The following is a 144,179-nucleotide window of genomic DNA, read 5'->3' on the forward strand; positions in this document are numbered from 1 at the left end:
TCTCATAAAGAAACCACTTTTTCAGAAAGGTGAATTATTTTGAGTCTGTTTAATTATTTTTTATGTGTTATTTCTGGAAATGTAGCATTACGAAATTTTGTATTGGAAGAAAGTAAGAAAGAGGAAGAGTAAGAGAGAGAGCGAGGAGATAACGAGATTACGAGAGAGAGTGAGATTTTGAGAGAGCGAGATTTTTAGAGAGAGCGAGATTTTGAGAGAGAGCGAGATTTTGAGAGAGTGCGAGATCTTGAGAGAGAGCGAGAGTACACTTCAATTACTTGTACAGCTTAATGACAAATGTTCTCTTGTTTTGTAGGATGACAAAAAAGTGTCTACTTATTCGATTTGGAGGTGATTGGGATGAAAATGAAAGTTCATATATTGGGGGACAGTTGAAAGGAATTGTTGTGCCTCATACATTGAATTATGAAGAACTTAAATCTCGCATTTACAGGGTTACAAAAGTCAGTTCTTCAGAGTTTGAACTTATCCTTAAAGTAAAATATAATCTTGAATTTGAAGTCTCTCCACAATGCATAATTAATGATGATGATGTTCACTTCCTTCTTTTGCGAGAAGAGCTTAGTAGATTTCAGATCACTGTAACGTTGAAGTCTAAACAGGACGAAAGGGTTGGAATAAGGTTTGAAAATGTGAGTTATGATGATACGACTGTGGACAGACAATACGAGGAATCATATCAGCTTCGTCGGGAAGAGGATGATATTCCATTGTCTACTAACACTGTACCATCAACATTTGATTATATGGATTGTGGTCCTTCAGTAGATGTGAATGAGCAACCAGCAGGATTGAATGAAATGGATCGTGATCATGGAGATGTGCATCGTTCTACAAGAGCTTCAGTGGTTCCACCATCTGTGTCTTCAAGTCATAGGACAAAGTTGATTATGCCTGGCACATCTTCATCTGGGATAGAGGACATTGAAGTTGGTCAACTATTTTTTAGCAAAAAGGACTTGAAAATGAGATTATCTATTTTGTCCATCAATAGAAATTTTGAATTTAAGGTCAAGAAATCAACCAAATCTCTGTTCACTGTCAAATGCATTGGAGAGAAATGTAAGTGAACCCTTCATGCAGTCAAAATGGAAGAGTCTGATATATTCAAGATCACAAAGTACTGCAGTTCGCACACATGTTCCATTGAAATTTTGTATCACGACCATAGACAAGCAACTGCTACGGTTGTTGGTCAGCTCATCAAAGATAAGTTCACGGGAATAGGACATATTTATAAACCTTGTCATATCGTTGAGGATATGAGGAGAGATTATGGCGTGAACATAAGTTATGATAAAACGTGGCGTGCAAGGGAAGCTGCGTATGATCTCACTAGAGGTACTCAAGAATACTCATACTCCATACTACATGCTTATGGAGAAGTGCTAAAAATAGAGAATCTGGGTACAGTCTTTGAGATCGAACTTGAAGATGAGGTGTATTTCAAGTATATGTTTATGGCATTAGGGCATTGTATTAGAGGTTTTGCAAGTTATAGGCCTTGTATTATTGTTGATGGGTCGCACTTGAAAGGAAAATACAAAGGCACCATGTTGGTTTCGATTTCTATAGATGGGAACAATCAATTATACCCACTAGCATATGCAATAGTGGATAATGAAATCGATCAATCACGAAAATAGTTTATGTCAAACTTGAAATGCAGTATCAGAGAACCCAATAATCTGGTGTTTGTGTCTAATCGGATGGTATCTATCGGCAATGTTATTCGTGCATTTTTCCCCACAACATTTCATGGATTGTGCACATGGCATATAGAACAGAATCTGGTTACAAACTTTAAGGATAGCACGGTTGTTGGGATATTTAGAGATGCAGCAAGGGCATTTCGCATGACAGAGTTCCAGACAAAATGGGACGAACTCCGTAGTTTTAGAGATGATGCTATCGCGAAATATTTGGAAGACATCAGTCTTCAAAGGTGGGCACGGGTTTACCAAATAGAACGAAGATATGATAACATGACACCCAACAGTGCAGAGTATTTCAATTTCTTAACTAAAGAGTATCGACTAATGCCCATAGTATGCTTGATTGAACATGTTAGAGGAATGCTCTAATCGTGGTTCTACGAACGAAGGAATTACTGGGCATTTCGAACAACATTGCACTCTGACTACTGTGAAACTCGATTGGCAAGTGAAGCCGATAAGGGCAAACGATATCGGGTGGAGCCTATTGATTGTTATCGGGTACACGTGCGAGATAATCGATTGGACGGTATTGTCAATCTTCACACGAAGGAATGCACGTGTAAGGAATTCGACTCACTTGGTATCCCGTGTTCACATGCAATTGTTGCTGCCAAGGAAATAAATATACCCATCCATAGTCTTTGCAGTCGGTTTTATACAGTGGACTCTCTAATGACTGCGTATGCGGAGCCTATAAATTCACTTGGCCACATATCTGAATGAAACAGACCTTCTGGATACGTAGAAAAGATTATCCTTCCTTCGAAGTTTGTGCCACAAGCCGGACGGCAGAGAGTGAGAAGAATACCATTCAGAAGAGAATTTCCCAGACAAATGAAATGTGGTCGTTGTGGGAATTATGGGCATAACCGGCCAAAATTGTACTAAACCGCTTACAACCGTGCGACATGCTGATGATGCCAGAGACCGAGACACAAACACCCCTCATCCAGTTTAGTTATAAATACCATTGATCATTTTTTCATACGTCATACTTGTAACATACTTCATACTTTTTCATACTTCATACTTGTAACACTTCATACTTCATACTTTCATATTGTAAACAAAAAACAACAACAATGTGGAGTATTTATATAATAACAATCTTCATACTCTCTCAATCTTCATACTCTCTCCATCTTCATACTCTCTCAGTCTTCATACGTGTAACAAAAATGGATAACTTCATACTCTCTCAATCTTCATACTTGTAATAGAAAACAATAACTTCATACTCTCTCAAACTTACAATAACTTTATACTTGTAACAAAAATGGATAACTTCATACTCTCTCAATCTTCATACTTGTAATAAAAAAACAATAACTTCATACTCTCTCAATCTCGCTCTATCTCACAATCTCGCTCTCTCTAAACATCTCATTCTCTCCTACAATCTCGCTCTCTCTCAACATCTCGCTCTCTCAATCTCGCTCTCTCAATCTTTGAACTTTAAACCTTGAACCATATAATGTTCTAAGCTCAATTATGCATGTTCTGATAAAATTATGATATTGAACTTTGAACTTTGAACTTACATAAAAAATACATGTTCAATTATACAATGAAAAGAGCAGTAGCTTCATTATACATAAAAAATGCATGTTTTGATAAAATTATGATATTGAACTTTGAACTTTCATAAAAAATATATGTTCAATTATACAATGAATGTTTTTACATACATAAAAAACAAATGAATGTATTTATATACATAAAAAATACAATAAAAAAATACATGTTCTATACATATAAAAAATATGGAGTGTTTGCCTATAGTTGACATGCTAACTACATCCTATATTCACTCATCTTCTCCTGAGTGATTATGGATGGATCAGCACCAGTCACCAGGTGTTCTAATATTTTGATTGCAAAGATGCCACAATCAAACGACCCGTGTTGTATGTCGATGTTCATAGGTCGCGAGATTTTACAACGGGCTGTGGATAGGTCTTACTTTGAACGATCCACGTCACAGTAGTGAAGTAGGGATGGTACTGTGACCGTCAATGGCTCTAGCCAATTCATCAACTTTTTCATTGACGTGTATGACGAAAGTAAATCGAACACGAGCATTAAGGTGACTCTATCAAATAAAATGAGAAGTTAAGTAAAGAAGTAAAGACTAGAAAACTTAACGAAATGAGAAGTTAAGAAACGAAATATCAAAATTTACCGTTACACCAATTGGCAAGATGGTGAACTTATGCATGCACATGTCGGGCCAGGTATAAAATTTATCTTTCATAAGATAAAATAAAGTATTTATGGTCTGCACGAAAAATTAATATGTCAGTAAAAGTACGAGATAGCCAACATATAAAGACGTAAAGACTAGGACACTTACATTACACTCGACCAACGAATTCAGGGTAATCAATTCCTTGAAGAATTGCTTGGCGAGCGGTTTAAAGGAGTTCTCTCGAACCTTATTGTCCGTATTGTCGTCCTAGATCCAGCCCATCATTTCTGTAAGGATATTGTGTAGAACATCGTGTGCTACGTTATATGTGACGATGATCTGGATAGTGACGTAGCTACACCTGGGAGAGGATGTTTAACCACACTTTTCTTCTTTACTTGGGTTGGGGGTGTATATTTATCAACAGGTTTTCTCTTACGACTAATTCTTCGAGATTCTTATATAAACATATAACAAAACGTTACTCATCAAGAAATATAAAATTATAAACAAAGATTACTGATCAATAAATTACTCAGCAGTGGAACTTCTTCTGTGGTCGTAACAATCCTAGAAGTGTCGGCCTCTGGGATGCCAGACATGTCAGCCTCTGTATGTGGCATGGTGAGTAAGGTAGACATGTCGGGCATTGTTTGTAGGACGTCGGCCTGTATAGGTTCGACGTCAATTGGTGATGTCGTGGGGGATGGGGATGGGAGTAGATGAAGTGGTCGTATCGGGATCCCGATATGGGATGGGTGACCTGGTCGTCTTTTCATTCACCGTGGAACCCTTCAATTAGTAAAGTAAAATAATGAGTTCACGAACACGTAAAAACTAAACACATAAAGACATAAAATGATGCAAACCTTGCGCATAGACTACAACAATGACAGGATGGTTGACAATTGCCCTTTCATGCCAGTCATGTTTTCCTCCGTACTGGATACACGACTATCTAAACCCGATATACGACCATCCAATCTCGATAGTGAGCTGTCAATGGTCCGCAGGTACGAATAAATAGACTCGTCGGGATTGGCTCTCTCATTGCGGCGGGCAGCACAATTAGGATACTCCTCATCCACAGGTCGCTCTCTACCGAAGTCCACAAGATAGACATCAAGTTGGTTCAACTCCTCCTCCTCGCGTACGTCCCCCATCATATCATGAAACATATCATCACTAGGTGTGTGTGTCCTTCCTTCCACCCTTCTATATTCAGCATCCTCGTGCTCAGAATGCTCAGGTTCATCCCCTCCCTCCACCCTGACAACTTCATCATTGTCATCTCCACGATGATCATCACCGTCACTTTCACTTTCAAGACTACCCCCATCACTAGTCGACCTATTGCCACTTTCAAAACTATCATCATCTGCACCTAGCTCAAATATAGGTCGTCTGTCCACTGGGTATCCCGAAACTCCCTTTCAGCATCTGACATGACAGTGCCCTCTTTAACCTTTATCTTCATTAACAACCCAGTAAACTGGTTAGTGTCAATTTAACAACCAGATAAACATATTATGCATAGAGTAAACGTACATTATTAGACTCGAATATCCCTCTCTCGAGTACTTTGAAGGACACTGAGTGGGAGCATGACCATTGTAATGTGTGAGGTAAAGCCACCTTGCTTCTTCTCTCTGCAATATTTTCAGCTAGGATCTCGTACGTCCATACCTAAATAAAATTTAAAATATATTAAGAACAATAGTAATGTTAGATCAAACAACACGATTATTATGTTAAGCAAATTTACCTGGAACGCTTGTGGAAATCCACATAAGGAGTACTTCACAACGTAGTTTTTATTTGCTTTGACCCTCGTCTTATATAGACTGCTCTTATCATTCAATGCAGTCTTTAGGGCATCCAATGTCCTCTCCCAAATAATGGTACCCCGATCAAGACTATTGTAGTACTCCAAGTTTTGAACGTCCTTGAAATGTTTGAGGTCGATTGCATTTTTCTGTTTGTTTTTCCCCATCATTGCGACCTCAGTATAATAAACTTGGCTGATCTTCACAGCATCATCATTATTTTCAAACTTCAAGTCCTTATATTTTTCTTCAAGTTGATGGAGGTGTAAAGTGTCCTTCGTCACTCGATTACCAAAATACTTGATAGCAAGTTCATATAAGGACTGTTGGTTCCGATTAACTCGTGTTGGGGATTGCCACAAACCAGTCATCAACAAAAAGTCATCCTTTGAAAAAGTGACAACCTTCCCACAAACAAAGAATGACATTGAGTCTGATCTTATCCTCTTCACTTCTCTAAGCAACATGTGGTGGATAATTGGGCTTTAAACATCATGTCAACATCTACAAATCGCCCAAAAACTGTTCTCTTGAACATGTCCAACTGCGTTGGCGTAAGCTTCTCTTTCACAATCTTGTTTGCATTAGCAATATGGGCCAAGTTGGTTACTTGACCGGAAAATCGATCGGCTTCGGGTATTCTGAAACGTGTAGCCATCTTAAATCACTCCAGCATGAAATAAAAATTCAATCAGTAAACTCCTTCAGAAAAAAAAGGTAAAACAACATTATGTTTAAATCTCGCTGGATTCGCTCTCGCTGGTGCCGCTTTCTTCAGTATCGCTCTCTTCAGTATCACTCTCTCCGGTGTCGCTCTCATTCTCTCTTTTTACTCATCTTCAACCACATAACACACCGAAAACCAGAAAAACAAACAAAAAAACCATAGGTTCACTTATCTCGCTCACATTCGCTCTCTCCGGTGTCACTCTACCGATTTCACTTTCACTTATCTCGTTCACAAACTCTTTCTACTCGTCTTCAACCACAGAACACATCGAAAACCAAAAAAACAAAAAAAAAACCATATCAATGTATTTCTAAATCCATAACGACCCACAAAGCCTCATTACCAATCAATGTAAGACATTTTCAGGCACATATTGAAAGATTTACCGATCATATTCGATTTTTCGGCGGCAGTAGAATTGTTTACAAGCCGAAAATAGTTTTTTAGTTTATGAGCGATACGAAGCCGTTAGCCTTGGAAAATTTGAATGAAGAATAATAGTTTTTAGTTTTGGTGGGTTCTCAGTAAAAAGGTAAGAAGACGAAGAAATAAGGGCAATTTATGTAATTTAGTATGGCGATGATGTCAGCAGAAGGTCAATTGAATTATTTTTTAAAAATGGGTCATTTGACATTTTGGGCCTAATTTTTGGGTCATCCGTACAAATTTCCCAATATACTAAGTCCCCGAGTTTTTTTTTTAAACATATATTTAAAAGGTCATGAAGTATTTTTTTTGTTTCATTTTTATAAAATAATTCTATGACATTTAAAATTTAAAAAATAATTTTGGAGAGAATGTAAATTTTAAGAATTATTGTTCTAATTTAAAATTTCATATAATTATTAGTATAAAGCTTTTTAAGAATTTTTTTTTTTAATTTAGTAACTGAAAATGTACATTTTTAAAATTCAGGAATTAGATGAATTTATTCTTATAAATTTTTTACTAAAAAGGTATACTTTTAAAACTCATGATCAAACACATGTATTGTTCGAAACTTGAGGACTAAAAAGGTAATTTTTTCTTTTTCTAAAAAATAAATCTGGAGAAAAGACAAATATAGGGGAAAGACAATTACACCCTTCACTTTATACGTAATTCCCTTTTTGCCCTTTACTTAATTTTTTTCGACACTTACCAAAATTTTCAATGATCTTTACTGCTACTTCAAACATTTTTCTCTCTCTATTCCATAAATTTTAAATTTTTCTTTAGTTTCTAATTATCCAAACTTCTTCTAGAAAAATAAATCTTCAAAATTGAATCACCAATATTAGAAGAGATGGCCAATTACAAAATAACAAAATTAGGCTTATAAATGGCATTCGAACTTTAACGACGTCTGGAATTTTCTCATTCCAAACCGTCGTTTTGCCATATCTTGATTGATATAATTTTACATTTTTTAGAAAAATAAATAACTTAAAATTTCCTTGCTAAAAGTTAAATAAATAAAAAAATAGCACCATCGTTCATTTGTTCGCAAGATGACAATGAATATGAGTTATCAAGTGTGCATTTTACAAGCGCAAATACATTACTTCAATTATTAACTATTTAAAAACATCTTTTGACTTATAAGAGAAAAAAAAGTTTTATTAGAATTCCCAGTTTTTGCTATTTTCAAATAAAAGAAAACGTACAAATTTATTTACTAATATAACAAAATGTCACTATTTACTAGTGAAAAATCGTGATAGACAATCTATCAGACTCATAAATTATCTATTGCAATCTATCGTCCACTGATAAATATCGTGTATCGCAGTCTATTACTTATACACAATGACATTTTTCTATACTTAAAAATATTTTTAGCAGTTTTAACATTTAAAATAATTATCTTGTTCATTATTAAATACAAAGTTAAATTTATGTATAATAGAAATTTTAATTCTTAACTTTTTCTTGAATTTAAAAAATATTTAATAGACCATTTATAAAAATTTCAAATTTAAAGATGTGTTTGACCTGAATTTAAAAAGTTTAGTTTCAATCGTACATTTGACCTATCGAACACGAAATTAAAAGTTTAAAAAGTTAAATTCGAGTCAATTTGATGATAATTAGTGAATAAGCTAACAATTACAGGTTGATTTAGGAAAATTTCACAAAATGACCCATAATCCAAAAAAATTTCTACCAATGATCTCTTTCTAAAAACTTTTCTACTACTGACTTTTTCCCTATGCGAAATATCAAAATTACCCCTAATTTTTAAAAAGTCTTCAGACCGCCATATTTCTTCTTTCTTCTACGATTTTCTCAGCCCTTCATTCAACGTGCATTCAATACACCACCAACATTCCACCAAAACATTTATTCCCAACTAATATTCTGAAGAGAATGGAACGTCTCTCATTATTCACTTTCTGTCGTCGAACGTCTCTCTCATCTTGTAGCTTTCTCTCAAAGTTTCAGCCCAACATTTTCGGATTCTCTTGTAGCTTTCTCTCGTAGCTTTCTCTCATAGCTTTCATCGTCGGATTCTGTCCACATTTCTTCTTCCTTCAATGGTTTCTCCAACCCTTCATTTAATGTACGATTTCTTCTCTCATATTGCTTTCATAATAAGTATCATTTCGTAAGTTATAAACGACCGTACTCTAGAATGGTCCGATTTTAAGTTTGGAATATGCATTATATATATATATATATATATAATTTTACAATTTTCTAACACTGACAAGCTCTGGATAAGAAGTTTTAGTCAATAACAAATTGCTACGTCAATTTAATTGACGAAATGATAAATTTTTAAACACACACTTTCCGAAAGTTCAATTAATTACATAAGTTGCCTTGCATTGCCTTACATGAATCCAATCTTGTAACATTTTCATTGTTTTTTTTTGTTTTTTTTTTTATTATTATAGTCAAAAGTAAAATTAACCCAAGAATTTTCAAATTCAATAAGTCCAATTTGAAGACAATCTCGAATTGATATAATTCACTACTCAATTTAATTTATATCTCAAAACTAAGATTATCTTGGCCATTTCTTAAACTTAGTACATTGACCTAGTAGTTCAATTTACTTGATTTATTTCACTGTTTGATTTGTTTCATCTAATATAGTTTTACTTTTAATGAATTACTTTGTCAACTTCTTAGTAACGCTGCCCATGACTTTGACCTCCTTCTTAAGAATAAGCTTATGAATTTTCTCTAGGTAAATCTCTAAACACAACCGTTCTTGGAGCCAGCTAATAGAGAAGATCAAAACTTTATGATTCCTTCTTCTACAACATTAAAACCAACTTTGAGATTCACAAAAGCACATGAAGTTTCCACCCCAATGATCATTGAGCTTTCCTACAATAGCAGCTTGAAAGAACCGATGGATGATTGAAAAACACAGATTCTGTTGACTTTTTTACCCTTAATCTCAAATTAATTAATTAATGTTTTGATGATAATAAACCTAATTTTATTTATTAATAATTTTATCATTTTAAATAGTCCATAACATAGAGCTTGGAATAACAATTATGACACTTTTGAATCACCTAAATAAGAGTTCGGATGAAAAAGTTATAGCCAAAAGAAGCGTAACAGAAAACTATCCGAAGTGGTGACGTGGAGGCCAAATCATCATGTTGGACAAATTAGAGAGTGCCACTTGGAGTTATGGGTGAGTGATACATGGAACCTTAAATTTACAATTGGTGGATTCTAGTTTTATTAAATTATCGAAAATTAAAATATATAATAATAATAATAAATACAAAAATTAGATATAAGTCGAGTTTGATCGAGTCACTACAAAAATTTGGTGTACGGGGTGAGGTGGGGACAGGGAAGGCTTCCCCGTCCCCATCCCCGCCCCCCTATTTCATTCTCCGTCCCCGCGAAATTTCCCATGAGGAACGGGACGGGGATTCCCGCTGGGAATTCGTGGGGGTTGGGTTCCCTGCAGGGGAAAATTTCCTCGTTTGTTTTTTTTTTTCAATATATTCATTTTTAGCAATTTTGTTTATTTTCAACCAAATAAAATTATATATATTAAATGAGTTATTTCCAATATATTTTCATTCAAAGAAAATAGTATAAAAAATCATTAAAATAATAATAATATTATATGTGTAAAAATATAATTTAATCCTATAATTTCTAAAAGTTAAAATTTAAATATTGTAATATCATAGTCAAGCTTTTCATTTAAATACTACAACATTTATGGCTTAAGGTAGAAATTCTTAAATTTTAAAACAATTCAGAAATGTATTAAAGTACGAAAATGTTGAAATAAAAATTAGAAAATAACTAACTTTTTATACCATAATTTTATAAAAAGTATATAGGTAAAATAATAATAATTATTAGTATAACTATTATAATACTTATAATAATAATTATTATTATAAACTCATATTCTGTTTAATAATAATAATAATAATAATTATTATTATTATTATTATATAATATATTCATCGAGGCGGGGATGGGGTCGGGGACGGGGACGAGGAATATAATCCTCGTCCTCGTTTCCATTTAGCCAACGGGAAAAAAATTATCCCCACTCCTGTGGCGCGGTGCAAATGAACATCCATAGTCTTCTTCTCTAACTCTTTTCTAATTATTTTTGTAGCAAGTCACACCCTTTAGTCTTAAAATCACGCTTCTGCTTAAATTTGGGTTAGGGTTTACAGGTTTGATCGGGTTGGATTGGGTGTTCCAATCGCGATTGGAAGGTGAAGGGTTCCCAATCGTTATTTAAATGTATTTTATTGTATAGGGCTTAAAATCCCATGTCGTGATATCTTTTTGAATTCAGGTCAGGGCTTTACAGGTTTCATCCGGCTAAGTGGGGTATTTCTATCGTGATCAGAAGGAGTTTCAAGCTTCAACGGTGAACAAATTAAAACATCGGACTGCATTAGTGAATTGGATAAGGGCTTGACTAAATGTGTCGAGCTTTCGTAACTATCCCTATCGCGAGTGACGGTTGGTAGCAACATCCGTTAAAATGTGAAGTTCACTATTGGAAGTGTCATTAGGTTAGGGACAATCCACCGTCAGGCTAGGGATTTCAGCCCGAACTTGAGGTCATCTTCAATACAAAAAAGGACATATGACATCAGTGAATGGTTATAAAACATATTTTTGCGAGGGATGAGTTAAAACTCAAATGCACTATTGAAAAGAGGTCATTCGTACAAAGGTCTATTTTAAAACCAGTCTCAAACATGCCAAAAATTCTTAAAGTTGCATGGTTTATATTTTTTTTATTTATTGCAATTCAGAGTTTGATTGCTACAAAATCTGTGATGATCTTCATTCCACAATACTGAATTCTCAATGGCATACACAATTAATTTATCTACTCGATAATACATTAGAGTTAGGAGATCATCAAAACATGTGCATAGAAATCTCTCTCATACATACAATAACTTATCTCCATTTCACATTGCATGTGTATATTATATTTTCACTTTATTAAATTTTTATTAACAGGTCAACATTTCTATGGTTACGATATCAATACGAGAAGTGTGAATTAGAAGATCATCAAAACACGTGCATAGAAATCTCTCCTATATACAACAATTTATATCCATTTTACATTGCATGTATGTATTATATTTTCATATTATTAAATTTCTATCATCATGTCAACATTTCCATGGTTTCAATATCAATACGAGAGAGGTGAATTTGGAGATCATCAAAATATGTGCATAGAAATTTCTCCTATATACCGTAATGTATATCCATTCCACATGTATGTATTATATTTTCATGTTATTAAATTTCTATCAACATGTTAACATTTTCATGGTTTCGATATCAATACGAGAGAGGTGTGAATTAACATTTTCATTATAATGAAAAAAATCAATGAAAAATGAAAAAATAACCAACAAAATGTCATCAATGTGAATATAATATAAAAAAATAAACAAATAAATTTATTTAGAAGTGTATAATATTTATTTACTAATGCATACCTTTTTTTTTAATTTTTGGGTTTCATAATTTTTTCTCAAACATCCATCAATATTGATATTGATACTTTATTGATATTTCCATCGATATTTTCAATTTTGCATATATGTGCATCTAAGAAGCACAGACACAGGTACAGATACACGATACGGCGATACGTTAATTCTTAAAAAACTAAGATACGGATACATTGAAGATACGTATTATATATATATATATATATAATGTCTAATTAATTGCTATAATATATATTTTAAGTTAGATTATAATAGATTCAAGAAGAGAGTGAAAACTTGAAAAAAAATCCAGTAACGTCGAGTGATTGTTGAGTGACTAGAGTAGACGGTAGGAAAGAAGTAAAAGATGGAGATTGAATAATGAAGTTGAGGATGAAGGAGGTGTGAATCATGATTTAAATAGTGAGAGAGAATGGAAGAATGAAGATTTAATTACGTTTCGGGATTTTTTTTTTAATGTTTTATCATTTTTAATTTATTTTGTTTTGGATTGCTCAATTTAAGTGGACTTTTATGTTTGGAAGTAATTTTAAAATGGTTGAAATCACTTTTGTCATTTTTAAAATCATCGTGAAACATGTTTAATTCTTCAAAACTAATTTTAATGATATGAAAATTGCATTTAAAAGTGTAAAATTGAAAATTAAATTAATTTTGAGTAATTAAAATTGTGTTTTTGAATAATTTTAAAAATAAAAAAAGTGATTTTTGATGATTTTAAAATCACTCCTAACACATGCACTAAAATAAAATGGGTTGTAGGTTGGGCTTTTAAATGGTTGGACTTAAATTTGAAACAAAAAATTGACCAACGTATCCCCTTCACGTATACACGTATTTGCCACGTATCTGGACATTTCCTGTATCTGATACTGATTCTCTGCACAATTAGAAGTATCTGTACTTCCTAAATGTGCATTATAAGAATGTGAGAATATTTGAAGTATCCTCTTAGGCGCCATTTGGTTTAAAATTTTATAGATGTCTGACAATAAACCATGGTGGAGAATAGAATGTTTGCGAATCAAAGATTAACCATATTTAGTTATGTATGGGAATGAGAATAGGATGTCTGAGAATGTGTTATACTTTTTATGCAATTATAAAGTATAAAATTCACCAAAATTATTTTCAATAATGATTTTTTGTTTGTTAATTTATTTTTATTACATTAAGTTATTAAATCAATTTTAAACCATTAAAATTTATTTAAACTTACTCACTCAACCTCAAGTTTAATATTTTTATTATCAATTAAATTTTTTATATTGCACATTTATATTATCAATTTTTTATTAAAAATATTGGTAGTTAATTTAAATATCTATTTTCTTTCTTTTATTTGTAATTTTGTTAATGAAAGAGTTAATTAGCTAATTATTTAATGTCAATTATAAGCTTTATATATATATAAAAGAAGTTGATATAAACTAATTGATTTTAAATCATCAAACACTGTCTCAATTTTTTTTTTAAAAGAATAACTATAATTAGGAAAATTCTTATAAATAAAAAAATTAGAAGTACAAGTGTACACGATTGTTTAATTGAAAAAAATAAGTTAATTAATTATTATATTTTTAGAGACTAGTTATAATTTTAATAAACAATTTATGATGTCAATATATATTACTAATAAAAAGAGATTTAAGCAAATACAATTATGATTATTTGTATTTTTAGAAGATTATGGTTTTTCATATTAATTCATAATAATAGAATAAATTATTATATTAGCATTATTATTAATAAAATTAATTATATATATCAATTATAAATTTAATTTAAACATATTTATAAAAATTTTAAAAAATTAAATAATATCAAGAAAGAAGTAAGAGGAAGAGAAAATCCATTGGAAATGAAGAAAGCCCACCTATTTGGGTGGTTACTCAATTGATGGAAATTTGAAATGTTTTGGAATAAGATATTTCCATTTCCAAGGTGGAAAACTTGTAACAAACATAGTGATAAAATATCAATTTTCATTCCCACCTCTTATTCCCATTAACCAAACGGACCCTAAAGATTTAGAACTTCATGTGCATTTGAGATGTTTAATCACATCAATCTTTAAAACAAAAAAGTTGAATTGGAGAGCAAGTAGTTAAATAATCACTCTCGACGTAAAAATCAAATAGTTAAATTGTCAATCCAGCATAGCATACCAAGTCGATGGTTGGATGCCGCCATACCATGGTTAAACTCAAGAAAAAAGAGACATTGATTGAATTAAATAAAATTTGTCCATCTAAATTTAACCTTTTCTTTAAGGAATGCGTAAGCTTAGCTTTGATTTCATATACCAATGTATGTAAATTAAATGTTGTAAAAGGGGGGAAAAAAGATAAAATAAGTGGTGGTTAATATCTAGAGTTTAATTATTTCGACACAAAGTTAAGAAAGTAGAAGGTTGGATGACATTATCCAATTAGATGCTCAAGTGGGGCAATTCTGAGGAACAAACGTACAATTAAAGGCCTTTACTTTTCCTACTGTTCGTATAAGTAAAACAAAGACCTTGATTCAGTCGGAACTCGGGACTCACATTATTGAAAGGAGCTCACTTTTCTTGTCCCAACAATACAACAATATTTTAGTAGACACCCAACAATATAGATATTTGCAACCTTGATATCTCTCGAAAGAGCTATATTTTCTTGCTTAATTTAAGTTTGTTAATGGATTTTATGTGTTTATTGTCTTGATTTGTAGATATCGAGCAATCAAGAGGTAGAATTAGTCATTTGATGAGAAACTGGTTTAATTTGAAGCAATTTGGAAGTGATTTGAGCATCTGGACTTCAAAGGAGAGGAAATTATCAAAATGCCCCTGTGACAGAGTTGTAACGCTTGCCCAACGCTATAAGGTAGAATGTGTAATTGAAGGAACAACGTTGCAACGTTGCGAATTTTGACAGAAAAGTTAAGGGAATCTCAACATGAGGAGATCCTTGAGTAGAAGTGGATTGTCCAAATTCCATTTCGATTGAAACATAAATTTATAGTAAACGTAGACAGATTATGCAAACTAAGTAAATTACAACATGCTTTTCAAATAAGATACATAGTTCAAGGGAAATCACCTTTGAAGAACACCTCTTCTCATATCTCTCTAATGGTCTCGAACTCCTCGAACAAATAGCAACAAGATCTTGAAGACATTCTTCAATTAAATCACGAACCAAATGGGAAGAGAACACTACCACTCGGATTCATTGGTATGCTCGGGGTGAGAACCCAGGAGTGGTGGGCTCCGTCTATTTTGGTTAAAAGGGTATTTGTAAGTTTGGGGGAGGAAGAAGATCAAAGAAGATGACTATCACATAACAAGCTTCTCGATCATGTAGACTATTGCATAGCCAAGACTTCTTATCACATAGACAAAGAGCCTATCGTATATGCTCTGTTTGTCGTGTAGACTATCGCATAGCCTATACCTTGCGTTTTCGTTGTTATTTTCTTTCTTATCAATCTTAGCAGAAAATGAAAAACTCTTTTTCGTTTTATTCCAATTGCCATAAAATTGCATAACCACCCACTAAGGTAGTTTTTGAGAGGATTATTATTCAAAATAATAAATAATATAAATAAATAACCAACTTATCATATTATATTTATAACTTATAGTTTTAATATTGCATCACATACAATATACAATATAAACTATAGTAATTTTTCTCTATTTTATGGTATTTAATATAAATTATATTTATATTAAATTAACAACTATTTGAATCTCATTCAAATATATATTCCTCCAATTAGTGTATCAAATACATTATATCAATTATATCATATATAATTGAATCAATTTAATTATATCATATATAATTAAATTCCCTCTTATTAATTTGAACAATTCAGATTAACCCAAAAATTGATTATCAACAAAATCATTTTGAGCTACTAAGGTGACCTTATGGATATGTTGCTTGAAGCTCCAATGGTACGTGAATAATTAATTAAACTCTTTAATTACATTATCTACCATTGATAACGTGTAGAAATACAAGTTATTTATGCTGCCTTATCTAGATATTGCGGCTAAAAGAGAAGGAATATGCGTCGATTGTATGAAACTTAGCTCAGAAATACAATAATTATAATTATCGCAATTACACCTACTAACATCATCAAGATGGTAGAAGAGGATATTTCTATTCTGTTTTGCAGGAAACCAAGTCACCGTTTGCGATTAAGGCTCAACGAGAAACTGAATAACGCATCTCCGTCACATTGCGCCCGTCAAACCACAATGAAGAGACGATCAACGCAATGACGGCGCAATGCGACAGTCGATCCCGAGCTGAATTTCAACCGCATACGGTAATAAAAATAACACCGCATGTGAGCAACCGATCGAAAAATGCAGCTGAGCAACATAAACGCGGAGGATTGTGACACGTGTACAACTAACCGTTGTGCAGATTTGACGATCTGATTGCGTAGCAGAAGGAATATTTATTTCTCCATCTTCAAAATTTCCATAACAATAAGTGGGGTCCACAAGGCAAGAGTCAAAGCTTTTCACCTATAAATATCCCTATAGATTTCAGAAAAGATATACTGGATACGGGTATACTTGATACGAAGGCTAATTGATGCTAGATTACTGAGAGAGAGGCTGAGCTGAGTACTGATTGGAAGAAATCCGGGAAGAGAAGAGACAAGGCCGAGAGGTGAGTCTCAGTGCAATTCTGCCAAATCCCCATCGTGAAGCTCTATGCTTAGATCCCTGCTCGGTTGAGTAAGCCTGAGAGAGAAGCTCATCCTTCCGCACGATCCATCCACGCCAGCAAGCAAATCTCCATCCAGATTGGCGCCAAGACGTTGACGCTTATTTGTATTTGTTTCTATCTCTATTCATCAACTGTATTTCATCTTCTTAATCTCTTCATTCACAAATCATGTATCAGATGCTAAATAGTTTTATTGAATGTCTCGATCATTTCTATTTACATTTCTTTGTCTATTTCCGTTCCTCCATAAATCATTTTCTCCATGAAGTTTTCTTAATCCCTTGGTGATTAAGAACCAAGTCGCGGATCATTTGTCGAGATTGGAGAATTGCGAGGTTCAAGGTAAAGAAAAAGACATTGAAGAAAGATTCCCCGATGAGCTGCTGATGTCAGTAAGCATTAATGTTCCCTAGTATGCGGACATCGTGAATTTCATTGTTTGTGGTCAATTACTAGATGACTATACTTACCAGCAGAAGAAGAAGCTAAGATATAATGTCAAATTTTATTTCTGGGACGACCCATTCTTATATCGACTTGGTCCTTATCATATATTACGTCGATGCGTTCCTGAGCACGAAGTCAAGCACATTCTGGAGATGTGTCATGAGTCCCATTACGAAGGACACTTTGGGGGGCAGCAGACTGCCTCAAAGGTTCTATAGTGTGGTTATTTCTAGCCAACACTGTTCAAGGATGCCCAAGCTCACGTTGTGCAATGCGACAGATGTCAGAGAACGGGGAATATGTCAAAAAGAAATGAAATGCCATTGACATCAATCTTAGAAGTGGAATTATTTGATGTTTGGGGAATTGACTTCATGGGCCCATTTCCACCATCAGAAGGTCATCACTATATCCTGGTCGCGGTTGATTATGTATCAAAATGGGTTGAGGCTATTGCATGTACCAAGAATGATGCGGCACAGTAGCGAAGTTTCTTAAGAAGAATATTTTTGCTCGATATGAGTCTCCACGGGCCTTAATCAGCGATGAGGGTTCTCACTTTATCAACCACATAATTACCAACCTGTTGACTAAATTTAACGTTAGCCATCGAGTTGCGACTGCTTATCAGCCGCAGACTAATGGGCAGGTAGAGATTTCTAACCGAGAGATCAAAACTATCTTGAAGAATGTAGTCAATACTTCTAAGAAAGATTGGTCACCCAAGCTTGATGAAGCACTGTGGGCATACAGGACTGCCTATAAAACACCAATTGGCATGTCCCCGTATGCCCTAGTCTTTGGAAAGGCTTGTCATCTGCCGCTCGAGTTGAAACATAAGGCGATGTGGGCATGCAAGAAGCTGAAGTTTGATTTAGTAAGTGCGGGGAAAGTCAGAAAGCTACAATTGAATCAGTTGGTTGAATGGAGAAGGGACGCCTATGAAAATGCCAAGATTCATAAGGAGAAAACCAAGAAATGGCATGATGATCGCATAAATGACCGGACATTCATCGAAGGTCAACAGGTATTACTATTTAACGCTCGTTTGCGATTTTTCCCAGGAAAGTTGAAATCTTGCTGGTCTGGGCCGTTCAAAATCAAGACTATCTTTCCTCACGGCGTAGTGGAACTAATAACTTTAGACGGGAACAACGCGTTTAAAGTCAATGGTCAACGGATTAATTCGTACTACGGAGGCGACTTCGAGCGATGCAAGGACACCATTGACTTGGGCAAGTAGGATTAAACTGCTTGCGGGGGAAGCGATTGCGGTAACTTTGAGAACTTCTTTCAATTAGCATCCCTATCTATGTTTACGTGCTTTCTCTGTAGTTTTCTTTTACTGCTTTCTAAATCTCGTTATTTACTGCTTTTTAGAAGTAGCATTTAATGCTTTATGTAATTCTCTTCAATTTAATTTTTCATATCATGTTTAATTCCTTTAATTTGTATACTTTAGTAGTGCTGTTCTTTAATTTCTGTGAGTGATTGGATGAAACATTAGACACCGCAAAGTCCTTTCGACTTGCGTTTTTGATGATTTAAAAAGAAAAATTAAAAATTGGTATGTAACGTGATGATGGGTGTATTGTGTGTTAACAAGAGACACCTTGCGTCCATTACACCCAAATGCATTGCATTGAATGGTGTGTTGTGCATGTATGTGTTCTTTGCCCATCCTTAGTGAAAAGGCACTATGTTGAGGTAGTGATGCACTGGTAGAAATACCGTGCGCCCAATCCTCCAGAAATGCGTTGAATTAAGGGATGTGTTGTGGGAGTGCATGCGTTATTGCCCGTCCTCAGCAAAAATGTATTTGTGTTATTAGAAGCACGATGTTAATTTTTAGCGTGCACCCATCTGAGTCAAATTCAAAAAGATAACATCTAAATTCTTTGATTCTTTGTACAGGCAATAATTTTTGTATTGCGTTAATTCTTAATTCTTTGTATACTTTGTTAATATTCAATACAATTGAGTAAATATTCACTCATTTTTTCCTGTACCCATTTTCTTTATCATCCTTTGTCAATATTTGTAATATTCTTAATCTTCTACTTTTGCATTCTTCATTGCGCTGCCATGATTTAATATATGTTTATACTTAGAAACATTTCTCATACTTTGTAAATTCTGACTAACACTTAGTTAATTCTTAAGTTTAGCAGTACTTTACCTTTTATCTTTCAAAGTTTTGCTCAAACCTTCTTTTTGAAATTTTCTTCTAAGTGTTTGTCTAGTCTATCTAAACAACACAATGAGGAACTTGCGCATCTTTAAATTTGGGGGTGGGGAAGGTCTGAGCAGATAAGATCAAGAATATGCGATCTTCAAGAAAATGCATTCATATTGAAAAAAAAATAAATTGCCGAACTCCAATGTCAATGCAAGGGAAACCTAAAAAATGTTCCCAACCGGATAAGAGTTTAGTTGTGAAAGGAGCCTGCTCGTAGTTGGATGTTCGTATGACACCCATAGGAGCAAGCCAAAACGAAGGTAGGTTTCTAATAACAACGCAATATAAAAAGAAAAAAATTGCAAAAGAAAATAAATGAATACAAGAGGCAACTCCTCTGAATATCATGAGTTAAAGTTGAAATTGGCACATAACCGTAGTTGGATGTTCGCATGACACCCGTGGGAACAAGCCAAAACGAAGAGTGTAACCATGACCAACAGTCTCTAATAAATGACGCAAGATTTGACCACCGCATATAGATATATCAAATTGTTTTGACAAATAAGAGATAAACATTCTATTTTTAAACTAGAAAAGCATTTTTGAGCAGAAATTTGTTATATAGAAGAATAAAGTAGAGCTTGTTAAGAATTAGCAAGGATAGAAGGAAATTGCGATGTCAAGTAATGTGCGTAAGTGTAACATTCGGAGCAGCCAATCGACGCAAAAATATAGGAGAGGAATTGAGCTTTATTGCCTTAGTAGAAGATATGCTTGAGGACAAACATATATATCTAAATTTGAGGGTGTGATAACTTGTAGAAATACAAGTTATTTATGCTGCCTTATCTAGATATTGCGGCCAAAAGAGAAAGAATAAGCGTCGATTGTATGAAAATTAGCTCAGAAATACAATAATTACAAATTATCGCAATTACACCCACTAACATCATCAAGATGATAGAAGAGGATATTTCTATTCTGTTTTACAGGAAACCAAGTCACTGCTTACGATCAAGGCTCAACAAAAAACTGAATAACGCATCTCCGTCACATTGCGCCCGTCAAACCATAATGAAAAGACGATCAACGCAATGACGACACAATGCGACAGTCGATCCCGAGCTGAATTTCAACCGCATGCAGTAATAAAAACAACACCACATGTGAGCAACCGATCGAAAGATGCAGCTGAGCAACGTAAACGCGGAGGATTGTGACACGTGTACAACTAACCGTTGTGCAGATTTGACGGTCTGATTGCATAACAGAAGGAATATTTATTCCTCCATCTTTGGAATTTCCATAATAATAAGTGAGGTCCACAAGGCAAGAGTCAAAGCTTTTCACCTATAAATACCCCTATAGATTTCAGAGAAGATATACTGGATACGGGTATACTTGATACGAGGGCTAATTGATGCTAGATTACTGAGAGAGAGGCTGAGCTGAGTACTGATCAGAAGAAATCTGGGAAGAGAAGAGACAAGACCGAGAGGTGAGTCTCAGTGCAATTCTGCCAAATCCCCGCCGTGAAGCTTTATGCTTAGATCCCTGCTACCGGTTGAGCAAGCCTGAGAGGGAAGCTCATCCTTCCGCACGATCCATCCACGCCGACAAGCACATCTCCATCTAGATCGGCGCCAAGATGTTGACGTTTATTTGTATTTGTTTCTAACTCTATTCATCAACTGTATTTCATCTTCTTAATCTCTTCATTCACAAATCATGTATCAGATGCTAAATAGTTTTATTGAATGTCTCGATCATTTCCATTTACACTTCTCTGTCTATTTCCGTTCCTCCATAAATCATTTTCTCCATGAAGTTTTCTTAATCCATTGGTGATTAATATGGATTAAACGAGTAACTTAATTTGTGTTAAAGAGATAAATGCGTTTAGCTGAGGCATGCTAGACGATATCTTCACCTGTGAGAGCAGAAGTGAAGATGTCATTCTGATATATCGAGAGAAGGTTAGAAGAATGCGTTGATTAAAGCGAGTAGTACTTCTAGAGATGAAAGAAACCTTGCGTTCATTACGTTCGTCCCTGTTTCACTACAGAAATGTGGGAACGCGACCGATCACCGAGAGGTGTACACCAAGGGAAAAGCGGAACAATACTTATATCTTTATCGCAATTAGGGACTTGCACTATTTATATTAGTTATATTTTCTATTTCTGCCCCACACATAAGACTTGCCACCGCATTACACGATCTTTGTATAATCTTCACAGCCAGCCTTGACCTCAGTATCATGTATCATGAAACCTGTATCTTGTATCATCATAGCTTAGATTTATTTTATCACAATTTACTTTATTACCGCATTTTTATTGCTTAACTTTACTTTCAACGCAATTTACTTTATCGCATCTTTAAATACTTGTACAAACAACCCCTTTATTAATTTGAAAAACCCCTGGTCGCATGTATCACAAATATAACGCAATTAACCTAAAACAATCCCTGTGTTCGACCTCGGATCACACCAAGAAACTTGGGGTGAAATTATACTTAGTTTCAACGCAAGGAAACTTGTGACAACACACAGCATATTACAAGAACATTCATTAATAACGCATATCTAGAAGTAGTATCGCATATCATCACATAAAATCTATGTTACAAGTTTACGGCGCCGTTGCCGGGGAACTGGTAACGGGGACATAGGCTTGTATCATGCATGAGATATCATAGTGCGTGTGCTTAAAATAGAACCCTCAATTCTTGCATTACAACCATCTGTTAATTGTCGGGCATTTCATTAAAGACCGATAGTTGCACTCTTCACACTAAAAATATATTTCTAGGTCCATTGGATATAACTAATCAATATTGTGATGACCCTTCACAAATTGCTCGTAAGTATAGTTGGGCCAAAATGCCGTTTTGCCCCTGTAGTTACATCTAACTACTTAATTATCATTGATTCCTTTAATGAATAATAAGTCATAGTCTCACTATGATTAAGTCCTCTCAGGCCAGGAGAGGGTGTGGCAACTATGTTCAAGACCTGGAATCAGTCCTAAAAGAGCAATTTATCTATTTACCCCTGCATCGGGAAAGGAGTGAATTTCGCCTTGTGTAGCTGAGTTCCCAACTCCCCAATCAGACGAATCCTCAAAATGGTAGGCTTGTTGAGTTGGCAATCTGGCCACTCTTACCTATACAAATTAAAAGGATCACCTTCATGAGCAGGAGTCCACAACTCACTCAAGATTCAGGTCATGTCACTTATGGTCATCCTAGTGAAATGTAAGTCTCTATTATTATTGATGTTATATAAAGAGACTAATTATATCGTAGTCCAATCTTATACAAACTCTTTGTATAGGATACCCCCGCTCGCATGTCTCCACATGAGTGATGAGGATCAGATCATTTATAGTACTTTACAACATTTGTAATACCTACAAAGCGAGTCGTATCCATAATACCACCAGGATAAGGTACACAATCTTATCCATCTACTACAAACCATTTAGGTTATCCTTTAAACAAAATCCACTTGTATGTCTCTACATACTTGTTTAAGTTTACATAAAATAACCTCGGATCTTAGTTTATTGGATCGAGTATATGCTTATAAAATAACACTTATTTTATTAATAATAATACGTTTATATAGAGTTTACAAACTATGAGATTACAAGGAGATTTAGGACACCATTCCCAACAAAAAGTGCTGAATCCACACACGCTTTAAATTTGCACCAGTGTTGCAATGCTGCCTCAACCCTACCCTAACGCTCAAGGTCTGAATCAATTCGACGCTGCTCCCGTTTTCTATAAATATTCACTTCGATTTTAGGTCAATCAGGCTATCTTTTGAAGGTTGGTTTGATAAAGGCCAAAGTGGAGCTTCAATTTCCTTCTTTTTCCTTCAGATTTTAGCATCTTAGCTTAGGATTTACATTTGTTTTTGGGTTGTAAATGACGAATTGGACTTTTTCTTTTTTCTCTTGTCTATGGGATGTTGATGTAACTTCTATCTAATTTTTGGAGCGAGAACCCTATGTGTTTTTCTTGAGATTTCTGTTCTTTGGACTTAATGCATAATGAGTTTATGTTTTTTTCTTTTTTTTTTTTTTTAAATCTTGCTTGATTTTGATATATATTTGTGTATTGGATTGACGCCCCTATCATGAACGTATGTCGTAGCTAGTTGATTTTGGCTCGCACGTTTCTCTAATGTTCGTCCATGCTTAAAATCACCCCAGTAGTAAATGGTTGATTGTGTATACTAGGATTTATAGGCTGGTTTTAGATCTTAGGATGTATGCTTGATCTAGGTTTAAGGATAAATCGGTTGATTGATTAGGAATTTTCCTTTAATTAATCGACACAATGGAATCCTAGAGCTTAATGCGTATGTGATTAGTCTTAATTGATCGCTATCAAACCTAATTAGGATTTAATAGATGTAGTTTAATTAGGACGTTTTCTTGGTTTGATCCTAGCTAGTTGTACAAATCTAGCTAGTTGTCCACCTTTGTAGAAACTAACTTTTTCGTGTCAAGCGAGTGTTATGAACGCATAAATCGATGGCATATCTAATTAACAGATTTCGATGATTGAAATTACATAGGATCTCTCTTACTCTCAAAACTAGATAAAGTTTACATTTACCCTTGCATTTTATGTTTCACGTTTTTATCTATTTCACATTAAAAATCTCTCATTTACTGCTCTAGTTAGGAAATTAACTTAGCGAAACAAATCACGCTTCACCGCTTGACCTTTAGTTATAGTAATAGTAGAATTATTAGTAAATATTAGAACTGTGACTTTTAGTATAAATTGAGAAAGTGGGTTGAGAGGAAGGGTGTGAAGAATTTAATTTGGTAGGTGTTCCTAATTGGAAAATTTAGGAGAGAGTAGCCCTCTCGAAACTTGTAGGATATTAAATCCTAGGCATGTGGCAGCTATTATTGATTAAACTCATGACCTCTTAGCCCTTATCAAGGTCATGCCCTCTATTTACTACTAGGACAATCCATAATGGTTCTGTTGTCACTCAACTTTCAATGTTAAAAAATCTCCATTCCCCTCTAAAACTCACAGTAGGGCCATTTATTGGAGAAGTCAAACTAAAATCTGGGTTGTTCCAATTATTTGACGTTTGGCAATTATATTCTTATAAATATTCTTATCTACTATTCTTGCATATATTAGAACCAACATTTTGGATAACACATTTAGTTTCCGTTTAGATTCTTTTAACAAGCATCAAACTAGTCAAGGAATTTTATTTACATCTTATTCGTGTCATTTTATTGTTAAGATATAAAACAAACCCAGATGTCAACAAAAAAAATCGAAAGATAATGATGTCAGGAAAACATGCACTTTGGTAATGCAGATTAGAATTCATGAAAAAGTTTGAAATCCCAAATCCAACATTAGAATATTGTTTCCAAAGTTTTTTGCACTCCCTGAAACACTTGGTGAGATAAGTTAGCATCGATTATAATAACAAGATTATCAGTTACATGCTTGAGCCAATGACAGTAAGTCGTTCCTGAAATTAGTCATTTATCAGTAATGAAATCTGTGAAATTTTCAAAAGAAGAAATCGTACAACATACCTAATCCAAGCTTCCTAGGTCTGGCTCTCGATAGCTGCATAGGGAAAAAACAAAAAACAAAATAAGCTAAAGGGTACACTATGCTACAACGAATGCAGAAACCAAACACGATGAACTAACGATTGGATCTTCACCATCCACCCCTTGCAACTGTTTCACGACTTGTTGTGTAATCCCTCAACTCTTCAACTCTGTCTTGGAATATTAGGAAATATATAATTGAGATTGAACTTGGGGACTCAAAATAAAGTTTGATGTGGATCTCTTGTTAAGATTTATAATTAAAAATAAAAATATTTGGATTGACGTTTGTTTCATTTAGAAAGAGGAAATAAGGATTGGAGGAATAATTTGAGGTAACAAACCTAGTTAAGCATGTAAAGTAAATGCGATGATGAATTTGGCATGTGCGGGACAGGTCAAAGTCAATTGTCAAAGTCAACGATCAAAAGGTCAAAGTCAAAGTAGAAAAAAGTCAACATTTGAAAAATGGTGAAATTTTGGTAATTTCTGAATTTTAAAGGTAAATTTGGCTTGTTTAAGATTAATTGGGCAAAACTAGCTGAAAATCAAAGGAAATTTAAAGGAAAAAAATATTATGAGAACCGAGAGGAAGAGGAAAAAAAGAGAATTTGAGAGATTTTGGAAAAATTAAGGTTCTTTCTATTGAAATTTCTTATTGGATGGCTTTGAGGTTAAGAATTAATCATCTGGACATGTGTTAAACTGAAAATTGAAGCTGGAAAACGAAGAGAAAGAGGGAATTTCGATTTTTTTTTTGAGTTTGGCCGACTGAAGAAGAGGAAAAAGTTGTTTCGAATTAAGGCCCTTTTTGTGAAGGAAAATTAAGAAAAATGAAACCAAATTAAAGAGGAAGTAAAGCAGAAGCTCGTAGGAGGCTTTATTTGAAGAAATTTGGCCGAAGAAGTACGGAAAACGAAGAAGAACAGTGGCGCTAGAGTTATCGCGAAAACAGAGGATACTCGGGTTTTTAGCAAATTCGTGGAGTTAGAGGCTAATTCGAAGCTCCAAATTTAAAGGTAAGTTACTTATAAGGTCATTCTAGAGTTATATGGTCTTTTATTTGATCTTTATTTGCTGGAATTTCTGATTTTAAGCTTTAAAAGTTCTGCAACTTTTCGCCGGAAAAATAGGGGCACTGTGGAAAGATTGGTCGACTCCGGGAGTTCTTGGGCAATTCGGACGTCCAAACTTTGAAGTAAGTTAATTAAGAGGATGGGTAAAAGGTTTGTATAGGCTAATTAAGCTTTAAATGGCCGAAAATGATGAATTTAAGTCTGAAACGCTCACCGAAAAACAGAGGCCAAATCTGGATATTTCTTGGCTGGAGGTTGAAGGAATAGTTGACTTTCCTGGTTTGACTTCTGTCTGTCATCTATTGTCCGTCATTAAAAGATGAGGTGTTCTGAAGCATAATTAGAGATCCAATTGGTATTGTTATGATACCTTAACCCTAAAATTAGAAGAAATTGGGATCCTAAGTCAACTTTGAAGTTGATTAAGGGGTTAATTTGAAGTAAACCCTAATTAGGATTAATAAGAAAAATTAAGGAAATTTGGAATAGAATTAGTTCCTATTGAAGATTAATTTTAAGGTCTTGAGTTAATTTTAGAGCAATTGAAGGACCAAATTACAAAGAAAACTCTACCTTGGATCAAATTAGGGATTTGGCAAAAGTTTAAGTGAAATTTGTTATACTCGAAGATTAATTTTCAAATAATTGGATTATGGTTATGTGAAGGATAATTAGAGGATTATCAATATAATTTCAGGATAAACATGAGATGGAGAAATCGAAATTTTGAGGAGGAGTTGATTAACAGTGAGTGGTTTATTTTTGAATGTTTTGATATAGAAAGTAATTATATATGATAGTATGCTATGATTTATGAAATGTGATGACATAATCTATTTTACTAGACTAATATTTCAAAAATGTTTAAATCGGGATTTTTGAACTCTCATTGGTTTATATGAGCCTGTTTTATGACAATGTAGTTTGTAACCAGAGTTTACACAATTGTGACTTGTATGGTTTTATATGAAAATCTCTTGACGTTGAATTTAAAAATGCTGAATATTTGTGAAAATGGTTTCAAACTACTAATTCTTGTACCCGAGAGATGGTTATTTTTCCGTGCTACTTGAATGTGTTTTAGTAGCATTGCTAATGCAATCAGGGGGCTACTGGGGTCAGATGTGGCCAGAGTATATTGGGAAGTCCAGAAGAACCTGCGTCTGTAGAGCCATCTAGGCTATCAGGGGCTACCACCAGGGTCAGATATGGCCAGAGTATACCGGGGAGTCTAGAGTAACTTGGGCCTGTGGTGTGTATTTATGCCTTGAGGCAACTCTGCGTGCATGTATGACCTTGTGATTTGGTTTACACCGCGGGGGGTATTCTTTATCCAGAGTAACTCGCCGTTGTAAATGAGTATTTTGGTACAGAGTTGGTATGGTCTTCTGATAACGACTGAATGCTTTATAATGTGCTTATGAGAGTTGATATGCCACTTTTTTTACTAGCACGTGTTTGAGATGCTGTTGAAGCTTTGATACTTTGTTCAATGGTTTACTGAATGATTTGATAAACTTTATTGATGATTTAAAAAGCGGTAGCTTATGTTTATATTAAACTACCACTCACTGGGCTTTAGCTCATGCTTTCCATGTTTTATGTTTTTCCCCACCCACAGGTAACGACAAGTTCCTGGTGCCTGCTGAGCCTTTAAACGCCATTAGTGTTGTTAAACATCTGTTGTATTGTTTGTGCATGTATTTGAAAGTATTCCATAACAACTAGAACTTGTGAGTTACATGTCATGGGAGGTTTTGTTCAAAATAATCCTTACTGTTGGTTTGTAAATCTCTTTAAACAGTATTGTGATTTAAATTGAATCAAATTCCTAATCTCCGACAATGAACATAGATTATTTTTTAAAATGGGTTTGGATGTTTGGGTTTGATCTTTAGTACATGATATGTTAAGAGTGTGAACGTTAGATGTCATAGAGAGAAGTGATGTTTAACGTCTTCACGCTTCGTTCTAGATTAGAAAGGAAAATCTGGAATGGGGTGTGATATCTTGAGTACCATCAGAACTTCCATCATCAACGACAATTATTTCAAAATCAACATCCCTGATATTGGAAAGAAAATATTGTGCTACATCATTTCCAATTTCCCCTTCTTAAAGAGGGCGGTGAACAATAATAGGATGCATAAGTAATCCACTACCATTTCAACTTCCATTCCAATATTGTAAGCATAAATTGAAAAGACAAAATTGAAAACTCTAGGTAGAATCAATACAAATGTACAAAGAAAATAATATTTCGATAAAAAATTCAAGCATGAAATCTATAAATAGTAATTTCACAAAAGAATCCTCCTCGGTCTCAAGAACAAGATTGATCTCATAAAGTTTATATCTCATAGAATAAAGGTGAATAAATTGAAATAGGAGTGAATCCTGATTTAATCCTAATTAAATGAATTACAATTTTATACAAATGAAGCCTCGCTTGGAAAATTTGATTATGGCATTCCAGAGAGTTTTGTTGCAAGAATCTAACTCATGATCGACAAATGGATAAGATTACAAACAGAGAGAGATTTGTACGAGAGGTGCTTGAAAATGATGTAGACGAGGAGAGCCATGTTGAGGCGCTCGTCGTAGGCTGAGACAATTAGACTATACTTATTCCTATCCTTCTCCAGTTTTGTCATGAATTTGATTACGCAAATGCTTCTTCAAATAGGAAGTTGTATGATCAACGATCGCAAAATCAATTGGAAAGTGATCAATGACAACTTCGATTTGCTCCCTCTAGATTCTAGGTGCAACTATACATGTTGAAGAGGAAAACTTCGACGACCAAAAGTTGTAGTAGTTATAGTGGGCCTTATTCGTGAGAATTTGGCCATGGGCTTTTCGTTTTGAGGAGGCTGTGGGCTTTCATTAAAAATGATTTTTTTAAACAATTATCAACTTGTCATTCACATCAACGTTAACAAAAATAGGGCTGGGTAGAAGATATTGTAAAATGTAGGTGTTGTAGTCGTGTACTCGGTACACGATTACCACGATAAATTGTGTACCGAGTACACGACTACCTATGACCTGGCACGCATAGACTGCCACATGGATAGTCATGCAGCATTGACCAGGTAACCGAGGATGGGGTCCACGATTACCCTAAGTCATGTACCGAATACACGATTTAGTGGTCCCTTAAACCCGTGCCCTTCCTCTTCTTCCTCCCATCTGAAATGTTTTCTTCATTTTCTTCCTCCTTACTGTCGCCGTCCGCTGTCTCCGATCTTGATGCTGCTGCTGCCGCCGTGAGCTGATCTACCTTCTATCGCCGTGAGCCGATCTACCCTTTGTCGCCATCCGCCTTAGGTAAAATTTTTTCTTTATTTTTTTTCTAATATATAAATTTGTATATTTAGGCTTTTATAAATTTGTTTATTTGGGTTGATTTATAGATTTATTTATGTGATTTTATATGATTTTTTTATAAATTTGTATACTGGGGCTAATTTGGGCTGATTTATGTATACTTTATAAATCTGGACTGATTTAAATGTATTAGATTTGGGTTCATTATTTTTTTTGTAATTGGACTATTTAATTTTTGTAATGTATACTTTATAGATTTTGTTGGGCTGATTTTGTTGACTATTTTTTGAGTGATTTTGTTGTGTTATTTGTTGGGTTGAGTTAAGAAAATATTTGGATTTTTTTAAAAAGAAGAAACAATTTTTTTGTCGTATTAACATATTTTTTGTCAACTATAATGGTTGAAAAAATTTGAATAAATATATCGATGCGTTCTGAAGATTTAGTTATTCTAAACATGGAAATGATGGAGATAATGATATTGACGTTGAACTTGATGAATTATTTGGAAATGATAGAAGTGAGGAACAAGATCTTGAATTGGTACCGTCATATATTTTCACCCAAATAGATTGGAAAATTACTAATTCAACATGTGAACGAGGATCAACTTTGGAGAAAATGAGTATATGTGTAGATAATTCTAGTTTAATACAGAAATGATGTTATTTAGTACTAAAGAAGATTTACAAATTACTGTAAAAAAGACTGCGTGACAGAACACTATGAGATTATTATGTGGAATCAAATCAAGATATATGGTATATGAGATGCAAATGATGTGATTGGAGGTTACGCGCATGTCGACGTAAAAATCATGGGATGTTCAAAATCACCAAACTTGAAGGGGAACACTCATGTTTGTATTCTGAATTGATACACGATCATTCACAACTTGATCCAAATTTTATGAATATTGAAATCTAAAATTTGGTTAGAGCTGATCTTGGGGTATTTATGGCCCTACTCCAAGAAGTAATAAAAAAACAATATGGCTATAATGTTAATTATAGATAGATATAGCAAACTAATTGAAAAGCATTGATTGTTGTGTTTGGTGATTGGGAGAAATCATATTCAGAGCTTCCGTATTGGTTGTGCGCTCTTGTTCCAAGAAGCTTGATTAGAATTGGAAAATTAATAATTCAACTATGCAAAGTAGAAAAATCAATCTATAATTGTTAGCTTATCCACTAAGCTATCATTAGATTGACCCAAATTTAACTTTTAAACTTTCAATTTTGTATTCAATATGTCTCTAAATATTAATAACGACATAATTGAAACTTAAACTTTTTTTTAACAATGGACACTTAAATCTTTAATTTTAGGTCGAATATATCTTAAACTTGAAATTTTTTTCTAATAGGACACTGATCTGTTAAACATTTTTTTAAATTCCAACAAAAAAATTGAAAATTAAAAATTTATTATACATAAAATTCAATTTTGTATTTAATAATTACTAGATACAAAATTGAGAATTCTAAAAAAATACTTTATTTTTTTAAGTAAAAAAATGCTTTCGAAACCATTGACAATTTGAAGTGATTTACTTACGTGTGTAAAATGTGTTTCTTTAGGCCATCAAATTGGACTAAGTTCAAGAATATAGTTAATTTTTAAAATAATGACAAAAATGGGTATATGGGAAAGAATTTTTAAAAATAGGTGGGAATGGAAAGTATTGACAAAAATGAGGTAGTTTTGGTGGGGAAGGAAAATCGTGTACCTGGTACACGATCAAGCTTTAATCCAGTACAGTTGGTGGACTGGTCAACCACGTACTCGTGGACCGGGTCTATGATTACTTTTTTTTAATCAATTATATATTTACTTGTAAATTAAATATTCTTTTTTCTTTTTTAATCAGTTTAATTGTTTATTTTCTAATTTTTAAGTAACAAATTTCTTCATTACTGAAATTAGATATATATTTAATCTGCAATGAAAACTTAATTATTCTGCACTCATATTAAAAAAAATTGTGACTTCACTAAGTAATACATCTCTCTACTAAAAAAAAAAAAAACGAGCTCATGATACTGAAGAAGATTTACAATTAGTTCTTTAATTTGAAAATAGAAGTTTACATAAAATTTAAAGACGACCCCCTGGCCTTTACCCCACATGGGGTTGTCTTCGTGTGCCTCTAAATTAGCTTCACCCTGTTGCCGTTGTCATCTACAACGAATACGTCTTCAACCAGTATTAGCAACAATGAGTCATCTTGTTTGCTGAATAATAGTTTCTATGTTGACCAATGTTTGGTTACACATTGAACTCAACTCTGGTAAATCGTGTTGTATTGAATATTGTTGTACTTCTTTAATATTTTGTACGATGATAAAATTAATATTAAATAATATTCATATCATATATTTGGGAAATGTCTAATTTTAAATCTATTATCATGCAGTAATAGTAAGCGCCGTCAGGTGTGATAAATCGCCTCGTGATTGAATTGTACCAGGAAAAGTAGTTGTCCGATACAACTGGTCTATTTGTTATTTCTCCCTGTGCACAAGATCATGTCGTGCATGCCAGTAGGATATTCCACGTGAATTCAACGCCAATCTTGGTAGTTCTTACCTCTCAAATCAATCTGGTGTAGTGGGAGTGTATAGCACAACAAGGGTACCGTTTGTCGCAGACCGAATGTAACAACCCCACCTCCTAGGATTACTAAAAAAGGGATTGCTACTGCATGCATGCACAAATATTATCATTGAGGAAAGATAAAGTAAATTAAAATAGAATAGTCATGATCTTGAACTGCTTTAAGTATATAAGAAAATGTTCTGACATATCTCAAAATTTTAAATCGTTCAATCCGGGCATCTTTTTTAACAAGAAACAAATTATATATATATATAAAAAATTAAATTATAATAAATCTATGAATGAAATAAAAAAAACATGTAAAAATATAAAGGGTCAAATGCAGAAGCGAATTCTGGTTCCTTTGGCACTGACACGGATTCCTCTTGTCAATCGCCCGAGTGTCCCTGCCCTTACCTGAAAAAGAAAATAAAGATAAAGGTTGAGTATAAAATACTCAGTAAGTGATCCCATTACCGGGATCAGACTATGCATCCACGAGCAAAGAAAGATAGTCGTGGCTCATACAGCTACATCGATTTTTGATGATGAAAGGAAAACCAAAAGACGTACTATCTTGCTTTGAAATCCATGTCTAGCGGCCCATAGGCACACAGTTAAACATGATAATAACATGAACGTGAACCTGTCGACCCACACATGTCTAACGGACCGTAGGCACACCGTCAAACATAATAATAAAATGAACGTGAACCCATCGACTCACGCATGTCTAGTGGCTCGTAGGCACACCGTCAAACATGATAATAATATGAACGTAAACCTGTCGGTTCACGCATGTCTAGCGGCCCATAGGCACACCGTCAAAACATGAAACATGAAAATAAAAGTAACATGAACGTAAACCTGTCGGCTCACGCATGTCTAGCAGCCCGTAGGCACACCGTCAAACATGATAATAACATGAACGTAAACCTGTCTGCTCACACATGTTTAGCGGCCCGTAGGCACACCGTCAAATATAATGATAACATGCGTCAAGGCGAGACAATAAACCGCTCTCCTGGTCTATTCATGCATCACATACATAATATCAGTACTGATTAGAAATTTGAACATGCTTATAATACTTGTAACTGCTGATAACGGGCAGAAATGCACGTTATCATAGTACTAAGTTCTTAAACAATGTTGGATTGCGTTAATAGAATATGTTAAATTGCGTCCATTAAGCATAAATTCTACAATATTGCGGTCGTATGTGTCCAACGCATTAGGGCAGTTGATCTCTATATTTTTGTGCAGAATGATGCGTTAACGCAATACAAAGAATACGATCATAGGAATACATCGGTCGAGCGTAACTTCACTGCAAGACTTTGCGTTGATCGTGCTCGCAAACATCAACCCAAGAAGAATCACCGCAACATGGTAGGCGCATCCGAACGAAAGGACAATTAAGATCGATGGGACAGAAAGTTGACAACAGTCGGATCCAAATTAAGTTGACAGCCGATAACGACCACAAAGTACATCCACCTTTATCAGTGACAATTATCCGGCGCATCAATTAGGAATTAAAGCTGTCCCATTTGTACAGCCAGGAGAGAGAAGTCGCCTTTCACCTTTGATGTCCTATAAATACCAAGTGCATTCTTCAGAGAAGGGGTTAAGCAATCGATTACTTCATCACTTTACAAGTTCACATCTCTGTTCATAGTTTTATTTTCCATTTCACGGTGGAGCAAGAGAAGAGTGGTGACGCCGAAGATCGTCCAAGGAAGCTCGAAAGAGGACCTTGGGGCGTAACAGTAGAGAACGGGTTGACTCTCGCGAAAGCGAGAATATCTTTAGAGCACGAGTAGAATAGTGTAACACCTGGTGGCAAGAAATTTCTCCAGGCTCTATATTATACTTGCATTGTTATTCTGTACTTCATCTTTTATCTATCTAATAGAAGTTATATTTCTACATCTGCTCACTCACTTAATACGCATGAGTAGCTAAACTAGTTGAATGGGTTGAGATGAACTAAGCTAACATGATCTAGAAAGTTCATTGCTTGCGATTGTCTTGTTTTATGCTGTGCGAAACATCCCTTTAGAGTTGCTCGAGAGAGAATCTAAAGAAAAAACCTAATGTCTCCAGAGAGCTAGGTTAGAATCTGACTTGAAAGAGCAAGATTAGGCCTACATAAGCAAGAAATAGGGACTTAGAGATAAGCTCTGTTTGTCAACGTGCATCGCATGCATCCTAGGAATAGGAATGATATTATGTGGTCGCATATTTGTGTGAATGTTATGTTGTCATTGCATAAATAGAAATAGAGGTTTATGTGCAAACCCTGTAGACTTTTCGCATGCGTTCTAGCCTTAGAAGCCGTGGCATTCACGCCGAGAGGTGGTTTACTATTGTATGCATGTTGCATGATCGCAAGGCATGAACGCAACCTAGCGAGTGTTAGCCGAAACCTTTCTCAACCCGTTCACCGCATATTCATCGTATTTCCCATTGCCAACTCTTTTCGAACTCTGCTGCATTTATTATTATTTCCATTAACGCAACAACAAACCAACAACCTTATTTATTTTACTGGTTACTGCAAAGTTTTCATAAAAAAATTATCAATGCAAACTATTTTCATAAGTCCCTGTGATCGACCCTGGACTTACTAGGAAACTCAGAGGAATTTACACTTGGATTCCGCTGGGGAAACTTGAGTGCACAACGTAATTCCATCAACACATATCATTCATTTTCCACATTTAATAAAATAACGCGTCAAGTTTTTGGTGCCGTTGCCGGAGACTTCGGCAAAATAGTTGTTAACGGTAATTTTTGTGAATTCTTTGCAGAACTCTTAATCTCTAGCGAACTACGACCCGGAGATTGAGAGGACATTTCAAAGAAGACTAAGGAATCGCCAACAACAACCACAATCCGATAAAGAAGAGATGGCGGAGCAGCTTAGGAATGAAGCACCAAACAACAACAATGTCATTGCAAATCCAATTCTGTTGGCCAACGATTGCAATAGGCCCATTAGGGACTTTGCATCGCCAAACCTCTATGATTTCTCTCCGGGAATTATGAGGCCTGCCTTAGACGGAAGTAGATTTGAAATGAAACCGGTGATGCTGCAGATGATCTAGGCTGCAGGTCAATTCGGAACAAGGTGTGGCGAGGATCCACACGCCCACCTCCGAAGTTTTATTGAAATCTGCAATACTTTTGTGTTCCCGAATATCTTTGCTGAGGAGGTTCAACTAACGCTGTTTCCATTTTCTCTCTGTGATCAGGCTAGGAAATGGGCTTAGTCACTCGAACTAGAAGAGATCACTTCTTGGGAGTAGGTGGTGGAGAAGTTTATGAAGAAGTATTTCCCACCTACAGAGAACGCGAGACGAAGAAAGCTTATTACTAATTTTAAACAAGACATGGACGAATCGCTCAGCGATGCCTGGACGAGGTTTAAAAGGTATGTCCGAGATTGTCCGCATAATGGGCTGTCAGACTGCCTTTAGATGGAAAGTTTCTACCATGGTTTGAATCCTACTTCGCAGACCGCTGCCAATGCGACAATAGCTGGTGGTTTGCTTGACAAGACTTATGATGAGACGAAGAATATCCTGGATCGCATCTCCAAGAATCATGAAGACTAGAGGAAGATCGACCAGAGATTAATACTTAAAGATTCTGACGCAAATAACGGTGCTATTGTTTCATTGCAGAACCAAATGACCGCAATGATGAATTTGATTCAAGGAATGACGATCAGCAGCCCAACATCGCAAGGTGGACAAATCAACGCAATAAGTCAAAACACCGTAAGGTGTGCGACTTGCGGTGATGGGCATGCGATGGAGAATTGTCCACAAAACCCACAGTCTGTATATTTTGTAAAAAACAACCCCTTTTCCAATACCAACAACCCCGGGTGGAAAAACCACCCAAACTTTACTTGGAAGAATCCACAACAAAACTTTCAATCTGTGGCACAAAAAAAAGGGCCACTGGGGTTCTTTCAACGCAACAACGATCAACAGAGCAACCAAGCAAGTAGCTCACAATAACCATCGCAATCTTCTTCCCTAGAAGGCCTATTGAAGCAATATATAGAGAAAAATGAGACAGTGCTTCAAAGTCAGGCTACATCCATCTGCAACCTTGAATTGCAAATGAGCCAGATTGCAAATGAGCTCAAACGTAGAATGCAAGGGGCGCTGCCAAGTTCAACCGAGTTCCACGCAACCCAGGGGGTTCAGGTAAGGAGCAATGTTAGGTTATGACATTGCGCAGTGGAAAGACTGTGGACGGAGAAAAGAAGGATCAGAACAGATCAACCTCCATCGTAGCTGAACCTGCGATTGCGGCAACGCAAGAAGAAGAAAAAGAAAATGAAACAGTAGAACCTGAGGTTGCGCCAACCTCAAGGTCAAATGAAACAGAAACCGTGAGAATCCAGTTACCACCTTTTCCTCAGAGGTTAAAGAAGTAGAAAAACGAAGAGCTACAGTACCAATGCTTCCTATCTATGTTAAAGCAATTACATGTTAACATTCCTTTCAGCGAAGTGATTGAGAAAATGCCTGCCTATGCCAAGTTTCTGAAAGACATGGTAACCAAGAAAAGAGGCGCTGGAAAATTTGCCACGATGGCATTAACGCAAAGTTCTAAATCTATTATCCCATTGAAGATGAACGACCCTGGGAGCTTCACTATTCCTTGCTCCATAAGAGAACTCTATATTAGGCAAGCCTTGTGTGACTTGGGGGCCAGCATAAATTTGATGCTGCTGTCAATCTTTTGACAACTAAATGTGGGGAAACTTGTGCCCACATTTGTGACTCTGCAACTGGCCGACAGATCTCTGGTTCATCCAGAGGGTAAGGTGAAAGATGTGTTGATCACGATTGATAAATTTATTTTGCAAGCTGACTTCATCATCCTGGATTATGAGGCCGCTAAAGATGTGCCCATTATTTTGGGATGACCTTTCCTATCAACAAGTCGTGCTCAAATCGATGTGCACAAGGGCGAGATTACTTTGAGTATAAACGGACAGAAGCTAAAATTTAATATAATTCATGCCATGAAATTTTCTGATGAGAAAGACCTGCAAAATTTGAAAGATGACTTGAATTTGATTGAAGAAGAAAAGTCTGATGAAGAATATGAAGAAGAGAATTCTGACACATCCGTAGCTGCCTGCAATGCGATCGTAGCAAAAACAAACAAAGAACAAGGATCGATCGCAACGCAAGAAGTAGAGCCGAAGGAAGAAAGAAAAATAACGCAACCTTTTCTCATGGAGCCACCAACCTTTGAACTAAAAACCCTACCAACACACCTAAAGTAGAATTTCTGGGGCAGAATGAGAAGCTGCCAGTGATAATTTCCTCCGCACTTAACGCAGATCATGAGAATGCATTGATGAGCATTCTCAAAAAGCATGTGCAAGCAATCGGCTGGACGCTCGCTGATATCAGAGGAATTAGCCCCACGTACCGTATGCACCACATTCTTCTTGAAGACGACCACAAATTAACCATTGAGAATCAATGCAGACTTAATCCTACAATGAAAGAGGTCGTCAAAAAGGAGATTATCAAGTCGCTAGATGCGGGCACTATCTATCCCATTACAGATAGCACGTGGGTCATCCTCGTGCAATGTGTGCCGAAGAAGTGCGGAATGAAGGTAGTCCCCAATGAGAACAATGAATTAATACCGCAGAGAACCATCACTAGATGACGCATGTATATAGACTATAGCAAATTGAATGCGGCCACAAAGAAGGATCACTTCCCTCTGCCATTCATCGATCAAATGCTGGACAGATTGGCAGAGAATGATTTTTACTGTTTCTTGGATGGATATGCTGGGTACAATCAAATCATGATAGCTCTTAAAGACCAAGACAATACCACATTCACCTGCCCATATGGGACATTCGATTTTCGTCGCATGCCATTCGGCCTCTGTAATGTGCCAAGCACGTTCCAGAGGTCCATGATGGCAATCTTTTCAGATTTTCTCGAGGACTCGGTAGAAATATTTATGGATGACTTCTTCGATAATGGGAACACTTATGAAGTCTGCCTGGCCAATTTGGAGAAAATTCTGAAAAGATGTGAAGAGACGAACCTGGTGCTTAACTGGGAGAAATGTCACTTCATGGTGATAGAAGGTATAGTGTTGGGGCACAAGGTCTCTCGAGAAGGGTTGGAGGTGGACAAAGCAAAGATTGATGTAATTGAAAAGCTTCCACCTCCAACCAACGTGAAGGCAGTACGAAGCTTCCTAGGGCATGCTAGATTCTACAGACAATTCGTTAAAGACTTTTCTAAGATAGCAAGACCATTGAGTGTGTTACTAAAGGACGATAGAAAGTTTGAATTTGACAACAATGGCCTCAACGCATTTCGAATTTTAAAGGATGCACTGATTACCGCACCCGTCTTAATTGCACCGGATTGGACACTGTCGTTTGAAATCATGTGCAACGCAATCAGATATGTGATGGGAGCCGCATTAGCGCAAAAGAAGAAAACAATTTTGCACCTCATCGCATATGCGAGTAAAACCCTAAACCCTGCTCAACTTAATTATACCACCACCGAAAAAGAGCTCCTAGCTGTGATTTTTGCGTTGGAGAAATTTCGTTCATACTTGTAGGGAACCAAGGTACTCATTCATACTGATCACTCGGCAATCAAATATTTGATGACAAAGAAGGACGCAAAGCCGAGATTGAACAGATGGGTTCTCCTCCTTCAAGAAGTTGATATTGAGATAATTGATCGAAAAGGGACAGAGAATCAAGTTGTGGATCATTTGTCCAGACTGGAGAATCCTGAGGTTGACCGCAATGAATCTAAAGTGAGTGTCATGTTCCCGGACGAGCAACTGTTTTGCATAGAAGAACTGCCATGGTATGCGAACATCGTTAACTATTTGGTCTGTGAACAATTTCTTGAAGATTACACCTACCATCAACAGAAGAAGCTGAAGAATGAATGCAGACACTAATATTGGGATGAGCCGAATCTGTATAAGAGAGGTGTAGACCAAATCATTTGATTATGCATACCGGATGTTGCTCAACAACGCACATTGTCACAGTGCCATGATTCACCTTATGGAGGGCACTTTGGAGGACAACGTACTGCAGCCAAAGTTTTACAAAGTGGATTCTTCTGGCCTTCGTTATTTAAGGATGCTGCTGACTACACAATGAAATATGATTGGTGCCAGCGCACTGGCAACATTTCATGGAAGAACGCAATGCCGATGAATACTATCTTGGAGCTAGAACTATTCGACATATGAGGGATTGATTTCATGGGACCATTCCCTCATTCAAACGGTAAGCACTATATTTTATTAGCCATTGACTATGTCTCCAAGTGGGTAGAGGCAATTGCATGCACCACAAGTGATGCGACAGTAGTCTCCCAGTTCCTGAAGAAAAATATTTTCACGCGTTTTGGCACTCCCTATGCCACCATAAGTGATGAAGGATCACATTTTGTCAACCACAGTATTAAGGACTTGCTGCGGAAGTACAACATCCTCCACAAATTGGCCATCGCATACCATCCGTAAACAAATGGCCAAGCTGAAGTGTCCAATCGGGAAATTAAATCGATACTTGATAAGGTAGTCAAACCTTCGCGGAAAGATTGGGCAATGAAGCTTGATGATGCATTATGGGTATACCGTACCGCATTTAAAACACCTATAGGCATGTCCCCCTATGCGTTGCTATTCGGCAAAGCGTGTCACTGGCCCTTGGAGCTAGAATATAAGGCACTGTGGGCGGTCAAGAAACTGAATTTCGATTTAAAGGAAGTAGGGGAAGCGTAGAAAATGCAATTGGTCGAGCTAGAAGAATGGAGGAACAACGCATATGAAAATGCGAAAATTTATAAGGAGCACACCAAGCGCTGGCATGATCAACGCATATGCGGCAAGAACCTCCAAGTCGGATAGAAAGTCTTGCTTTTCAATTCACGTCTGTGACTCTTCCCGGGAAAGCTAAAGTCTCGTTGGTCTGGACCATTCATAATTCGATAAGCACTTCTGCATGGCGCGATGGAATTATCAAATGATGACGGTACCAACATATTTAAAGTCAATGGGCAGCGAGTAAAGATATACCATGGAGAAGATTGGCATCGCCAAGTCGACTCTATGGAACTAAGAAACTTTGAATACAGAAGGAAGTAGGTGGTCCCTGCGTTGTCACATGATCGCAAGTTCTCAGGGATGCAAGTTTTGGAAAACTTCAAGTCTTCAGCTCTTTTCTCCACTACTCAGAATCTTCACTATCTTTCAGCTGAGCGCGCCCTTGATAATTGTGTCGTTGTGCCTGGGCTGTGAGGGTCTTTCATTTTTCAGTTCTATTTCTATATATAAAAAAAAAAATTTAATTTGCGTTAACGATTTTTCTTTTGTTTAAAATAATTTGGCCTTCTCTTTGTTTTTCCTACAACGACCGAGGCGCTGGATTGCGACAATATTACGCGAAGAAGCATTCATCTTATTCCATCACTGCAAACCACAAAAGAAAGATCGTCGCAAGGATGGATGCGTCAACACAATGCAGGCGACAACGCAAAAATTTGGGGGTGTACTCTTCCTTATCTTTATTTCAAATTTTGCACTATCACATTGCATTTCGCTTTTCGAAGTTTTATCACCGCATCCTTCTTGATTACCACAATCATTTAACAAGTAGATAAATTTAGTAGTTTATCGCATTCTGTTTCTTTACCAAGTAAGATTTCAATGATGAAAAATATGCTTCTATTTCTTTCGTATATATTAGAGTCAACTTAATCTTAAAATAGTCACCTCATAAAATATTTCTAGAAGTTAGGGGTTTGCTAGCGTTCTTTCAAACTCTCTTTACAACGTATTCTAGAACATCGCTTAATTTATTTTAATCTTTTGGCAATTGGGACATTGCCGCATTTTAAATTTGAGGGTGAGGTATTTATTTTTCGACCTTGCTATTTTCGGTTCTATAAAAAAAACATTTTTTTTTGGGAATAACAACTCCACTGTCAACGCAAAGGGGAAACCCATGTTGATAAGAGTTAAGTTGTGAAAGGCACTTACCCGTAGTTGGATGTTCGCATGATACACGTGGGGGCAAGCCAAAACGAAAGTAAGTTACCAGGATCAACGCATAAATTAATGACCGCAACTCCAATGCCAAATCAGTATGAGTTTAGTTTGAGAAAGAATGCATTGCTCGTAGTTGGATGTCCGCATGACACCCGTGGGGGTAAGCCAAAATGAAGGCAACTCACTTGGATTAGTGCAAGGTCAGAAAAAAATAGCAATAAAGAAAATTTTTGTGCAAGGATAGGTCTTTTGTCACCCTGGTAGAAAGTTTTCTTTTTGAAATAAATCATGTGATGTTCTAAGAATTTAGTAAAATCCTTTTGAAAGTTAAACTTACAGTCCCTAAGTCTTAGAAATATTTTAGGAGTAGACTTGAATAAGACTTAGGAAGATTCTAGTATATAGGATTTGAATGAAGTATCCTTGAGAAATCTAGGAAAAGGACTTTGCGGTTAACTTGCTAAAGGAATCTTTAGCTTATGCTTGAGGACAAGCATTGTTTAAATTTGGGGGTTTGATAACGAACAGAAATGCATGTTATCATAGTACTAAGTTCTTAAACGATGTTGGATTGCGTTAATAGAATATGTTAAATTGCGTCCATTAAGCATAAATTCTACAATATTGCGGTCGCATGCGTCCAACGCATTAGGGCAGTTGATCTCTATATTTTTATGCAGAATGATGCGTTAACGCAATACAAAGAATGCGATCATAGGAATACATCGGTCGAGCGCAACTTCACCGCGAGACTTTGCGTTGATCGTGCTCGCAAACATCAACCCAAGAAGAATCACCGAAACATGGTGGGCGCATCCGGACGAAAGGACAATTAAGATCGATGGGACAGAAAGTTGACAGTAGTCGGATCCAAATTAAGTTGACAGCCGATAACGATCACAAAGTACATCTAACTTTATCGATGACAATTATCCGGCGCATCAGTCAGGAATTAAAGCTATCCTATCTGTACAGCCAAGAGAGAGAAGCTGCCTTTCACCTTTGATGCCCTATAAATACCAAGTACATTCTTCAGAGAAGGGGTTAAGCAATCGATTACTTCATCACTTTACAAGTTCACACCTCTGTTCATATTTTTCTTTTCCATTTCACGGTGGAGCTAGAGAAGAGTGGTGACGCTGAAGATCGTCCAAGGCAGCTCGAAAGAGGACCTTGGGGCGTAACAGTAGAGAGCGGGTTGACTCTCGCGAAAGCGAGAATATCTTTAGAGCACGAGTAGAATAGTGTAACACCTGGTGGCAAGAAATTGCTCCAGGCTTTATATTATACTTGCATTGTTAGTCTGTACTTCATCTTTTATCTATCCAATGGAAGTTATATTTCTACATCTGCTCACTCTCTTAATACGCATGAGTAGCTAAACTTGTTGAATGGTTGAGAGGAACTAAGCTAACATGATCTAGGAAGTTCATTACTTGCGATTGTCTTGTTTTATGTTGTGCGAAACATCGTACTACCTTGCCTTGAAACACATGTCTAGCGACCCGTAGGCACACCGTCAAACATGATAATAACATGAACGTGAACCCGTCGACCCACGCATGTCTAGTGGCCTGTAGGCACACCGTCAAACATAATAATAACATGAACGTGAACCCATCGACTCACGCATGTCTAGCGGCCCTAGAATCTTAAAAAATCTAAATCCTGAAAGTCGATGCAATGGGTAAAAACTAAAATTGTTTCCAACACCAAGTGACACTTCAAAAGACTCAAACACCAATCCTTGCCTAAAGTAATCCAACTCTTACCCAATCTCAAAAAGGCAGTGGTGACGAACGACGTCGACTTGGCTGGGCACGACGGTAGAAACAAAACTGGACGGCGGGCTGACGTCGGCAAGGCGAGCGGCGAGACAGTGACGCTGGTGCTGGCACTGCTTATGGCGGCGACGGAATGGCGAGGCATTGACGAGAAGATCAACAGCGAGGCGAGGTTGGCACGGCGGCTAGGACTAGAAGGAACGGAAGACGAAGGAGAGAAAATGGGGGGAGGAGGTGGGTCGCACGCGTGGGGAGAGAGAGGGGGAAAAAAGAAAACTTTTTTTTTTCTTTTCTTTTTCCTTTTCTCTTTTCTTTAACCTTTCCATAAATATATATATACGAACTAAACTTCCTCCTTTTCCTTTTTTTTTTAAAAAAAATTCCTTAATTATTTTCCAAAATATATACTTATATATATTTTCCTTTAAAAAAATCCAATAAACACATTTAATTATCTCCATAGATAATCAAATCTCCCAAATACAAGCCAAAATAACACTCAATTAATTCCAAATAATTAAATCATATTTTAGCTTGGCCAAAAAAAACATAAATCTCATATAATTTATCCAAGTAGCCAACATTAAAAAAAAATAAATTATAATTCCTCCGTCACAATAAAGTTGACATGAGGAGGGGGAGAAGTTCCCTTCTTACCCTCCGTATGCTTCACACATTCAGTCTTTCTTCTCCCTTACGTGCCAGTGAAGATTGCTTCCAGTGATCGGCAAATCCAAAATAAAAAAACCATTGATTTATTTCCAACACTCCGGATAGGCGGAAGGATCTATGTCTATCCTCAACTTCTTTTACGGGCTCCTCCATGAGAAAAGGGATTCCTTAATTAATAGGATATGTCCTTTAACTTGGAAGATTGGAAAACCTTGGTCGTCGTCACATATTTATGTAATACGAAATTCTGAATGACTGACTAATGAGTTGTTACTGATTCATTCAAGGAAGGCATAGACCCCCACTTCTTTGTCTTATTAGGGCTCTTAGCAATCGATGACCGGCTCAATGAGCCGTCTTTGGATGATCAGGATGTTACATTCTACCCCCCTTAAGAAACTTTCGTCCTTGAAAGTTCTAATCCTGAAAAAGCTCAGGATAATGCATCCTCATGTCGTCCTCGCGCTCCCACGTTGCTTCCTCGAACTGGTGATTCTGCCAAAGAACCTTCACCAAAGTCATCTCTTTGTTGCGCAAAACTTTCACTTCCCTGGCCAGGATTTGAATGGGCTCTTCTTCGTAGCTCAGGTTCTCATTTAAATGCAAAGGCTCATAATCCACAACATGAGATGAGTCTGCTACATACTTCCTTAACATGGAAACATGAAAAACGTTGTGAACTGTAGAAAGAGATGGGGGCAAGGCCAGCCGGTAGGCTACAGGGCCAACCCGCTCCAAGATCTCAAATGGCCCGATGAAACGAGGGTTTAACTTACCCCTCTTGCCAAATCTCAACACTCCCTTTATGGGTGCCACTTTTAGAAACACCTTTCCACCTAAAACGAGGGTTTAATTACATTAAAAACACAAACAAGTACATATAAAAATACAATTACATTAAAAACACAAGTACATAAAAAAAAATACAATTACATTAAAAACACAAGTATATAAAAAAATACAATTACATTAAAAACATAAGTACATAAAAAAAAATACAATTACATTAAAAACACAAGTACATAAAAAATACAATTACATAAAAAATTCAATGGCCCGAAGAGGAAGCACCTAATTTACATTGTGGACAAGTACGTTTGTTACGTCCTTCTCCTTGCAAATTGTAAATCGAACTTTTTTGGCTTGCCTCTCTCCAATCCTTTTTATTATGAATGCACGTACTTTTGCCTACCCTGTTCTCTTAGTAAGTCCGCATTTAGACGAACTTCTGTACATGATAATTCTGGCCAATAATCTGGGTGTTGTATTGGATGGAAGTGACCTTCATAACATCACTTGAAATGGGACAACTTATAGCATTCATCAATAAGAGGTATGATGTCAAACGCATGTAATTACAAATTGCAATTACATGAGAGCATGGAATCCCGAATGCCTGTCACTTATTACAAGAACAAGTTCCTCTTTTCAAGCTCAAAACTTGTATGTGTTGTCCTTTATAAGGAGAAATCATACTTATACCAGTTTGTATTTCAAAAGTTTGAGTTTCCCTGTCAATAGATGTCACTGTGTGTGCAGATGCTCATTTTTCCCACCTCTTAAGCATTCTCATGGCATATTCTGTGTACATATCCCTACGGTTGAGTGCTTTGCTAATCTCTTTTCTTCGACGTTCAAAATACAGTATTGTGCGGTAGAATGTTAGCCTAACCAAAGAAGTAATTGGTAACATTCTAGCACCTTTGAAAACACCATTTATACATTCAGCTGAATTGTTTGTCATCCACCCATAGCGGTACCCACCATCATGTGATTGAGTCCATTCTTCCAAGTCAATATCAGAAAAATATTCAAGGCATTCAGGGTTCAATTGTTTCAACTCTTTCATGCACCAATGAATTTGTGCCTTTGGTGTTGATTTTTTGCCTTAAACACTAAATCTTTTAGTTGCCTTGATTTATATTTCGTATTGAAATTACTAGCAACAATATCGATGGTACACTCTAGGTTCACTCCAACTAATTTTCTCTTTATTAATTGCAGCAGGAATACCCTTATGTCTATCAGAAATCAAGCAAATACCATCTCATTGGGTTATATTCACACAATGGCCACAAAAATCATGACCAACTGGACGAATTTTCACCTTCAACAATAGCAAAAGCAAGGGAAAATATTTACACGTTGCATTAATAGATAAGGCGGTCAATAATTTCCCCTTATACTTTCTGTAGAGATGAGTTCCATCGATCTGAATTAATGGTCTACAATATTTGAACCATTCTCTTGTAGGACCGAAGGACTAGAAAACTCGACAAAAAATAGTCATACCTGGTGTTGGGGTTGATGCCCTAAACTCTCATGGGGTCTTGTAGTTTGTACACACATGTATGAACAAACACTTGTGATGTAATAATATGAGATATTTTCTTCTCTGTTGTCTATGAAATATGAGATATTTTATTTGCATTTACCACAAACTAATAAACTAAGATCCTTGATTGTCTTTGTAACTTAAGCATGTATTTGGAGACATACAAGTGGATCATGTCTTAAGTGATAACCTAAATGGTCTGTAGTATATGGATAAAGGAGAGAAACCTTATCCTAGTGACACTACAGATACGACCCGCTTTGTAGATAGTTACAAGTGTTGTGACGTGCTACAGATGGTCTGATTCTAATCATTCATGTGGGAACATGCAAGTGGTGGTGTCCTATACAAAGGAGTTTGTATAAGACCGAACCACGAAGTGTTTAGTCTCATTATATAACGTCGTTCATGACAGAGACTTCATTTCATTAGGATGACCATAGATAACATGACCTTAATCCTGAGTGAGTTGGGAACTCCTGCCTATGAGAGTGGTCCTTTGATTTGCATGGGTGCGAATGGCCAGATTACTGACTCAAACCTACCACTTTGGGGATTTGTCTGATTGGGGAGCTAGGAACTAAGCTACACAAGATGGAATTCACTCTTTTCCCGAAGTAGAGGTAAGTAGATAGATTGCTCTCTTAAGGGCTGATTTCGGGGCTTGAACGATGTGGCACCACATACCTTCTCAAGACCCGAGAGGTGTCCACTCATAGTAGGACTATGATGTATTGTTCATTAGAGGAATCATTGGTACTTAAGGTGTTAGATGTAACTACAGGGGTAAAACGGTAAATTGGGCCAGCTGTATATACGAGCATCTGTGAAGGGTTATCATACTGTTGACTGGTTATATCTGATGGACACAAAAATATATCTGTGGTGAGAAGAGTGCAGCTGTCGGTCTTTAGTGGACTGCTTGACCGTTAACGGATGGTGGATATTGTGATTAAAGAGTTTAGTTAGTTATTCACGTACCGTTGGAGCTTCAAGCTACAGGTTCATAAGGTCCCCTTGGTAGCTCAATGGATTCAAGTTGAGAATCCGTTTTTGGGTTAGTTTGAAGTATTCAAATTGATAAGAAGAGTTTGATTATATATGATATGATTAAACTGGTTCAATTATATGTAATATAGATATGTTATTTGGAGGATTTTGATATAGATATGATTTATATTGAATAAAGGAGAAAATAACTATGGTTTAAATGTTACATATCATGTGATATTAAAATTATAGGTTATAAATATAATATGATACGTTTTATATTTATCTATAATTAAAACAATTATACGATAATTGTAGGCGGTTTCTCCTTTAACCGTGCGTGAAGTGGTAGGTTATGTTCAATTTTCATAACTGAAGGATAAAATGAAAAATGTTTTCATTTTGAAATGAATCGCTTCATTAAGTACATTTCTAATCGTTTAGCTCACGAGAGACTATACGATAGCCTTCAAGTATTTTTCTAAATAATCGTGTACACGCGCCTTTCTTTAAATGATCGTATAAAGTTTTACTAAACGATCACGGGACAAGCGAGATGCGCTAAACGATCAAGCTTATTTTTCTAAACGATCGTGTACCTACTGAGTTTTACTAAACGATCAAGCACAAAGTCTATACGATAGACAGTATACTCTCCCACTTGCTTAGTCGTATAGTTCGATCGTTATTTCCTCCAACCCTCTGCCAAATCTAACAGAGTCCACACCTCCTGGATTTTCACTCCGAGAATACCAAGGTTGTCGAGTGTTGGTGTCCGAGAGGTTACTTGTTTGTGGAGAAGTTTGTTCGTGACCACTAGACGATTGGGTTGGCATTCTAAGCGACTGTGGGAGGTTGTTGTTTCAAGTTCTTCATGAGAGCGAGAGATCTGTGAAAGAAGAGTTCTTCAAAGGTAAGTCTCTCACTCCTTTTGTATTTAATATTTAAAGCCTATCATAATTTGTTATAAGATGCATAACTAGTTTGTATGTTTGTGAATGCTTGTAATTCTATCACAATGAATTTGGATCGATTGGGCTTCTGCTCATGGGTTCTCTTTGATAAGAGTTCCTTCACTTGGCACATCAGACAAAAGGAAATATCAATCTGATCGTGTTAAATCCAGTGTTTCATTCCCGTACAAAGCACATTGAGACACATTTTCACTTTGTTCAAGAGAAAGTCTTGCCGGAAGATATTCGATTGGTGAATATACATTCAAAGGAGCAAGTTGTTGATATATTTACTAAAGCTTAGGTTAAGTTCAAGAATGATGTGATTTTTAAAAGTAATGACAAAAATAGGGTTCATAGGAAAGAAATTTCAAAAGTATGGTTCAAAAGAAAAATATCGACAAAAATAGGGTAATTTTGGTGGGAAGAAAAATCGTGTACCCAGTACACGATTATGGTTTAATCCAATCATCACCCCGTGGATGCTAGATGACTGCCATGTCAGCCATGTAGACTTGGTCAAAATAAGGACCAAACTCATGGACCCCGTCCACGATTTTGGTATTTTAATATTTTGTTTTTTCTCATTTTGATTTTTTTTTAATTCTTAACTATTAATTTTCTTCCTTAGTTTTGTTCTTGGTCTTTTATATCATACTCATTTACTAAATTTAGTGTCTCATGATAAAATGTAATTTCATTAGTTCTTTAATTTTAAGATAAAAGTTCACATGAAGCTAAAAGTTTAAATTACAAGTCACTCAAATTTCCACATGGTGGTCGTCTTTGTGTGCCTTTAGATTAACTTTATCTTGTTTTCGTTGTCGTCTACGACGAATACGTCTTCGATTAGTGTCAGCAACATTGAGTCGTCTTGTCTACTGAATAATATTTTCTACATTTACCAAGGTTTGTTCACACATTGAACCCAACTTTGGTAAATTGTGTTGTACTTAATACTGTTGTATATCTTGGACAAAATTATTCTGTATGATGAAAAAAATTAATACCAAATAATGTTCACATCATATATTTGGGAAATGTAAGATAATAAAACTCTTTCCATGCAATAATAGTGAGTGCCATCAAGTGTGATCAATCGTCTCGTGATGGAATCGTACCAGAAATATAGTCATTTCATACGGTTGGTCCATTTGTTATTTCTCCTTGTGCACAACAATCATGACGTGCACACCAGTACAATATATAGTCTGCATGAATTCAATGCCAGTCTTGGTTGTGCTTACCTCTCAAATCAATCTGGTGTAGTGTTAGGAGTGTATAGCACAATGATGGTACCGTTTGTCGCATACTGAACTGTCTCAATGGTTGACTTACTAATTATGGTTATATCGAGTGGATAAAAATATATCTATAGTGAGGGGATTGCAACCACTGGGCTTTAGTGAAGTGACCCAGTAGTAAACGAATGTTGGCTAATTGGGTTAAAGAGTTTAGCCGATTATACTCGAATCGTTGGAGCCCATGACCTATAGGTCCATTAGGTCCTCTACTAGCTCATAAATAGACTAAATCTTAGAATAGCGTGATGAGAAATTTTGAAACATTCAAATTTGTTTAAGAGAATTATTAATTATATATAATATAATTAAATATTTAATTATCAAATTAAACTAAATTGGAGTATTGAAAAATATTTAAATATGATTTAAATATTATATATGAATAAGGATTCATATTAGGAATTGGTGGTTTAATAATTTAATATTTAATATTAAATTATTTTGATTAATTAAAGTGTCTAATTAATTAAAATAATTTTGAATTGCATCAACTTATTAGATAAAAAGAAATTTTAATTTCTGAAATTGATTCATGCAAAATGAATAATTAAGTGAAAATGTTCTCTCTCAAAGAACACACACCAGGACTATTTATTCTCCAAAACTGCCTCAAATTGACTCATATTTTGGATTCCACAATCCAATCTAAGGGTAGAGAATAGCAGGGAAGATACTTTTGGAAGTCTACAAGCTGTTGTGAGAAGATTCCAGCTGAAAATTGGAGCAAATTAGAGTTTTACAAAGGTTGTGCTCATAAAACCCTATTTTCTATTTTATGACTTGCATGCTTTAGATCTAAAATTAATGTAATTAGAGTGCTTAAGATTCTAATGTTTTCGTTGTTGAATGTCAACTCCATAACGAGTTACATTTTGTTGTACCAATGGCTGGTACAGTTCTTTGCTCTCTCAACATACGGTATGATGCGACAATGGTTTCTACATTGCTAAGCCATTCAAAAGCTAGAATCATTATTGTAGACTATCAGTTTGAACATATTGTAATCAGAGCAGTTAAAGCTATGTGTGAAAGGAAAGAAAAGCTACCTCGTGTTGTTATTATTTAAGAGTATGATCAACCACCTTCCCACATCGATAGGTCGGGATCTGCTTTAGAATATCTAGAGTTTGAAAGTTTTTTTTAGCATCTGGAAGACTTGATTTTGAGATCAGGCAACCTAAGGATGAATGGATCCAATTACTCTTAACCATACTTCAGGCACAACATCAAGGCCAAAAGGTGTTATCTACTCACATAGAAGAACATATCTCAATGCTTTGTCTGCACAGAGTGGCACAATGGAGAATGCTCCAGCTAGTGGAAAAACCATGAGTAAAGTTATGCTCAAAGGCAACACAGTGGATATTTGAAGGATCTCAAAACCACACGATAAGCTTTTAACGACGAATGGTTTCGAAGTGAGGGCATGGTTGTTTATAGTTATATAGTATTGAAAGACTGTTCAAAGAACATTATCATTTCTGGAGGAGAAAATATTAGTTTAATTGAGGTTGAGTCTGCTCTTTTTAGTCATCCTCAATTTTTGAAGCTGCTGTTATGAGAATACCTGATGACCATTATGGAGAACCACCATGTGCATTTGTGAAGCTCAAAGATGGGAGCAATGCTACTGAAGAAGAGATTATAAAATTCCGTAGAGCCTGATTCCCTTTCATTTTTATATGCTATATTTCAAAATCATTTATTTTTATATCTCACTTGAACTATTGATCATCATTCAAGATACTTAGAATTTCTCTTGTTTCGTGTGATAAAAGGATATTCATGTCGGTTCTTCTAGTCATTGATCTCCATTTTCAATCACATGATGCCTTTCGGAAGGAAGGTTTATGTTTTAAAAGTATTGTTATATCATATTTGTACCTGTAAGTTTGATCATTCTTGTAGTGCTGTTTTGAGAATGTATTTTCGCTGTGGTGGATTTGAACTCTCTAATATATTTCTAGTGAATGAATACTGACCTTTCTTTTCTCAATCAGCTTGAAAACTTGTCTTCCATGCATGAAATCTGGACAGACTTTGTAAAAAAATTTACAGTCCAAGTGTTTAATCTTTGAGAAAGTTTATATGGTCTTATTCAAGGCTTGGATATCTGAAATCTGCATATACTGCACTCTAAGGTTGAGGACTCGCAAAGACCTGACCCGCAGGGAATTTTGCAATCCTTACCCCAATCCCCGCCCCTGTCCCCTCTATTTGAAGGCGGGGACGGGGCGAGGATTCCCTGTTTCCCTTATCAATCCCTGCGGGGATTCCTCTGTCAATTCCCCGTAGGGATTCCCTGTTTATTCCCCACGAGGATTCCCCTATTAATTCCTCGCGGGATTCCCTTATTAACATTTTTTTTAAATTTGAGTCACTTTGTTTAAAATTATACTAGTCCACAAAATAAACAAAATTTAATGGATTTATCCATGAAATAAAGACAATTTTGAAGTCCACAAATTCATTAAATAAGTTTACAACTTATATTAAATAAAATTCGTATAAAAGTTGTGAAGTGAAATAAAGTCAAATGTCTTATGCAATTACAAATACAACAATTACAATCATGAACTTGCTTGTCTTTCTCTCTTCACGATGACTTCACGTTCAAATTTTTCTCCTTTCTTCACATAATATTTATTTGTAGAGTACTTCTTATCCAAAATAATATTATGCGTTTAGTATTGAAATATTGTATTTCTTATGCATGTTCTTTCATTGTTCAAGCCCCGAAATCAGTCCTTAAGGAGCAATTTATCTACTTTCCCCGACATTGGGGAAGGAGTGAATTATGTCTTGTGTAGCTGTGTTTCCAGCTCCCCAATCAAACGAATCCCAAAAGTGGTAGGCTTGTTGAGTCGCCGACTTGGCCACTCTTACCTATACAAATCAAAGAACTGCCTTTATAGGCAGGAGTTCACAACTCACTCAAGATTCAGGTCATGTCACCTGTGGTCATCTTGGTGAAATGTAAGTCACTATTATGAACGGTGTTATATAACTAGACTAGTCATTTCGTGGTCTGGTTTTATACAAACTTCTTTGTATAGAATATTCTTACTCACATGACCCCATATGAATGATCAGGATAAGATCATTTATAGAACTTTACGACAATTATAATATCTACAAAGTAGGTTGTACTCGTGTGTCACCAGGATAAGGTATCCAACCTTATCCATCTACTACAAACCATTTAAGTTATCACTTAAACATGATCCACCTATGTCTCTAAATACATGTTTAAGCTACAGATGATAACCTTGGATGTTAGTTTATTAGTTTGTGGGTTTAATGCTACTAAATGTCAAATAAAATATCTCATATTTTATTAAATAAATAAAATATTTATACAGTACAATTACAAACTATATGACCCTACGAGATTTAGGACACCAACCCCAACAATGTCATGCATCATGCTTTTCCAATTTCGTATATTTAACATATCATAATATATTAAATAACTCATGAAATCATTTCCACATTATGCATTAAAACCATACATTATAACACTTATAATATACTAAAAATGCATGTTCATGCTTAACCTATGGTGAGATTTATCTAAATGACATCCATAAAGCATTTAAATAGCAATTAAATCGATAATTTGGCCCTTAGGATAAAATAAAGCAATAAGTTATAATAACTATGTTAATTTTATCCTAAAATAAGCTTCTGCCGCTCTAGAACCGGACCAAACCAACTCGAACCAACCCAAATCGCTTCGAATCGGACCCCAAAACCATGAACCGAGCTAACCTAGTGCCAAACCGGACCAAGCCATCTTGAACTGACCAAACTGGACCGAACCACCTTGGACCGTCACTGAACCGCATGCAACGCAACCTTACCGTTGCAACATCGTTAGCAGCGTTGCAACACTGCAACTCTAAGTTGCGTTTCTGGGCAAAACACATCTTTAATTCTAGACGTAGACTTACATAATACAATGAGTTTCATGATAAATGCCCAAAAACGCAGGGGTCTTTACAATTTTTGATCAAATAAAAAACATGGAATCTATGGCCATCAATGTTACCGTAAACATTCTTTCGCAAAATTAACATTTATAATGTAATTTGATCCCATAACAAACCCAATTCAAATTTCAGAAACCTAAATTAATATAATGAGATGACTTTGATACCAATTGTCGAGATGAAAGCCTTAATTGCAGCGAAAACCGCAGAACCTGAGTTTTCTGAAATACCCATACATTGGGCAATTTCTGGAAAATTACAAAGACCAATAAAAAATTGTCTACTATAAAAATAACTAGGTTAAACATGCAATTAAATAATTCAAAAAGGATGGAAAGCCTTACTTACGTTGACGACTCAGATGAAATGGCCAAATCAACACCATCACAATGGTTACCTCCCTATTCTCTGAAAAATATTTGAGGCCTTTAGTGTGTGGGAACCAATTGAAATTGGGAATGGAGAAGGTGAAAGAAAAATTGAGAGGGAGAATTCAAAATTCTCCTGTGAAAACTATGTTTTTTTTCCTCTGTAATCAAAAGGCAGTGCTTTTGATCAACAGAGAGGTGAGAGAGAAAGCAACGTGGGATCAACCACGTTTCAGATAACTCCTCTACGTAGGGTTATCTGATTAACTAATTTAATTAATCATCAATTAAATCTAATTTAATTAATGATTTCATTTAAATCATATTAAATGAAACATCTCTCACATAACATATAGTTTTAATTCCATTAATTAAATTAAATTAAATAATTATTTAATTCACCAATTAAATATCAAATATTTAATTTAGACTACACTTGAATCATATTTAATTGTACTTTTTTCATAACCTATAGTTTTATTGTGCATCAAATATATATTAATTTTTAACCTATAGTTTTAATATGAATCCAATTCACATTAAATTAATCTTTGAACTCCTTCAAATATTTAATTCTACCATAAATTAATTTTGAATCATATCCAAAATTAAATTTATATTATAAAGTTTAAATAAAATATAAACTTTATATTATGATGTATCATTATATATTATATTATTTCCCTAAGTGATTTTAAACATTTCGAATTCCATTCAAGACATAGTTGTCTCAATTCCCTTTACGAGCTAGGAAGGGACCTCATGAATCTAATGGTCAGAAGGTCCAACGATATGAGATTAGTTGGCTAAACTCGTTAATCAAATTAATCAATATTCGTTAACTTCGGGTACACTTCACTAAAGACCTACAACTGCCCTCTTATCATTGTAAATATATTTTTGTGTCCACGATATAGACCAATAATAGAAAGTTAGTCCTTCATGAGTATTCATAACATCACTTGGATCACATTACTGTTTTACCCCTTGGTTACCTCTATATCCTTAAATACCAATGCTCCTCTAATGAACAATCTGTTTTATAGTCCAACCATTAAATAGAAATCCTTCTTGGGTCAGTGAGAGGATATGGTTATATGTCTAAGTCACAAAGACACCACTTAAGGGAACTCTCATCTAGTTACCCTAAAGTCGGGAAGGAGTATAATCCATTTTATATTATTATGTTCCTAGCTCCTCACTTGGTCTTGTCTCCAAAATGGTAAGCTTATTGAGTTGGTGAACTGGTTACTCTCACCCGTACAAATCAAAGGTCAATCCATCGTGAATAGGAGTTCATAATATACTCAGGATTCAAACTAAGTTGCCTAGTCATCCTGTTGAAATAGAAACCTAACTAGTTAACGGTGTCACATCTAATGGCCACTATTATGCGGTCCGATCTTATGCAAACTCATTACATAGGATACCCCCAATCACATGTCACCTACACGAACGCGTTGAATAATTGCATTTGTATTAAATACAAAGTGGGTCATATCCATAGTGTCACTAGAACAAGGTACCCAGAGCCTTATCCCTATACTATAGACCTTGAAGAAAATTGAACTCGAGATTTCCATGAGTAGCGGAAGCAAGATTATTCCAATTTACAATCATGAATCAACAATACATTTACAGTCGATTTCATCAAACGGTTATACAAATATTTGCATAAATTACAACATGAACAATACAGAAGAATACGAACATCGGTAGAAGCGTCCCCATGCTCCGATGCGCAACTCTGATCGAACAACAGTAACCACGAGTGCTTAATCTACATGACAGCAACACCGCACGAACACAACACGAACACTTGGCGCTCATCCTTAACGATTTCCTCGGTCACGAACTCCTCCGCAACACCACGAACGACCTCCAGAAATCCTTGACGGTGTTGAGTTGAGTCTGACAACACCAACAAGGCAACCTTGGTATTCTCGGTGTGAGAATCCAGAGGGTGGGCTCTGTTCGGACTTAGTGTGAGGCAGACGAATGGAGGAAACAATGATCGCGTACACGACTGGGCAAGTGGGAGAAGTCGGGGACCTATCGTATAGGTCGATGTCCAATCGTTTAGATAAAGCTATGCGATCATCTAGAAAAATCTATGCGATTGTTTAGCTCTATTGTTTAGCTCAGTCTGTCGCGTACAGACTCTACACGATTGTTTACCTTGGGCTTGCGATCATCTAGCAAAGCTATGCGATCGTTTAGTAAACACTGCACAATCGTTTAGTTCGCACCTGCACGATCATTTAGCTTGCCCAGCCATCGTTTAGTAAATTTGTATTTACTTGACGACTAACGTGAGTTTCTTTTTTTCGTCGGAGAGAAAACTCAAATTCTTTTTCAAACTTTTGAAAAAATTTCCATTCAAAATAGGAAACCGATTTCCTTTTAAACTCACGGTTACCATGATCCAATAACCACCAACTACTTTGGTTATTTAAAAGAAAAAGTATTAATTATCTAATAATTAATATTATTATAAATATAAATGATAACCAACTTAACATACTATATTTATAACCTATAGTTTTAATATTTCATCTCATGAAACATATAAACCACAGTTCTTTTTTCTATTCTATAGTACTTAATATAAATCTTATTTACATCAATCCTCCACTAGATGTATCTTATACATCATACCGATTATATCATATATAATCAAAATACCTCTTGTCAATTTGAACATTTCAAATCAACACCAAGAACTAATCCTCAACAGAATCCAAGCTACCAAGGGGATCTCATGGATCTGTAGATCCGAAGATTCAACAATACGTGAATAACTGACTAAACTCTTTAGTCACGGGATCCACTATCTATTAACTGCCAGGCAATCCACTAAAGACCGACAACTGAACTCTCCTCACTACAGATATATTATGTGTCCATCTTAACCAATCAGCAGTACGACAACCCTTCACAGATCGCTTGTAAGTACAGCTGGGCCAATAACCGTCATGCCCCTGTAGTTACATCTGTCTCCTTAAATACCACTGATCCCTCTAATGAACATAAGTCATAGTCCTATTATGACTAAGTCTTCTCTTCCAAAGAGAAGTTGTGGCCACTATGTTCAAGCCCCGAAATCAGCTCTTAAGGGAGCAATCTCTCTACTTATCCCTGCTTCGGGAAAGGAGTGAATTCTATCTTGTGGATTGAGTTCCTAGCTCCCAGATCAGACAAGTCCCCAAAAAGGTAGGCATGTTGAGTTGGCAATCTGGCCACTCTCATCCATACTAATCAAGGGACTGCCCTCAAAGGCAGAAGTTCCCAAAACACTAAAGATTGAGGTCGTGTCACCTATGGTCATTTAGGTGAGATGCAAGTCTCTAGTATCAACGGCGTTATATACAGAGTCTAGTCATCTCGTGGTCCGGGTCTTATACAAACTCTTTGTATACCCCCGCTCCACGTCTACACACGAATGGTCAGAATCTACCATTCTGTAGTAGTTTACAATACTTGCAAACCTCTACAAAGCGGGCTATGTCCATAGTTTCACCAGGATTAGGTATCCCCACCTTAATCCTTATACTACATACCGATTTAGGTTATCACTTAAGGCATGATCCACTTGTATATCACATAAACATGCTTAAGTTCACATAAGATAACCAAAGAGCTTTGTTTATTGGATATGAGTAATGTCAGAATTAAATAACACTTATTTTATTCATTGAATAATGTGTATCTTTACAAAACAACGAGACTCTGGGACAATTAGGACACCAATCCCAACAGACCTTTTAGGCTGTATCTTGAACATTGATCCCTGTATGTCTCCACATACAGTTCAAGACTCATAAGACAACGTAGGATGTAGGTTTATTGGATTTAGGATTTAAGACAAAATAGAATACAACACAATCAATAACACTTATTGAAATAGCATCAATAACTCTTTATTGATGACGGTCAATTATTTATGTTTACTATCTACGAATTTTAGGGTATAAAACCCAACACCCTCAGTCTGGAAATGAAATGAGAGTAAGATCTCTATATAACATTTTCCATTCAACTAGACAAACCTGTCAATTTTGGTTCGTTTGTGTGTCATCTTGTATATAACTGTTGGGATTGGTGTCTTAATTCTCCTCGTAGTCTCGTAGTTTGTAAACACTTTGTGAACATATTGTTATTTATAAAATAAGTGTTATTTTATAAGCATTTACTTAATCTAATAAACTAAGATCCGTGGTTATTTTATGTAACTTAAGCATGTATGTGAGACATATAAGTGGATCATGCCTTAAGTAATAACCTAAATGGTCTGTAGTACGAGGATAAAAGAGGGATACCTTATCCTGGTGATACTATAGATATGATCCACTTTGTAGATGTTACAAGTGTTGTAAAGTGCTACAAATGGCTTGATCCTAACCATTCATATGGAGACATGCGAGTAGAGGTATCCTATACAAAGAGTTTGTATAAGACCGAACCATGAAATGATTAGTCTCTTTATATAACACCGTTGATAATTGAGACCTACATCTCACTAGGATGATCATCGGCGACATGACCTTAATCCTGAATAAGTTGGTAACTCCTGCTCATGAGGCGGTCATTTGATTTATATGGGTGAGAGTGGCCAGATTGCCAACTCAACAAACCTACCATTTTGGGGATTCGTCTGATTGGGGATCTGGGAACTCAGCTACACAAGATGGAATTCACTCCTTCCCTAAAGCGGGGTAAGTAGATAAATTGCTCCCTTAAGGGCTAATTCCGGGTCTTGAACATAGTGGCCACACCCTCTCTTTGGAAGAGAGGACTCAGTCATAGTAGGACTATGACTTATTGTTTATTAGAGGAATCAGTGGTACTTAAAGAGTTAGATGTAACTACAGGAGTAAAACAGTAAATTGACTTAGCTATACTTACGAGCGATTTGTGAATGGTCATCGTACTGTTGACTGGTTTATCTAATGGACACAAAAATCTATCTGTAGTGTGAAGAGTGTAACTGTCGGTCTTTAGTGGAGTGACCGACAGTTAACGAATGGTGGATCTCGTGATTAAAGAGTTTAGTCAGTTATTCACGTACCGTTGGAGCTTCAAGCTACAGGTCCGTAAGGTCCCCTTGGTAGCTCAATGGGTTCAAGTTGAAAATTATATTTTGGGTTAGTTTGAAGTGTTCAAATTCACAAGAGGAAGTTTAATTATATATGATATAATTAAATTAATTCAATTATATGTGATATAATTGATATGATGTATTAGATACATTAATTGGAGGAATTAATATAAATATGATTTATATTAAATACCATAACATAGAAAAAGGACTATGGTTTGTATGTTTCATATGATGGAATATTAAAACTATGGTTATAAATATAATATGATAAGATGGTTAACATATTTATTTATAATATATCAATTATATGATAATTAATTTTTTTCTTTAATAATCGATTGAGTGAGAGGTTATTGGAAGTTATGGTAAATGTGACATAAAAGAAAAATCGTTTTCCAAAATCAGTGGTTGATTCATTTGTGTCGTTTGACAAAATGAAAACTATCGTGTAAAAGCGTTTTACTAAACGATAGTGTCTCACAGCCTACACGATCGAGTTGACTATACGATAGTTACTCATTCACTCCTTGCTACACAATCGAGTAGCAAAGTCTATATGATAGGCTTTCGTTTATTAAACGATCGAGTATTTCGTCTATACGATAGATAGTATCCATCTTCTACTTACTCGATCGTCTACCTCCTTCATTCCTCTATCCAAAGTCACACAGAGTTCATAACTTCTAGATTCTCACACCGAGAATACCAAGGTAACACTCGTGGTGGTGTTCCTGTTCAGTTCGAGGGTTGAGGTTCGAGTTGGACTTGATAGTGATCGAAGATTCATCATTGATAGATACTATGTTTTACTCGGACCCAGATGTCGAAGATCTCCTTATCCATCTAAACGCACTTAAACTCCTCATTCCATCCGAACCCTGATTGATTTAACATCTCTGTTACTACCGAATATCGTTTCTTCAAACTTCTAATCTTGCATTCGATGGTATTCTGATTTAGGCTACACCTGGGAAACTTCTCCTCCATTATTCACTCCAAGTGTTGTAGATATCCCGGCTGGAAGATCCCATTGTCGGACTTCCAACTAGACTCCAGAAAGGAGGTTAGGGCATTCACCAACTCAGCGTCCTCGACTTTTGTCCATGTGTGTTTCGATTTTTTCCATCCGCTGCCATTCTAATTCATGCATGTATATGTCGTAAAGACATTGTTGAAAATTAAACAACTTCGTGTAACATGTTAAAAAATAAAAAACTAAAACCATGAAGTTAAATAGTCGAATTAAAAATGTTAAAAATGTTTACGACATAAATATAATCATGATTTTTGCCATTGGAAAAACATTTCAACAACCAAAACATCTCTAAATTTGGTCCATTCGTCTAAGGTCTCAATAAATTCAATATTCTCTCCCTTTGTAATAGTAGAAGTAGAATTCTCGTCCAGCGAATCATCAAGTGAAGCATCGATCCCCATCTTCTTTGTGATTAATTTGTGAATCAGGCATCATGCAATTATTGTTCGACATTGGACCTGCATCGGGTAGAAGGATTTGCCCCTAAGAATTGCTCATCTGCCCTTCAACAGTCTGAATGCTCGCTCGATAACATTTCTTGCCGACGAATGTTTCATGTTGAAAAATTCTCTCGGTGTTGTAGGTACATTGCCTGCAGCACGCCAGTCTGAAAGATGGTAGCATTCCTCTCTATACGGAGTCAAAAATCCTTTAGCATTAGGGTAGCCAGCATCGCACATGTAGTAGTACCTTGTACCATCTCTATGATTGTAATACATGTCTATTAATGAAATAACTGAAGGTTGCTTATGTACATGAGTGATTTTTATACCCTTTGGAACCCTCAGTTTGTGTGGTTGCACAACTGCATCCCTCAGGACCTTAGAGTCAGTGGTCGTGCCCTCCCAGCTTGGCATAATAAAAATGAATTCTCCGTTTTGATCACATATCGCAAGAACATTTGTGGCGTTTTCTCCCTTCCTCATCCTATATTGTAGTTGATATACGACACTAACATTCACTTTCATGTACATGTCGTCCAATGCACCCAAACAATTCTATTCAAATTTTTTAATCATGATAATTCGAGAAGATGTTAGCACAATTTATTTCGGGTACACTAATAGAATGGTACTGGAACTTTTTTTTCTACCTTAAACCATTTCCATCATCCATCGGTACATGCACTTGTAACTAGTTTGGGGGTTTTCAACAATACTGTGTGTAACTGTATTATTGTTTTAAGAACTGCATTGAAATATTTTGAAATCGTTTCGCCAAATCTTGAAAAATGTATGTGTACTACTCTATTCTTCACATCATGAGCAAGAATGTGTAGGAACATTGCCACCATCTCTTCAATACCAACACATCTACCTGGCTCCAAGTATCCCATCGTTCAAATCATGTTGCACAAAATCATAAACGTCCTTCTATCCATCCGAGTACTCTTACGACACGCCAAGTCACTCTCTTAAATGAGGTGGAAGAATGTCAATTACTAAATGCAGTGTCTAACGTTCACTGGTTGTTGTTCTATCCTTCTATTATTATTAAGCACAGTTGCCAAAGTGAAGAATATTTGTCTTTGAGACTCAGTAATGCTTGTTATGATTTTAAACAGATCCTGAACAGTCTTCATCTTACAAGGGTAATGGGAGAAGTATGTAGGTCCTGAAAAGATGAACTACACTTAGAATCAGTGAACTTGGGTTTAATTACAAAATGAAAAGTCGTGACAACCGAATACATCACTTATATCTAACTATCCCGAGTCAAGTATACATTACGATCATCCCAAAAAAGAAGCCTATTACAGTTGCAATAATTGTACTACATTGTCCTACGCTCTGGTTACTAACTTGTCCAATGTGTGTTGTACTATAAGACCTATCGCGTGCTCCGCTTCATCGAATGTTTCTTAGAACTTGTATAATGCCCCTTTGTACTCACTCACTTGTCCATGACATTCACGCTAAGATAGATAGATCCTTGGGTTACGACCAATAAAAACGACATAGATTTTGTGTTTCCCATCGACCTATATTTTCAGAATAAGGGTAGTCAATACTAGTAATGAACGTTGAAGTGAATGAGTTTTTGGGAGTTAGGATGCAAAGGTTATGGTATAAGGGTCCCTTCAAACAACTTTACTACCTATAAAAAAAACTAAAGTGACAGAATGTATCCACGTAATAATGACAGAAGTTCACATAAGCATTATAATACTTGACATATTTAGATTTGTATAAAATTTGATATTGTTGTCTACAATTTTTGGGATTGTCTAAAATTTATTATAATAGTCTACAATTTAAGCATAATTTAAAGTTGATTTGTAACGATAGTTTCGGGACTTACTTAACCTTACCTACAACAACTCTATGTAATTAATATAATAAATATCAAATTAAAATGTAATATATGTATATTAAAACAAAACACTACTTTCATATCATAAAACAATTTGGACAATTTGGTTTTAGTCAATATTTGATGGTTAAAATTTTTAAAGAAGTTATATACTGGACAAAAAATGTATAGGAAAATACCAAAGTTCCTAAAATTATTTCTAGGAAGGCCCTCATCATCTCATACCCCAAAAAATAAGAAATTTGGTTGAATGCTTTCATGTGTGTAGTTAATTTTCAAAGTTTATTTTAAGACCTTTTTCATTTTATTGCTATGTCTTCTTTATTTTCAAAGTTCCAATCAATATTGTTTGAATTATTTCATGTGTGTAGTTTAAAATTTTTATTGAAGACTTAAAAAGGATAAATAAAAACATCAATAGAAAACTATTAACTTCTTATGTTAGCATGTTTTTAAAGCAAATACAGTGGGTTAATAATAAATAACTTGGAAAAATTTTCAGTCTATACATTTTAATATTTGTATTATATAAATTTAAACTGTAAAATAATAATTGTATCAACTGAAACTTTGAACTTCTCATAAGTGTATTAATTAATACTCTTTAGACTTATTTTGAAAATATCATGCAAAACATATAATTATTTTCAAATTATACATTTTAATATTTATATTGTATAAATTTAAACCGTAAAATAATAATTGTATCCATTGAACCTGTGAACTTCTCATAAGTGTACTAATTAATACTCCTTAGACTTATTTTAAAAATATCATACAAAACGTATAATTATTTCTTGATTAATAAAATGGACAATTAGAATTAGTGTAAGAACAATTTTCAATGTAAGTTCAAATTGATTCATTTGTGAAAATGTAGGGATTTAATTAACAAAATTATAAGTTTGACACTATCTTTATCCAAACCATACATAATGAAAGATGTAAATTAATATACTTTTGAGAACACTTAGGATTTAAAGTGAGTGATTTATTTGATAATTCAAAGTTTAAATTGATATAACCAAGAATTTAACAATATAAAATAATATATTTCCTAATAACTTTTTGTTATAATAGTCTTTTTGATGAAACCGAGGAGAAAAAAGAAGTTCAATATTCTCACAAGGGAGAAAATGTGGGAAAATGTTAAACATACAAGTCAAAAATACATAACCATAATACATTACAACTAAACAGTCCCCAACAAGTAGACAATAACGAAGATCATTCCGAACGTAAAACTTACGAACCTCAAACTAGTTACAAAAGATATGTTCCATTAGTTTGGGCCCTACATAGAAGAAAAAGAAGTGTAGTTAGACCATAGTGTATATTAATACGATTGAAGTAGTAATAAAATATACGAGATCGTACCTTTGTTTATGTTTGGAGTGAATGAAGGTGAGACAATCCACAACTAGGGGTAGAATAATCAGTTCAGGCCTAACAAAAAAAAAATGTTAACGATAGATCTTACTTTGATTATAAAGAAAGAAGGAGGCATATCTTATATGGATGGAATAAGTTGAAGTTAGAGGTGGAGGAAGGAAACAAAGTATATTGCAAGAGCCAGACAATACATACAATAATGTAAAACGAATTTAAGAGAAAGTTGAAATAAAAAGGAAGGATCAAGGGCGTATCCACACACTTTACCAAAGGAGTCTGTGGAGAAGTCTAAAAAAATATGAGGAGAGATTGGGATATAAGTAGATGATATAATAAGAATGGTTGGTGAGGAAAGTTAGGTACACTTAAATGCATCTAACCTCAATAAATTAAAACAGAATTACAGTAAACCAATATTAAAAACAGTCAACTAAAAAATAAATAAATTAAGTAATGGTCGGGTCAATAATTATTCGGTGGTTAGCTAAAAATGGACATAAATAAAACATAATATCTCACATGTGAAAGGACATAATAATACATATTAGAAGACCTCAAGATTTTAAGAAGTATTTCATTGGAACAAATCCAACTGCAAATAAAGAAAATAAATAGTTTCAACACTTTTAAAATTGAAGTCAAATTTAAATATATAAAAATTAAATTTATTTGAATATTGAAAACAAATTTAATGGAATAAAGAAAAAAAATCCATCCACCAAAGTTAGAACAGAAAACGGATTGAAAGGAAATAAAATTAAAACAGAAATCATACTCAAAAGATAAGAAAAACAGATTGAAAGAAATTTTTTTAAAAAAATCATTCAAAAGATAAGGAAAAATAGATATGTATGTTTTTTTTGAATATAAAAATCAAAAGGAAATAAAATTAAAACAGAAATCATACTCAAATATGAGACGGCAGATTTTTGGAACAAATCATCATCGGCTTTCAAGGGAAAAAAATAGAAAACATACCTGTTGTTAGGGTGGATTGATCCCCACCAAGCTTCAATAACACGGTCAACATCCCCTACCAGGAATTCACTTGCTGTCCAATTTCGATGGAAAAGCATAACAAAAATGGCAAGGAAATGAAACATGCTTTAATATTGAAGTGACAAAGAGAAAATCTGGATTAAAAAAAATATGGAAGACAGTTAAGAAACAAAATACATATCAGCGGGATTTAATACAATCAGAGATGGATTTAATAGAATATGAATGGGTAAAAATAAATATAACTTGTAAGAGGTGAAGAACAAATTATAGGAGTAAACCTAGGTAGTCACAAATGTGCTCGATAAATTAGAACAGTTCGGAATCAAAATATCAAGGAAGAATACCAAACATGCAAGGAAGAATATGGTATGAGGAAATCAAGAGGACAACGTACAAATATTCAACGTAAAAAAAAAGTAATCGAAAACAAATTTAGATCTCAACATAAAAGAAAAAAAAACTATATCTACTATAAAATCGTCCATGTATACTAAAAAAATGGTTAGATCTTCCGAAATATCGTTAGATCTACTAGAAAAACGTTCGTATATACTCGTTCTAAGAAGAAACCAAAGAAGTCTGAGAGGAATAGACATACAAAGAAACCAAGAAAAAAAAGACATACAAACAAACCAAAGAAGAGAAACAAAGAGATGAATACAACCCATTCTAGCTGAAGGAGAACGAAGAGAACAAACCGAATGGTGAAAGAAGGAGAAGATGAGAAGAGAGAGATATGATTAGTGAAAACACGTGACAGACAGAGAGAAAGGGGGATAGAGTAATTAAAATGTTGCAAATGGGGAGGGAAACGAGGGGACAAATCAAGGAGGTAAAACGGTGGGTTTAAACCCATTGTTTAATTTTATCGTTCACCAAACACGGGGTGAGCTTTTTAAGCCCACCCAACCCAACTCCAACCCACCCACAAACACTTCCTTAGTAGTTCAAGCCCACCCAACCCAACTTCAATCTACCCATCAAACACCTCCTTAGTAGTTCTAATTATGTTGCTAAATTTTGAGTTATACTTATTTTAGTCTCAAAATTGGTTGATCAAATGTTGCTGCTATTAATCCTTCATTAGATGAGTTCCGAATTGTGTTCTTTCTTAATCATATTTATCGTTCATTTGTATTGTCTTGTTAGCTATCGAATTACATCATTCTATCTAAATTTTATCTAATGGAGTGTGTGTTATGTTAGCATTTCTTCCATTGCTATTTATGGTTTGTGGGCTAGAGATTTATTAATATTATTTATTTATTTTCTACATATTAAACAATATGAGGTTGGAGAATTGATAGTCTGAAACTTTTGTGCTATTAAGTTAATAATAATTATCAAATTGATTTAATAAAGTATGATATCAAAATTTAATTGAGTTTATTTCATTGATATGGAGTTGAGAAGTGTATGTTTATGCTTGTGGTATAAATTGAGATAATCTAGACACTGTTTGGTAAATATTTTTTTTTTATTTTTATTTTTTGAAAATTAAGTATATAGACACTATTTTTACCTCCAAATTTATTCCTTTATTATCTACTTTTTACTAATTGTTTAAAAAATCAAGTCAAATTTTGGGAACTAAAAAAAGTAACTTTTATTTTTAGAATTTGGGTCAGAATTCAACTTACCTAAGAAAGTTGCAAATCATTATAAAAATTATGGATGAAATAGATTTAATTTTTAAAAACAAAAACAAAAAATCCCATAGTTATCAAATAGGGTCTTAATGTAGTGCCTTTTACATGCAAAGTTTTTTTATATTTAAAAGAATCCCTAAGTTAAAAAAGCAAATCAAGGAAAACTCAGACCTACAGAAACTTTTCACTTCTTAACATTTTAAAGGCGAGTGGTAAATATAGAAATTAAGTTTAAAGTATTTGTAAACATATATAGAACAATAAAAAAAAATTGAAAATATAGTAAAATTTAGATTAATGGTAGACCATATCATTAATATGTTGCTATACATTTGATTATTAATTCTAAAAGTGTTACCTATTGTAATAATCCTTAAGCACATGGTTCTGACTTTCCAACTTATCCTTCATTGACAAGATTATTACCATTTGGACATAATAGGTCGGAAATAAATATTGATATTTGGTAATAAGGAAAGCCCTATATGAATTTTTTACATCAATTAAAAGGTTCTCGCGTCCTACAAAATTTCATTTATGAATTTTCTATCATTCAAATATACCAAATTTCGTCAAAAGTTAGGTTTGCCCTTATATTAGAAGTTTAGGTTGATTTGGCCTCTATACAATCATACAATCACATAATTAAGTTCATTTAAGATTTTCATTCTCAACTTAATTTCTCTCCTTTTTTTTTAATTAAAAAAATCATCTCCTGATTAAATATTAGGGAAAAAAATACAGAATTTTCTAGTAGATGGGACTTTTTTCTCCTCATACTATTAAAATTTTAAACACATTCATTTTTTAAGAGAAAAAGAAAATACGTCTAAAATTTCTCTGTTTAGTTGAGAATGAATTAATCAAGAACCTTTTCAAGGTAGGCTTTCTAAAGTTTAGTTTCAATATATATATATTTTTAATTATTCTTTTGAGAAGAAAATTTTGTCCAATTCAGTGAATAAATTATGAGCCTAGTAATGAAAATGTAGTTGTATTCGACTAAATTAATGTAATTTGAAAGCCTCCACGACTGAATGTCATTAATTTTTCATAACAAAAGTCAATATTTCCTTTTTTGAAAAGCTAGAAAAATATCTTGTAGATTTGGAGAAGGACCATGTTATTAATTGACATATTTGCAATTAATACAAGATTAACTTTAGCCTCCTATTCTATCTACACGTTACGACCATAATGTTTATTAAACCTAACTCGAGTTGAGAAAATGATATGAATAATTTAAAATGAGAAGCTCAAATGAAATTTGACCTAGATTTTGAAAATAAAGATTTTTTTTTTTTTATATTTGCTTATGTCATCCATCCCCTTGTGAAATTACCAAAATCGTCCCGATTCTTTCTTTCTCCTCACTCATTTCTTCTTCACTTCTTCTCGCTCGTTTTGTTTCTTTTCAACGAGACACTTGCCACAATGACCCTTCCCCACTTCTTTTGTCTTCTTTTGTTTCTTGATAAAATTTTATTTAAAAAGAAAATCCAATTCTTCTTCTTCACATCATCTTTATGGAGTATGATTCAAATCAAGACGAAAGAGCAAGAGCAAGAATTTGAATAATGAAAATTTTTGTAGATCTGGTGAGGAAAAAATATTGAAGAAGCGAGATGAAGAAATGAGATCCACATTCGCTCCTCACTCCATCGAGTATATTTGTGGGCTGAATTTGTAATTTCACAATATGTTTACGTCAGTAGAATGTCAAATTTTATTTCATTTCAAGCAGAGAATCAAATTTTATTTTTGCTCTTAAAAAGTGTTATCCATACGAAAATCTCACTCAAGTTCTTGTCAAAACAATTAAATAATAAAAAATTCAAATGTCACAAAATTAACAACATTTTACAATTATCAAAGTGAACTTAACTCAATGGTAATTGGCATGGTCTTTTTTCCTAGAGGTCATAAGTTCGATTTTCCATTCCACACTTGTTGCTACTAAGAAAACAATATTTTGCAAATTTTGCATAACTTAATTAGAAATGGAACTATCAGAAATAACTCTTTCAAGTTTTCACTATTCAAAACGAGCACACTTTTTGAAAACTAAAATTTTCTCAAAACTTGCCAATTTCTATTTCCAAGATTATATGGGTTTCTAAATTTTCAAGTGAATTTACCAATTAGATTTTTTTTCCTAGATGATGATTGCATTTTGATTTTTAAATTTTAGAAAAGATTAAATTTCGAAAAAAAAAAGATAAGACGTTGAAAATATATAAAATATCGTCATTAATCTGCCTGAGAATTCACCAATCTCGGTGTTAATCTGTCTAAGATTAATATCGAGATTATATATATTTTTTGTTTGGAATATTAAATCTTTCCTAGAATTTAAAAAATAAAATATGATCACTTGAAAGAAAATTATTTGGGTAATTGATAGATTGATTTGGAAATTAAAAATTGGACTAAAGATTTGGATAATTGGCAAATTAATTTGGAAATTAGAAATTGCGCTAAAGATTTGAAAAATTAGATAACATTTGGAAAAATTACTAGAATATCGATGTAATTTGCCTTAGATGTACCTAGATATCCCAAAACAATTGATAAGTTAGAAAAAAAAAGTTAATGTTTTAACCAAATCTCAATGGTCAATCTCGCTACAGGTGGATCGGATAAAATTATTCAACAAGTTTTCAAAAAGAGTGCTCATTTTGTAAGATAAAAATTTCAACCCACTAATAATTTTCCTAATTAAAAATTAAGACATTTTTACCTTTTCTATAAATTTGAAATATAGTCCAAACTTGAATATAACTCAATGGTTAAATACATTTTACATCCAACCATAAAAGTTAAGATGATCAATTCCAAATATAAGGATAAAAAACACACATAAATTTCTTGAAACTAAGGAATTGATCACGGTCATTAATCAATTCATTAATGATAATTCAAAAAATAATTAATTGCTGTCGCTGACTCAATTTATTAATAATTTAAAATACATACGTTATTGTTATCTAAAAGTAAAGACAAACTTCAGTTCAAAATAATAATAATAATAATAAATAAAATAAGGACATACTTCAATATTGATGCATGTTTCAGGAAAAAAAAAATTAAAAAAAAAAAGAAAATGTAAATAAGCCTTTGTTGTTTTTAAATATAAAAAAACAATAAAATATTTACAAAATATAGTAAAATTTTAGAATTATCAATGATAGATGTTGACAGATATTGATAGATTTATCAGTGTCTGTTAGTAGATCCGTGTAGACCAAGGATGAATACTCATCATTTACGGCATGGACTACCAGGGTATCTAATCTTGTTTGCTCCTCATGCTTTCGCACCCCAGCGTCGGTAGGGACCCAAAGAGCTGCCTTCTCTTTTGGCGTTCCTTCGTAGATCTCTGGATTTCACCCCTACACACGAAATTACTGATAGATACTGATAGAAGTCCATCGGTGTCTATCAACGTCTATCATTGATAATTCTAAAATTTTGCTATATCTTATAAATATTTTCAACAGTTTTACCATTTGAAATAATTTCTCAATAAATATTATACACTTTTTAAACAAATTTAAATGTTTATTTTTTTATATTATATTCATATTGAAGACATTTTTGTTGTCGATAATTTTTTCCTCAATATAATAAAAATATTAATTCATAATTCTCATAAATTTATAGAAATGTTGATATGTCGATAGAAATTTAATATTATTAAAATAAAAAAACATACATGAAATGTGAAATGGAGATGGATTATCATATATTGGAGAGGGATTTCTATTCCATGTTTTTAGCCATAGAGAATTCAGTATTGCGGAAAGAAGATGATGACAGATCTTGTAGCAATCAAATTTTGAATTGCCTCATATTAATAAATAAATAAACAAAAACATGCAACTTTCAGAATTTTGGACATGTTTAAAAATCACTAAAAACATTTTTCTTTTCATTTTTAGAATCACTTTAAATAGCTTCTCAATGATTTAAAATTAATTTTGATCGTAAAGGTAAAATTAAACTGTAAATAATTTTGAGTCATTAAAAGCGTATTTTAGTGATTTTACACACGATAAAAGTATTTTTAACAATTTCAAAATTACTAACAAAGGATATGTTTAGAAGTGAATTTGAAATGGTCAAAATCACTTTTTCTTAAAATGATCGTGATTGGTATGAGCTAAAATTGATTTTAGAAAACTCTAAAATCATTTTAAATTGATTTTGGACTAATTAGTTGATAGGTGATCTTTGTTAAGTGATTGTTCAGGAATCAGTCCTGAAATAACTATCTAATTATTTTTTATTAAAATATTGTTGGGGCTATTTGTGAAATTATTTTTTTAAATTTTAAATACTGGAATAAAAGAGGACAGACATTACTTACCATTAAATTATTAATAAAGCAAATAATTATTTATGTTTTGAATTTTCTTTCAATCTGTATTATAAATATTCACCTTACTCAAAATATCAACTACACATATAAGAATTTAACAATAAAATAAATAGAAATAGATATTTACCATAATTATTTAGTTAAATAATAATTTCTCAAACTAAAAGTACAATTATAAATAATTGGGCAACTGTAAATTCACTTTTGGAACAAACATAATAATTCAAAATCAATTCTAAAGATATGAAAATCACTTTTAAGAGTTTGGTACCAAACATAAATTTGAGTGTTTAAAAATCATTTTACAAAATCAATTGTATCTAAATCTCCATTTCTAAAATCACTACTCCAACTATTACTCTCAAACGTACTCTTATTGACATTACACAATTCAAAAGACCTCAAAGTAGCTCAAACTGGGTCAAATACTAAGATGATCATGCAAAGCAAGTCGTGGTTTGATTGATCGAACACATCCTAAGAGTTTCACATTTAACAATTACCCATGTAACTTAGATCAAACTGAGCTTAATTTGAGCATTTAGGGGGCATTTGGGGCAAGAAGTTGGCTATCATTGTCCTACGTTATTATGGTTGAGTTATAATAGTTTGTGTTTTTTACGTAGATTATTTTAGTTTGGGTTATAATAGTATGTTTGTTAGGGGTAAACTATTTTAGTATGAGAAATAAATAATAAACCGTGTAACAAAGAATAAAAAAAATGATGAATGTAAAATAGTAAAAACTGTAGCAAAAGGAAATGACGTTGACTGTAGCTAATTGGAGACTATAAAATAGTATTTACGGTAACAAGGGGTGATTATTATAATATTAAGATAGCATTTGCCCCAAACGCCCCTTAATAAATTTGTATTTATTTTCGACTCATTGACTATTGACTAATGAAACCACCAAATCGTTTTCGATTTAATTAGCAACATCAACTCTTCAATTGTTTTAGTTCTCATTATTTGTCTGTCCATATAGTTGGGTTCTAAAGAGATTTCAAACACTACGACAATATCACATTATTAAAGGTGCATTTGAATTGATCAGATAAAATTTTTATTTACTCTTTCATAAAATCTATTTAAAATAAACTTTGAAAGTGTTTCAAAAGTTATTTTGAATAGTTGTCAAATACTTCAATTTTTATTTTCAAAATTAAATACTTGAAAAGTTAAATCAAACATATCTTAAAAATATTTAGACTAATTTTTTTCCCTTTAAACTTTTATTTGGTAAAAGATGTTGAACTAATTATTTGAACGAAGAGTATGCTATAATAACAACAAATTAACATTTAAAAAAAAACAAGAAAACGAAATACTTATTTAAAACAAAACTTACGTTATATTTATGAGTATTAAATTTAAAAACTAATATTTTAAATTATAAGTTACGTTTTTCTTTTTCTATTTATCTGTAAAGAAAATACTTATTTAAAACAAAAGTTACATTACAGTTGGTTTATCTTATTATATAAGTTGGAGAAGGCAGAGAGGAGATCACATTTTCAAATTCTCTCTCGATCTCTCTTCCTTCGACTGCAAATTCAATGAACAGTAATTGACCGATGCTCTGCCAATTGCGTTCCTCTCACTCTGATCACCTTCTTGGAACACCCCGCCGCTATCTTTGGCGACAAAAGTTCTCTCGTCTACGGAAATATCCGCTTCACTTGGATAGAAACTCTCGAATGATGTACCGAACTTGATTGCTCAAGTTCAAGTCGGAATCTCTCGCTGCGATGTGGTTTGTATTCTCAACTTTTCCATTTCGTTCGTTGATGTATTTTTGGTTTTTCGTTCTCTCTTTGTTCTGTCAATGCATTTAAATTGAATTAGAGATAAGTGAGAATGGTGAATATGATTTTTGAGAGTGTGCATGGTGTGTCACATATTACTGTTAGCTCGATAAGTGGATAAGGTTTCATTTTGAAGCAGAACCACTCAATTCTTGCTGCTATTATTTTTTTTATGATGTTGATTCTTCTCAGTATCGATCATTAAGGTGGTGGTTGATTATAACCCTTTATCTAGTTTTGCAATTAATTACACATTTTGTAGGAATGGCCAGTGCAGTTGTTTGCACTCTCAACGTGCTGTACCAATGCGCCAATACCTTATCTCAATTGATCCACATTCCTTTTCGCTATATTTGTCTTTTCTCAAGACTTTTTCTTCTTTTTTTCTTTTTAAATCTAATTCTTTTCTTTCTTCTTCCTCACGCCCGAAATCCCCCTCCCGATCTCTCTTTTCCAACACGCGAAGCAGCTCCGTCGGCCGTCTCTCTCTCGCCGCTGCCGTCCAATCGACTTCCCCTCTCAGTCGTGCGCAGTGTAGCCACTGGGTCTGTCGGCGTTGAGCTCGATCCGAGCAGACCTCGTCGTTGTCAGCCACTCACGTGCAGCGACGCTCCAGTCCTTCTCCCTCTCCCTCTCGGGTTTCGCCGCCAGATCTGCAGCTGTTTGCTACTACTTTCGACGCCAGTCAAGTCGGTCCAGCCAGATTCGCTCGTCGTCGTCGAGGTCGTCCACGCTGTCGTCGAGGTCCAGCTTCGTAACGGATCTATTCAAACACGGGCTTCGCTTCATCTCGCACTCCATCTCGCTGGAATCTTGGATTTTTGGGTAAGGTTTGGTAAGTTTGGTGAGTTTTGATTAGTTTAGTGGGTTTCTTCGAAAATTTTGAATACCCACAAGCTCTTTGTCATTCGGCTTTAAATTCAATATTTGGAGAACATTAATGTGCTGTCCAAGGGCAATAAGTTTTGACATTGACTTAGGAATACTCTCACGTTTTGGTGTTAGATTGAAGTTTTGGAAGGAGTTGAGTTGCTGTCTAATAGGTTGAAGACCAATCTTGGCAAGGTTTTGGTAAGTTTGGAGGTTAGTATCAATAGTTCTTGGTTAACCCAGTGAAGTATTGGTCTAATAATGGAGTTATTTTCAATTTTTGATGTTGAATTCAAAGATTTCAAGGGATTGGAACCACTGTCTAGCAAAGTTAATGATGTTCTGACGTTTTAATAGGTATTGAGACCTTGAAAATATTTTGGAATTGTTATATACTCGATGAAATTTGGGTTTGTAACCATTATTATTGAACTTTGCACAGGTTGGATCAATTAATTGTAGTTTTGAAATGGGATTTGAATAAGTCACACTTTGGTCAATCTATTTGGAGTTAATTGGTTATTTTGGTGAATGATATTAGACCCTAGGGATTGAACTTAAATTTGGATTTATGATTATAGGTTCTAATTTGGGATTTTTGTGGGAGAAGCTTATAACGGCCTACAATTGTGAATGACTACTATTTTAAAATTTCTCTTGAAATTGTATATGAATATGTTGCCTATGGATTTGAATGGTTTGATTAAAATTTCTCATAATGATTTTTAGCAGTTATTTCCGAAATATTGATTTCTATGGATGTATGAAAATGTTCTTAGATGTTGAAAAAAAAAAAAAAAAACTATGTTTGAGGATTTGTGTTATGGAAACACAATTTGAATTGAAATGTTATTTATGGAAACCATGTGTTTTGATGGCAATGATTTATGAAAAATATGTGTTTGATGGAAAAGGATTATCAAAGATTTATGGAAGGTGGTTTCAAACCACTGAATTAAGTACTGGTGTATGGTTAGTCCTTCGGGTATGTCTATGTGCACGTAGGACGAGATATCAACGTTAGTGTATTGAGATTACTCTACAACAACTAAGGTTTATTTTTCGACGTTGGTGTATTGAGATTACTCTACATCAACTAAGGCTTATTTTTTCGATGTTGGTATATTGAGTTTCTCTATATCAATTAAGGCTTATTTGTCGACATTGGTGTATTGAGATTACTCTACATCAACCAAGGTTTGGGTACAGGTTTAGTGAGGATTTTGATGTGATCTTTGTACTAGGTATTACCACTGGTGGAGGTACTGGGTATGTGTGAGTTCAGTAAGGCCACATATTCTTTGATGACATTGAACATGTGTGAGCTATGCTCTGCCGTATATTTGGAATACTTCTGTTTGGTAAACTTGGACATGATTATTGGTTTGATAATGATTTTCAACTTGTATATGTTTTATCACATGTATTTCTGGAAATTTGGTCATGCCATTAAATGTCAAGAATGTGTTTCGATTGCTATTTACTGGAAGCATGGTTTAATAAATTTTATGTTATTATGAACTTGTCACTCACTAAGCTTTTTAGCTTACTCTTTTCATTTATTTTCCTCCTAGGTAGCAAATGTGGTTCCACTAACCTACGAGACTCAAGATCTACCACCAGTTTTATCTAGATTACACAATTTCGGCATTAGTAATTTTGCTATCACATTTTTTGTTTAATTTGTAACTAGAGTGGCTAGCCTTGGTTTCAAACTATTTGTAAATGAAAACTTGCACATTTTCTTTTATTTGATTCTAATGATATATTTCTAATCTGCTGATCTAGATTTTGTTGAAGAGTGTATGGTAAAACACACTTGGTTGTTGATTTTAAACGAATATTTTGGGACTGTATATTTCTTTTTCAGGTGTGGTTTATGAAATTTTCAGGGGAAATTCTGTTGAAATTTTTATAAAATTTGATTTTCTAACGATTTTTACTATGAAAGATTGCTAGCCACTTAATTTTGAAAAATTCTTTTAGAGTACGACATTGGATTTCATAGTTTAATTGAAATCTTCAGTCGTCATGCCACGTCCTAGGTTTGGAAGGGTAACTTGGGTGGGTTGTGACACCATTATCATGTAGAGCTAAAGAATCGGCCACTGATTGCTTCTTCTCTTCCAATTCTCTCAATCAATCTCTGCAAATTCCATGGACGGAATTGACCGTTGCGCTGCTAATTACGTTCCTCTCACTCCAATCACCTTCCTGGAGCGCTCCGCTGCGGTCTACGGTAATCGGATTTCTCTCGTATATGGACGAGTTCAGTACACTTGGAGAGACACGCTTAGGCGATGTACCAAACTTGCTTCTGCTTTTGTTCGTACGGGAATCGCTCGTGGAGATGTGGTCTGTATTCACAACTCTCTCATTTTCATTCTTACTCTCTGGATATTTGTTTGGTTTTACTCAATTGTTTTGAGGTCCTTGTGGTTACGTAGAATAAGAAATTATTTGAATACAAGTTACTTTGATACCATTGTTTTATGTTTTTTATTTTTACTTGCAATGATTTGAAGCTTACCAATCTAATTTTGTGTTTATGGTAATAGTTATTCGGATGAATGAACTCTGATTCCGTTCTTATTATGATCAATTGTGAAATTGTAATTTGAAAGTGGTATTTGGTTAGATTAAGCCATTAAGGTCTTTCTTGGTTACATAATTTTGAAAATAAAATGTGATTCTATCGAGCAGGTTGCTGCCTTGGTACCGAATATTCCAGCTATGTACGAGTTACATTTTGCTGTACCAATGGCTGGTGCAGTTTTTTGCTCTCTCAACATACGCCATGACGCAGCAATGGTTTCTACATTGCTAAGCCATTCGGAAGCTAGAATCATTGTTGTAGACTACCAGTTTGAACATATTGTAATCGGAGCAATTAAAGCTATGTCTCAAAGGAAAGAAAAGCCACCTCGTGTTGTTATTATTCAAGAATATGATCAGCCACCTTCCCACATCGATACAACAGGATCTGCTTTAGAATATCTAGAGTTTGAAAGTTTTTTAGCATCTGGAAGACCTGACTTCGAAATCAGACGACCTAAGGATGAATGGGATCCAATTGCTCTTAACTATACTTCAGGCACAACATCAAGGCCAAAAGGTGTTATTTACTCACATAGAGGAGCATACCTCAATGCTCTGTCTGCAGTTTTACTAAATGATATGTGCTCACTCCCTGTGTATTTGTGGACTGTTCCAATGTTTCATTGCAATGGATGGTGTTTAACTTGGGGTGTAGCTGCACAGAGTGGCACAAACATCTGCCAAAGAAATGTGACTGCTAAAGAAATCTTTGATAATATTTCCCTGCATAAGGTTACTCATATGGGTGGTGCACCAACAGTTTCGAACATCATTATAAATGCACCAATTAGCGAACAAAAGCCGCTTCCGAGGCAGGTAACTATGATGTCTGGTGGTGCTCCGCTGCCTTCTCATGTACTCTATAAGCTAAGAGCTATGGGATTTCGTATTGTCCATTCATATGGTTTGACTGAAACATATGGTCCAGCAACAGTTTGCTCTTGGAAGCCTGAATGGGATTCACTCCCTCAAGATGAACAGGCAAAACTAAGTTCTCGCCAAGGATTGCAACATATTGGGCTAGAGGCAGCAGACGTGAAGGATCCTGTCACAATGGAGAGTGCTCCAGCTGATGGAAAAACCATGGGTGAAGTTATGCTTAGAGGCAACAGTGTGATGAGTGGATATTTGAAAGATCTCAAAGCCACGCGGGAAGCTTTTAATGGTGGATGGTTTCGAAGTGGGGACTTGGGTGTTAAACACCCTGATGGTTATATAGAATTGAAGGACCGTTCAAAGGACATTATAATTTCTGGGGGAGAAAATATTAGTTCAATTGAGGTTGAGTGTGTTCTTTTCAGCCATCCATCAGTTCTTGAAGTTGCTGTTGTGGGAAGACCTGATGACCATTGGGGAGAAACACCATGTGCATTTGTGAAGCTCAAAGATGGGTGTAGTGCTACTGAAGAAGAGATTATAAAATTCTCTAGAGAACATCTACCTCATTACATGGCTCCACGAAGTGTCGTGTTTAAGGATTTACCAAAAACTTCTACCGGGAAAACCCAAAAGTTTATTCTCAAGAAGGAAGCCAAGGCCATGGGTAGCCTTCCAAAACGGGTTAGTAAATTGTAAATACAACTTGAAAGTGAAGGCAATGGTGTTCATATAATTAAGGCCCTGATTATTTGTATTTTGGTTGGTATCAATTATAGTTCTCCATAGATGTTCACAGGCCTACAAACCTTCTCTATTTTGATCGTATTTAATGTTGTACCTTTCCATTTTCAGGAAAATTAAAAACAAAAAGAGAATATGTCTTAGTTCTATTAATTGAAGCTACATAATTGAAGTTGTTGTAATGGTACGAATAGTTTTGATATTGTATAATTAAACATTCACTGAATATGTGAAAGTACATCTTTATTATTTCCTACGACCAGTTTTGGTATTTAATTTCGATCTCTCATGGCATTGACTTGTAATGTATTTTGTTAGGATTAGTGTCATAAGTCTCTCTTGTATTATCGTAGTTTGTAAACTTTGTATAAATAAATTGTTATTATAAAATAATTGTTATTTTATGAGCATACATTCAATCCAATAAACAAAGATTTTAGGTTATTTTATGTAATTTAAACATATATGTAGGTATATAGGTAGATCATGTTTAAATGCTAACCTAAACAACCTGTAGTAGATGGATAAGATTGGGTACCTTATCTTGATGATCCTACGGATACGATTTACTTTGTAGATATTACAAATGTTGTAAAGTGCTAATCCTGATTATTCATGTGGAGACATGTGAGCGGGATATCCTATATAAGAAATTTGTATAAGACCGAATCACAGACTAGTCTAATTATATAGCACTGTTAATAGTACAGACTTGCATTTCACTAAGATGACCATAAGTGATATGACTGGAATCATGAGTGAGTTACTTCTGCCAATGAAAGCACTTCTTTGATTTGCATGGGTGAGAGTTGCCAGATTACCGACTAAATATGCATACCATTTTGGGGATTCATCTGATTGGGGAGTTGAGAACACAACTACACAAAACGAAATTTACTATTTTCCTGATGTCGGAGTAAGTAGATAAACTGCTCTCTTAAGGGCTAATTTCGAGACTTGAACAAATAGCCACACCCTCTCTTAGCCTAAGAGGGATTTGATCATAGTTAGACTCTGACTTATTGTTCATTAGAGGGATCAGTGGTACTTGGTTAGATACAAGGCAAATCAGTTGTACCCATGAGCAATTTATGAAGAGTCATCGCACTATTGATTGGTTATATCTAATGAACATGAAAATATATCTGAAAAGTGTAGCTGTCGGTCTTTAGTGAAGTGACCGACAGTTATAAGATGTTGGATAATTTAATTAAAAAGTTTAATTAATTATCCAAGTATCATTGGAGCTTCAATCTGTAGGTCTATAAGGTCCCATCTATAGCTCAACCTAAATTATTGAGAATTAATTTTGAATTGGTTAAATTAATTGAGGGAGTTAATTATATATGATATAATTAATTAAATAAATTATATGTGATATAATTAATATAATGTATTTGATAATATAAAGTTTATTTGAGAGAAAATAAATATTTGAATATGATTTAAATATTAATTATATGGATGAGATTCATATAATTAAATTTAGTATAAATATGATTTATATTAAATATCATGAATGATTGAAAGAAATAAAATTATAGGTTATATTGTATTTGATATATATAAAAGCTATAGGATATGTTATATTTATAATTATATATAACATATAATTATATATAGATATAATAAGCTAGTTATATATATATATATATATTAAATTCAGTTTAATTTTTGAATTAAATTAAATTGAGGGAGTTGATAACTCCCTCCCTAATTTTTCTTTCTAACCATCGTGAAACATGAGAGGGAAAGTATAGTTTTTGACGATTTCTTCATCTTCTTGACAGAGGGTGTCCGTGAGATGCTTCAAATAATTCCCAAGAACATAGAGAAGAAAAATTTGTTTTATTCTTCCTCTCAAATTTTTCTCCCTCTTCTTAAAATTTAAAGCCCACAACTCTTGAATTCTCATCCCTAAGGAGAATACATGAGGTTCATTAGTGGTGGTGGCCATTTGAGATTTCAATTTTGGAGAGTTCCATACAAAGTGTTCGTGACCAATTTTAGAGAATTCGTAAAGAATTTTTTGGCTTCAAGGATAAGCGTTTGCTTCTTTCCTAATTATTCTCCTTAGTTTGTTGTAATTCTTCTTATAATGCATAAATGTTAATGTTATGTAATTTGGGATTGTGTGAAAAATAAAAATTAGGAACAATCCCCTCCCAATGTGGAACTTCACTCTTCTTTCATATTTATTTATGGTTAGATTTCGACAAATACCACTTTGTTTAAAAAAATGTTCCCTAACTTTTAAAAATTTCATTAACCCCTTAGTTTTTGTTCTCTTTTTTTTTTTTTTTTTTTTTTTTTTTCTAAAAATGGTAAACAAAAAATAAAGAGTTTTTTATGAAAATATTTTTAACTTAAAAAAAAATTCACTATTATCCTTAAACTTTAAAAAACAAACATTAAAAAATACTCTTAAAAATCGTTGATACATTTTTTCAAAAGTAGGTTCAACTTTCAAATGATGCAAGAATACCTTAAAATGAAAATTTTGATCGTTAATATATATATATATATGAGAACCATTTATTTATTCCCATCACTTCCCTCTCTCATTTTCTCTCTCTTTTCCCCTTCAATATATGGCTGAACGCTTCTCCATTTTTAGTTCTAAGTTTGAAAATTCTAAGCTTGTCTCCTAATCTCTCTATATTTGAAGTCAATTTGGAATTTTATTTGTTATTATTATTTTCTTTTTGCAAGATCACTTGATCTATTGGTTGGTTTTGTGTTCTTTGTTATCCTCTATTGAGATTTCTATGCAATCTTGTCTTCTGTGCATGAGATCTGGACAGACCTTTGTAAGAAAATTTACAGTCCAAGTGTTTAATCTTTGAGAAAGTTTATATGGTCTTATTCAAGGCTTGGATATTTGAAATCTGCATATACTGCACTGCAAAAAATCTGATCGATGGAAACCCATATAGACGCATTAAATTTCACACCCTTCTGCACCTCCTCCAAAATGCTCTCAAAATAGAGAGCCCTCTCCCATTTGAATCTGTCGTTTCGAGTCGACGAACACTTATCGTCATATCATCATGCAAATCAATCCCCTAAGAAGGAAGCAACTGCATTCTCATCTTCCAAACATCTACGTTTAAAGGTTCCATTTTTAGAAACTCATTGCAAAAGACCTTTTCCCATTCAGTATTTAAGTTGAGTTATGACAACTTCGACATTTCAGATCGATATCGAGTGCCTAGTTTGGGACCCATTTCCAAATTTATAACCAATAAATGTAAATGGATTGACAAATGGGACATGTTCAATCTAATTATGTTGACTGTTATCGTTACGATTATTGTTATAATTACCATTATTGTTACTGTTCCAAAGAAATAATTGTGAATTTGGATACATTTACTGTTATTGTTAGCGTTACAGTTACGTTTTGACCCTCATCGGCAACGGTAATAGTAAATATGTCAAAAATCACAATTTTAGATAAACGCGATAAAAAAATATTCCAATTAAGTTTGTAATTCAAGCTCGTTACGATTGATTCATCAATAGAATTCTATTACGATTATACCAATTTTCATTACGATTTGGTAGATGAGGCCTCATTTCTTATGTTCTCAAATTTATGAAGTTTAGTACAATTACATGATTCCTAATATGCTGCAACCATAAAGCTGATGCTAGTATGCTAATCAGGCTCCTTTAAGTAGTTATAAAGTAGCATTAAGTTTTTGACATAATTATTGCAAAGGTAATTTTTCCTTTATTGTGTTATTATGTCATTCAAAATTTAACATTTGGGTTATCTTGATGCAGAGTGTGCTGGGGCTTAAAAGATTTGATGATGCCTTAAATCTTTTGGATCAAGCCAGTTCAGAGGGGATTGAAGTTGTTGTAGTTATAATGAATCAATTATGCAGAAAGCTTGTGATTAAAAGTAGTCTTTTTAAATAAAAAATTTCAAACAGCACAATGTTTATAGCCAATTACTTTAATAACAGCAAGCCTCAATGTACTAAAGCATAGTTTCAACGATCCATCAACTGTTCAAATAAATGTGATTCCTTTTTAAGTACGATAGACCTTGATACATTATCCGCATGTTTCTTAGTTTTTAGTCAAAATAACATGAATGTTTGAATCTTGGGCCAAAGAACTTGTTCTTTGTCTCAAAAGTTTTGATCTTGAGACAATTCGTATGTAACCCAATCCTTAGAGTTGAAATCATATAAATTTGGGGGTTTTACCGTTTGAGAATTAAAGGTTCAATAAAAGGGTTCCTAATTTTTAAATTGCTAGTGTTTTCATATCACAACCCTTCGACATGTCGTAGTATCTTCTTCGTGTATGTGAACCTTGGCTATCACAACACCACCATGGAAGTAATGCAAGTACTGGGCATAGTCCATGGGTAATGAGACTTGCAAGTTCCTATGATGGCGACACAACCTCATAAGATGAAATTCTCTGTTATATTCTGTCAAAGTCGAATGTCGGATCGTTTTCAATGTATTGGGTAAATCATGTTTCGTATAAAAGATCACATTTCTTAGAGGTAAAGTGCTAATTCAACATGGAATCAAAGATCTTTTAACCATCGTAACTTTTTATTGAAGAGCGTCATATATGAATAAAACACTTTTTTTAGTTTAAGGACAACGAACACTCCAACATTTCTCCAAAATGATATGATATTATTCACTTTGGACATATCCCTCATGGTTTTGCATTTGGGTATGTCATTAGAGATAGCTGTCTTCACTTATATATCATGAATTTTCCCCTTATCTAGCCAATATGAGATTTTGGTCTCCATCTAAAATCCTCCCCTCAAATGAAGGACTACCAAAGTCTCCCCCTTGAATAGTCACCCTTCGATATTTACTCCTAAACAATCACTTTTAACTAGACCAACTCATTTTTACTAGAGCCCATTCCCTATTCGATTAGCTCAACCACAAATCAAAATGACTATATCATCGAGACACACTGACACGACTAAGTATAAGAAGCATGACTTTGATACCACTTGTTAGGGAGCAACAACTACAAGAAAATTCACCATTTTTTAAGGTCACAACATTCGAAAAAACATTTAAGAAACATTTGATACATCTTTTTTCAAAGGTTATCTCAACCTTTGAAAAGTGTCAAAATAGATCCCGTTGAAAAAAATTTATCAAAGGTTTACTAACCTTCGAAAATTATTATTTTTCAAAGGTTACATACCTTCAATAATTGTCAAATTATTTATCAATAATTATTTATTATCAAAATGGTCCATTTTGAAGGATTTCATTATATTTGAAAGTTTTATAATACTATTTTAAAAAATTTCAAAAGACTTCAGAAATACTTTTTTTTTTTTTTTTTTTTTTTATCAACAATTGTATATCATTCGAAAAAGATCACCAAATCATAATTAAATCAGAACCTAAAATTGTAATAAGCCAAATGAACAAACAATAATAATCTCAAAATTTCCTATAAATCGCGAACTGCTTTGTAACATATCTTCCTTCTTAAGATACAATATATTAAATTGTATCTCATGAATTGAAAAGGGAATTAAAATAGATCAAGAATTTAGAACCAAGAGTCGAAAGATATAGCAGGATCATAATAAAATATAATCAAATTCTCTTACAATTTATGAACATCTATACTTTGGTCTTCTATAATTCTAAAACATAGAAAATAGATTTAGAATAAAAATGATATACCCCCAAGGGACATCTCCAACTAGCATCCAATCCCCCTCTCTATCTACATATGTGAGCACAAACTCAGAGATCTATCCAAACATTTAGATAGATTCCTTACCTGTTTTTGGTCTCCACTGTTGGAAATAGCAAGGCCCTCAGAACGACGAACGGTAAACCGTCAAGGCACGACGGTCAAGAGAAGAGCAAAACCTGCAAAGCAGAAACTCGTTATAGGCTGAGTCGAGGAGCTCGCTCTCTTTAAGACGTTTCGCAACTCTGTCCAAGTGTGCAAGCAGGTCTGAAAATTGCCACATCATCCCCAGGATAAAACAGTCAAATGAAAACCGATAAAAAATGCATCGTTACTGATCAGAACGTACACCCTTTCTAAACTCACTTCTCGGAAAGCTAAGATGGAGGAGGAGAGAAAAATGAAGTGGGAATTTAGAAAATGAATTTTGTGTCTGACGAACTGCTGAAGGACTCACCTTTTATAGGTCTTCAGCATGAAAACAGACCGTTTTAAAATTAATCAATGGACCATTTTAAAAATTAATCAACGGACTATTTTAAACATAATCAACGGACCGTTTTAAAATTAATCAATGGACCGTTTTAAATATAATCAATTAACCGTTTTAAATATAATCAATGGACCGTTTTAAATATAAATTTGCACCCAACAATCCCTCACTTGGAAATTTAAACAAAACGAGAAGAGAGGAAAGATTTTCATCGAGCAGTTTCAGTCTATACAACACTGTGTATAAGCAAAGGTGTCTTACGACTTGAACCTTTACATAGTGTAGATGATTCAGAATATACTAGAGTAATCCTTGGTTTTGAACTCTATCTTTAACAACATCTCACACAGAGTATCATTAGGGTGTAGTACGAAAGTCCGTGCTTTTAAGGCCTAGCATGTGAATCCCGGTTTAGTGAATGCTCTGGAGAGTTTGCCTAAAAACTCCATAGAAAGTAGCCCTCACTTCCACATTCATATAGGTGAGCCTATCAAGGGTACTCATGTAGCTGGGTACCCCACTTGTCATCAAATATATATCTCATTAAGAACTGAGTTTAATCTGAGTTCAATCTTTCTTACGCTTTAGGATATCATGCTCAGACTTTAAGTCATAGGAATGGAACTCTGTGTTTGGTTTAACATGATTCACTATATATCACTCGTGATCAGTTATTACCCGTTGAACCTGTTTCTTGGGATCTCCAGTCTATGGGTTGGGTTTTCCTCACTATCATTCCTTTTTAAGGTTCTGAAAACCTTTTCTCTGGCCAGTCCTTTTATCAAAGGATCTGCCAAATTTTCATCAGTTCGTATGTGATCCACTCTAACTACACCAGTAGTGAAAAACTCTCTCATGGTACTGTGATTACGACGTATTTGACGTCTCTTTCCGTTATAGTAACAGTTCTGAACTTTTGTGATTGTTGCAGTACTATCGTAATGGATCAATATGGCTAGTACCGACTTTTTCCATAAGGGAATCTCTGATAGCAGACTTCTAAGCCAGCCTGCTTCTTCACTAGCTGTCGCTAGTGCTATCATTTCTAACTCCATCGTAGATTGGCCTAAAATAGTCTGTTTCTTGGACTTCCAAGAGACAGCTCCGCCAGCTATATTAAAGACATAGCCACTTGTAACCTTTGAATCATCTGAAAGAGAGTTCTAATCAGCATCGTTGAACCCTTCTAGGACAGTGGGAAACTTTTGATAATGTAATCCTAGGTTTTGGGTTTTCTTTAAGTATCTCATGACCCTTTCTATAGCATTCCAATGCTCTTTACTAGGTCTGCTTGTAAACCTGCAAAGTAATCCTACAACATAAGCTATGTCAGACCTAGTGCAGTCGGCAGCGTATCTAAGACTGCCTATGATGCTCGCATACTCAGATTGATTAACACTGTCACCGGTGTTCTTGAACAATTTGACACTAGGGTCATAAGGAATACAGGCTGGTTTACACTCAAAGTAATTATATTTCTTTAGAATCTTTTCTATATAGGGAGATTGATCAAAAGAAATTCCCTTTTCAGACCTATTTACTTTTACGCCTAAGATTACACTGGCTTCTCTTAAGTCTTTCATCTGGAAGTTCGCACTCAATATTGATTTTACATCATTTATGATGTGCAAGTTCGTCGCAAAGATCAATAAATCATCTAAATATAGACACACGATAGTGCGGAGGTTATTATCAAACTTATGGTAGATGCATTTCACTTTCATTGACCTTAAAACCTTTAGATAGGATAAAGTTGTCAAATTTTTCATGTAATTGCTTAGGAGCTTGTTTTAGTCCATAGAGAGATTTATCTAATTTACACACCTTATTTTCTTGACCATGGATAACAAAACCCTCGGGTTGTTCCATGTAAATCTCTTCTTCAAGTTCACCGTTTAGGAAAGCGGTTTTTACATCCATTTAATATACTACGAGATTATAAAGGGTAGCGAGAGAGAACAGGACACGAATAGAGGTAATTCTAGTGACAGGGGAGAAGGTGTCAAAGAAATCTACGTTTTCTCTCTATCTAAAGCCCTTCGCTACTAACCTGGCTTTAAATTTGTCGACAATCCCATCAGGTCTAAGTTTCCTCCTTAAGATCTATTTGCACCCTATTGCCTTACATCCTAGGGGTAGATCTACTAAGTGCCAAGTCCTATTTGACTCAAGTGAGTCCATTTCATCATTTATGGCTTCTTGCCATAGGTTGGCATCTACTGAGGACAGAGTAGCTTTTAGGTCTTTAGGGTCTTCTTCTACATTGTAGGTCAGGAAGTCATTTCTGAAATCTTTGGCGGTTCTAGCTCTTTTGCTTCTTCTAGGTTCCGGGTCAGTTTCCTCTCTAGGGTTAGGATTTCTAACTAGGGTTATACCACTTGAACCAGAGCCCCCACTATTCTTTGATTTAAAAGGAAACCTATCTTCAAAGAAATCAATATCATTTGACTCAATGATTATTTGGTTCACTAGATCATAGAACCTATAAGCTTTACTATTTAAGGTATAACCTATAAAGACACACTCGTAAGCTCTATTAGCCAACTTTCTTCTTTTTGGGTTAGGAATCCTTACAAAGGCTAGACAACCCATGTTCTAAAGTAGGACAAGTTTGGTTTCTTATTCTTCAAAATTTCGTAATGTGAAGTTTTATTTTTAGATTTTGGGATTCTATTTAGGACATAACACACGGTAAGGATGATTTCACCCCACCAATAAGACGCGACTCCTGAACTAAGTAAAATAGCAACTACTAGCTCAGCTAAAGTTCTATTTTTCCTTTCGGATTTTCCGTTCATTTCAGAAGAATAAGGTGCGGTCTTTTCTTGTATTATTCTATGTGAGTTAAAGAATTCATTAAAACTGTCTGAGTCGTACTCGGTTCCCCTATCACTATGAAGTCTTTTAACCTTTCTATTAAACTGATTCTCTATTTCAGAAACAAAAAGTTTAAAGGCATCAAAAGCATCACTTTTGTTTTTCAGCAGGTATACAAAAGTAAAATCAGAGCAGTCGTCAATAAAAGTAATGAAATATTTTTTACTGTTCCTAGTCAATATGCCATCAAATTCATAGACATCAGAATGAATCAAATCTAGAGGCTAGAATTCCTAAGTACAGGTTTATGCAGAGTTTTAGTAATTTTAGCCTGACTACAATACTCGCATTTATCAAAATCATTCGTGGATAACTTAGGTATCATTTACAGCCTAATCATGTTACTAATTAAATTCTTATTCACATGAAAGAGTCTAGCATGCCAAATATTCATAGAACACAACATATACACAAAAGATTTCATTTTATTAAGATCTAGATTTAATTTGAACATTCCCTCAGTTGCATACCTTTTCCCTACAAATACGTTATTTTTAGTATGGGTATATAGGTCTGCCCCTATAGTTTGAGTAAACCCGACTTTGGTTAGGAGATAGCCCGAAACCAAATTCTTTCGTATCTCCGAAGTGTGCAGAACGTCCTTCAACGTGAGGGTCTTCCCAGAGGCAAACTTCAGTTCCACCTCGTCGGTTCCAAGAACTTTCGTGGAGTGGTGATCTCCCTGTTTAGGTTTGTGCCTTAAAGTCTCATGTCCAGTAGTCTGTAAACAACTTTGTACGAACACTTGTGATGTATAATATAAATGATATTTACTTCACTACTTGACTTTACACATTTAGATTTTACCACAAACCAATAAACATAAAATCCATGGTTATCTGTATATGACTCAAGCATGTATGTGGTGACATACAAGTGGATCATATCTTGAGTGATAACCAAAATGGTCTGTAGTATATGGATATAGGAGGAAAACCTTATCCTGGTAACGCTATGGATGCGGTCCGCTTTGTGGAATGGTCACAAGTGTTGTGACTTGTCACAGATGATCTGATCTTTATCATTCATGTAGGGGACATGCGAGCGGGGGCGTCCTATACAAAGAGTTTGTATAAAACCTGACCACGAAGTGTTAACGTCTCGTTATATAATACCGTTTATAACTGAGACTTCACTTCACTAGGATGACCATAATATGACCTCAATCCTGAGTGAGTTGGGAACTCCCGCCATTGAGGGCAGTCCTTTGATTTGCATGGGTGCGAGTGGCCAAAACGCCGACTCAAACCTACCATTTTTGGGGATTCGTCTGATTTGGGAGTTGGGAACTCAGCTACACAAGATGGAATTCACTCATTCCCCGAGGCAGGGGCAAGTAAATAGATAGCTCCCTTAAGGGCTGATTCCAAGGCTTGAACGATGTGGCGCCACACACCTTCTCATGGCCCAAGTGGTGTTTACACATAGTAGGACTATGTTGTATTGTTCATTAGAGGGATCAGTGGTACTTAAGGAGGAAGATGTAATTACAGGGGCAAAATGGTAAATTGGCCTACTGTAATTACGAGCATCTGTGAAGGGTCATCGCACTGATGATTGGTTATATCCAATGGATATAGAAATATATCTATGGCAAGAAGAGTTCAACTGTCAGTCTTTAGTGGAATGCCTAGCAGTTAACGAATGGTGGATATCGTGACTAAAGAGTTTAATCAGCTATTCACGTACCGTTTGAGCTTCGAGCCATAGGTCCATAAGGTCCCCTTGGTAGCTTGGATACAAGTTGAGAGTTAGTTTTTGGGTCAATTTAAAATATTCAAATTGACAAGAGGGAGTTCGATTATATATGATATAATTGAACGAGTTAATTAAATATGATATAATTAACTTTATGTATGAGATACATTAATTTGAAGGAAATTGGATATAAATATAATTTTATATCTAGTAGAGGAAAAAATATTATAATTAATATTTGATATTAATTTATAAGTTATGAATGTGATAAGATCACATTAATTGGACGATTTTAAAGGAAATGGGAAGGCGCCTCTTCGTTTAAAATAACGGACGAGTGCATGATAAATAGCAGATGATATGTTGATCTCAGTGTATGCGGATATTGCGAAGAAGATAGTGTTATCATTTAAAAAATCATCACCTATACGATAGGACTGCACGATCACTTACATATACGATATTGCTAAGCGATCGCATACCAATTACATCGTCGCGCGCTTTTATCTCAACGATCGTTTATCTTTTTACTAAGTGATCGTTTAGCTCTCGGTATTTACTAAACGATCGTATAGACGATCTCTTAGTTTTTCCTACGCGAATGTATTGGACGATCGTTCACCCTTTTCCTACACGATCGTATAGACAATCGTTTACCTTTTCCTACACGATCATATAGACGATCATTTACTTTTACTACACGATCATATACTTCACCTAAACGATCAAGCATCCTTCTATACGATAGGCGATCTCTTCTCCCACTTGCTTGATCGTTGTGTACGGTCGGTCTTCCTCCCTCCCTCTACCAAATCCGAACAAAGCCCACACTTTGTATTCTCACCCCAAGAATACCGAGGGCTCTAAGTGGTGTTGTCTTTTCCGATTTCTTCTATTCGAGTGGTGATTGTTCGAGGTAGACGGTTGGGCTTCAGACTCGATGTGAAGAAGAAATCTTCATCTGGTATGATTTCTTGATCCTTTTTGCATCTTAAAAGTATGTTTGAATGTATATGTGGTAATTCTGTCACAATGAATTGGAAAGATCCGCTTCCACTCGTAGGTAGTCTTGAATAAGAGTTCCTTCACTCCCAACAGAATATTCTTATCCTTAGTATTAGTATAAGTTTTAAATAGACTAAGGTCGTGATAGACGTGGCGCTTCGCGCCAATGTCTATCCACTACCCTTCACAACCACCGATCACATTTACTTTTGTGATCATAGTGACTAACGGTTCTTTTGTCAGGTTCGCTTGACCAGCAGGACGATGTTTGTCCCTACTGTTCCTAGCAATATGCCCAAGTTCATTACAATTAAAGCAGAGGAACTATACCATTTCTCCAGAAGGGGTTTCTATTTTTTCTGTTGGTTCTAGTTGCTGGAGCCACGGTTCTGACCTTTTCTCTTTGTCCCCTTAGGTTTTTGGTCAGGTTTTACCACGACAGAGGCGGGTTTCCTAGATATTGCATTCACCTCCTCCCTCTGGTCCTGCTTCTGGGCTTCATTCTCGATCCTTAGCCAGGTTATAAGACTCTCCAAGGAGAACTCCTTTGTCTTATACCTCAAAGTGTTCTTAAAATCCTTCCACAAGAGGGCAGTTTATCCATAATAATAACAACTTGGAATTATTCGTCTAGAGGCATACCTTCAGTAATTATCTCATGGGCTATCTTCTGGAGTTTATGGGATTGGGCCTCCACGGATTTGTCATCCGTCATCTGGAACTTGAGATAACGGCTAACCGCATATTTCTTTGACCCGACCTTCTTGGTGTCATACTTCTTTTGTAGGGCATCCTAGACATGTAGTCATTCAGATCATCAGTCAAACCATTTAAAATAAAATTCTTACATAGAAAGTCTTTCTCCTCCCAGTCAGCAACTTCTTTTATCTGTTGTTCAGTCGGTTCTTCTAAAGGGACGATCGGCTTAGCGCTGGTACAAGCTTCGACAACTTTCTTGACGGTGAGGAAGAACAACATCTTTTGCTTCCACCACTTGAAGTTTACTCCTTTGAACCGGAATGGACGGTTAAGGTCAGATATTTCATTGTTGCTACTGAGGGCCATTGATGATGTGGAACCGCCTTAAAATTGTTGGAAATAGCAGGGCCCTCAGAACAACGAACTGCAAATCGTCAAGGCACAGCGGTCAAGCGAAGAGAAAAACTTGCAAAACAGAAACCCGTTATAGGTTGAGTTGCGGAGCTCGCACTCTTTAAGACATTTCACGGCTCTGCCCAAGTGTGCAAACAGATCTGAAAATTACCACGTCGTCCCCAGGATAAAACAAACAAATGAAAATCGATCGAAAATGCACCGTTACTGATAAAAAATGCACCACTACCGATCGGAACGTACACCCTTTCTAAACTCACTGCTTGAAAAGCTAAGATAGAGGAGGAGAGGAAAATGATGTGGGAACTTAGAAAATGAATTCTATGTCTGACGAACTGCTGAAGGCCTCACCTTTTATAGGCCTTCAATATTGAAACGAACCGTTTTAAAAATTAATCAACGGACCGTTTTAAATATAATCAATGGACCGTTTTAAAATTAATCAATGGACCATTTTAAATATAATCAATGGACCGTTTTAAATGTAAATTTGCACCCAACATCCACTTATAAAGAAGTTGGATGTCTAAATAGAGCACCTCAATTCATGTTTATTTCTAATTCATAGAAAAATAAAAACTACACATAAATTAAATATTTCATTTTCAACAATGGAATATGAAATTTAATAGAAAGAAGTTAAACAAGCTTCAAAATTTTAGTACCTTATTGTTGTTCAAAATCATCTTCCTCTCATGATCTCTACTCAAAATTATAGTACCTTAGCACTTTATTAAGCAAGCTTGAAATAAGAGAAAATAAAGACCACATTCTCATTCAAATCTTTAGCAAGTTTCCCATAAGAAAACAAACACACCAAAAGAAGATAAGTCAATATAACTTTAGATTTAACTCTTATAATACACCAATCAATAAACAAAATTAATACTAAAAATCTAAAAAACTTCTAAATTCATCTCTATATTTTTGCAATACTCGATTTCTAGTTTGCATCCAACTTCCATCCATGTTATACAATAAACTCATATTAAGAACATGATACATTTCTTTGTAAAAAAAATAAGATACTACCTGAAACCAAATTAATACTTTAAGCTAATTCAATCATCATAGTCAGTTGATAATGGACCGAGCAAGGAAGTGAAAAGGAGATACCAAAAAGCACAAATATAATAACAAATTTTTTCCTATTATTAACTATTATCAAGCAAAATAAAAAATAGACTAATACTCAAGAGTACAAGAATCCCCAAACATGATAAATATGAAAAAGTAGGCAAGGATGGAATTATCACCATTTCAGTGAGTTAATTCAAAAGGTTCTCTTGTCTTCCACTATTTGTTTGTAAACACTCATATGTCTTCAATAGGTTGAGGCTCTTTTTGAAGACATATGAGTATTTACAAACAAATAGTGATTCATTGTAGAAGTTAATTCAAAGGGTTCTCTTGTCTTCCACTATTTGTTTGTAAATTACAAAAGGAGTATTCAAATACAAGCTTCTACAATGAATCACTATTTTTTGACATAATTTTTGACTTGTCGACTCAACCAAGATGACATAAATCAAAACAGAGAATTGGAAAAAAGAGATCAGTACATTCCACTAGAAGAAACTATGATGACCTTTGCATTAGGTGCAACTTTCTCTAGCAATGGCATCATTGATTCAGTCATTGCATAAGTGCCTAAAACATTCACACCAAAGTTCAGAACCTGGAATTCATAAATTATTGAGAATTTTGGGCAACAATACTTTAGAGGAAAAAGTTACATATATAGAAAAGAGCCTAGTGAAACACATAAATAAAGGAGATCATACCCTTCAGACGTTGTAACCTCACTTTCTTAACCAATATACAGTCAATAATGGAAATGAAACTCTTCTGTACCAACGATTTTCATGATGTAAAAAGTGAAAATTTTATAGATAGTACACAAAATGACCCATTAAAGAGAAATGAAGTAAATGGTGATGAATTTGGAGACATGATGCAAAAGAAACATACAATTTTTAGCACATAGAATGAAAATATTACAAAGGCAAATTTATTACCAAAACGTGGATGGGAATATTTTTTAAATAAGATTCGAGGAAAGTGATTTAATGTCACTGATTGGGGAACGATCAGATACCTGCAAACTAAAGAAAAGTTATTAAATAACAAGAAAGCTAAAGTAGTAATGTATTCTTCTAAAAACTAAAACAAATTAAATAAAGAATCAACAGGTACTTCACTGCTTTCAGTTATCCCATAGTTAAATTCACATATACCTACCATCATTCATTTAAATGATATAGAAATATCATTTTAAATATAACATAGCCTAATAGGACTACTACAAATATCTTCTACAAGAAAAAGAGTTAAAGAAGGTCAAGGAGACCACCACATAGTAGGAAAAACAATACTAAGGACTCCTAGAAGCTAGCATAAATTTCTTAAAAAAAGTAAGCATTTGAAGAATGAGTAAATCAATAGACAAACCACCATAAACAAAGTGATAAAAAGTTGTTTCTAAAAGTACTCCTTGGCTAAGCACTTTAAAGAGAAGCAATTGATAATGAAATGATGTTCACAAGTGTAGTTTTCTAATTACCAATGCAAGTTTTCCTTCTAGTCCGAACATGACCCCAATCAAACACCTTCCATTGAGAAACGGAAAGGGTGAAATGTTACATGAATATAGATTTGGTGAAGTTGAGGTATCCATAGACTCCAAAAGCTGAAACTCTCCATTGCTACAAACAACGACGGGAATAGGTTAACAGTTCCAGAAACAAAAACCTGTTAACAGTAAAAGGAGGTCGTATCGTCGTTGGAGAGAACACCAAAGATGAGAACAATCCATGCGTTATGGTATCGCCAATATTGTTGATTCGTGGTTTTTGTGTCGCTTGAAGTGCTGTCGAAGCATAGAGAAAGAGACATCGAAGGAGGGACCTTTAATATTAATATTGTTGTTTTCAAAACTTATTAGAGAAATATTGTTGTTTTGAAACTTATTAGAGAAATATTGTTATTTTGAGAGTTCGAGGCTAGAGGTCGAACGTTGAGAACTCGACTAATATAGAGGTTGAACATTGAGAACTCGAAAAACAAAGAAAAACTTGGAAACAATATGCAAATTAGGGTTGTTGAGGGTTGAAGTTTCGACATACATAAGCCGAAACTTCAATCCTCGACAAAGGAAAGAAATCTCGCGAATCTCGCTAATTTTGTATATTAGATTGTCGAAGGTTGAAGTTTCGACACACATAAGTCGAAACTTCAACCCTCGACAAAGAACATAAGTGGGTGAAGCAGATTGTAGAAGAGAGCGATACTGGAAAAGTAACAACAATAACAGAGATAGTAGGAGAGAGCGAGATTCAAAGCGAGATAGTAGGAGAGAGTAAGATTCAAAGCGAGATTGTAGGAGAGAGTGAGATTGTTGGAGAGAGCGAGATCTATTGTATATTCAATTTTTTTATTGTAATCAATAAAGTTTTACATTATTCTTTACTCTCACACTTTTCTCTACTATTCAATTATAGTCTAATGATTATTCAATTATAATATAATAATATAATATATTCAATTTATTGTATATTCAATTTTTTTAATAATCTATTGTATATTTAATTATAGTATAATAATCTAATATATTTGTTATTGTTGTAAATTTTGTAACCAGTTAGGACAAATTCTGTTATTGTTGTTATTTTTTCATTAATGATTATTAGCTCTTTTTTCTCATTGGTGAAGACTATCTCTTTTTATATATTTTTTTTTATGGAAAGTTTCAAATAAAGTGAAGACTATCTCGCTCTCTCCTACAATCTCGCTCGAAATCTCGCTATAAATCTCGCTCTCTCTTACAATTTCGCTGAACATCTCGCTCTCTCTGTTATTGTTGTTATTTTTCCATTAATGATTACTAGCTTTTTTTCTCATTGGTCATGTATATATGGAAAGTAATGATTACAGTCTCGCTCTATCTATGGAAAGTAAATAAATTTATTTATATTCAATTTTTTTTATTATAAAGTTGTACATTTTTCTTTTCTTTTAATTAAGTTGTATATTATTCTTTTCTTTTAATTAAGTTGTACATTATTCTTTTAATTAACTTGTACATTATTCTTTTAATTAACTTATACATTATTCTTTTAATTAAGTTGTACATTTTTTTAATTGAGAAATAAATATTTTTTTTTCAGATCATGGCTTTAAACCCAAGACCTATTGATCCCGATGTTTTGTACGACCAGTCCATTCATCGATCATCTGTTATATGACGAGATCGTACTATTGGAGAAATATCTTGCAGGCGTCGAGAGGCAGTTCTCCAGTGCACTATCCTGCTCCACCCTCGAATACTACGCTACTGCGCACATCTGGATTCTATGGGGTTGCCAGATTATGATTTATTCAGTTGGACTGGCATCTGATCACAGCCTTAGTCGAGAGATGGAGGCCTGAGATGCATACATTCCATATGTCTGTTGGAGAGTGCACTATCACTCTACAAGACATAGAAGTGTTGTTGGGGTTACTTATTGACGGTGAGCCGGTCACCGGAGTGATGTACAATGACTGGTTAGAAGTTTGTCAACTGTACCTCGGTGCGACCCCACCTGCCAACAAGATTAAAGGATCGAGGTTAAGTTTAATATAGTTAAGAACACAATTTCGTGAGCTCACAGATGATGCAGACGAGAAAACCGTCATAAGTTATGCACTAGCATATATACTACAAATTATGGGTGGAAGTCTATTTTCAGATAATTGATATTTAAATTCTAAATTATCAATTTAAAAATTTAGGTGGAGAGATAAATTTTGTATGACTAGGACAACCATACATGTAGTCAGCCAGTATAGATATATGTTTGTGATGGAACTCAAGACTTTGACCAAAAAGTCAACATTTTGACTTTTTATGATTTTTTTCGTGTTGATTAATTTTGACCTCCCGAGCATGAATCCGCATTCATTTTCTTGAAATTCAAATCACATTTGAATATAATTTTGGTCAAAGTTTGACTTTTCAAAGTAAAAAAGTCAACTCTTTGACTTTTTACATCTTTGATCATTTCCATTATTTCCAAACTTCCGAATATGAACGTATTCATATTATTGATATTTAAATCACATTTAAATATTAAAGTTGTATCTCTAAACTGAAAACCCGACCACTATATCACATATATTTGTCGGTTTCTCTCTCTTCACCTAATTCGAACAATTCGAATTATTCTATCATACTGTTCTAAATTTATTCCATATGAGCTAGTAGGGGAACAATTGGTTTAAAGTCCAACCTATAAACCGAATTCCTCTCGGGCCAAGGAGAGGGTGGGGACCCTTGTTCAAGACCTAGGTTTTATACATTAAGATTAAGTTACTTAGGTCATCAATTAACGAAATAGTTAGTTTTATACACAAAACGGCATTTATAACGTAAAAAGTGACTATTTCATGGTTCGGTCTTATGCAAACTCATTGCATAGGATGCCCCCACTCACATATCTCTATATGAACGATTCAGGATCACATCGTGTACTAACTACAAAGTGAACCGCATCTATAGTGTCCCCAAAATAAGGTGCCCAACCTTATTCATATACTATAGACCATTTTGGCTATATATTTGAACTTGATCCATATTTATGTCACTATATAAAGTTCAAACTACATTAAATAGCCTCAGGACCTTAGTTTATTAGATTCAAGATTATAATTTCAATAACAACTTTATCGAATTTTTGTACGAATGGTTAAAACATATGGTGCACGATGAGTCCTCTCATATATTTTCACATTGGTGAGTGGCATCTTCCTGATAGGGTGATGAGACAATTCGGTTTTCAGCAGGATGTCCCATCGCCTTGTAATATTGAACCCGTACTGCATGATATTGACCTAAGGACTGGAGATTGGTCCGAAAAAGTTGCACATTTGGTAGTGCGATGGCACTATCGTGCAAGGTTTATTGCAGTGGGGGTTTCTCTTGAACAGTTTGACACAGATGTCACTCCAGAATATATTCATTGGTATAATAATATCACAAGGCGCTACGTCACTCGTCCGAGAGTAGCCGTGGGTCATCTAGTAAATGAATATTACTAATTATTTTTAATTTAAATTTATTTTAAATATTGTCTAATTGTTTTATAATTCACAGAGATCGAACAACCGTAGACTCCGTGAGGTTGCGAATGATCCGAACCAGGTTCTTGCTATATGTAGTGACAACCAAAGCTATATGGAGGAAATTCATTATATGTACGATATACCTATTGTTCCTCCACCAGCTCTTAGACGTAGAGAACCTGTTCGAGAAGATGATGAGTTTGATGAGATTGCACATAATGTGGAAGAGTTGCTCCCTATAATGCAGACGCAGAGTCAAACTGATTATGCTAGTGCCAGCATTTCGTTCAGGACATTATGACTTAGAGGCTGGTCCTTCGTTTTCATACGTGCATGGACATGGTCGGGGTTGTGGAGAGCATAATGAATATTTATATTATGAAGCGCCTGTAGAGGTACCAGAGCAACATCAAGAAGAACCCGAGTAACCTCAAGTTCGAAGTCGACGACGAAAACCAGCTCGAAATTGACGACGTTCGCCTTGTGGGACACATTGATTTTTGTAATTATTTTTATATAAATGAGATATTTAATTTTAATTTTTTTTTATTTTTATGAGATATTATTTTTTTTAATTTATTATTTTTATATATTATGAATAGTAATTATTTTGATATAGAAGCTTTTAAATGTCGACATAAATAGTAACATCAGATAGTCTAAATCTAAAAAGTTAGGTAAAAAAAAAACTTCAATATTCAAATTTATATATTTTAGATAATAATTTGGGGACATAATAAATCAAATCAACACTCAAAACCTTCACATGCAAGTCTATAAATAAGACTTTATTATTGATATAAAGAACAGAAATATCACAGTAGTGAGGTCAAGATTTTGATGGAGTTTTTTTTTTTTTTTAATTATAAATAATAATAAAATCTTTATGATGTCAAGCAACAATTAAAAAGCATAAGAATATGATGAACCAAAAAGATGAAATGACCCATCTACGAGCAATAAAAGATTTATCCAAATGAGTGTGTTTCCAAATGGGTTAAAAAGAATAACATATCAAGCTGAAAACTCCCAAGTTAAAAAGAAAAAAACTAGAAACTCTCACTCTCTCTCAAAATCTCACTCTCTCCGTTCTCGCTCTCTCTCAATATCTTGCTCTCCCCGTTCTCGCTCTCTCTCAATATTTCGCTCTCTCCGCTCTCGCTCTCTCTCTTACTCTTCCCTCTTTCGTTCTCTCCCAATACAAAATTATTTTTAACACATCAAATAATTATGAGTGTTATGAGGAAGGTCTCCAGAATGAGGAAGGTCTTTCGTTCTTTCCACATCAAATATTTATGATGAAGGTCTACGGAATGATAATTAAACAGAATCAATAATAATGTTAGGGCAAGGTCGAGAGTTCAAAGTAGGCACGGCCATCGGAGAGGATTTTGGCACTTAATAGACAAAGATGCTGATGGAGCCTTCGATGGTGATTTGCTTGGAGACAATAACGGAGATACCGTCGGCGATTAAGCGATTGCAGAGAGGGCGAGGGTGGAGAGCGCGGCGGTAAGGGAATGAGGGATTCGTAGGATTTCGAGAGGGAGAGTGGGTGAGAGTGGGTTGTGTGTGAGAGCTTATTTCTATTTTTTTTCTTTTCATTTTTTCTTCTTTAAATTTATACGAAATACACAAAAATATATTTTTAACTTTGAACCTTTAATTTTATCAATATATACATCTTTTTCGAAGGCTTCTAATAACCTTTGATAAAAATATTGTTTTCGAAGGTAGAAATACCTTTGATAAAGGTTAATACTGTTTTATGAATATTATCTTTTTAAATTTTTTTAATAATTCTTATAGTTGTATTTTTGTAAAAAGTTTTAAAAATATTCAATAAAGGATAAAATATGGATATATTTTTTCATATGGTTTAATAACCTTCTAAAAAAGTAATATTCCTCACAGGTTTTCTAAAATCATTTGATAAAAGAAAATATATTTTTCAAATGTTCTTAAAGTCATTCAATAAATGTATATTTATTTTGAAGATGTTTAAAAGTTAAAAGTTTTCAAAATCCTTTGAAAAATGTATATCTCTTTCAAAGGTGTCTATAACTTTCGATAAAAGTATATATATTTTTCAAAGATTTTTTAAAGGCCTTCGATGAAAGATAATATATTTATCAAAGAATTTTAATATCTTCAAAGGTTTTTTTTTTTAAATATCTTCGATAAAGGGTAATACATTTTTAAAGGATTTTAATATTATTTGATAAAGTTATATCTTTTTCAAAGGTTTTCCTAATACCTCCAATAAATATATATTTTTCTAAAGGTTTCTATGAACCTTCAATAAAAATACATATTTCTTGAAGGTTTTTCAATACCTTCAATAAATGTAATCTTTTTCGAAGATTTTTTATAACTTTCGATAAAAGATGGTCGAAATAGGTCAATTTTCTTGTAGTGACATATCTTCACAATTGTATGAGATTTTGAGATTGTCAACTTTGGGCATAGCCCTCATAGCTTTTGGTTTCACTCAAAAATACCTCATGTCATTAGAGATAGTTGTCATCGCTTAGATATCATAGATCCTCCCTTTACCTTGTTAATGTGAAACTTTGGTCTAAGTCCAATAGGTGGCCGTCCTACTAAAGATTTAATATCCTATGAAGTTTCTTAAAGTTTTAAATGTTGTAAGGTCAGGCGAGTTGTCCGGTGAGATTATCTAAATGTACGTAAATTGGTTCAAACACTCCGAATATAAAAAGAAAAAAAAGTAGATTATTAATTAGCCCTTTAAAGGGTTATGTTTATATCATATCAACCCAATTAAAGTTTATTTAACTGGAATGCCAATCTAATTGTTTGTTACTTATATTATTGTTAAGACTAAATGGATAGTTTTTTTTTTTTTTTTTCTAAAAAAAGACTAAGTGGATAGGTTTATAACAAAATTAATTAAGATTAGAAGATAATCATTGATTAGAAAATTAGCTGCAAATCCTAATTCCATAACTTCCAAAAAGGCAAGAAAGAAACTAAACCATGAAGATAAAGACTAAAAGATTTGGTTGACTGGGCTATAGCCAGTGAACAATGACGATCTTGATTCTACTACTTTTTATGGTTGCTTGTTATTTTGTAGTTCTGTTCATTATTTAGTTTTTGTTTGAGTTGGTTGTTGGTTGTTAGAAGGGTGGTAGTAAATTTGGAAAAAATTTATTATCGTTTTAGGAAATAAGGCAAACCGAGAGTCAGCAAGAGAGAAACATATCTATACTTCCATCGAGTTAGCATTTTTACCAACGTCCTCCTAAAAAGATTTACTAAATTCATCGAGTTGTTCCAAAGAATCAAAACAGCCATTAATAGAACTTGTGATGCGTCTATTTGTGTCAAGGGTCTTGGATGACGGGAATTGAACCCGGGCATGGTGGATTCACAATCCACTGCCTTGATCCACTTGGCTACATCCGCCCCCTACCCTATATATAAGTAGAAATTCCAACATCACAATTTGACTTTGTTTTTATTATTTGATTTACATACCAAAGTCCTAGAAAACTATTGAGTTTTCAACTTCACATTCCAAGTTTCAGTCATCAAGTAAACTCCGTATCAGGATGTTTCTGAACTGACGTTGATGCTTATATTGTTTATGATTTTGCTTAAATTAGAAATTGAATTTTGTGGTTGTTTCTGTTTAATCATGAATTTTGGTAGAGTTGTCTTTGAATTTGTATTTTGTTTTTGTTTAATTGAGTGATCCATGCGAAAGAGATTCCATATATGTTCATGGTAGAGGTTGCATGAAAGAAATCAAACACTTCAAAGTTAGATATAACTTTTAAATTTTAATTTATCCATTGTTTACTACTTTCTACCAAACTGAAAACATCCCATTGTCTTTGGTTTCTTGATGATAGTTCCACAATACTTTGGAGAAAATGTGCTTTTTAAGAATCATCATTTTTTTTTATTTCTTTAAATGCCAAATCAGAAGATTATTATTTTTATTTCTATGTGTTTGTAAGGACTAAAATAATAAGCTTTTGACTTGGAAATCTCATCATTTTTCTCAAGATGGTTAGTACTTTTCATTGCTTCTCTATGATGAACTTGGAGGAAAACCTACTAATGATTTAACTTAAATTTAGTAGCAAAAATATTAATTAGTTGTGTATTTAGTGATCACCGGTCATTAATTGTTATTAATGCGTATGATAATGTGGTGTACTATCTTGACTCACTGAGAACATGTTCGCAAGAAGATATCAAATACATAACAAAACCTTGAAGAAAATGGCATCGACCATGAAAGACGACATCGATCGATTTTTTGAATGCTTCAAATGTGGCGTTTCTCCTCCTCGTCAGTACTATTTTATAAGCCTAGCATATTCCACGAAGCAATGTATTGCGAATTTCAGTTTTGGACACAATTGAATTTCTATGATGAAGCATGATAATCATTGCAATAAGACTTACTAGATCTTGTGAACTGGAATTATGATAGAGGAACAATGTATGTCATAGCTTGTGGGTCAAATTTCAGTAGTGGCAGGGTAATCAACATGAATGTTTTTCGTGTCAGTATGTCCTGCTTTTAATTATATGAAGTTATGAAGCACAGACACAGATACGGCTACATGATACGGATACGATCGGATACGACGATTCGTCATTTTCTAAAAAACTAAGATACGGATACATCTAAGGATGCGTCATTTTTTATATATATTTTTAATATATATATTTCTAAAAAACGAGGATACTGATACGTTGAAGATACATTTTTTTTCCTTTAAAAAAATCTAGGATATAGATAAATTTAGCATACAAGTTAATAACAATAGCACAAAATAGAATACAAACACTGAAATATAATACAAAAAAAGTAACATCTAAGATGTTGAAGTACAATAGTTAATAAAATGCAATAGAAAAGTGAATCATATTGCAAAGAAGAAGAAGAAGAAGATTAGAGAGAGAAGTATGAAGATAAACGAAGAACTTATTGTTGAAGATATCCAAATGGTTTATATTTTGGTGGATTTTATGGGGACTCAAATGTGAAGATGGAGATTAGATAATTCTAGTTTAGGGTTTGGTCCCTTATTTATTTATTTTTTCTTTTAGTTTTAGACTCAAGTAGTGGACTTTTTAAATAGGTTGCCTAATTTTAGATCAGGAAAGATTAGATGAGTTACTTGTCTTTTTTCTTAAAAAAAAAAGTATACATAGAAATAGATACGTCAAATTGCGTGTCAAATATGTATCTGGAAAGTATCTGGAAGTATCGGTATCCAATACGTGTCTGATACTGATTCTTTGCCTCATGTGAAGTATCTGTGCTTCATAGATATGAAGTTATCCATCATCTTCCTAATCAGAATCTGCTTTGAGGGGGGGGAAAAGAAGAGAAAAAGTAAATTGAAGCATGTTTATGAGTTTTGGAGAAGAAAAATGTGATATCTTTGTAGAATGATTAAAAACTTAATCTCCAATAGTAAAAATAGGTCATTTGGGGTATAAAACGAGTAGGAATAATTAATATGTTTGAGGGGAGAGAATGTTAGTTTCTTGATATGCCTAGAAGGCCATATAAAATTTATTTGATTAAGTCGCCACAGATTTGTTAAGAAACATGCAGATTTTTTTAATCTATGTCAAATGATTATTAAGACAACCACATTTTTTAGGCCTCACTGGATAGTTTTTCGAAGCCTTTAGCAATAATGTGTAGTAATAGGAGAGCAAGGCTATCTCGAGCAAACATGGTGCTTGTGTAATCGATCTTTGGGTTATCAGAGAAGGTAGCTGTTAAGATCAACCATTAAAGGGCTCATGAGAACTTATGCAGTTTGCATAATGTGACTTCTTATTACCATTGTGGGTTAATTTTTTCAATTATTTTTCTTGAATTTCCTTCATATTTTACTTTGAGTTTCTTACTTTTAATGATGTCAATTCATCAATTTTGTGCAATGTTCTTTTATCCAGCAAGAAAAAGTCAGCTAAGGGGTAACTTAGATGGGGAGAAAATGAAGGATGAATGTTATAACCTAATGTATGTCATCACCTGTTTTCACAAATTAATTATTCCTACCATCTGTTAATGATATTTTTGCAGCATGTTTCTTATTAACATTGGTATTTAACTACTTCCTTTTACCTCAGTTTTGAGAACAAACTTATTATTGCAACTAGAAAAGGGCATTTTTCCTCTCCAATTTGATGCAACTTTTCCCCTTGTATTGTGCCACAAGATTGATAGTCAACGGGAAAAGGGCTTTTGTTGTCAATGATTCTATTGTTTAGGGCAGAGATATCCAAGTACTCATTCTCTCCCTTTTGTTTTTTGAGTTGCTTAGTTGTTGATTGTTGTATCGTTCAATTTTTTCCTTGATGTTGACATCTTGATATTAATTATTCTTGCAAAATTTTTGTACTCGGATGAATAAACTAGCTTAAGGTAATAATTTGGTTTCATTTACTAATTAAGCAGAATGGTTGATGGCATTCATATACGTTTTATTTTTTAGCAGGTTATGCCTAACTATTGTTTTTTTTTTTTTTAACTTCAAACACATTAAATCTCTCTCACCCATGTCAATACTTAAGAACTTGATCTTAGCCGCAATTATCATCATAGTTTTAATACTCATTTTCTTGTTGAGTTGATGGCTCATCATCATGACCTGCAAGGTCTAGTTACATGTGGTAGACGTCTAATAGAGACATAGTTTTATCTTTTGGACTAATATAGAGACTGTAGCTTTTATTTGACGCATTAATGTAATAATTCTCTTTATATACTCATTTTCAGGCAGTCTCTTACTTTTTACAAAGGAGGTTTCACATTCTTATTGTGAGCTCATTATATAACATGGATAGAAGTTGGATGCAAATTGAAAATTAAGTATTGCAAGAATATAGAAATATAGTTGGAAGATTTTAGATTTTGCATTAATGCATGCAACCCCCTATCAATTATATTGTCCATGTAAGAGATGAAGTAATACAATACTTAAAACTCGAGATGATGTTGAAGCAGATTTGTTGTCTGAGCGTCTTCAAGAATATGACAAAGAAAAGTTGACATGCAAGTACTCAATCATCAATTATCGAATTAGAAATTCATTGTGAGGATAGATTTCCACCAATGATGGTAAAGATATATAAACAATTTTTCCAGTTGATTGAATGCAATAGTTATGGATGTTCATAATTTAGAAAATCTTTTTGTGTACTTTTATGAAAAATCTAAGTGTTCTTTCATCTAAATAGTTTTCTATTCTTTCTATTCCATTCCCCTGACTTGTAATTTAGGGTATTATAGAAAGGTGAATTAATAAAAAGAACCTTCTTGAGATTTGTCAATAATAATTGAAATGTGTTAAAAGTTTTTACGAGAGAATTTTCAAAGGTTTTACGATTGTTGATAAATAAGTATGTTTGAAGGCTTTAAAACCTTTGAAAATAGTATTATAAACTTCAAATATAATGAAATATTTCGAAAAAGACCACTTGAAAATAAATGATTCTCGATGAATAATTTGACAATTTTCGAAGATATGTGACCTTTGAAAAAAATAATTTTTGAAGGTTAATAAACCTTTGAAAAATAATAATTTTTGAAGGTTAGTAACCCTTTGAAAAAGTTTTTTTCAATGAGATCTATTTCGACACTTTTCAAAGGTTGAGATAACCTTTGAAGAAAGATGTATCGAAGGTCTATTAAATGATTTTTTTTTTTCGAATGTTATGACCTAGAAAAATGATCAATTTTCTTGTAGTGTGCCTTAAGGGCCTAACTAACTACGGGGTGTTAGATTTTATATCCTAAAACTCGTAGTTTGTAATATCTTATTCTTGTTCAATAAAGCAGTTATTGAAAATTTTTAAATTTAAATTCTATATTCATGAATCCAATAAACTAAGGTTCTGAGGCTATTAAGTTTAAGTTTGAACTTTATGTAGTGACATAAATGTGGATCAAGTTCAAATATATATAGACAAAATGGTCTATAGTATATGAATAAGATTGGGCATCTTATTCTTGGGACACTATGGATGCGACCCATTTTGTAGTTAGTACAAACGATGTGATCCTAAACCGTTCATGTGGAGACATGAAAATGGGGGCATCCTATGTAAAGAGTTTACATAAAACTGAACCATGAAATAGTCACTTTTATGTTCTAAATGCCGTTTAATGTATAAAACTGACTATTTCGTTAATTGATGACCTAGGTAACTTAATCTTAATCCTGAACTAACCACGAACTTCTGTTCACTCGGAATTATCTTTAGATCTGCATAAGTGAGGGAAGCTCATTTTCGCTGGCCAAATAAGCCTCCCATTTCAGGGGTAAGATCAGGTGGATATCTGGGAACATAGGTTGCAAGACGGAATCACTCCTACCCGTTATAGGGATAGTAGATAGGTTGTTCCCTTTAGTACTGAATCCAGGTCTTGAACAAGAGGCCCCACCCTCTCATTGGCCCGAGAGGGGTTCGATTTATAGGTTGGACCTTAAACCAATTATTCATTAGAGGATCAGTGGAACTTAAGGAATAAGATGTAGTCTTGGGGGTTAAACGGTTTTTATGACTCAGCTAAGATTACAAAAAACCTGTGAATGATTAACTTACTAATCATGGTTATATCAAATGGACACAAATATATCTATAGTGAGGGGAGTGCAACTACGGAACTGTGGAATGACTCGTTAGTTAACAAATGTTGATTAGCTTCGTCTAAAGAGTTTAGCCAGCTAATCTCGGATCGTTGGAGCCCATGATCTATAGGTTCATTAGGTTCCCCTACTAGCTCATATGGAATAAACTTAGAATAATATGATAGAATAATTCGAATTGTTCGAATTAGGTGAAGAGAGAGAAACCGACAAGCATATGTGATATAGTGGTCGGTTTTTTAGTTTAGAGATACAACTTTAATATTTAAATGTGATTTAAATATCAAGAATATGAATACGTTCATATTCGGAAGCTCAGAAATAATAGAAATTGTCAAAGATGTAAAAAGTCAAAGAGTTGACTTTTGACTTTGAAAAGTCAAACTTTGACCGACCTTATATTCAAATGTGATTTGAATTTCGAGAAAATGAATGTGGATTCATGCTCGGGAGGTCAAAATTAGTCAACACGGAAAAAATCATAAAAAGTAAAAATGTTGACTTTTTGGTCAAAGTTTGACATAGACCAAATGACTATTTTGCCCTTTGACTAAAGTTAGTAGTTTTTATTGGATAATTCCACTGACAAAATAGTGGGCTAGGTGTTGACTTATAGTGTAGACATTAAGCCCACTAAGTTAGTGGATTCTAGGTTGGGATTTTATGAAATTATTTCAGGCAATTTTGCATTGCCCTTTTCTATAAATATGGGCTTATGTTTTTGGATTAAAAACTTTTAGAAATTTGCAAAATTAGTTTTTAAAATTGGGCTGAAAAAAAATCAAACCCAACCCAATTTCACTATACTATTTCCATCTCTTTTTTCTCTCTCTCGGGTTCTTCATCCATCGGGTCCCACAACCCTGTTCTTAGTCCAGAGGATAGTAGGTCAGTTCTAGTGGTTGTCTGGTTCGTGTTCGAGCGGAGATAGACGAGTTTCGGGAGCTTCAAAGGTATTATTTCAAAATAACCCTAATTAATTCTTTTGGGTTGCATGTTTAATTTGGGCCATTAGAGTAAAATTGATTCTTATTTCCGCTGCGCATGTCAATTTTTCTATCACGGGGGACGTCTCGTTTGTGTAACAACCTGACCCCCTAGGACTTAAGTTAGGCCGTTACTAAATACATGCATGCATGGAACTTAAAACAACACCTTTTTATGGTGAAATAAATGCTAAATAAATAAGGTAAGTTCAAAGTCCTTCATTAAATTAAAATATTAAAAACAAATAATGGGGTACCCATAAATGATAAATGATAATAACAAGTCTGAAAACAATTCTGAATAGTAAGTTTCAAACAGCAAAACTGAAAGTTGAAAAAAAAATGAAAAGAAATCTAAATATCATGAGCGGAAGCATAAAACTGGTCGCAGTGGCTTGATCACAAATTCCACTTGTCAATCGTCGATGCATCTCTACCTTTACCTGAAACAACAACATGAGAAAGGATGAGTACAAAATACTCAGTAAGTAACCTCACTACTGGGGTTGGGCTAGGCATCTATGTCCTTTAGATGCTTACCTCTGGCAGAACATAAAAACTGTTATAGTCCTCATGGGACACATGCATACATGAAAAACTGGTTTCTATCCTACTGTAGTTAAGTATGCCCACTACCTCTGGTGAATCCTGAAGGAAACACAATACTTAGTAGGCATCTAACTAATCAGTAAAGACACTATCACAGTTTCAACATCACAATTGTCACAATATGGTTTTATAACATACATATACACCTCAATATCATGACTATACAACATGCATATACGCCTCAATATCCTCATATAAAATACAACCTCAGTGAATCAAGTATCATCTCTTATTAGCATGCAAGTATCTACGTGCACAAATAAATCTTTCAGATTTTCATACAAGAACATATATCAGACATACTATACTATCCGTTTATCATGCTATCGTTCTATCCTGATATTCATCCATTATGCTAGCATATATCTAGTGTCTGGCCCGTGGGCAGTTTCAGTAGTAAGATTACTTACCTCGATACTAGATTCAAATATCGATCCAAGCGGTAGCTTTCAATAATAAATCTTTGAATTCAATTCCCCAACAAAGCCTGAGCAACAACAACCCTCAATATTCCAATCTCTAAATTATTCCTTCAATCAGACCTTGCTTCCAACTTTTTCTCCCGTAAAATTTTCAATTCACAAAGAATTTAACTCACTCCCGCTTGGATCAAATTAAATTTGTGCACTAATTAAATTAATTCTTGACATTATGTCAACTAATTCTTGACATTAAATTCAAATTAAATTTGTATAACATAACCCCCTTCCAAAATGAAATTAATTCTTAACATTAATTTCAAATTAAATTTTTGTGACATTAAAAGTCCAATTTCCGTAACTTCCCTCCGATTAAACCATTAAGTTGAAACACCCCTTCCTTCCAAAATGAAATTAATTCCTGTCATTAATTTTCAAATTGAATAATTTCGACGTTAATCCATTAATTTCCAAATTAAATAATTTCGACATCAATTCATTAATTTCCAAATTAAATAATTTCAACTTCAATAATTAAATTCCCGCAATTACACTTAAGTCCAAAAATTCCAAAAATGCCCTTAATTAATAAAAATTACTTAAATTACATAAATAATAAAAATTCGGGGTGTTATATTCTTCCCTCCTTAAAGAACTTTCGTCCTCGAAAGTTCATTCCTGAAAAAGCTCTGGGTATTGGGTCCTCATCTCATCTTCTCATTCCCAAGTGGCTTCCTCGAACTAGTGATTCTGCCACAAAATCTTTACAACTGCTATTTCCCTATTGCGTAACATCTTCACCTCTCTGGTGAGAATCTGCACAGGCCTCTCTTCATAACTCAAGTTTCCATTCAACCACAATGACTCAAAGTCAACTACATGAGACGGATCTGTTACATACTTTCTCAGCATCGAAACATGGAAGACATTATGAACTGAAGAAAGTGATGGAGGCAATGCTAATCGGTAAGCTAAGAGACCAATTCGTTCCAAGACCTCGAAAGGTCCAATGAACCTCGGGCTCAGCTTTCTTTTCCTTCCAAACCTCAAAACACCTTTTATAGGTGCCACCTTTAAGAACACTTTATCACTAGTCTTAAATTCTAGGTCTTTACGTCTCACGTCGACGTAGCTTTTCTGTCTGCTCTGAGTTGTTTGCATATGAGCCTTGATCTTCTATATTGCCCCATTCATGGCTTGCACTAGCTCAAGTCCTAGCAATTTCCTCTCTCCTACCTCATCCTAACACACAGGAGACCTGCAACTCTTCCCATAGAGCGTTTCAAATGGCGAGATGCCAATGGTAGCCGGATAACTGTTATTATGCTAATTCCATCAAATGCAAGTGAGAGACTCAACTCCCTGAAAACTATAACGCACAAGTGCACAACATATTCTCCAATATCTGGTTCAAACATTCTTTCTGACCATCAGTCTGTGGGTGAAAAGTTGTATTAAAATCCAATCGAGTACCTAACGTTAACTGAAGACTCTTCCAAAAACTAGATATAAAACGAGAGTCACTATTTGACATAGTTGAAACTAGTATCAAAAGAGATGTGACAACCCCTTCCATATATAACTATGAAACTTAAGATGCTGAAAACCAACAATACTTTAACACGCTCAAGCTGAGAACTATGAAAACTGTCATAAGCTTAAGAAAGTCTTATCTACTAAAAACATATATCTGAGCTTACCATTTTGTCACAAGGGAAACTTCATATCTGTAGTGGAGAAACTGGTCATGCTATATAATGTGTTATCTAAAGATACGTACCAGAATAAATCTGCTCAACTGAATATTGTTTCTACTCTAGAAGCGTCGACTGTGATGTCTCTCTTAGGGTCTACATGTCTGAGAATAACTCTGTCTAATTAAGTCTCACATTCATGAGAAACTCATAATGAGGCTCTATACTGTCATGGGCTATAAAACTGCTTAAGTCAATCCTCATATTATTCTTTAACCTTAAAACAATCACATATCATTACTTAGACCCTGTTGTGGATGAGTCTAAAATTCCCTCTGAAAAGGAGGTTTTGAAGTCCCTAGATGCTAAAGCATTAGTCAAATGATAACATATTTCCATAACCTCGTAATAACCGTAATTGATCCCTGTAGTTAGTTTTTACGAAAAAATCTTCTTTATTCATAAGTCATAGCTTTAATTACTCGTACTGCCTAGAGCTAGTTAATTCATTGCCCATGCAAGGGAAAACATACTATCTTGTACTGCTCCGAACCCATCTATAGCAACTTCTTGTTATTAACTCAACTTTATTACAAGTCTATCCCTTATGCCAATGGTGATATTGGAAGATCCAACTTACTTACTTTTGTGCATATACCACTTTTGTCTACCTCGAGCTGGATTAAGTTCCTTTTTCAATCAAATTGATGGTCTTGCTAGTTCATATTTCAAACTTGCACACTACGTCAAAATCCCTTAAATATTACTAATGCCCTCAATGGTTTACCTCTTAACTAATGAAACCTCAACATACCATGTCAATAGTTCTTGAACATCTACTATACTGGTTCCATTTAAGCTTATCCCTTCTCAACCTTTTATTTCGGTAACAGATTCTTGTATTAAAACAAAGTTTCATACCGTTCACCTATGTAAGCTATCTTTCCATCCAACTCATATTCTCCTAAAGCTCCATATGATAATGAGATATTTTTCTTTTACACCAAAACAAATTCCTTGTAACCCCTTATATCATGCCTCCAAACCATATTTAACTTAGGAGTTTTGAACATATTAAATTCCTTTCTCTTTCCAAAAGAGTAAACTTTCTTGGATGCATTTTTTTTTCCACTTTCCAAGTGGAACATAATCTCTTTACTATATATTTTACTTTAACTCCTCTATAAATCTTATCTCTCTCACTAAGAATTTTCATATTGTAGAATTCTCCTTTGCCAATTTTCATGCTTTTAAACTCTAAAAGACTTTCGTTTGTTCCAATTTGTCCAACTTTGATATTCTCATCACAATAAGGCTATGGATTTAGTTAATCTAGGTACTCTAAAATAATCCTTCAACCCAAACAAATAACACTTTGTTTTATCCCCTTTAAGTCTAAACTCATGTGCAACTATTTTGGCTTCCTTTAATGACATCAACTTAGCTAGATATTCCAAAAAAATCTTTCATATCACTGCATATACTTTACCTAGTCCATCAAGTCGTAGTATTACCAAGGTGATTATGACTTATTAATCCTTTCCAAAATTCCTCTCAAAATGTTTGGTTTTAATATCTCAAAACCTTTAATAAATCCATAGTCTTTTTTTTTTTCTCTTTCTTATCCATAAAACAACTTTTAACCTTATACTTGAGTACGTGGCCTGTGAAGGAATTTATTTATACTAACACCACTTGCACTACTCAACAAAGAAAAAAAAAACATAACATTAGTCCTTAATGAATTCTTATCTAGACAATTCTATTCCTTGGCTTAAACATTTATATATCTTTATTTCTAAATTTTCATAACTCTACATAGTTTCATCAACCTTTAAGATCTTTGAACTGAGGTATATATTTGTTTGTTTCTAACAGAATTTTCATGAGATAAACTAGTGCCAATTGACCTCATAATTTTGTTTTATTTTTCTCCTTTTGTAGCATCGTACCTGAATAATCCGCTTATAATAACTTCTAATGAGTAACTGACCTAGCATTAGAATATAACTAGTGCATTTAAGCTAAACAAATATTTTAATGCACAACTACTATAAAACTAATAATTGATAAGACGTACCTGACGATGACGAGGAATCCGTTACTGGGCCATAAGGACTACCTAGACTTACGTAGTAAGTCAGTCTTCAGAACCCAAAACATGGGCTCTGATACCAACTGTAACGACCCGACCCCCTAGGACTTAAGTTAGGCCGTTACTAAATACATGCATGCATGGAACTAAAATGACACCCTTTTATAGTGAAATAAATGCTAAATAAATAAGGTAAGTTCAAAAGTCCTTCATTAAATTCAAATATTAAAAACAAATAATGGGGTACCCATAAATCATAAATGATAATAACAAGTCTGAAAACAATTATGAATAGTAAGTTTCAAACAGCAAAACTGAAAGTTGAAAAAAATATGAAAAGAAATTTAAATATCATGATTGGAAGCATAAAACTGGTCCCAATGGCTCGATCACGAATTCCGCTTGTCAATCGTCGTCTCTTCCTTTATCTGAAACAACAACATGAGAAAGTATGAGTATAAAATACTCAGTAAGTAACCTCACTACTGGGGTTGGGCTAGGTATCTATGTCCTCTAGATGCTTACCTCTGGCGGAACATAAAAACTGCTCTAGTCCTCATGGGACACATGCATACATGAAAAATTGGTTTCTATCCTACTGTAGTTAAGTATGCCCACTACTTCTGGTGAATTCTGAAGGAAACACAATACTTAGTGGGCATCTAACTAATCAATAAAGACACTATCACAGTCTCAACATCACAATTATCACAATATGGTTTTATAACATACATATACACCTCAATATCATGACTATACAACATGCATATACGCCTCAATATCCTTATATAAAATACAACCTCAGTGAATCAAGTATCATCTCTTACTAGCATGCAAGTATCTACGTACACAAATAAATCTTTCAGATTCTCATACAAGAACATATATCAGACATACTATACTATCCGTTTATCATGCTATCGTTCTATCCTGATATTCATCCATTATGCTAGCATATAGAGTGTCTGGCCTGTGGACAGTTCCAATAATAAGATTACTTACCTCGATACTAGATTCAAATATTGATCCAAGCGGCAGTCTTCAATAATAAATCTTTGAATTCAATTCCCCAACGAAGCCTGAGCAACAACCACCCTCAATATTCCAATCTCCAAATTCTTCCTTCAATCAGACCCTGCTTCCAACTTTTAATCCTTTTCTCCCGTAAAATTTTCAATTTACAAATAATTTAACTCACCCCTTCTACAATGAAATTAATTCTTGACATTAATTTCAAATTAAATTTGTGTGACATTAAAAGTCCAATTTCCGTAACTTCCCTCCGATTAAACCATTAAGTTGAAACACCCCTTCTTTCCAAAATGAAATTAATTCCTGCCATTAATTTCCAAATTGAATAATTTCAACGTCAATCTATTAATTTCCAAATTGAATAATTTCAATATCAATAATTAAAAATTTCTACAATTACACTTAAGTCTAAAAATTTTAAAAATACCCTTAATTAATAAAAATGACTGAAATTACATAAATAATAAAAATTCGAGGTGCTATAGTTTGTGACAATGTGTTTGCCGTTATGTATAGTGACGAAAAGACAATACGAATTTCCCCCGAGGAGATTTGAAGTACCGGTGATGGCGATGTCGAGTGGAGGGCTACTGAGCGGGACGAAGTGTAGGCCAGCGTGTGAGAGTGAGTGTGTAGGGAAGGTTATGGATTTAAAAATGAAACAATATGATTATGTAATGCAAGTGGAGATTGGGAAATGGGATGGGAGAAAACATATGAGGATACGGTTAGATGAAGATGAGGGAATGTAGTGAAGGTTTTAATCAAATGAAAAGGCCAAGTGGGATTTGAGATTCTCCAAATGGGGAGGATATTTGTAGATTAGGGTTTAGAATTTAATACTAATTAAGGACTAAAAATGGCTTTAAAACTTAAAATCAATATGTTGATTATAGTTTAGATATTTTGATCACAATGAAGAAGCCATAGATTTTACATCTTTAGTAGGAATGGATCCTGTAGAGTTTCTTACTTCTTATGTACTTGTTAACTAGTTGAATTGTACCCATTTTTATGGTCTAGTCCAACCACGTAGGTACAAAAGAAAAAAAAATGTTACATATGACCATTGAACCATGCAACTTAATTGATATATATTATATGCAAATATTTTTATTAAGTAAAAAAAGATGATAGTTGTAGTTTTAAAAAGAAAAGCATAAGAGTTGGGAATGAGATTCATTGGTTGGTTTAACTATAGCTTTTAGAGTCGCAAAAACGGTTTTTTAAGCTGTATTAAAATATAGATATAAAAAAAAAAAATTCCAATTTGCTAATATATTTTATTTTTATCCTTGTCTTATTCTTGGAGAGAGTGCATACCTTATTTTCTTTTTTCTTTAAAGGAACATAGACATAACTTAATTTTTTATTTTTCTCAAATACACAAAAAAAGTTATTTACCTAAAGATTTAATTTTTCTTTTATATACTTCGGATGACCAACTAGTTTTTAAAACGGACCAGATTTGAATTAAAATAAAAAATTAATAACTGAAACATAAGTTCGAATTTAATATAATAAAGTCTTTTTTTTTTCTGAGGAAATTAATGGTCTTTATCATTAAGAAACACCTTAATTCTCCTTTCCAAAATGGATGTATAATGAAATACAAAGAAAAAAACTGGCTTCAATGTAATTAATATCATAATAATGAGGAATTTTTTCCTCATGCCTTAGATTGTCTTTCCAAAATAGGATAATTACAAATATAGACATTAGATTCAAAGTATTAGCAACTATAATATAATGTAAAAAAAATTACAAATATGATCAAATTTAAATAGTCTAACGGTGATAGACCATATTATTTGTAAGAGTCTATCCATGATAGACCATATCACTAATAAGAGTCTAATAACGATAGAATTTTATCAATGATAGTCTTGGCTATATTTGTATTTTTTTAAGAATGATGTTATACACTTAGTTATTATTCCTAAAAATGCTATCAATTACAATTATCCTTGAAAAATAGTTAGGTCTGAATTATAATTGAAAAATTATTTTAAATGACAAAATATCACAGTCTATGTGCTGTGATAGACTATTATCAATGTCTATCATGACACAAATAGATAGTTTATCGCAGTCTATCACAAATAAACAGTAAAATGTTGCTATATTTATAAATATTTTGAATCATTTTTCTATATTTGAAAACAAAATCCTTTATAATTTATAAATAAATCCTTCCAAGTACATCTTCTCAAATATATACAAAAATATAAGATACACCCAAATATTAACTTCTTTTTTTCCTTTAAACTTTTCTTTGGTAAAAGAAGTTAAATTAATTATTTGAACAAAAAGTGCAATATGCTCTAATGACAACGAATTAATATTTCTAAAAATAAAAAGACAAGAAAACGAATACTTATTTTTTTTTTTAAAAAAAAAAAACTTACATTATATTTATTAGTATTAAATTTAAAAACTAATATTTTAAATTATATGTTACATTTTATTTTTCTTTTTCTATTTATTTGTAATAGAATATTTGTTAAAAATATGTTTGAATTTGACCATTTATTTATTGTTGGTTATTATATAAGTTGGAGAAGGCAGAGGAGGAGATAAACATAAATTGCCTTGCCTGTTTATTTGAAGTTCACATTTCCAATTTCTCTCTCAATCTCTCTTTCGTCGACTGTAAATTCAATGGAAGGAACCGACCGATGCTCTGCCAATTGCGTTCCTCTCACTCCAATCACCTTCTTGGAGCGCGCCGCCGCCGTCTTTGGCGACAGAATTTCTCTCGTCTATGGAAATGTCCGCTTCACTTGGAGAGAGACTCTCGAACGATGTACCAAACTCGCTTCTGCTCTAGTTCAACTCGGAATCTCTCGCCGCGATGTGGTCTGTATTCTTAACTCTTCCATTTCGTTCGTTGATGTATTTTTAGTTTTTCGTTCTCTCTTTGTTCTATCAATGCATTTAAACCGAATTGGAGATAGGTTGAGAGTGTGCATTGTACATCACTGAAGATTATTGTTAGCTCGATCAATGGATATGGGTCTTATTTTGAAGCGGAACCACTAAATTTCTGCTGCTATTCTTTTTTGTTTCTTTTAATCTTGATTCTGAATCTTCCGTTTTTTATGATGTTGATTCTTCTTAGTATCTAAATTTATGTTACGAATCTAATTTGAAGTCTTGATGTTCTAATTATTTCGAGAACATTACGCTATTTGTTGATTATAATCCTTGACCTAGTTTTGCAACTAATTGCACATTTCACTCAAGTAGGTTGCTGTTTTGGCACCAAATGTTCCAGCTACATATGAGCTTCATTTTGCTGTACCAATGGCCAGTGCAGTTCTTTGTACACTCAACATGCGCCACGATGCAACAATGGTTTCTACATTGTTGAGTCATTCAGAAGCTAAAATCATTATAGTAGACTACCAATTCCTATCTATTGTAAAGGCAGCAATCAAAATTATGTCTAAGACGACGACAAAAGAGCTGCCTCGTATTGTCATTGTTAAAGAGTTTGATCATCCATCCTCCAACATCAACGGATTCGAGTCTGCTTCAAATGATTTAGAGTATGAAAGCCTTTTAGACACTGGAAAACTCGATTTCAAAATCAAACATCCTAAAGATGAATGGGATCCAATTTCTCTTAACTATACGTCAGGCACAACATCAAGACCAAAGGGTGTGATTTACTCTCATAGAGGTACTTATCTCAATACTCTATCCACAATCCTTCTGAATGATATGTCCTCAATGCCTGTGTATTTGTGGACTGTTCCAATGTTCCATTGCAACGGATGGTCTTTGACTTGGGGTGTAGCTGCACAAGGCGGCACAAACATCTGCCAAAGAAATGTGACTGCCAAGGAAATCTTTACCAATATTTCTCTACACAAGGTCACTCATATGGGCGGTGCACCGACTGTGTTGAACATGATCATCAATGCACCAATTAACGAACAGAAATCGCTTCCGTGTAAGGTAACCGTAATGACTGGTGGCGCTCCACCACCTTCTCATGTACTATATAAAATGAGAGAATTTGGATTCCTTATTGTCCATTGTTATGGTTTAACTGAAACATGTGGAACAGCAACAGTTTGCCATTGGAAACCTGAATGGGATGCCCTTCCTGATGATAAGCAAGCAAAGCTCAAATCTCGTCAAGGAATGCAACATATTGGGCTAGAAGGAGTGGAAATTAAAGATCCCATCACCATGGAAAGTGTTCCAGCTGATGGGAAAACCATGGGAGAAGTTATGTTCAGAGGTAACACTGTTATGAGTGGATATTTCAAAGATTTTAAAGCAACACAAGAAGCTTTTAATGGCGGATGGTTTAGAAGTGGGGACTTAGGAGTAAGGCATCCTGATGGTTATATAGAATTAAAGGATCGTTCAAAGGACATTATAATTTCTGGAGGTGAAAACATTAGCTCAATTGAAGTTGAATCTGTACTTTTCAATCATCCATCAGTTCTTGAAGCTGCTATTGTAGGAAGGCCTGATGATCATTGGGGCGAGACTCCATGTGCTTTTGTGAATCTCAAAGATGGTTTTAATGCTACAGAAGAAGAAATCATAAAGTTTTGCAGAGATAATCTTCCCCATTACATGGCTCCAAAAACTGTTGTGTTTAAAGATTTGCCTAAATCTTCTACTGGGAAAATTCAGAAGCTTATTCTTAAGGAGGAGGCCAAGGCCATGGATAGCCTTACTAAGAGGGTGACAAAGTAATTCATTAAAAATAAAATTGTATTAGATGGAACAAATTAAACAGTCAAATAAACCAAATAAATTAAACTTATAAATTAATGTAGTGAGTTTGAGAAATGTCCCAGATAATTTTAATTTTGAGATATATATTAAATTGAGTATTGGATTAGATCAATTTGATATTGTCTTAAATTGGTTTTATATGATTTTAATATCTTTGGGCTAATTTTACTTTTGACTTTAATGAAAAAGAATAATAAAATTTTTATTAGAATGGATTCATGTAGGACATTTTTTTAAGAGAATGCAAAGGAGTTTATGTAATTAATTCAACTCCGGAAACTGTATGTTTAATAATTTATCATTTGTTATTAGCTAAAATTTCTTATTCAAAACCTTGTTAGTGTTAGAAAATTGTAAATTATATATATATAAAAGAATTCAACAATCCAACTTTTAATATATATTCCAAACTTAAAATTCAACCTATAATTGTTAGCTTATTCGCTAAATTATCACCAAATTGACTTTAAATTTAACTTTTTAAACTTTCATCATTGTGTTTAAATTTATAATTGAAATTTAAACTTTTAAATTTAGTCAAAGGGATCTTTAAATTTGAAATTTTTATCTATGACCTATTAAATATTTTTTAAATTCCAAAAAAAAAAAAGTAAAAAAGTAAAAATTCTATTATACATAAAATTAAATTTTGTATTTAATAATCACTAGAATAATTTTTTAAATGGTAAAACCGCTTAAAATATTTTATGTATGACAAAATGTCATTACCTATTAATAATAAACTATTAAACTGGGACATTTTACTATATTGATAAATAAGTTAGTTCATTTTCTTTTATTTGAAAATAACCAAAATTGAGAATTCTAATAAAGACTTTTTTTTTGGGTTGAAATTAAGTTCGAATTTAATGTAATAAGTCTTTATCATTAAGAAATATTTTTTTTTAAAGGTATTGTAATGAAAGTGTGGAAATGGGAAATCGAATCTCAAACCTCAAAGTCATTAGTATGAACACTATGCTAATTGAGCTATGTTTTTGTTGGCAAAACATACAAAAATGGTTTTTATGTCATTAATATCATACAAATAGTTAATAAAATTAAATACTCTTGATCCAACTATTGTAGTAAATGTTTTCCCACCTCACAAATGGTTTTTGAAAAAATTCTTTCAACTCACTGCCGCCGTTATTATTCATATTTACTAAATTAAAGTCACCAATTAATAGACCCCATTAAATTATAACCGGTTACAAAAATACCATGTTTGCCCTTGAAAGAAAAAAAACCCTACTAATTTCCAATAACCACATACACGAACTTAGGCTATGTTTGGTATTGCGTTAATTTTGTCAAAAAACTATTGGTAAAAAATCTTAACGCATCTGATAAAATAAATTTAAATTAAATTTGTTAAAAACTAATTTTAAAAAGAAGATTTGTTTGATATATTATCTATTTCTCACCTAATCAAGTATATTTTCCATTTTTCATAAGTTAAAATGCATCATTTAAAGAAAAGGGATATTATATTGATTTTTTTAAAATAAAATTATTTTCCTTAATATTTAAAAATTGATCTATAATAAACAAAATTTATCATACTAAAGAATTATTTACAATTTTAAATTACATAAAAAAAATTTAAAAAAATTGATTATAAATCTATTTTAGTTATTATATCTAAAATAAGATTTTTTTTTTTTATTTATTTACCAAACACTCTAACTTACTTTTTCAAGTTTAAGCTGAAATTTTGCCAAATACTAATTTACTTCTTTTTACAACTCATTTTTCTGAAAGCACAGCTACCAACAATTATTTTAAAAGTTGCAGCAATCCCAAACGAAGCCTTAAAATCACAAATTCAACTAATTCCATATAAACACTAATTTTATTTATTAAAGCACGTTTGATAACCATTTCGCTTTTTATTTTTGTTTTTGGAAATTAAATCTATTTCATCCACATTATGGTTAAATACTTAGCCAAATCTCAAAAACAAAAACAACTTTTGGAAAGCTATTTTTTTAAATTTCCAAAATTTGGCTTGAGTTTTTAAACTATGATGAAAAATAGATAACAAAGAAGAAATTTAAAGGGAAAAATAATGTCCATAGACTTAATTTTAAGAAGCAAAAACAGAAAACATAATATTTACTAATTAGTCTACCTATTAGAGATTAGGCTATGTACAACACTATCTCTTTGGGAATAGCTATAGCCATGGGCGGAGCCATGTAGGGGCCAAGTGTGCCCTCAATTTATATGTGTTTTTTTTTTTTTAACAAATTATAAATTTATATATATAAATTCAAGTTGAGCAACAAAAATGGGGTTGACTTATTGGCATGTAGTGTTGTTTAGATGACAGTAAATAGGTCTTCAACTCACAAGAGAAATAATAAATTTTAAAGTTTTATTTGAAAAAATGGCAAAAAAATTTCAAACTTGTAAAAATAGTAAAATGAATTTAAATAATAAAAAATACTAATTAGTAAAAGACCAAACTAGAAGTAAAGTAGAATTAGTGTTTTATTAAAAATATATAAGAATGAGAGTGCTTAGATTTTTTTATTTTCTAAAAAGATACAAACTTGGAAGTGAGGGTATTTTGTTTTTTTTAATGAAACAATGGAGAACAAATCTTATAAAAATAGTCAATAGGTATATAAATATGTTTTGTAACAAACAGTTAAACCAATTTAAAAAGAGTCAGATAAACCAAATTTGATAATAATATTCTTAGGAGGTTGAAGAGAAGGATATGTTTCTGCCGAATTATTATTTAAATATAGTGTATTTGAAAGATTCACAGGCATAAAAATATGAAAAAAAATATCCAATTAATTTAATATACAATAATGAAAAACAATTCAAAACATTTGAAAAAATGTGACCGGATAAAATGAAATTTGATAATATATGGAGATTTAAAATATATTTAGTTCAAGTAAGATTGAATTGAATATTTAAAATATATTTAGTTCAAGTAAGATTAATTCAATGGATAAATAGAATCTAAACTAATAATAAAATCTGCATTGAAATGCTAATTAGGTGAAGAAAATCTTACAGGGAAAGTGGAGAACTAGGAGTCAATAATTAGTAATTATCCCGTTATGATTTATGATTCTATACTTACCATGTATTTGTAGTTTCATAAAACAAGGTATTGAAAATTTTCGATGCATGTCATATGAGTTGTATAGATTTTATTATTTATCGATTTTACATTTTTCAAAACCAAACTCTAAAATTTGTCATGCAGTCCAATTCTCCAAAGAAAAATAAAGAAAAGTAGGTCAACCAATGTAAAATTTAGAATATAATAGTATGTCCTTTTTAATAAAGGATATGGACATTTAGAATATAATAATGTATCCTTTTTTTAATAAATAATCAAACAATATTTTTTTATCAGCGACAAGACTACGGTTTATAGATTTTTTACCTTCTTTTCAAAATTTATTCTAAAAAACATTTGATTAAAAAGGTATTCTTTATTTTTTAAACAATTTTTATATTCACATTACATATTGTATTTTTTTATATTATTTTTACATTTACATTTACTCATATAAATTTTTAAAATTAATTTCAGAGTTTAAACAAAAAGATTATTTAATACCACTCGTTTAGATATACAATACAAGACAAGTAAATTTCAAAATCTTTTTAAACGGTAGAGATATGAAATCAACCTAAAAAAATTATCTAGATCTAAAAACCAAAATTTATAATTATAATTATAATATTCAAGATCATATAAAATATTTATTGAAAAATCCTTGATCCTCAAAATTTGACACAAAATTAAGACAATTTAATACAGTTTGATAAAACAAATATTCTAATTAGTTAGAATATCGCAAATGATGCTACATCTCATCTATGTTGCTTTGCTATTTATTCATATTAGAAGTAAGTGAAGCATGAGATCGATTTCAACCCATGAAAATTCATATAGAACAATTTTAAGGTAATTAATTAATTAATATATACATTTACGAATATTTTTTTTTATCTTTTTATATTTATTTATAGATTAATTTATTTTATTTTATTTTTTTTATTAAGAGTTGTATATATAGTGGAATTCCTGGCTCCGCCCCGAGTATAGCAATCATATAGAGATATTCATCGAAAACGCATAATCGAGCAAAGAAATGAACCAGATTACACTATACAAACTGCCTAATCGCCATTATTAAAACTTAAAACACGTATATATACAAAACGCAATCGGCAGCCACGAACTTTGCAGGCTACTGAAAATACGATTGCCCTGTGATATCGATGTCTCTGTCGCCGGAGGACGGCGGAGGCGCATGCTTCGGCTTCATTTCCCTTTCAACAGGTCCATCGGCGCTCTGCGTCTCGCTCGCAGGTTTCTTCTGCAGGCTTCGCTCTTCGCCTTCCTCGCCGCCGTACATTCCTCCGCCGTAAGCACTTTCCGTCAATGGCTTCATCGGAGAAATATAGTGCGGCGGTTGTTGCTCCATCTTCTTCGATTCTTCTCTCCTCTGCTGTTCCCTCTCCATCTCCATCTTTTGATTGCTTTCCATTTTGGATAATTTGCCGAAGAACCCCTGTTGCCTTAAATTGTTTTCCCCCCTTATTATTTTTTTTTCCTTATCTTTCCTTAATTCGAGGTTAATTTGACACGTGTCTATATGATTCTCATGGCGGTTTTATGCACCGCCACCGCATCGCGTCCCACGTTCCATGCCACGTGGGCTATTATGTCTTATTTCTATTCAATTCGTGGGCCTATAATTGTAGGTTATCATGGGCCTTAACTTTGTTTATGTGTGAGGCCCATTAATTTAGTGATTTGTAATATGGCTGACTAGATCCATTGTATTTTTTTTAGCACAAGTTAGGAGATTGAAAATCCGACCTATGATGATAGAGTACAAACTAATTAACTAAGCTCATTTTGGCTAAATAAAAAATAACTTAATTTAGTGATTTATCATTATATTAGTTAAATTTTAGAATAAATAGTAAAATTTAGGCTTCGTTGAGAATTGTTGTAACTTTTGAAATAATTCTTGACATGTGTTTTTAGAAACATCAATTGTGAATATAAGCAAAATAGTATTTGGTGAATATTAATTTTAAATTTAAAAAATATTAGTTATGGTGTTTGGTAAATTAATATTAAATTAGTGCAATTTAGTTATATGAGCGCAATTATCTTATTATTTCAATTATTATCATATTGATAATTAATTTAAAATACTATATGATTTGAATTTCGGTTGATAAAATTTTAAGAAAATAATTATTATAAAAAGTTGAATTAATTAAATTTTGAAAATAGATTTGCCAAAATATATTAATATAGAATGATGTTATTATAATAAATTTATTTAAATGGTTAAGAAAGTAACAATTTTTTTAGGAATGACTAAATCTAAAAGCTTGTATTTATAAGTTTTTATACTGAACAAATAAATTATGTTACCAAACATGATAGGCAGTTAAGGCTTCCCCTTATACACATTTTATGAATACAGACACAATCTCAAACAGAGTCTTAATCTATTTGATTTGAGCTCACCATCAATTTTGATGTCTATGTTATCTTGAACGTTTTTTTTTACAATGTTAGTTTAAAATTTTTCAATTTTTCATATATTTGATTTATTATTTCGTAAAGTATATAATGTATTGAACCAAATAACAAGGTCCAAATAGATATTTTTAAATGACGGACCAAACTGAAAGTTACACAATCATATGGAAACTGAATTAAAATTAAGTTCAAATGAGATGGACTTGATTTATCCTATAAAAATTATACTTGATGACATATCATAACCTATCATTTTTTAAACTTTCATAGTTGTCTTTTTTTTAATGTCACGTGTTAATCACTACAAGAAAAACTACGTTAGTTGAAATTTACAATTTTAAATTTTCAACGTTTTTATGAAAAAACGTCAAATAATAGGTGATTTTAAATAAGAAATTTTTAGAAAATGCAGAGGTAAATTTCACGAGTGAGATTCTACCGCTTGCTGCCTTCCCTCCCGAACGAACTCAGCTTCCCTCTCGCGCAAAACGTTCACGTTGCCGCCTCCTTGTCGCCGCAGCTTCCTTCGCACAGTTGCTTCTTTGCTGCCGTTGCTTCCTTGCCACCACTTCCCTGCGCGAAGAGTTCAGCCTAAAGCCCAAGTCTTCGTCTCAACGAACCCAATTTCTTGCTTTCGTTTTTTGCATTTCAGAGGTTTGTGTTTTAGGGTTCAGAGGTTCATTTTTTGTATTCTAAGGTTTAGAGGTTCATATTTCATAAACGTATTTTTCGTTTTATGTACTGCAAAGGTTCGTATTTTAGGGTCCAGAGTTTCTCCATCTTCTTGCTGACTGCTCAGCCTCATTCCTTGGCTTCAGCACCCCATTCCCATCAACAACGGTTAGTTCTCCTCTTAATTTCTCTTTCTTTAAGTTTTGTTTTGCATTTCTGTTCCTGATCTGTGTGGAATGTGGATCTTTGGCTTGAAATGAGTTATGTTTCTATATGCTTTCATTTTGCATTCTTAATTTAATTCATTTCCCTCCCTTAGTTTTGAGTGTTTGTTCAAGCTTTTCGTTATTAATTTTCCGACATGAATTCTCAATCTTGCAACAGGTCATTGACAACGATTTGTAGAACAAATGCTCGAAATGTCAAGTATATATGCAGAGGTTGTTTTCTTCTACTTATAAAACTTATATAAAGTTATTTAATAGTTTCAATAATTATTAAATGTCCCATTTGTGAGTGTAATCAAGCCAATTGTTCATGATCTCATAGATTTCCACACTTCGATTAGGTGAATGTAGTGTAGTATTATTTGATCGTCATTTATTCGACCCAGTCTTCTAGATGTGGTTTGTACTGGTCTTCTTGACCCTTATGGCAATTATGTTTTTTTTAAGCTACCAACCCTTAGCTAGTTAACAACTTCTTTCATTTTCTACATCAGGGAAGAAAAACAAACAATAAAAAACATGGATTGACCCTCAAGTAAAGTGTTTTAGATTAGTCTCTAACAGTAGGAACTATGGATTGCGGACTAGCTTCAAACTTCTTCCAGTGAAGACTTAAGCTCTTTTTAAGATTTAGGTAGTAAATATTTGTTCAAATCTAATTCGGAAGTGTTTAATGTTGTTTTGGGTGAGGAACATTCCTTCTAAACAATCTTTGGAACTTTGAAAATAGTTTCAAACTAAGTTTTGATTTTAGGAACTTGTTTCAAGTCTTTCAAATAATTGAGTAGTGCTTTGGAAGTTTCGTAAATGTTGTTAACATATTTTATTTATCAATAAAAATATTGTTGAGTTTTTTATTTAATAAATTACTATTGATATTGCATCTTTCTATGAAAATCCAATAAACGAATCCAGGACTATAAAATGAATACTTTAACTATTATGTGGTGACATAAAAATGGATCAAGTTTTAGTATGTAGCCAAAATGGTCTATAAGTATACGGATGAGATTGGATACCTCATACTAGTGACACTATTGGATGCGGCTCATTTTGTATACTGATACAAATGATATGACCCAAAATTCATTCATATAGAGACATGTGAGTGGGGGCATCCTGTGTAATGAGTTTACATAAGACCGGATCTCGAAATAGTTACTTTTCTTTATAACAACCGTTCACCGTTAAAACTGACTATCTCAAACTCAATGATCTAGGGTAACTCGATCTTAATTCTGAGCTAACTATGAACTCCTGTTTATTCGAGACTATCTTTTGATCTACATAGGTGAGAGTAGTCTAATAGCATTGCTTAATAAGCCTCCCATTTTGGGATAAGACCGGATAGATAGTTGGGGACATAGCTTTGCAATATGGAATTCACTCCTACTATATTTAGGGTTGGCAGATGGGTTATTCTCTTAAGCATTAGGAGCAAGATGTGTTAAGGATTGACTTGCCGATTATGGTTAAAATGGACAGAAATATATCTACAATGAAGAGAGTACCACTATCGAGCTATAGTGGCATGTCTTGGTAGTTAACGAATAGTGATTAATTCGGTTTAAAGAGTTTAACCAATTAATTACAAGTAGTTGAAGCTCATGATCTCTAGGTTCATAAAGTCCTTCTACTAGCTCGTAATTTGGATTAGAAAATTGAGTAATCTTGATAAGATTTGAAATTAGGCTTTAAATTTTGAAATGTTCAAATCCATTTAGGGTTTCTATCCATTGTATTCGATACAGTTAAAATATTTAATTTTATCAAAATTAAACCAAATTGGAGGATCGATTAATGTTTAAATATGATTTAAATATTAAGTGAATTATATTAATTTTATTATTAATTTAATATTTAGATATTAAATTAACAAAATTAATTAAAAGATTTGATTAATTGATTTTTATTTAAAAATTCATTAATAGAATTAATTTTTATAAAACTATTAAATGAAATTAAATAACTTTAATATAAAAATGATTTTATAAATCATTTTTTGGGAAAAATGTTTGGAAAAACTTTTTTCAAAGTGGAGATTCCCAAAATGTTGAAATTCTCCACTATGCATTGAACTTCCTTAGTCACATCTCCATTTTCTCCATGAAGTAGGAGTTGCCCTTCATGCAAGCCATGATTTTGCATGGTGAAAGCTCTATAAATTGGAGTGTTCACCTGAATTATGATTCATGCTTACGAAAACTTCAAAAGAAACTCTACAGAAATCACCAAACCCTCTTCCTATCTTATATACTTCCAGCCCAATTTAGTGTTTCCACCACACAATTCTTGCAAGAGAATAGTAGAGAAGATCTTGGTGGTTGTCTACTTGAAGATTGAAGTTATTTCACGTGGAACTCAGCTAGACTTGAAGATGATACTTCAAAAGTATTGTGTTCAGCAAACTTTCTTCTGTAAAAGTTACTTTGAAGCATATTTTATTTTAAACTCAAATTAAGTATGATTAGAGTGTTTATTGATTCTGTTTTTCCTCCGGTGCACATTAATATACTTTAACATAATTCTCTTTAAAATTCTTATATATTCTAAAGTGTTCGATTAGATAAAGTGTTGGATTTGTATTATGACCATATTAGAGTTATGGTGGTCGTAGTTTTAAACTAATAAAGTATGAAAGTTGATTTATTTATTCATGTTGACTTGGTATAAATGAAGTGTTATGACTATCCTAGAGTTATGGTAGTTGTAGCTTACTTGTTTAAGGTTTCCGTTGAGTTTGTTTATGGCTTGTCTATATGTATTTTGCTATCTTATATCATCTAATCAAGTTCATTTGACTTTTTCATGAATGCATAGCAAATGTTTTGCCCCATGAATCTTATCAACAGGCAGAGATTGTCAATTGTTGTTTACTCATGTAGTTTTGGGATTTTTATGTGAAATTGGTTGTTTATTTTAAGTGTTTCTAGTTTTTTTATTTAGATTTTTTAGTGTTCTGTTGCAATGTGTTGTTATGATGGTTCTTCAACTTTGAGTTTTTCCTGTTGTGTAGCCTTACAATGCAAATTTTTAGCTTCTTCTATGTGGGTTTCTTGTTTCCTTTGGTCTTTGTTCTCTTTTGCACTTTGTTTTGAACTATAAAACGTTTTCCTTGATTTCAAATTTATTCTTTAGCTCCTCATTTCAACTTTATTGTTTTGCATTAGCTTTGATTTATATGTATGACCTACTATTCTTCTCTAGAATGCTGACCTCCATACTTGTTATTCTTTTTCTTTGTTGCAAGATGGATATTTTTTATTAAAGAAGTGTGAGAAGAATTTTTTTTGTAGAAGTGAAGGTGGATAAACAATCAATTCGGGGGTACGATTCACTTTGGCAAATCCATGACTAATTACTTGATGGGGTAATCAAATACCATCAAGCCTTCGATGCTAATTTTAATATTTTTTTTCTGATTTGGTTTATGGTAGCGTCTGAACATTATTCTTTGTAATCATCATTCATCAAATTTCATATGGTGGAGAAGAACTTGATTTTTTTTTTTTTTTGTTGAACGGGTGAGAATTTAGTTTTCTTTGTTGAAGAAGTAAAGTTTTGGTAAAGATATTGGAAAATTTGTATGGTTGTTTATTTGGTTTGATGAATGTATATGTGTATACATATATATATATATATATATCATATGCGATTGTTTGCCTAAAATACAGGAACAATTTATAGATAAACATTTATTATTAAAAATTAAAAAAAAAATCATAAACAGACTTGACAAGTTAAATGTGTCAAGAAATTTTGCACTTGACACTTTATTCTTGTCAAGAACACTCATATTCTTGACATTTTCCGCATATGAAGTTAAATATATCTTGACATTTTTAACATATCAAGTAAAAAATATCTTGACCTTTTTTTCTGGTCAATAACATCCACATTCTTGACATTTCAAACATGTCATGTATCACTGTTCTTGATGTTTTTTCCCTAGTTTATAACATCCACACTTCTTGATACTGAATTCATTGACGTTTTTTAAATCGTCAAGAACAGTGACACTGATATTTAATAAACGTCCAGACATAATAGAAAGTTTGAGAACATGTTAGTTTAGACATATTGAGACAATTCTAAAAAAATATTAAGACTAAACTAGTAATTTAAACAAGGTTCTTGTAATGATTATTATTTGTATTGTTATGGAGCTTTTTCTCAAAAAATATGCAACATGTCATAAAACTAAACAATTAAAGACATTCATGTTGATAAATATTCAATTTTTTCTTGTTAAAAAATGAAAGACAAAACTATATGACACGTCGTAAGACCCATTTTAGTAATTAAATAAATGAGAGACCAAAGAATGAATAAATAACAAATATTTGTATGGAACTTTATGAATGATACCCAAAATTCATGGAGACAGCTAGAGAGAAAGAGAAGTAGTTTGAAGGTCTTTTAGCAAAGGCAAAGGACATTGAAAAACATTGAAGAAGGGGAATGGATCTAAGCCGTCCCTTTCAATGCATTTGATTTAAACCACTAATTAATTATTTCATATCATCATTTCAATATAAATTTCCAATTTTAACTAACTCTTTTGTATTTTTTATGTTTTTCTTTTAGCAAAACTATTTCTTTTTTAAATTAAAATATGTCAATATGTCACGTTTTTGCAGCCCACTTCTAGTTATTAGATTCCTTGTGTTTTTTTTGGTGCCATACTATTGACTCAACTCTTCATAAATGTTATTTTATTCTTGCAAATTCAATTCTACATTCGACTACTTTTGCAATTTTTAATTGGACTTAGCTTTTTCTTCTTGATTTTAGATTTTTTAAAGATTTGTAATTTTACAAATTATATTATTACTTATTTTCTTTGTTTTTTTTTCTTTTTTAACGTAAGTTTATACCAATTGAGTTTTGTTTTTTTTTCTTTGATTGTCATTAAAGTAAATGTGGGATTTGATGATGGTTTAAGCATACGTTTAATAATAGATATGTTCGTAATTAATATTAATCATTTAATTTTGAGATTGATTTTTATTTAATTTCAAAATTTTAAAAGTAACTATAAAATTAAAAGTGTCTAATACTATCTTCAACTTTTAATTTTGTGTCTAATAGATAATTTTTCTTTTAAAAAGTATTGTTAGATTTTAAATTTACCTTCACTCATGAACTTAAAATTTCAGTTCAATTGGTGATTTAAGATGATATTTCACAAGTTTCATTCAAGAGGTCATGTGATCAAACATCTGCAATGTTATTTCCTCCCTAATTAATATTGATTTCTATTGATTTCATATTACAAGCCCACAAGTAAGATGGTAATAAATAATTTCTTTTTTTAAAAAAAAAAACTTAAATGTTGAAGCTTTTTGTGACCTACCTTATGTATACGAAATATCATAGGTGTTTATCATTTCATGAAAATGACCTTATAGTTGTTGAATGCATGATTTGGATGGAAGATGATAGAAGTAATATGGTGCATTCAATGATTAAGAGAGTGCTATCAATTATGTTACAACAACCACGTTATATAAATTTATTGTCTTGCATTTTCAGTTCTATGGATTTTTTTTAAATAAATATTTTTGCTCCTTTTATCCATAGGCTCCATGTTAAATAATGTCCATTTTTAAATTGTATTTTAGTTTATACAAGTAAGAAATGCATAATGCTAAATTGATTTATATATATCTATATATATATATATACACCAATGAGAACAAAAATGTTGGGGTGCAAAAAAGTGGGACTTTTTTCCCTATGTGAATGACAAATTAAAAGTGAACATACAAATAATTGAATAATGATGGGTGCATTTGTATCATGTTGAATTTTAAATTGTAACTAATTTATGCTTTTATATTGCTAGGTATGGTATATAAAAAGGACATAATACCAAATCAAAAAGGGGACTCTATAAAAATCATTACATGTATGTAGATCTGATGATCCCAAAAAAATCGATCAATTCAATCTATTTGGTATAGTTTGGGTTGGGTTATCAACTCATTTAATTTAGGTTTGGTTCAAATAAATAAAAATTTTTATAGATTTAATTGGTTCATGATTCACCTAAAATAACGCATACCAACCCGAACTTATTATTATCTATATATTTTTTTACTTGAGATACAAGTATATGTTATATTTATTTTAATTTTATTTAATTTCATTATTATTCTTTTGACTAAGTTATTCTCCAACAACTCTTAAAAATAGTTTTTTTTAGCATTTTGGAAAGAAAAATTTCATTATATAAATTGAAATTGAGCTGGTAAATTTTAATTCAATATATGAAAATGATTAAATCAAAATTTTACGGATTAACTTTTTATTTCTTTTTAGAACAAAAATTAAAATTAATAACTTGAATAACCATAAACGACCCGAGTAACGCGAACTAATCTATCTAAAATTTTCATGGTTGGATTGGATTTGATTCATTTTTTAATAAGATTTTTTTGGATTAAAAGAAATTTATGTATGGTGAAAGTTTTAAGTTTTAAATAAAAATTGAGAATATTTACCATTCAAAATTGAATACACAAAAAAATTTATTTGGATCACTACTATTATTAGTATTATTATAGTGGCTATTCAAAATTTAGAAATGAAAAAATATTAGTATCTGAACTTAAAGAGTATTGAATATTTTGAAAATTTCAAAATATCTACTTCAACCCTAAACTTTAAAATGTTCAACCAATCTAATAAATTTAATTTTTTCTCTGATAAATCTTTATCATTAATTATATTCCTTTTAACAATCTTCAATTCTACGTCATGCAATTACTTGAATTTGCTTAAAATAAGTTTTCTATATGATCATAAATGATATCTCAAACATGACGTCGCGTTAGAGTATTAAGCTAATCAATTTATCAACACATACTAATTAGATTGAAAAAATGTTGAGATACATTAAATTTGTCATTGTCTAGTGCTCTAAATAACCAACCACAAGATAAATTATATTAAGATTATGTTTATGCACTTATTCTAAGATTAAAAAAGAGTGTTATATATAAAATCTATTTAACCCTACATGCACATTATCTCTATATTTACGTAGTAAGTTCTCCTCAAGTAAAGGCAATACAATTTTTTCTCCCACTATCTATACTGGATGTAGCTAACGTACTAGTAGTGAGTCGTCGAATAAACAATATTATTCTTTACTTGTCATTTATTTGTCGTAAACATATATATATATATATGTATAAAAGAAGAAACCCACAAAACATAGACAGGACTTTGAGATTTCATAAATCAAACTTACAATTGAAGTTTTGATGGAAAACAAAAGTAAAGATCTTAAAGGTTTGAATAAACAGAAGGAATAAAGTGAAAAAAAAAAAAAAAAGCATAATTAATTTTTGACTGGAAAAAGAGAAGCGGAAATGGGCTATGAGTGGAATTTGAGAGTGAAACATGAATTTGGAATTTTTAATGAATTAATTTGGGAGTTTTAAGAATCAGAACATTTTTTGTTATTTTGTTTGGGACAACGGACAACTAATTCCAACCCTCTCTGTCTTGTCTCTCTATCCAATCACTCACTCCTCACTTCCACGTCTTTAATTAAACCTTAATCCCATTTCTTAATCATAATTAATATTAATCTCTTTTTTATTTTGGCTTCCTAAGATCCGAAACTTTGGGGATTTTCATTTTATTATTCTTTTTTATAATTCTATTACATTTAATATCCTTGGATTTGGTTCCTGCATTTCAACGGTGGGGATCTTCTTCGATCTATTTTTTTTCTTTATTAAAATGGATCATTGATTGTCATTACAAATTATAACCTCCCATGTTTTAATTAATGATTAATTGATTTAATAAAAATGACAAGTAAAAAAAACCTTTTTTTTTTTAAATTAAGAACAAGACAAGTTAAAAGTACATTGAGGTATAAAGATGTGGTGAAAGATTCTATACTTATAATTTAATGGTTAAAATTCTCTACTTTAAAGAGAATTAAATGTCCCATCGCATCTCAATGTAATTTAATTATTTATTTAATTTTTTTTTTTTTTTGGTTATATATTGAATCTTTGAATGGTTGGTTCAATTCTAGGTCCAAGATATAGAGTTGTAGGTAGTATAAATTATAATAAACAGTTAAATTCTCAATTTGGCCCTTACAACTTGTCTTCACAAATTATTCCTAAAATTCATTTTTTACTCGAGATTTTATTTTGATACAAAAGAAAATATAAATACATTTAAAACAAAAATAGCTAAAAGGAAAAGAGCTCTCCTCCAGAGTTGGGATGAAAGTTAGTTCAATTTTGTCTATTTTGGATCAACCAAGAACCAAACAAGACTAATCGATTTTATAAAGAATGAATTCAAACAATGTCTAGTAAAGAATAACACTGACTATTCAATTTTTATTTGGTTATGTTTATTACTAGTTTGCTTCTCAGTTTTTGGCATTTTCTTTTTTCTTCTTTTTTTTTTTTAAATTTTTATTTTCACATTTGTTTTGAATCAATCGTTTTGCTATTTTAAATTAAAATTGGATTTATGTCTTTTTTTATAGACTATAATAGGACATTTTAATTTTTTTGCTTAACACTTTTCTAAATGACAAACATACATATTTGATAATAATTATTTTTTTTCCTTAAAAATAAATATACGTACACCTGAGCATTAAATATTAATAGATAACTAATGTGGGAGTTTATTTTCAAGGGTATATATACCCTCACTTCCGTTTAATTTTGCTTGGTTTTTTCAAAAAAAAAAAACTGATCCAAACCAATAGTTTTTTATTTTCTCCGAATAAAAATTAAAATGTCCAATTTATATTAAAACAAACAAACCAAACTAGTGGATCTCTTTTTTTTTTTTCGTTTTCTTGCTGCATTCCTACTTGTTGAGACAACATCACACATCCACAATGGGTGAACTCTAATACAAATGAGAACTGTCTTGGTCATTCTTGAATGGTTTAGCCAATATATGAGTGATCGTATTGTAACTATTGTTCGATTATATGGTTATGATACGATCTTGTAATTTTTTGGGTTGATTATTTTTTTTAGGTTTACATATCTATTTTTAGGTGTTCTTGTATATATATATATATATATATATATACCCTTGTACTCCACATTTATGAGTAACAGAGAAATACAGAAATACATAACAGTTCACATGGTATCAGACCCTCTGTCAACATACCATCGTTAACCTCCGTCAACATACTACCATTAGCCTCTACCCACGAGGTTCTGTTTTCATCCGTGGATTCGAATCCTTGTGTCACCGATCGCTTCCGTAAGTGTCGTCGCTCCCAGTCCAGATTTCGTTCCATTCGCCAGATTTCATTTGCGTCACCAGCTATTCTCGTTCATACCGTCATTCCCGGTCCGTGTTCATCGTTCATGTTTAGATCCATTCGTTCCCATTCATTCCCATCCGACTAACGAACAAACTTCGTTCATGTCCAGATTCGACTCGTTGTTTTCGTCCATGTCCATATCAGACTTCGCTTATGTTCATTGAATAATCTTTCGACCCGTGCAGATCCGTTGCCTATAGATTTGCCTCCAATCTGTCCAGATCTACCTCGATTCATCTTTAACCTGTCCAAATCTGACTCAGTCCTTCTCCAATTTGTCCAGATCCGACTCATCTGCCTTCATTTGTCCAGATTTGAGCCGAACTCCCAACTGATTCGAGCAAACTAAGCCTAATTGTGTGAGTCGAGCCGAGATGAGTTGAGCAAGTCAATTCGAGTCCAGCCGAGTTGGCCTGATCAGTTGACTAAACCTGTGCCACTGTCCGTTTATGGTTATTTTCAGTTGTAATGGAAAAAGTTGACATCTTTCGTCCTATCAACACTATACTTGATGGCACCAACTACATTACTTGTGTTTATCAAATGAAAAGCTCTTGATTGGTCGCAAGTTACGTCGGATTGTTACCAGTGATGTCGCTCAACCTGTCAAAGGTGTTATTGAAGAAGATAGTAAGTTTGCAGAAAGACAAAAAGATTGGTATAGAAAAAATCATCAAATAATCACCTGGTTGGGTAACACCTCCATCCCTGCTATGCACACCCAATTTGATGCATTCAATACTGCTAAAAAAACTTTGGGATTTTTTGTCTATACAGTTCCAAACTGTTGGTCTTGCTCGCTACTATCAACTTTGTTGGGAATGTCCTAGAACTCGCAGTTTGTGTTAAACATTCTATTTATCAATAAAATATTATTGAGTATTTTATTCAATAGAGTTGTTGATTTTGCATTCTATTATGTAAATCCAATAAACATATCCATGACTATAGTATGAATACTTTAACTTTATGTGGTGACATAAACAAGATCAAGTTAACAGTATATAGCCTAAATGGTCTAATAAGTATATGTATCTCATCCTGGTAACATTATTGGATGCGGCCCATTTTGTACCCATAAATAATAAATGATAATAAATAGTTTTGAAGACAAATCTTAATAGTAAGTTTCAAACATCAAATTGAAAGTTGAAAAACATGAAAAGAAATCTAAATATCATGAGCGGAAGCATAAAACTGGTCCCTAGTGGCTCGTTCAAGGATTCCTCTTGTCATTCGCCAGTGCGTCCTTGCCCTTACTTGAAACATGGACATGAAAAAAGGTGAGTATTTATACTCAGTAAGTAACCCCATTACTGGGGTCGGGCTAGGCATCTATGTCCTCTAGATGCCTACCTCTGGTGGAACATAAAAATTGCTCTAGTCCTCTTGGGACATATACATACATGCAAAACTGGTTTCTATCCTACTGTAGTTAAGTATGCCCACTACCTCTGGTGAATCCCAAAGGAAACACAATATCTGGTGAATCGCGAAGGAAACACAATATATGGTGAATCCCGAAGGAAACACAATATATGGTGAATCTCGAAGGAAACACAATATATGGTGAATCCCGAAGGAAACACAATATCTGGTGAATCCCGAAGGAAACACAATCTGGTGAATCCCGAAGGAAACACAATACCTAGTGGGCATCTAACTAATCAATAAGACAATATCACAGTCTCAATATCACAATTATTACAATATGGTTTTATAACATACATATACACCTCAACATCATGGCTATACAGCATGCATATATGCCTATATATCCTCATATCAAATACACCCTCAGTGAATCAAGTATCACCTTTTACTAGCATGCAAGTCTCTACGTGCACAAATAAATCTTTCAGATTCTCATACAAGAACATATATCGATCATACTATACTATCCATCTATCATGTTATCGTTCTGTCATAATATTCATCTATCACGCTGGCATATATCTAGTGTCTGGCCCGTGGGCAGTTCCAGTAGTAAGATTACTTACTTATATATTAGATTGAACCAAAAAGCAATTGAATATTTGTGAAATTCTTGAATCCTTAATCGAGCCAAATATTTGAGCAATTAACCCCTTCTAATCTCCACAATCTTTGAATTAAATCCTAGTACATAAACCAAAATAAAATTTAACATTTAGATTCACACCTAAGCGTTTAATCATGCCAAAATCAGCAACAAAACTTAATAACTTAATTCGTATAAATTACATTCGAACTGAGCAAGTCACAAAGCCCCAAATCTTACCAAAATTCTTGCCAAAATCACCATAACTCTACTTGACAGCACACTAATGGCCTTTTGAACTCCTTCAAACTTTCAAATTCAACCTCCAAAATCACGATTGAAATGATAATTAAACACATTATTTATTGGGTATTCAAGATCCTCAACAAAACCATGAAAATCATTTAGATCTTATCCCAAAACTACGAACCTCACGACGGCATTCGACAGAGGACAACGACTGGAAGAGAGGAGGACCAACGGCGAGCAGATCCAACGACGTGAAGGTCAGAGCAGCGCAGTTGCAACTTGACGGAGGAAAGAATGTGGATGTCGGCGATGCGGTAGCCGAAGTTCGTCTAAACCAGAGAGAAAGTAAGAAAGTGGGGGTTTGAAAATTTCATATTTCTTTTCTTTTTAATTCTCCACCACACAAATACATGAATAATATATATATGTATATATATATATATATATATATATATTTCATTCCTTAATAAATATGTCATATCAAACTCAAATCTTTCACCTATTGTCCAATTAATTAAATAAACCTAAAAATAAATTCACCAACTTTAAATCACTTCTTTCCAAAAATTCTAAATCCCAAAATTAAATTCTAACTTTCCAAATTAACTTGAATCTAAATTTACAAATCTTTTTAAGTACTTGATTTAATTACTTCCAAATAAACCAATTATCTTTTCCTAATTCTTTACTTAAATTTTGGATCTAAGTTCCAAAATTAAAGAGGGTAAAATCTTAAAACCATAATTTCCTCTTTTCCTTTCAAATTTCACAAAAATTCAAAATTTATTATATAAATAATTCAATTACCCCTTCCAATTAATTTAAAACTCATACCCAACGGATCTACATTAACCAATAAAACTTCTTCAACTGTAACAATTTGTTTCCAAATTCCAAAGATTAGGAAACTAAAACTCAGCAAATTGAGATAATTAACTTAAATTTTCCTAAAAAAAATTGGGATGTTACAGTTATATTTTGGACAACTGTCCTACTCAACCACCTCACCCCCCAGGTTACACCACTAAATCCAATAGTTCTTCTACACATGGTTCTTCGTCTGTTGTTGTTGCCTCCACTTCTTCCAATGTGACACCTTCCAATCCTTCGAGTCTCTAGATCAGTGACCTTCAGGATTTGCTCAAACAGGTGTTATATTCTAATTCTTCTGCTCTTGCTGTCACACCAGGTATATCTTGGCTCATTGATTCAGCCTCTTGCAATCACATAACCTAAAATATAGTCTTGTTGTCTTCTTCCACCCCTATAAAATCTCTTCCTCCTGTACATTTTATTGATGGTAACCACATAACTATTTCACACATTGGGATCGTTAATATACGAACCATTAACCCTTCCGAGACTTATCATGTCTCTACTCTGAGATTTAATCTTGCTCTATTGGACAACTGTGTGACCTAGGACTAACTGTTCTCTTTTCTTCTCGTGGCTATCAGGTTCAGGATCCACGGATGGGTCAGATAATTGGAACAGGTCGCAAGGTAGGAAGATTATTTGAGCTCACGTTCTTTCAACCACCTGCTCTACCATCCATTTCTGTTGTTGTCACTGATACCAATATATATCGGTGACATCTTCATCTTGGTCATGCATCATCTGACAAATGTGAAAATAAAAATTAAAAAAAAAAATAAGAAGAAAAAAGAAAATTTCTGTTGGTATCTTGAATAATGTTTTTCAATTTCATTTTTTTGACTGTTTACATTGCAAACTTGTAAAATGGCATGCTCTATCTTTTTCTAATTCAACATCGTTGTGTGATACACCATTTAGTTTTATTCATACTGATATTTTGGGTCTTGTTCCTACTTCTACAATGAGTGATTATCAATATTCTGTGTTATTTATTGATGACTACTTTCGACTTACCTGGATAATTTTCTTAGGAGTCGTTCTTCCTTACCCCAAATTTACATTGAGTTTGCCAAAATGATTCGAACTCAATTTTCTCAAACCATCAAAATTCTTCGTACAAATAATGCAATGGAGTATAAGGAATCTCACCTACTCTCTTTTCTCACAACAGGGCACTCTTGTCTATTGTTCATGTCATTATACCTCTCGGCAAAATGGTCGAGCTGAACGAAAGCATCGTCATATTCTTGATTCTGTCTATTCTCAACTTCTCTCTACATCTTACCCCAAGAAGTTTTGGGGTGAGGCTGCCTTTACATCTATTTATGTTATCAATTGCCTCTCATCTGTTGTTCTCCACAATTTATCTCCTTTTGAGCGGTTGTATGGTGCTTTTTCTTCTTATTCTCATCAAATTTTTGGTTGCACATGTTTTGTTCTACTACATCCTCATGAACATACCAAACTTGAACCCAAGACCCATTTATGTTACTTTTTTGGTTATGAAACTGAACATAAAGGGTTTCAATGTTGGGATCCCATTTCTAATCGTTTACATATCTCCCGTCATGTCACCTTCTGGGAACATCGTATGTTTTCTAATATTTCTTATTTTCATGATTCCCTACTTAGTTTCCGGTCATTCTTCATGAATCCCGCCACTGATTTGTTTCCTGCCTATGATTCTTCACCTGATCCAGAGTCTTTCACTTTACCCATCCCAGAGCTCGATCGGCCTTCTCTTCATGTTGCACTCCCAGATCTACCATCTGCTCCTAATGCAGACATTGACCCTACACCTGTTCGCCGATCCACCCGAGTAAGAGAACCTCCTCACCATGTCAAAGACTATCACTGTTTTTCCATTATCATGTCTTTAGTTGAACCTGTATCCTATCATGAGGCTTGTACTAACCCTCTTTAGCAGCAAGCAATGGATGGGAAATTTTAAGCTTTAGAGAAAACTCATACTTGAGAGTATGTTGAGTTACCTTCTAGCAAGAAACCTATCATATGTAAGTGGATTTATAAAATTAAAACTTATTCTGATGGCTCCATTGAACGTTATAAGGTTAGTCTGATGGCCAAGGAATATTCTCAGGAGTATGGCATTGATTATGAGGAAACCTTCACTCTAGTTGCTCGAATGACATTTGTTCGAAGTCTATTAGTAGTAGCAGCTGCTAAAGAGTGGCCTTTTCTTCATGGATGTTAAAAGAGCTTTTCTTAATGATACTTTGTCTGAAAAAATCTATATGCAACCATCATCTAGTGTCTATCCCCCACCTAAAAAGGTCTGTCTTCTTTGTCGTGCATTGTAAAAGCTAAAAAAATCTCCCTGCGCCTTGTTTGCAACCTTTAGTTCTACCGTCACCCAGCTTGGGTTTACTTTATTCTCATAACTCTGCTCTATTTATTCATAAGACTTCTCATGGCATCATTCTCCTTCTTTTATATGTAGATGACATGATTATTACTGAAGGAACTCTTACCGAAGAGTTCCATGAGTGTGTTCGGATCGCTCCGAATTCACCGTGACCAAAATACATATAATACATTCAAACATACAGTTATGCAAACAAATAGTAATTATCGACATGCTATGAATAACAAAATAACAAGGGAAAGAGTGTCATACCAGTTGAAGACATTCTTCAAACTCCAGCACTCCAAGCAGCGGAATCCTCCAATCAATCTATCAACGCCCAACAGCAGCGTCAACAACAGCAGCATGAACAATCGCACGAACACGAACGCCGCGGAGACGACACCACCAATAAAGAGCCCCGGGTATTCTCGGAGTGAGAACCCAAAGCGTGTTCTTTGGCGAATTTGGTAGAGGAATGAGGAATACCAGATCGTGTAGGCAATAAGCAAGTGGGAGGGAAAAAAGCGCTATCGCATAGCAAAATGCTTATCGTTTAGGAGAAGCTACACGATTGTGTAGATTTTACTGAAAGATCATTTAGGAAAAGATATACGATCGTTTAGCAAAATCGGCACACTATACGATCGTTTAGAGAAGCTATGCGATCGTGTAGGAAATAGTGTGCGATCGTTTAGGCGTGAGGAGGATGATCGTTTAGGCGGAGAGGACTATCGTATAGGCTCTCAAAATTCTTAAGCGATCGTTTTCTTTTTCAAAAAATGCGCGCTCTCTCTGTTTCTTTTCTTTTGGGACGACCGATCAAAATGAAAACTATTTTTAGTTTAATTCATCGGTTACAATAACCGACGCTGCCCCACTAACCCACGTCCGAACGTGAATTTTTTTATTAATTCTCATATAATTAACCAACTAATTAATTAATAAATATAATTATATTATATTTTTATCTTATAGTTTGATATCACATATCTACTATAGTATTTTCTCCTCTACTTGATATAAGTCATATTTATATCTAATTTCCTCCAAAATAATGTATCTCAACATTTAGCCAATTATATCATATATAATTAACTAGTCCAATTATATTATATATAATCGAACTTCCTCTTGTCAATTTGAACATTTCAAATTAACCTAAACATTGGTTCTCGACTTTATCCAAGCTACCCAGAGAACCTAATGGACCTGTGGCTCGAAGCTCTAACGGTCCGTGAATAGCTGTCTAAACTCTTTAGCCACGAGATCCACCATCCGTTAATTGTCAGGCATTCCACTAAAGACCAACAGCTGAACTCTTCTTACTACAGATATATTTTTGTGTCCATCGGATATAACCAATCATGAGTACGATGACCCTTCACAGATGCTCGTAAGTACAGCTGGGCCAAATTACTATTTTGCCCCTGTAGTTACATCTCACTCCTTAAGTACCACCGATTTCTCTAATGAACAATACAACATAGTCCAACTATATGTGAACACCTCTCGGGCCAAGAGAAGGTATGTGACGCCACATCATTCAAGCCCCGGAATCAACCCTTAAGGGAGCTATCTCTCTACTTACCCCTGCCTCGGGGAAGGAATGAATTCCATCTTGTGTAGCTGAGTTCCCAACTTCCAAATCAGATGAATCCTCAAAATGGTAGGTTTGAATCGGCGACCTGGCCACTCGCACCTATACAAATCAAAGAACCGCCCTCAATGGCAAAAGTTCCCAACTCATTCAGGATTGAGGTCATGTTACCTATGGTCATCTGAGTGAAGTGAAGTCTCTGTCATGAACGGTGTTATATAACGAGACGTTAACATTTCGTGGTCAGGTCTTATACAAACTCTTTGTATAGGATGCCCCAACTCGCATGTCCCCATCACGAATGATCAGGATCAGATCATCTGTGACAAGTCACAACATTTGTGACCATTCCACAAAGTGGGCCACATCCGTAGCGTTACCAGGATAAGGTTTCCCTCCTATATCTATATACTACAGACCATTTTGGTTATCACTCAAGACATGATCCACTTGGATGTCACCACATACATGTTTGAGTCACATACAGATAAACTAGGGATTTTATGTTTATTGGTTTGTGGTAAAGAAAATAAAACAAGCAACTGAGCAAAAATACAAGATGTGAAGTAAATATCATATATTATACAACACAAGCGTTCGTACAAACTGTTTACAAACTACGGGACATGAGACTTTAGGGCATCAACCCCAACAATTACTAGTGATGATCCTCAAGCTATTTTGAATCTACGACGCTATCTAAGAGAATACTTTGAGATGAAAGGTCTGAGACCACTCAGTTATTTTCTTGGTCTTTAAGTCTCATCATGCCTTAATAGATACTACTAATCTTAAGCAAAATATGCATTTGATCTTTTGGCCCGTTCTGGTATCATTGATTCTGCCACAACATCAACTCTGTTGGATTCAAATGTTCATCAGACCTCTTTTGATGGTGTTCCTCTCGATGATCCAACCCTATATAGACAACTCGGTTGCAGCTTTATCTATTTAACAGTGACATGTCGAGACATTGCCTATGCGGTTCATGCTGTCAGTCAGTTCATATCTACTCCTCGCACTATCCATTTCACCATTGTGCTTCATATTCTGCATTATGTTAAAGGTACACTAGGGCATTGTCGTCAGTTCTCTTTTCAATCCCCATTGGTTCTCTCTAGGTATTCTAACACTGACTAGGCAGGTGACCCTACGAATAGACGATCCATCACAGGTTACTGTTTTTATTTGGGTGATTCTTTCATCTCCTGACGGAGTACGAAACAAATTATTGTTTCTCGTTCCAGCACCAAATCGAAATATCGTGCGCTTACTTATGCAACTTCAGAGGTCTTATGGCCTTGTTGGCTCCTGACTGACATAGGGGCTCCCCAGAACTCTGCCACTATTCTTCATTGTGACAACCCTAGTGCTATTCAGATAGCACATGATGATGTTTTCCATCAACGGACAAAGCACATTGAGACCGATTTCCATTTTATCTGTCACCATCTCCAAAGTTCCACCTTGCGTCTTCAAGCCATATCTACGATCGAGCAACCGGCAGACATCTTCACCAAAGCCCTTTTCCTTGTCCACTTCAGTTAGATACTTTGCAAACTCAAATTGGCCTCTACTCTACCACCTTGAGTTTGAGGGGGTATGTTCAATTATATGGTTACGATACAATCATGTAATTTATTGGATTGGTTATTTTGTTTAGGTTTACATATTATTTTTAGGTGTTCTTGTATATATATACACCCTTATACTCTACATTTATGAGTCACAGAGAAATACAAAAATACATAATAGTTCACAACTATAAAGAAAACCTAGCCCGAGATATTACTGATAAACTCAAAATTCATTAACACAATTGATTGAGATTTGATTTTATTCTTGATGGAATGGATATCTTTCTCTCTCCTTTACTTAATGCTAAAGATTAATGTTGTTAGATATGAAGCATTAAAGCAACTAAAATTATCATCACATCAATAGAAAATGTATATGTTATATGTTGTAAAATAAAATGTATACATAATGGATATCTTGGTATAATAAATTTACATTTTTGAAAAAGTTAAAGTGATTAAGGGATTGGAGCAATAATTTGAGCGTCTTAATTGAAAAAGACATGGGACAGTAGTTAGAATTGTTTGGTAAAAAAACAGTTTCTTTCATAAAATCCCAACGTTGGTTGTCTTGTAGTGAACAACTTGGGGGAGGACAAAGAAAGGTGCACATAACCATTACCATTTCTTTGTTAATGAACTAAATGTCAATTTCCACTGTGTTCATTCATTGATGAATATGTTCATTTTTTTTAATGTTGTTACATGATTGCAATTCATGGCTTTCATTTGAATAGTTCTTCGATTTAATATTTATTAGAGATATCGAGTCCTATAGACAACTTGCATAAATTTTGATTCAATTAATATTAGTGTTTATATTGTCTCAACTCTCACAATCAAGTTAGCTGTTTCTAATTTTAGCAAACATATTATTTATATATTTATTAAGAAGAAATAATAAATTAAAGTGGTATATTTACAATTAAAATGTATATTTATTTGGAATCAAAGTTTCTCCTCACAAAGGAATAATTTATTTATATGGAAAAAAAACACACTAATAGCCAACAAAAAGACAAGTAAATATATTATTTTGAGGTGAAAGAGAACTCCATTGAATAGAGTGTTCAAAGCCAAGTAAAGCTAGTAGACCTAAAGATAAAAAGAAAATCATATAATAAATTATATTACCAATTGTCATCTAATTAACTTGAATACCTATAGTAATAATTGTTGTGAGACAAGACGTGTCATTATATTAAATGTAATACTTACATTTTTTTTTTTTAATTAGACATCTTCCTAAATAAATTAAACTACCTACCTTAAAAAAAGCCATCTAATTTGAATTATGGTAATTAACGTGGTTTCAACAAATCAGGTGTGGTTACATTAGAAAGAGATTTTTTCACAAACCAAAGTCGAATAAAATGAGTAGAAATGGCTCATATATGAAATTAAGTTGAGGATAACTAGTGGATGTTAGATGTTGTTACGAACAATGTTACAGCATTCTACATAATATTAAATAAATACAGACAACATATAAAAAAAATATATTATAGATTGATAATCCAGTTCGACAAATATCACCTATGTCTCATGGGTAGTGTGCCTAGGAAAGATAACTTCACTAATATAAATGATAAACAATTACAACGTAGTACTTATCTGTAACTACAATATGATTACAGAGATCCTCCTAGAGTTTAATCACTCACTCGTTCACCTAGGTTCCTCCTAGATGAGAGGCTCCCTCTTGTAGTGACTTAGGCTCCCCCTAAATATTAATATCAGTGAAGAACTTCTTAAGCTCCCCTAAGATCGAGACTCCCTCTCAGCAAGACTTCAGCTTCCCTTTGTTGGATCAACACTAGTATGCAGTGGAAGAAATCAGAATCCATATGCATTCTAATTCATTAATTTTGGCATAAAAGAAACATGCTAAAACAAAGTATAATGGGTTTCAAGAACATACGTCGGCTGAACCTTCAAAATCTCCATTTTTCAGCTGTAAAATTCTCCAAATCCTTGTGTAGACCACCACAAGATCTTTCCTACTATCATCTTGGTGCTCTAGATTGAGTTGTGGGACTTAAAATAAGCTTGAATCAAAAGGAATATGGATAAAAATCATTAAACCAACCCATTGAAGAACACCTTCTTCATCCGGATTTTTCAGCAAAAATTCAATCGGTTCATCATTTATTCTTCACCCAATCTCTTCAGTATATTGTAGACTATCATGCAAAGAGATGTGTTGCATAAGATGCAACTCATGCTTGGAGTAACCAAAGAAAAGGTGGTGGGCTCCTTGTGAACAACTTTGAAGATGACTTGAAAACCCCATTTTTCAAGTTTGTGTGATTTTTTTAATTTCCAAAATCTATTTTGATTTTAAAATCATATTTTATTTCTAAAATCAAAATTTATTAATTTTACAATTTAATTTCATAAATTAATTTTCTAATAAAATTAATAAATAGTTATTTAAACAAATTAAATAATTCTAATTAATTTAATATCCAATATTAAATTAATTTTTACACAAATTCATCTTCATATATTTAAATCATATTTAAATATATTTTCTCCAATTCCGTTTGATTCTAATTTGAACGTTTCAAATTAACTTATCACATTACTCTAGAGCTAATCCATTTTCGAGCTAGTAGGGGGACCTCATTGACCTATAGATCATAGGCTCCAACGGTCCGAGATTAATTGGCTAAACTCATTAGACCGATCTAACCACCATTCTAATGGGTCACTCCACTATAGTCCATAGTTGAACTCCCCTCACTGTAGA

The 144,179-nt window shown here is 33.6% G+C and overlaps 5 protein-coding genes and 2 long non-coding RNA genes across 12 annotated transcripts; 4 read left to right on the forward strand and 3 right to left on the reverse strand.

The window, feature by feature from the left end:
- The first annotated feature begins 18,422 nt into the window (after window positions 1–18,422).
- LOC150034124 (uncharacterized) lies at window positions 18,423–18,887 on the forward strand. Its single transcript, XM_090317238.1, has one exon. The coding sequence runs from the start codon at window positions 18,423–18,425 to the stop codon at window positions 18,885–18,887; it is 465 nt and encodes a 154-aa protein (XP_090173364.1).
- A 6,347-nt stretch (window positions 18,888–25,234) lies between these two features.
- On the reverse strand, window positions 25,235–29,171 carry LOC150034125 (dolichol-phosphate mannosyltransferase subunit 1-like). Its single transcript, XM_090317240.1, has 5 exons — window positions 29,065–29,171; window positions 28,527–28,582; window positions 25,541–25,584; window positions 25,421–25,454; window positions 25,235–25,353 (listed from the first exon to the last, which is right to left on the reverse strand). The coding sequence occupies exons 1-5, from the start codon at window positions 29,169–29,171 to the stop codon at window positions 25,235–25,237; spliced, it is 360 nt and encodes a 119-aa protein (XP_090173366.1).
- A 32,540-nt stretch (window positions 29,172–61,711) lies between these two features.
- On the reverse strand, window positions 61,712–64,057 carry LOC150034126 (uncharacterized). Its single transcript, XR_016532387.1, has 3 exons — window positions 63,770–64,057; window positions 63,646–63,686; window positions 61,712–62,060 (listed from the first exon to the last, which is right to left on the reverse strand). It is a non-coding gene; the product is annotated as an uncharacterized LOC150034126 (long non-coding RNA).
- An 8,270-nt stretch (window positions 64,058–72,327) lies between these two features.
- Window positions 72,328–77,968, forward strand: LOC120085963 (butanoate--CoA ligase AAE1-like). Of its 6 annotated transcripts, none has more exons than XM_039042318.2 (4): window positions 72,874–73,449; window positions 73,630–73,695; window positions 75,069–75,849; window positions 76,198–77,968. In XM_039042318.2, the coding sequence occupies exons 3-4, from the start codon at window positions 75,652–75,654 to the stop codon at window positions 77,665–77,667; spliced, it is 1,668 nt and encodes a 555-aa protein (XP_038898246.1). In that variant the 5' UTR covers window positions 72,874–73,449; window positions 73,630–73,695; window positions 75,069–75,651; the 3' UTR covers window positions 77,668–77,968. The 6 variants fall into 6 exon arrangements, with proteins under 6 accessions (XP_090173534.1, XP_038898246.1, XP_038898242.1 ...); XM_039042314.2 differs by having other exon boundaries at window positions 72,885–73,449; window positions 73,630–73,707; XM_039042316.2 differs by having other exon boundaries at window positions 72,900–73,459; window positions 73,630–73,707.
- A 36,796-nt stretch (window positions 77,969–114,764) lies between these two features.
- LOC120086816 (butanoate--CoA ligase AAE1-like) lies at window positions 114,765–117,074 on the forward strand. Its single transcript, XM_039043606.2, has 2 exons — window positions 114,765–115,060; window positions 115,451–117,074. Exons 1-2 carry the CDS (start codon window positions 114,863–114,865, stop codon window positions 116,918–116,920), a joined length of 1,668 nt encoding a protein of 555 aa, XP_038899534.1. The 5' UTR covers window positions 114,765–114,862; the 3' UTR covers window positions 116,921–117,074.
- Window positions 117,075–121,041: 3,967 nt separating this feature from the next.
- On the reverse strand, window positions 121,042–121,535 carry LOC120087055 (transcription activator-like protein). The gene has a single exon (XM_039043900.2). It carries the CDS (start codon window positions 121,489–121,491, stop codon window positions 121,192–121,194), a length of 300 nt encoding a protein of 99 aa, XP_038899828.1. The 5' UTR covers window positions 121,492–121,535; the 3' UTR covers window positions 121,042–121,191.
- Window positions 121,536–122,902: 1,367 nt separating this feature from the next.
- Window positions 122,903–127,029, forward strand: LOC120085448 (uncharacterized). Its single transcript, XR_005483937.2, has 3 exons — window positions 122,903–123,161; window positions 123,257–123,347; window positions 123,564–127,029. It is a non-coding gene; the product is annotated as an uncharacterized LOC120085448 (long non-coding RNA).
- Window positions 127,030–144,179: the final 17,150 nt, after the last annotated feature.

Source organism: Benincasa hispida, chromosome 9 (genome assembly GCF_027475165.1).
Source record: "Benincasa hispida cultivar pf3 chromosome 9, pf3_genome.v1.1, whole genome shotgun sequence".
NCBI classification, from domain to species: Eukaryota; Viridiplantae; Streptophyta; class Magnoliopsida; order Cucurbitales; family Cucurbitaceae; genus Benincasa; species Benincasa hispida.

Coding starts and splice junctions, on each gene's coding strand:
- LOC150034124 (XM_090317238.1), top strand. CDS start 18,423: ATGTCCCCGTATGCCCTAGTCTTTGGAAAGGCTTGTCATCTGCCGCTC.
- LOC150034125 (XM_090317240.1), bottom strand. CDS start 29,171: ATGACAAAACTGGAGAAGGATAGGAATAAGTATAGTCTAATTGTCTCA. Junction 25,455..25,540: donor TGGATGGTGAAGATCCAATC/GTTAGTTCATCG, acceptor TTCCCTATGCAG/CTATCGAGAGCCAGACCTAG. Junction 25,354..25,420: donor ACCTAGGAAGCTTGGATTAG/GTATGTTGTACG, acceptor GACTAATTTCAG/GAACGACTTACTGTCATTGG.
- LOC120085963 (XM_090317408.1), top strand. CDS start 75,652: ATGGACGGAATTGACCGTTGCGCTGCTAATTACGTTCCTCTCACTCCA. Junction 75,850..76,197: donor GAATCGCTCGTGGAGATGTG/GTCTGTATTCAC, acceptor TCTATCGAGCAG/GTTGCTGCCTTGGTACCGAA.
- LOC120086816 (XM_039043606.2), top strand. CDS start 114,863: ATGGAAGGAACCGACCGATGCTCTGCCAATTGCGTTCCTCTCACTCCA. Junction 115,061..115,450: donor GAATCTCTCGCCGCGATGTG/GTCTGTATTCTT, acceptor TCACTCAAGTAG/GTTGCTGTTTTGGCACCAAA.
- LOC120087055 (XM_039043900.2), bottom strand. CDS start 121,491: ATGGAAAGCAATCAAAAGATGGAGATGGAGAGGGAACAGCAGAGGAGA.